Source organism: Sarcophilus harrisii, chromosome 1 (assembly GCF_902635505.1).
Source record: "Sarcophilus harrisii chromosome 1, mSarHar1.11, whole genome shotgun sequence".
Lineage (NCBI taxonomy): Eukaryota > Metazoa > Chordata > Mammalia > Dasyuromorphia > Dasyuridae > Sarcophilus > Sarcophilus harrisii.
In genome coordinates this window covers 714,426,404-714,542,098 of record NC_045426.1, presented here as the reverse complement: position 1 = coordinate 714,542,098, position 115,695 = coordinate 714,426,404, and the positions used below count along the sequence as shown (strand labels likewise).

Genomic DNA, 115,695 nt, shown 5'->3' with positions numbered 1-115,695 from the left:
ATACAATTTCTTTTACTATTGTATATCCTTTTTTGAACAAGAAATGCATTGTTATATTTTGAATCCTCCCTAACATTCTGCTGGACATATGATAAGGTTCTGCTTTGTTTTGTTTTGTTTTTTGTTTCTGTCTTTCTAATAAATAACAAGAAAATAAATAAATAAGTAAATTAAAGTTGTAAAAAAGAAAATTAGAAACAAGAGAACTAGAGAATCAAATGCTGTCACACAATCAAATTAGAAAAGACTGTGGGACTAGAGGGTTTTTGAAAGTTATTATCTGACAATATTGGGGGGAAAAAGTTTTCAAAGAATAATTTTTGATTTCATGCTTGAAGGTATCATTTAAAAATATTTAACTTGCACCACTAAATCAAATACCAAAAATGGATACCAAGGATATTATTTTCTTCCAATCTTTAATCAAAGTGCCATTTATCTCAGATTGTCACTTTTTACTCACTCTTAACCAAAAGAAAGTTAAAAAAAAAAAACCCACAATGCTCACAATTACAAAGCAATAGATTGTGCCAATACTTGATTAGAAAATACAATAACAGCTTAGTTACAGACACTATTCAGGAAATCATTTAAGACAAGTAAGAACTTAGAACCAGCAGCATATGTGAATTTCAAGAAATATTTATCCCTCCTTTTTTTTGAAGATAGCTATGATGACCCTTGATTACCCTATATGTACTATTTCTTTTTACCTGCTGACCTAGTTTATCTGTTGTTTTTGTAGACTGAATAGCATATCTGCTTGAAAACAGGAAGGAAGGAAGGAAGGAAGGAAGGAAGGAAGGAAGGAAGGAAGGAAGGAAGGAAGGAAGGAAGGAAGGAAGGAAAGAAAGAAAGAAGGAAAAAGAAAGAAAGAAGAGGAAAGAAAAGAGAAAAAGGAAGGAAGGAAGGAAAAGAGAAAGGAAGAAAGAACAAAAGAAACAGAAAGAAAGGAAGAAAGAAAAGAAGGAAGGAAGGAAGGAAGGAAGGAAGGAAGGAAGGAAGGAAGGAAGAAAGGAAGAAAGAGAGAAAGAAAGAAAGAGAGAGAAAAAGAAAGAGAGAGAAAAAGAGAAAGGAAGGAAGGAAGGAAGGAAGGAAGGAAGGAAGGAAGGAATCATGATTTTTTTTATTATAGCTTTTTATTTACAAGATATATGCATGGGTAATTTTTCAATATTGACGATTGCAAGACCTTTTGTTCCAACTTTTCCCCTCCTTCCCCCCACCCCTTCCCCAGATGGCAGGTTGACCAATACATGTTAAATATGTTGAAGTATAAATTAAATACAATATATGTATACATGTCCAAACAACTATTTTGCTGTATAAAAAGAGTCAGACTTTGAAATAGTGTACAGTTAGCCTGTGAAGGAAATCGAAAGTGCAGGTGGAGAAAAACAGGATTGAGAATTCTATGTAGTGGTTCATAGTCATCTCCCAGAATTCTTTTGCTAGGTGTAGCTGGTTCAGTTCCTTACTGCTCTATTGGAACTGATTTGGTTGATCTCATTGTGGAAGAGGGCCACGTCCATCAGAATTAATCATCATATAGTGTTGTTGTTGAAGTATATAATGATCTCCTGGTCCTGCTCATTTCACTCAGCAACAGTTCATGAAAGTCTCTGCAGTCCTCTCTGAAATCATCCTGCTGGTCATTTCTTACAGAACAATAATATTCCATAATATTCATATACTACAATTTATTCAGCCATTCTCCAATTGATGGGCATCTACTCAGTTTCCAGTTTCTGGCCACTACAAAGAGGGCTGCCACAAACTTTTTTGCACATACAGGTCCCTTTCCCTTCTTTAAGATCTCTTTGGGATATAAGCCCAGTAGTAACACTGCTGGATCAAAGGGTATGCACAGTTTGATAACTTTTTGAGCATAGTTCCAAATTGCTCTCCAGAATGACTAGATGTATTCACAATTCCACCAACAATGTATCAGTGTCCCTGTTTTCCCACATCCCCTCCAACATTCAGCATTATCTTTCCCTGTCATTCTAGCCAATCTGACAGGTGTGTAGTGGTATCTCAGAGTTGTCTTAATTTGCATTTCTCTGGGAATCATGATTTCTGAAGGGAGCAGAACAACAGTGTACATAGTAACATTATTTGGTGCTCATCTGTGATGCCTCTTTTAACAAATATGGGGACTTAAGGCATTTTTTTTTTATTTTAGCAAGTTTATGTATATTTAATACACATTGCTTTATGAATTATGTTGAGAGATAAAAATCAGAGCAAAAAGGAAAAACCATGGGAGAGAACAAAATAAAACAAACAAAAATAAAAAACACCAGAAAAAGAAGTGAACATACCATGTGTTGATGTCCATTCAGTCTCCTTAGTTCTTTTTCTGGATGCAGATGGCATTTTGTTCCAAAATCTATTAGGATTGGTTTGGATCACTGAACCACAGAGAAGAACCAAATCTTTCACAGTTGATCATTGCACATTCTTGCTGTTACTTTGCACAATGTATTTCTGGTTCTGCTTGTTTTGCTCAGCATCAGCTCATGTAAGTCTTTCCAGGTTTTTCTATAAGCAGCTTGTTCATCATTTTTATAGAACAATAATATTCCATTACCTCAATTTACCACAGCTTGTTCAGCCATTCCCCAACTGATGGACATCCACTCATTTTCAAATTCTTTGCTACCACAAAAAGAGCTATCACAAACATTTTTGCACGTGTGGTTCCTTTTTCCTCCTTTATGATTTCTTTGGAGTACAGACCCAGTAATGGTACTGCTGAGTCAAAAGGTATGTATAGTTTGATACCCAAATTGCTCTCCAGAATGGTTGGATCATTTCCAACTCCACCAACAATGCATTCGTGCTCCAATTTTCCCATACCCTCTCCAACATTTATCATTATCTTTTTCTGTTGTCTTAGTTTATCTGAGAAGTGTGAGATGGTGCCACAGAGTTGTTTTAATTTGCATTTCTCTAATCAATTGTGATTTAGAGCATTCATATAATTATAAATGGCATTAATTTCATCATCTGAAAATTGTTCATATCCTTCCATCATTTATCAGTTGGAGAATGGCTCGCGTTCTTATGAATTTGGCACAATTCTTTATATATTTGAGAAATGAAACCTTTATCAGACATACTGGCTATAAATATTTCCCACCAGATTTGTACTTCTCTCTTAATCTTGTTTCTGTTGGTTTTGTTTGTGCAAAACCTTTCTAATTTAATGTAATCGAAGTTGTCCATTTTGCCTTGCATAATGATCTCTGTTCTTTAGTGATAATTTCCTCCCTTCTCCAAAGATCTGATAGTAAATTATCCCTTGTTCTCCTAATTTGTTCACGGTATCATCATTTATGCCCAAACCATGCATCCATTTTGAATTTATTTTGGTATGAGCCATGAGATGTAGGTCATACAAATTTTCTGACATATTTTCCATTTTCCCCACCAAATTTTGTCAAAAAGTGAGCTCTTATTCCAGAAGTTAGACTTTGGAGGTGGATCAAATAATAGATTGCTATAGTCCTTGATTATTGCAGCATGTGTAGTTAATCTGTTCCACTCATCCACCCCTCTATGTCTTAGCCAGTACCATAGGTTTTGATGACTGCAGCTTTATAATATAGTTTTAGGTTTGTCACTTCTAAGCCACCATGCTATAGAGAGCCACAGACAATGGGGGAACTCTCGGTGAGATATAAGAACCTTTAGCCCAGAGAGAACCTGTTGACAATGTCTGGTTCAGCTCTTATTTCCCTTTGGGGCATCTCACCCTTCCAGAGTAGTGGGGGAGGGGGGGAATGACCACCTGTGTTCTACTTGAAGCAAGGGATACTTACAATAAAGAGAAGCATTTACACATCAATAGCAGGGTGCTTAAAGTTAGCACTTGTACAATGTGCTGTGGTGATATAATGGTACTATAGTTGACACTTGCTCAGTGTGCTGTAGTGATGTAACTGTACTAAGGTAGGTATTTAGGGGCTGAGAGGACTTGAAATAAACAGACTCCATGTTTGACCATCCTTGTGGGTCTCAGGCTCATCACTCCTCCACTAAGACCAAGACTGGGGCTAGTCCTGAGATCTAGTTACTTATTCTAGTTCTACAAAATAGTTTTGACAGCTTGATTAGTATAACACAGAACAAGTAAACCAATTTAGGCAGAATTGCTAATTTTCTTATATTAGCTTAGTCTAGCCATGAACAATTGATATTTTTCCAATTGCTTAGGTCTGATTGGATTTGTGTGACAAGTGTTTTGTAATTGTGTTCATAGAATTCTTGGGGTTGTCTTGACAGGTAGATCCCCAAGTGTTTTATTTTGTTTACATCAATTTTAAATAGAATTTCTCTACCTATTGCAGTGGACTTTGTCAGTAGTATACAGAAATGTTGATGATTTGTGTGAGTTTATTTTTTATCCTGCAATTTTGCTAAAGTTATTAATTAATTTCCAGTAAGTTTTTGGATGATTTTCTAAGATTCTCTATCATCCTATCATCTGCAAAGAATGATAGATTTATTTCTTCACTGCCTATTCTACTTCCTTTAATTTCTTTTTCTAAAGCCAACTTTTCTAGTACAATGCTGAATAATAGTGGTGATAATGGGCCTCTTTGTTTCATCCCTGGTCTTATTGTGAATGAGTCCTGCTTCTCTCCATTACAAATAATGTTTACTGTAGAATTTAGATACATATTGCTTATTCTTTGAAGGAAAGTTCCCTTTCTCTTTATGCTCTCTAGTATTTTTAATAGGAATGGGTACTGTCTTTTGTCAAAAGCTTTTTCTGCATCTATTGAGATTGACATATAATTTCCATTGGTCTTGTTATTCATATGATCAATTATGGTAATAGTTTTCCTGCTATTGAATCAGCCCTGCATTCCTGGCATAAATGCCACTTGGTCACAGTGTATCATCCTACCAATAAGTTGCTGCAATCTCATTGGTAATATTTTATTTAAAATTTTTGCATCAATATTCATCAGGGAGATTGCTCTATAATTTTCCTTTTCCATTTTGGCTCTTTCTGGTTTCAGTATCACTGCTATATTTGTGTCCTAGAAGGAATTTGGCAGTATTTTACTTATTTTTCCAAATAGTTTACATAGTATTGAAATTAACTGTTCTTTAAATATTTGGTAGAATTCACTTGTGAATCCATCTGGCTCTGGAAACTTCTCCTTGGGGAGTTCATTACTGATTTGTTCACTTTCTTTTTCTAAAATGGACTATTTAAGTACTTTATTTCCTCTTCTATTAACCTGGACAATTTGTATTTTTGTAAATATTTATTTAGATTGTCAGACTTACTGCCATAGACTTGGGCAAAATAGCTCCAAATTATTGCTTTAATTCCTTTGTCATTGGTACTAAGTTCACTCCTTTCATTTTTGTAACTAATGATTTGGGTTTTTTTGTTCCTTTTTCTGATCAAATTAACAAAATCTATATCTATTTTGTTAGTTTTTTTTCATAAAACCAACTTAGGTTTATTTATTGGTTCAATAGTTTTCTTAGTTTCTATTTTATTAATCTTTCTTTGAGTTTCAAAATTTCTAATTTGATATTTATTTGGGGTTCTTTATTTTGTTCTTTTTGAAGCTATTTAGTTGAATGCCTAATTCATTGATCTCCTCTTTCACTATTTTATTTATGTAGCCATTTAGAGATAAGAAAATTTCCCTAAAAGCTGCTTTGGCCATCACATCGATTTTGGTATTTTGTTTCACTGTTGTCATTTCCTTGGATGAAATCATGGATTGTTCTTGTGATTTGTCCTTTGACCCACTCAGTCTCTTAAATTAGATGATTTAATTTCCAATTGGGTTCTAGTCTATCTTTCCCTGGCCCTTTTTTGAATATAATTGTATTGCATTGTGGTCTGAAAAGGAAGCATTTACGATTTCTGCCTTTCTGAATTTTATTGTGAAGTTTTTATGCCCTACTACATGGTTAGTTTTTGTGTAGGTGTCATGTACTGCTGGCAAAAAAGGTGTATTACTTTCAGTCCCTATTCAATTTTTTCCCAGAGATCTATCATATCTAGGTTTCCTAGGATCCTATTAACCTCCTGTTTCTTTCTTGTTTATTTTATGGTCAATTTGTCTTATTCTGAGAAGGGAAGGTTGAGGTCCCCCACTAGAATAGTTTTGTTGTCTATTTCTGTATTCAATTGGCTTAAAATGTTCTCTAGGAAATTTGCCTGCTCTACTACTTGATGCCTACACATTAGGATTATTACTACTTCATCATTTATGGCAGCCTTTATTTATGTACTTTTCCTCTTTATCTCTTTTAATAAGATGTATTTTTCCTTTTGCTTTATCTGAGATCAAAATTGCTACACTTGCTTTTTTTACTTCAGGTGAAACATAATAAATTTTGTTCCAGCCTTTTACCTCTACTCTGTATGTGTCTCTCTGTGTCAAATAGATTCTGTTTTTTAATCTACTCTACTATTTCCTTCCATTTTTATGGGTGAGTTCATTTCATTCACATTCACAGTTATGGTTACCAGTTGTGTTTTTTTACCTCCATTCTAATTTCATATATATATATATATATATATATATATATATATATATATATATATATATTTTTTTTTTTTTTTTTTCTCTCTGCAGGGAACAGCTACCTTATAGAAAACACCCTGTGGAGATAGATTGATTTATAAGAGTTGATGGGAGGTCATTAAAGGAGCTGTCCCATAAAAAGGCTCATGAGCAGAAGGATACATTAAGGGAAGTAGGTATTCAATAGGTATTCAGTGAATTCTGTTGGGCACCCTACACTGGGTCTCTATGAAAGTAAACATAATTATAAAAGGACTTTTATAATCACATTAAAGCTCCTGAGCTTTTTCTTCAGTATCAATATGTCCCTTTCTGGGATGACTATTCTTTCGCTTGGGGGAGGCTCCAAATTTCATTAGGATGAACATACTGGACTCTACATGTTCCCCTCCTCCACTAATTATAACCCTGCCTCCTGGATAGCAAATGCTCTTATAGATGATACCACCTACTACAAAGATGGACTTGGATGGAGAGTACTGAGCAGTAATGATCTGTCTCCCTCAATGATCATTTCTCCCACCAGCACTCCTTCTTAGAGCCTGATTCCACTCCTTCTACTCTATTCTCACCAGTTATTCTGAAACTTTGATCACTAATGATGAATTCATGCCCTCCTTTTCTACTGGCTCCTTTCCTCCTTTATCCCGACCAAACCTCTCCAATGCCCTGTTCTTACTCTGTCCTCCCCTCCCAATCTATGCTCCAGAATGCTTGCTTCTCAATCCAAAGAATAACCAACATGGTGGAGCCAGCATGGTCGAGCATGGCGGGAGCTCTACCAGATTCTCCTCAGATTATAAAATAATGCCTCAGAATGAATTCCGGGGAGGGAGAACCAACATAAGGACAAAGTGAAACATTTTTCCAGTCCAGAAGTTCAGCAGGAAAGCTCTGTCTCACTGAGATCAAGGGAAGGTTTTGTCCAGCACAGGTGGCCTGGAAGCCAGGAAGGAGCAGGCTGTACCCCAGCAAAGCAGAGCTGAGAGCCCAGACCCTGACAGGTCAGTAGCCAAACTCCAAATCCCAAGGCAGAAGCTTGGGAAAGTGTCCCCTTAGCCCGGGATCACAGCCCATGAATTTTAGAAATCTTGAAATGGATTAGAAAAATGCACAGATACACACACACACACACACACACACACACACACACAGGCGTAGACACTATGGTGACAAGGAAGAGGAAAACTGGGAAAATTGGCTACGTGTAAATAACCAAAGTAAATGTGAATGAGTCTGGGGTTCAAGAAGAGTTACTGGAGGGAGCTCCAGAGAAGGGGGGAGGGAAGATAGAAAAAAGGTGGGGGAGGGGGAAGTGGAGAAGTCCGGGAGGAATTGGCTGCCAAAGAGACCTTTGGGACAGGAGGCAGTGGCCTCTCCTAGGGAGAGGAGAAGACTCCACCCTCCTGGGGGATGGACGGGGCGGGGTTCTGAAGAGCAAGAAGACCCTCCCGAAGGGGTTGGGAAAAGCCCGAAGTCTCAGAGCTGCAATCTTTCTGCCTACTTCTTGGTCGTCCTCCCTTCCCGGGGAGCTCTGGCCTCACTTCTTTTTCCGGCATCTCCGATCGCTTTGTCTTCTGGAAGCCGCAACCGTGAGTGCAGCTCCCAGGTAGGTCGGAGCCGGCGTTCTCCGCGTCCCCCCTTCCCCCCCCTCCACACGAGGGCTTCCGCGGGTTGTCCCGCCCTCTGAATCTCCTCCTCCTCCTTTGACCTCGTGGAGATTGTCCTCCAACTCTACCGGGGAGTGCCCCCTTAAGCCTTGCTGCGGGATTAGCTCCCCACCCTTTGCTAAAACTTCCTGACTCCCCCTACTCAGATTTACCTCCCAGACTTCAGACTTTGCCCCTAGGATTCCGGGAGTCCTGATTTCAGGCTTTAGTCAGGACCCAGGCGCCCCGTCTCCATGTCCTTCCCTCCTGCTTAGGAATTCCTTGAGGGATCCTCGAGTATCGCCTTCCTACCTCCAGGACAACCCCCTCCCCCCTTATATCATTGACCAAAACTCTTTTCCTGCTCCCCCTTAATTTAACCCGTGGCTCTTGGGCTGCGTCCTATTAGGTTCCTGGCTTGTGGCTCCGTATCTGCACTTTACCTTTAAGGATTCCAAGCCCAAGTTCCACCAGTGTGAGCCCGCAGTCCTCCCCAGCGTTCCCAGGCTCAGCTGTCCCCTTGGAGCATTTTTGTTTATCTAGTGACCTTGACCTGCCAGGACATATTATAATGCTGGAGAAACTGAGGCAAGATAGAGATTAGAGAGTATTTCATGATTTATTTAAAAAAGAGAGATTTACTAGGACCAAATGGATCCGTGGTTTGGTCCCAGGGCTGAATGAGACTATGGTCTCCAAGAATCCAACCAACTATGTGAGTTCTCAATGACATATATACACGTGTGTCAGACTCTGGGGGTAGACTGAGGCAGGGGCAGAGTCAGGGTGCTGAGAGCAGATACGGGACTCTGACAGGGTGGGGTGAGCCACTGGAGAGGGGGATGACATAATAAGGGGAGGCACCCTGGACATGGGAGAGGCATCTAGATAAGATGATATCTGATATTCTGATATCTTGGATTGGGGGAGGCATTCTGATATTCTAAAACATAAGATCTTTTATCCTTATCAAATATTCTGATAAAAGGGAGGGGTGGTTTTTCAGGATTGTGCAGAACTATGATAAACTGAAGCAAAACAATTAGGGAAACTGAGTCAGGACAATAAAAGATAACTGTGGCATAACAATATATTGGTTTGTCTTGCCTCCTAGACCCTACCCCTCTGTCTCTGTACTGTCTTTGTGAACCCTCAGAATTCAGTCCTAGACTGTATTTTATCTGGACTTTCCAGGTGACTTCAGTCTATCTTGTCCTTAGAAAAGCACAGAATTAAAAACCTTAGGTGCCATCTCTCTTATTCAGACCTTTGGTAGCTGCTACATTGGTGGGGCCATAAAGGATGGGGACAGTACGACACTGTGGTGAAGAAAGATTAGGGACCAGTTGGAGGAACTTTACAAAATGAAGTTACTTTGATTACTTTGTTCTCTACAGAGGGAGCCTGGAACCAGAGGGAATGGACCCTGAGAGCCTCAGACCTCCTCAGGTGAGTGCAGTCCATCCAGACCTGACTAACATCAACCATCACAACCATTTCCCTTGACATGGAGGATGGTGTGTGAATCTGACAGTAACTTATGAATTTTTCCTTTACAAAAATATTTATTATGTTAACACAGTAGGAACAACACTGCCCAGCTCTTCTGTGTTTTTGATTGATTTACTGAGATTCCAATTTTAATATCTTGTCATCTATACTTGTTTGGGGTTTACCAATTTGTTTTTCTATTTTTTTTTAAGAATGCAGATTTAGTTCATCTCTTTTTTTAAAATGCTTAATGTGTGATTATAAGTCTGTATCTTTCTCTCCTCCCCCCCCCCTTCCCCTGAGGTTTACTTTAGCAGAATCCTAGAAATTTGGGGACGTTGTTTAAGCATTGTCTTTCTTTTTTTCAGTGTTATCTTTTCTGAGATCTGTTCTCTGACCCATTTATTATTGAATATGTCACTGGTAATTCTCCATTTATGTTTATATCTTTTGTCAGTGATCCCTGAATCAATTTCCATTCTTATTTCCTTAGGGAATGAAAGGATGTATGAATTATTTCTGCCCATTTATCATTGCCACATCTCTGTATCCCGTGGTTTATTTTTATAGAAGTTCCATATGTGACAAAGAAATATGCATAGTTCTTTGTTGTCCCATTTAGAAGATGCCACAATTCTCTTACCTCACATTTTCTTGAGACATTTGTTCATCTCTTCTGTTTTCATGTCATTCTACATTTGTTCGTCTCCCTTTTCTTTTGAATTCTCTTGTATTTTCCAGCTTCAGGAAGAACATGGCTCCATAGCTGGGAACATTTCCTCCTGATATTTACCTTCTCTTGTTCTTTTACCTTTCTTCCCCATTCTCCTAGAAATCTCAATCCTGCCTTTTCAGGGACTAAGCTCCTAAGCCTCAGGGTGGAGTCCCTTATTTCCTCTAAGAATATCATCAATGGAACCTCTTCAGCTTCCTTCCTTTCTGTACCTTTTCAATCTCTCCTCCTTCCTCCCCTACTTCCCAGGTGGTCTTCTCTTTCTAAATCCGTGGAGCTCATCTCCTCAATTCCCATTTTTCTATCCTCTTCTCCATCCTTTCACACTATTAATCACTTTCTTCTCTAAGTTTTTAGGAAATAATTCTCTCCTGGCTTTCCTTGCATAGTCTGATCCCTTCTTCCCAGTCTCCTTTACTGGATGTTAGACTCCCCTTTACTATGGAATATGTACTTTTTGTACCATATTCTTCAGCTCCCATCTGCAGGATGGGTCATCCTGGATTGCTCCCTTAGCTCCAGGGCTCTCTGGAACCCATTCTTCCATTCCTTCCCCTTATCTCCTTGGTTTGCATTTGTCTTCCCCTGTTCCAAATTCAGTCAGTTCCACTGTATGAGAAGGTCTGTCTCATAGTTTTAGGACCTTTTACTTCTGAATTGAATTGTTTTTTTGTTTGTTTTTTAATTTAACAGCCTTTTATTTACAGGTTATATGCATGGGTAACTTTACAGAATTAACAATTGCTAAACCTCTTGTTCCAATTTTTCACCTCTTACCCCCCACCCTCTCCCCCAGATGGCAGGATGACCAGTAGATGTTAAATATATTAAAATATAAATTAGATACACAATAAGTATACATGACCAAACCATTATTTTGCTGTACAAAAAGAATCAGACTCTGAAATATTGTACAATTAGCTTGTGAAGGAAATCAAAAATGCAGGTGGGCATAAATATAGGGATTGGGAGTTCAATGTAATGGTTTTTAGTCATCACCTAGAGTTCTTTCTCTGGGCGTAGCTGGTTCAGTTCATTACTGCTCCATTGGAAATGATTTGGTTGATCTCCTTGCTGAGGATGGCCAGGTCCATCAGAACTGGTCATCATCTAGTATTGTTGTTGAAGTATATAATGATCTCCTGGTCCTGCTCATTTCACTCAGCATCAGTTCGTGTAAGTCTCTCCAGGACTTTCTGAAATCATCCTGTTGGTCATTTCTTACAGAACAATAATATTCCATAATACTGAATTGAATTGTTAAAGGTGACCATTGTCAGCCTGGCAGTTTGTAGCCCTGGGTTTTGTTTTTTGTTTCTGGGTTTGGTGTTTCTGTGAGTGATCTGTGGATTTTTCCCATTGGAATTTCATTTTCTCTGTCCAGAATTTCCTTCATGTTTGGGTCCGTTTGTTTAACCAGTTGGGTCTTTCTGGGGAACCTGTTGAATGAAGTGAACTGTGAAAGCTGTGTGAGGGTCAGTGTGTGAGGGTGACACAGTGAGTGAGGGTCAGCTGTGGCCCAGGGCTTGGTTTCTTTCTCCAGAGATCACGTGGTTTACAGGGAGTGGGCCCTTTGCTTTGTGAGACTAAGCTGGGTCAACCTTACCACTGAACCTCCCATGTAATCCTAAAGATGTGGTTGGGTTGAAAATTTTCTCATTTATGACTTAGAATGGGAGGTCATTTGTTCTGGCTAATCAGGGCAAAGATCCAGCCTATAGGGAGTGTTGCCCAGGCCCCTACATAATTCTTGTCTGTAACCTGGGCCCTGCTTCTCCTTACCTAATTGTTTGTAGGGAGGGGGATGCCCTTTCTCTGGAGATCATAATAAAATGCCTTTCTGCTTTTGCCTTGAGAAATCTCCTTCACTTATTGATTTATGTGAGCCGGAGGTCTTGTCCCACACCCTGTCATCCTTGGGGTCTAAGTCCTTGGGCAGGCTCTTTCCCTTCAGTACAGTTTCCTTAAGCCAGGGGCAGATTTTCTTTGAATATTAATTGTAGGTTACTTCACTTTCCCCAGGCTGATCTTCACTTTTGTGTATTTTCCTTTCCTGCCTGTTCTCTTTTATTTTCTTTGGGAAGAGTAAGTTCTCTATCCCCTTCACTTGGCAATTAACTAAAGAAGCCACAGGTCCCAGAAGGATGGAAAGGGGAATGGGTGGAAAGGAGACCTTCAATTCAGAGACAGAGTGGCGAGCTCAGCCAGAAAAGTCCCAGAGTAGAGCCAGTGAGTAATGAGGAGGTAACTGAGCTTTCTCCTTCAAAGCAGGTTAGGAGTGCATGAGCCCCAACTCATGTTGGTAAAGGGGGGCTGTGGGATGCTTGTAAAGGAAAGAGGTTTGTAATAGTTTCTCTTGGGGGGGAGGTAAGGAATCAGAGATCAGTTATCCATTTGAATGGGATGGGGTGAGATCTCTCAGGAAATTGAGCAAAGCTCCTCCCACCTCAAAGTTAACACAGGCCCAAGTTTCACCTCCCATAGAATCCAGTGACTCACTGGAAAACCCCTCTACTCTCCATTGCCAAATCAGGTATTGCCTAGTAAGGGGAGATCTGAATTGAAAGGGAGATCTGGAGGGTTCTCTTAGGCCTGAAGCTCAGCTAGTGGGATTAAAGGTCAGCAGGGTAGGTGGGGAATTTTTGTGCTGGGGCTCTATAACACCTACTCTCAAACTTTGTATCCCAAATGGGGAGATACTCTTCTCAAGAACATATGATAAACTTTCACTTTGCTCCTGGAGATGGCTCCGGGTTGAGTTAGGGTGGTCTCCATCATATATCAGACAAGACCTATTTGTGGGCCATCCTCTGATGGCTACCCTCCTTTGGGATAGTCAGCAGGGGCACTCTGCCTTTTGGCATTTTATTCCTTACTTCCCCCCCCCACCCTGTGTCACATGTTATCTCCCCTAACTCCCACTGCTTCCCAACCCCACTTCTCTTTACAGATAACTCACCCTTTCAGGATTAGCTTGCCAGCTGAGGGCGGGCCCTAGCTTCCTGGGGGGCTCCCTTTCTACTGGGTAGTTGTGAGTCCCACTGAGGACCTTGTCTTTCATGGGCTTCTCCACTGTATTTCACATTTACCATTATTATATTCCTTTACTTGGTCTGTAACCTATTCTCCTCAATAAATCCTCCTTGTCCCAGAGAGAATGGCCATGGTGAATTCTTCATGTGGCTGAGTCCCACTGTTGGTGCCTGCCATCCCTTGGTGACAAACCCCACACCATCAGTCACACACTATAAAATGCTTTTGGCAAAATTCAGTGAGACTCTTATTCACCCTGGTTCTAGGAGCTGACTTTGACACTCTGAAATGATCTGACCTTTGAGCAGATCCCTTCTCTGCTTTGTTTCCTGCTGTAAATTGAAGGTTAGGATTCCCCTAATCCTAATTCTGAAGTGTCTTCCAGCTCTACATCTCCTGACTTTTGATGCTTTAGGAGAGGGTGACATTCAGGGATGTGGCTGTGGACTTTACCCAGGAGGAGTGGGGCCTCTTGGACCCTCCTCAGAAGGAGCTGTACAAGGGGGTGATGCTGGAGAATGCCCGGAATCTGCTGTCCCTGGGTAAGGACATTTCCCCTGCTAACTCTGAATTTGCAAAGAGCATGTGGTCATTCCTAGGGTGCAGGGTTTGGGGGGGCAGTACCAGTTAGAAAGGAGAAACTACTGGTCTGCAATAGGGTCCTCCTGTATGTCTTTACATTGGATGATAGGAGCACATCTCAGAGATTATTTTGACCAACTATAACTGGACACGAATTCATCTGCCAAAGCTCTGGAAATGGCTCAGGCAACGTTTCCTTACACGCCATTGCTCTTTGGGATGGGTCTATTGGAATATCCTTTTAAATATGCATAAATTTTAGCCCCAAGCACCTAATTGTTCCCAGGACAGGAAGTCTGTCCATAATCTTCCTTCTCATTGCCCTCACTTTCTAGCACAAGTGGCGGGAAAGAAATGGGAGGGAAGCAGCATTTCCTCTGCCAGGTGCTGTGCTGGATGCTTTCTGCACAGCACTGTGGCAACAATATTGTGTAAGAACAACTTCCAGCAAGTAAGTTGTTATTCTAAGTAACCAAATTAATGAAAAAGCACAAATGAGCAAAGATGCTATTTGCATCCAGAGGAAGAACTGATGATTAGGAATATGTAGACCATAATTTGACATATATGTGTACCTCCATGGTTGCATAGGTATACCATATATATTTCTGTACAATGGCAGAGTTCTCTAGAGTGGGGGCAGGAAAGTGAAGGAAAAACATTTATAATTTTGCTGTCAATTTGAAAGGAACAGCAAGTTGTATACTGCAGATTTACTGCTTCATGGTCAATGATCTTTTTCATTTTACTAAATTTGGAAATGCTTGTTTGTAAATTAAAGGTAAAACAAAATATTATGTCTATTTCATATATTGACCTTGCAAGTTAGTTGTACCTGCTTGAGAGTAGAGGAAACTGAGGCAAACAGTTTAATATACTTACCAAGTGGTGTACAGCTAATAACTATCCAAGTCTTCATTTAAGCTCAGGTACTCCTGCCTCTATGCCCATGTGTCCCTCCACTGCCCTATTGGCTCCATCTAATTTCTAGATAATGGAAACTCAGGAATGAGTCTGTCCTTCTCTGAAGAAGGGGTTCCAGGAGTAAAGTCCCTCTTGATCTGCCCGAGGCCTCTCAGGCCCAAGAACCCTTTGTACCCAGGTCTGGGGTTAGAAGTTTCTGTCATAATGGAACCTGACAGGATAGGAGGTGGGGGAAGAGCATTTGCCTCTTTCTGAAAACAGCTTGTACAACAGCATGATGGGGCAAACCCTATCATGGGTAACTAGCATTACAAGCACTAGTAGGTGACCATAGACTCACATGTTTGAAAAGAAGGGGGTGAATCTCTAAATGGAGCAGCTCTGGATCCTCACTCCATTCCCTAAAGAGAACTAAATTTCAAGCTTCTCTCCTTCATCCCTAACTGCTTTCCATGCCCAGGGCTTCCAGTTCCCAGGGAAGATGTGATCTTTTATTTTGAGCAAAGGGAAGTACCCTGGATGCTGCACCCAGAAGTACTGAGGAGCCACCCTCCAGGTGAGTGAGGATAAAGTAGGGACATGAGAGTTGTGCTTACAAGAGACTAATTGGAGCCATCATGAAGTAAAATCGAGGCTTGGGGGAGGAAGAACAGCCTTGGAATATTTTCAGATATGCTTTGTCATTGGCTTCCTGGACTAGTCACTGAATCTCAATTTCCCATCTATAAAATGAGTGGCTTACACTCCATGGCCTTGTGGGTTCCAACTCCCAGTGATCATCTGTGGTCCTATAAGAGCCACTGCTTGGAATCTGGGGTGGTGGGATTCTCTTGAAGGAGCCAAAAGGGCTCAGGTTGTCCGAGATGAGCCATTTCTTAGGACTTCCAGTCAGCAAACATTGTGGGCCTGCTCCATGTTGGGCCCTGGGCTAAATATCAGGAACAGAAAGAGATGGAGGGGACATCTGCTGTCATGGAGGTCACAGACTGTGGGGTAGACAATCTATCAGCAACTATGTAGAAACCCACTGTGGACCAGGAAAATTGTTTAAATATAGTGCCTTAGGAGGTCACTAATTAGTGAGGATAATAGTGGTTTAAGGTGAGTACGATTGGGGAGAAAATAGTCAAAATGAAATAAAACAGTGAGCATTTGTAGGACACCTACTGTGTGCCATAGACTAGATAAATATGATCTCATTTTATCCTCATGAGAACCTTAGGACTTAGGTGCTAGTATTAGCCTCATTTTAGAGATAAACTGAAGAAAATAGCGGTCCTGTAACTAGACTAGCAAGCTTCTGAGATGGGAAGAAAACCCGGTTCTTACTGATTTCAAGCCCTCTGTATAGTTTTTCCACTGTTCCCCCAGCTCTATTCTGATTCTGAAACTGATTTCATGAAAATGGTCATACATGTGGAAAATAGAAGAATCAGACAAGCTGTCATAGAGAGATGGAATTTCACTTTTTAAAACTCTAATCAATTAAACTTTTTGCTAATTATTATTAAAAGATCTATATTTCTTTTGGCTCATGACAAGTATTACATTAATAATGTACATAAATTCATTGAAAGGTCACTTGCAAGTATTGCTTTTTTTCTATAATAATGTTTAATAATGCAAAGCAATCTTTAAAAGGATAGAATTTCACCAGACAGTTTTCTGTTTTTTCTACCAATGGTAAAGTGGCTACATTATGACTGACCAACCCATGTTGTCAACCAATGCCTTCGAGAAACTGCCAGATAGAAGAAGAGTAACATAAACCGAGGATATGCAAATTAGCAAATGACCTTAGCATCTCAATGAGTGGCATTTCAAGTCCATTTTTTCAGAAAAGTTGTAGACTTCCATGATGATTTCATGATGGCCTCTACTGTGCATTGCTAATGACCATGGTTTTCAGGTAGCCAGCCCTCACTGCTGCAAGAATGGAAAGCCAGACAACATCTAGGTCTGGTGGCTACTGGTTTGATGAGATGTGATTACTTGGTAACCCAGGAATGAGAGAACTATTCTGGTGCAGTCAGAGACTGCCACTGAGGGTCTTTTTTTTCCCACTTCTGTGGCCATTTATACACAAGTGGCCAACCTTCCTGGAATTTTAGAAACAATTTAATGTCAAGTTGAGAAACTGAAAGAATGTGTTGCACTTAGAAACCCTTAGAAGTTTGATGTAATCACTGCATCTCAGAAAGCTTTGTATTTCTGATCATGATAGTTTGAAGTCACTGTAGAAAGATAGTTGGTAAAGTACATAAATGCACATACATGTCCTAGAGGACATTTTACCACTTAACGTGCCACTGACAAATTTTGGGTTAAATCCCTTGGGGATTTAAAAAAAAAAATTGTTTGTTAAAAGAATAAGTAGGGGAATATGATGATAATTGTTCAAAAAAGAATAATTAGAGGCTACATCAAAAAGAGTAATGGATCAGAACAAAATCACTTATGCCTTAGATGAAATGTGAAAAATCAACACATCCAAACCAAGTGTTAACATGGTGAACGTGACCTCAGATAATGTAATAGAAAAAAAAATAAATTTGAAAGTGATCACAAAAAACTTACAGGAAGTATTGATAATGGAGTTAACTTGTCAAATATTGTAGGCAAAGCATTTCCAATCACAGGGTGCAAATTCCGGTCTCTAGTGTTGGGATTTGAATTAAAGTCACTCAAGCATTCTGAGCTGATGGCCTAAGCTGTGCACCCAGTGAGAATAAAGGCCCTTTCTTTGTTGTCACAGGTTTATTGTGATGATCCAATATATTTGTGCATGAAGCTCATTAGAAATTCAATCATCCTTAGGATGTCTGATAATGCGATTTTTAAATGATTCTGCCCCGTTAGGATTTTGCTCTTTATCTGAGGAAATAGAAAATAATTGAGTTTCTTTTCTACTAATAGAGGGAAGGGGATATAAATGTGTGGGTCTGAGTGTGTCTCTGTGACCACATGCCTGCATGCATACATATGTGCATGTACAGTGTCTATATTTGTTTTATTCTTTGTTGTCTTTTTTTTCCCAGAAAAAGACATCAGATTTGAAATGAAGGAACATACTACAGAGCAAAACCTTTCAGTGGTAAAATCTCTCAAGACAAGATTCATCAGTGATGGTCCTGCTAACTTCACTTGGCAAGAGAGCTGTGATGAACCTGAGAAGATCCACATTGGAGAGAAATCTTATGACGATAAGAGAATTGGAAAGGCTTTCACAGAAAGTGGAGCTCTTAATAGACATTTACAGAGAATTTACACTGGAAAGAAACATTATGAATGTAACCAATGTGGAAAGGCTTTTACACAAAGGGGACCTCTTATAGCACATCAGAGAATCCATACTGGGGAGAAACCTTATAAATGTAACCAATGTGGAAAGGCTTTTACACAAATGGGACCTCTTACAGCACATCAGAGAACGCACACTGGGGAGAAACCTTATAAATGTAACCAGTGTGGAAAGGCTTTTACACAAAGGGGAGCTCTTACTGGACATCAGAGAATACACACTGGAGAGAACCCTTATGAATGTAATCAATGTGGAAAGACTTTCAAATATAAGCATAGTCTTCCTGTTCATCAGAGAATCCACAATGAAGACAAACCTTATAAATGTAATGAGTGTGGAAAGGCTTTTAGACAAAAGGGAGCTCTTAATGTACATCAGAGAATCCACATTAGGGAGAAACCTTATAAATGTAACCAATGTGGAAAGGCTTTTACAAATCAGAGAGCTCTTACAGTACATCAGAGAATCCATACTGGGGAGAAACCTTATAAATGTAACCAGTGTGCAAAGACTTTTAGGAAAAAGGATATTCTTATTGTACATCAGAGAATCCACACTGAAGAAAAACCTTATGTATGTAAGCAGTGTGGAAAGGTTTTTAGACAAAGGGGTGCTCTTACTGTGCATCAGAGAATCCACACTGGGGAGAAGCCTTATGAATGTAACCAGTGTGGAAAGACTTTTACACAAAGGGGAACTCTCACTGCCCATCAGAGAATCCATACTGGAGAGAACCGCTTTGAATGTAATCAATGTGGAAAGACTTTTGCACATAAGGGAACTCTCACTGCCCATCAGAGAATCCACACTGGAGAGAAACCTTATGAATGCAACCAATGTGGAAAGGCTTTTAGAGAAAAGAGAATTCTTATGGTACATCAGAGAATCCACACTGGAGAGAACCCCTTTGAATGTAATCAATGTGGAAAAACTTTTGCACAAAAGGGAACTCTTACTGTACATGAGAGAATCCACACTGGAGAGAAACCTTATGAATGCAACCAATGTGGAAAGGCTTTTAGAGAAAAAAGATTTCTTATTGGACATCAGAGAATCCACACTGGAGAGAACCTTTATGAATGTAATCAAGGTGGAAAGACTTTCAAATATAAGCAGAGTCTCCCTGTACACCAGAGAATCCACACTGAAGAGAAACCTTTTGAATGTAACCAGTGTGGAAAGGCTTTTAGAAAACAGGAAGCTCTCACTGTACATCAGAGGATCCACATTGGAGAGAAACCTTATCAATATAACCAGTGCGGAAAGACTTTATATACAAATCTGATTGGTTTTTATCAGTTCTGTGATGAAATATAAAGGCATTAAAATAAGGACGAAAATGAATTAGGGACAGAATACTAGGAGAAGATGATGTGGTGCTGATGCCTTCCATACTTAGCCTTGTCTTACTATAACCCTGGAGGGAGGGTGAGGAAAGAAAAGGAAAAGTTTCCTTGGGATAGCATACAGCTTCTTGGGCACATTGGAACCTTCCTTTTCATCTGGTCATCTACTTGAAAGACATCCTGATGAAATGGGATGATACCTATGGGTATCATCAATGGGAGTCAGAGGACATGGGCTAAAATTCTGGTTATGTACCCCTGTGGCCTTGGCAAAGTAATTTAACTTTATTTATTCAGGTTAGGGTTCAGATCTCTTCTAGCTCTAAATCCTTTGAGAAGATCAAGAGGAGCTTGAAGATGAACCCTACCTTTCAATGCCACATTCCTGGGTCCTCAGGTTCAGATTAAGGATAATAATTCAGGTGACATCACTAAGCTTTCTTGGTGTGATTGGCAGTTTGGAGATTCAGCAAGATATGGGAACTTCTCAAGCTAGAGCTTTGTTAAATGAGGAAAGTTGTATATCATTCCTAAATAAATAAATCTATGCAGCTCATGAAATATTTCTTGCCATATTCAGGCAATTATATATATATATATATATATATATGTGTGTGTGTGTGTGTGTGTGTGTGTGTGTGTCTTTTATTAAGATGCTTTAAAAATGAAAGGTTTCCACTCTGAGCTTTTAGCTTATATCCATCAAATTGGAAGAGATGACCCCAAAAGCTGGAAATAGTGTTGGGGGTTATAGAATTAAGGACACAATAATATAATGAATGTAGCTATGAATTGGTCCAATTATTCTGAAAAGCTGTTTGGTGTTAGGATTTATTGATACTGGATCAAATGTTCAGACTTTGTGACAGAGACTGCTGCAAGGCTTAAACTCTGAGGGTGGAAGGTAAACAAAGGTTGTACTACACTAAAATAATTGTTGCAGTGGCTTTTTTTAAATACTTTTCTTTAAATAGCAAAATAAAATGTAGGTGCAAAAAAAGAAAACAAAATAGGTGTTTTGTTGGAGAATGTCTAAACAAAGTGTGGTGATGAACATATTTGAATGATTTGACATAGGAAGATAGGAAGAATTCAGAGAAGCATGGGGATATGGAAATGAAGGAGATGCATTGAAGTGAGCCAAACCCAACATCAGTGACTCCCTCAAATACCATTGATTTCTTCAATTTGAAATTCCTTGCAACCATGGAGATGAATGTCCGTGTCCATCCTGTGGATTTCTTGCTATGTTTCACAGAGGATACATCCAATATGATGGAGTCCTTCCTTATTTTCTCCTACCATCTGAAGGGCACTTGTTCTGGCTTATTCACCCATCAATGCTATTCCTTGCCATGTGTCCACCTCATCTTCCCTTGTTCTACAATTCTTTCATGTGAAGTATGAGCAATGTCACGTATCCCAACAGAGGACACCAAGAAATTTCAGAAAATGCTTTGATCAGCACGTGACTCCCTTGACAATTGGAGAGGCAATTGTCAAAGATGATACCAACTAGACTGCAAATTAGCTTGTAAAATCTTTTAATTTTATGATCTGTGTGGAAAATGGGAAAACACAGTTCTGAGACCCTATAATCTGTTTTTCTCAAGAGGTTTATACACTAAACAGAAATGGGGGCCTTCACCAGTTGTCTGGGTCTATCTTTTGCCCTTAGGCTGACTAAAGGTCAGAGTGAGGCTAGTGACTTTGCAGAGTTCTGCCTCACTTAAATCCAACTCATGTGCAAAGCAAGACATGAGCTTCTGATGGTGTCAGGGCTCTTTGAGAACAAAGATTTCCGAAAAACCTAGAAAGGCTTACAAGAACTGATGCTGGAAACAAAAGAACATTGTGTACAGTAGCAGCACTGTTGTGGAGATGATCAGCCTTGATAAGACTTTGTTATTCTAAGCAAAACAGTGATCTGAGACAATTCCAAAAGATCCACGTTGCAAAACGTTGTCCAGAGGAAGAACTATAGACTCTGAATATGGCATGAACATACTATTTTCACTTTGATTTTTTTTTTCATTTTTTCCTTTCACATTTATTTCCTTTTTTGTTCTGATTCCTCTTTCACAGTATAACTAATGTGGGAAACATGCTTAATGTGGTTTCCATGTATAACCTATATTAAATAGCTTGTTTTCTTGGGCAGGGACAGGGAATAGGAAGAGGGTGAAAAATTTGGAACATAAATCTTACAAAAATGAGTGTTGAATATTATCTGTATTATCTGATTGTAAAAAAAAGAAAATTAAGTGTGCATAGGGTAGAGTAATACCAGCTTAAATGAGAAATGAGCATTGACAGATTCCCTATTAGCAATAGGGCCCCCTGGCCAGTCCGCAGACTTTGGGAAAGAATTTGCAAGCCCCAATGAATGCAGGCTCGAGGTTGTTGGCAAGAATGGTTTTATTCCATTTGGTATTGGCTGAGAAATAGACTAGATGATCAGTTGAATAGGTTAGGTTCAAAAGACAAAACTACTAATGTTTGGAAAACCCAAAGACCCCAGCTTTGGGATAAGAACTCACTGACAAAAACTGCTGGGAAAATTGGAAATTAGTATGGGAGAAACTAGGCATTGACCCACACTTAACACCATACACCAAGATAAGGTCAAAATGGGTTCATGACCTAGGCATAAAGAATGAGATTATAAATAAATTGGAAGAGCATAGGATAGTTTACCTCTCAGACCTGTGGAAGAGGAAGGAATTTATGACCAAAGAAGAACTAGAGATCTTTACTGATCACAAAATAGGAAATTCTGATTATATCAAATTGAAAAGGTTTTATACAAACAAAACTAATGCAGACAAGATTAGAAGGGAAGCAATAAACTGGGAAAACATTTTTATAGTCAAAGATTCTGATAAAGGCCTCATTTCCAAAATATATAGAGCATTGACTCTATAAGAAATCAAGCCATTCTCCAATTGATAAATGGTCAAAGGATATGAACAGACAATTCTCAGACAAAGAAATTGAAACTTTCTAGCTATATGAAAAGATGCTCCAAGTCATTATTAATCGGAGAAATGCAAATTAAGACAAATCTGAGATACCACTACATACCTGTCAGATTGGCTAGAATGACAGGGAAAGTCAAAAGTTGGAACAAAAGGATTTGCAACTGTCAATGCTGGATGTTGGAGGGGATGTGGGAAAACTGGGACACTGATACATTGTTGGTAGAATGGTGAATACATCCAGACATTCTGGAGAGCGATTTGGAACTATGCTTAAAAGTTATCCAACTGTGTATACCCTTTGATCCAGCAGTGTTACTACTGGGCTTATATCCCAAAGAGATCTTAAAGAAGGGAAAGGGACCACATGTGCCAAAATGTTTGTGGCAGCCTTCTTTGTAGTGGCCAGAAACTGGAAATTGAGTGGATGCCCATCAATTGGAAAATGGCTGAATAAACTGTGGTATATGAATATTATGGAATATTATTCTGTATGAAATGACCAGCAGGAGGATTTCAGAAAGGCCTGGAGAGACTTGCATGAACAGATGCTGAGTGAAATGAGCAGGACCAGGAGATCATTATACACTTCAACAATACTATATGATGATCAATTCTGATGGACGTGGCCCTTTTCAATAATGAGATGAACCAAATCAGTTGCAAGAGAGCAGTAATGAACTGAACCGGCTACACTCAGAGAAAGAACTCTGGGAGATGACCTCTGAACCACTACATAGAATTCCCAATCCCTCTATTTTTGTCCGCCTGCATTTTTGATTTCCTTCACAGGCTAATTGTACACTATTTCAAAGTCCAACTCTTTTTGTACAGCAAAATAACTCTTTTTGTACAGCAAAATAACTGTTTGGACATATATACATATATTGTATTTAACTTATACTTTAATATATTTAACAAGTATTGGTCAACCTGCCATCTGGGGGAAGGGGTGGGAGGAAGGAGGGGAAAAGTTGGAACAAAAGGATTTGCAACTGTCAATGCTGAAAAATTACCTATGCATATATCTTGTAAATAAAAAGCTATAATAATAAAAGAAATTATATAAGGGCAAAAAAAAAAAAAAAAAAAAAAAAAAAAAAAAAAAAAAAGAATGGGTTTATTTACACTGAGAATTCCTCAGACCATGGACTCAGGTGAGTCCATGTTTAATGAGATGCAATTACTAGGGATCTAGCAATGAGAGATCTATCCTGGTGCACTAGGGGATGGCCACTGAGGAACTTTGAATGCCTGGGGACATTTCCTTTGAATATGTAAAACCTTCCTAGAACTTCGGAAACAATTTGATGTCAAATTGAGAAAATGAAAGCACTTACAAGCATTTGATTCACTGCATGCTCCCCAAAGCAGTGTATTCATAATCATGATACTTTGGAGTCACTGAGAAGGGCAGATGTTAAGGTTAAAATATTGTCCCAAAAGGAAAATATCTTGTTACCAAATCAGGCAATGACTTATTGCTTAAGGTGGTGCTGAAATTTTTAGATGAAATTCTCTGTTTCATTGTCTCAGGCCTTCACAGGATTTGTGAAACTCTAATGGGGAAAGCTATTCAAGAGGACCAATACTGAAGCATACTGTCCACTTCCAGATGAAAAGATGATGAATTCCTATTGGAGGCACATATTTTCAGACATGGGAAATGCCATGGTTTTTCTTTAAATTGTGTTTATTGGAAAGATTTTAACCTTATTTTAGTGAACAAAGGGATTTCAAAATATTTTTCCAATAATGTTTTGCTTTGCCAAATACATGTAAAAACAAATTTCAACATTCATTTTTATAAAAGTTTGTGCCCTGAACGTTTCTCCCTTCTTTGCTCCCCCTTCTCTAAACAGCAAGAAATCTGATATAGGTTAAATATGTATTATCCCTTTAAACATGTTTGTCAAGTTGTGCAAGAAAAATCAGATCCTTCCCCCCCCCCCCCAAAAAAAAAAAAAAAAACCAACCAAAGACTATAAAAAGAAAAAACAAAAATGTGAAAAAACTATCCTTCCATCCACATTCAGTTTCTATACTAATCTCTCTGGATGCAATTGGCAGTTTCTATCCTAAGTCTCTTAAAATTGTCTTGAATCACCACATTGTTGAGAAGAGCCATGTCAATCATAGATGATCTTCTCATAATCTTACTGTGTACAATGTTCTCCTGGTTCTGCTCACTTCATTCAACATCAGTTCATGTAGATCTTTCCCATAAGGATAATAATAATAAAAAAAGAACTAATGGATATGTCTAAAAATATTGTTTCAAATCAAAATCTCTTATACCTAAAGAAAATACAAAAAAGAAAACAACGTTGGTATTATTCATGTTACTTCAGATAATGCAGCAAAAAAAAAAAAATAGAGTGTAAGGATCACCAAGGAAACTGGTTATTGTTCTTCCTTTCTTGATGAGGAGCAAAATGACATTACTATGTTAGAGTCAGGTTACTGTGTCTGGCTGTGGGTGATGATAACAACATGAGCTTAGGTTTCTCTGCCATTAGTGTGGCACAAATTTTCCCTATAAACATTTAGGGAGGATTCTCTAACTGCACATCTCATATTTTGAATTAATCCAGGTGGCCAACTTTGCTCAAGGAAGGAGTCCCATTGTCCCATTTTGAATCCAGCCCAGGGACTGCTGAGACTAAAGGGGGCTTACAGGTATAACTTCCACACAAACTGTTCCAGATTCATTTTTATTATTTTTATCATCAATGGTCAATCTATTAGATAAAATCATTTCTTTATTAAAAATCAACACCCCTACCACCTTGGTACTGAGAAGTCTCTTACTTAATCAGAACTGGACAATCTTCTTTTAGCAACCTTTTCCCTAAGACTACTGAGATTGTTGTGAGCTTTTCCAAAGAGAAGCATTCAGGGATCCTGTTAAATTCCACTTCTTTTCAGATAGGGAGAATTTAAGAGTTTTTTTTTTTTTTTTTTTTTGGTACTTTTCCCAAGGCCAAAGGTATCATTATTTGTGTTGAAACAAAACATTCTCAAATATTGGAGTTGCTAAACCTCACTCTTAAGTAGTTTAATTCATCATTTGGCATCTAGATCCAAAGAGTTTATTTGTAAAGGTATACTTCCATTACCCTCTAGAAGTCATTTTTAATTAGTAATATTTCATACACAAGGGTTTCCCAGAAATCCCAATACAAGAAATATAAGTGCTAGAGATTTTATGAAATAAAGTTTTTGACTAATGACATCAATTCAGTTGAATATATCTCCTGAGCAGGAAAATCAGGACTAAGCATGGAGAGAAGCTTATAATTTAGTTCTCTTTAGAGAAAGGGCTGAGGATCTAGAGCTGCTCCATTTTGAGATTCACCTCATTATGTTCACACATGAGTCCATGTTCACCCATTAGTATTTGTAATGGAAGTAGTCCAAAATGGGGTGTACCACATTATCCTGTCATTCAACTTGTTCTGAGAAGGAGCCAAACCCTTCACTCCCTGACCTCATCCAGTTATACCCCATTCTGGCAGACACTTGTAACCTCACAAAAACTGCATAAAAAAGGTTATTGGACCAGAGAAGCCTTGAGTCTGATCAACAGGAAACTTAGAATAAGACAATCTGGTCTTGGGGCCCCTTCTCCATAGAAGGATGGACTTGATTCAAAGTTTCCATTATCTATAAGTTAGGCAGAGCTGGTCATGCAGTGGAGAGAGACCTGAGTATAGAGTCAGGTGTACCTGAGTTTAAATCAAGTCTCAGAGAATTCTTAGTTGTGTGATCCTTGGTAAGTCACTTAAATTGTGTACCTCAGTTTCTTCACCTCTCAAATGGGGATATCAGCTAATTTCAAAGGTTACTGTGAGAACAGAGTCACATTATTTAGTTTTATTTTCCATTTATGGAATAAAACAAGCATTTCCATAACAGTACAATAAAAAGGATGATAGCATATGAAACTCAATCTATTATCCCACATCTTGCTATTCCTTTCAAATAGACAGGAAAACTAGGATGTGATTCTTTTTCCTTCCCTATGCTCAATGCCCCACTCTAGGAATTCTATTACACAGAAAAAAGTGTGTGTGTGTGTGTGTGTGTGTGTGTGTATACATGTATATGTATGTAGATCTGGAGTACAGAGTGTATTCTGGGAGGACTCTGATGTGAAGGTTTCCAAGCCCTCGACAGGGCTGCTTGTCACCTTTGGTGTCCACCTGATCCCCCACTTCTCATCTGCCACTCCAAGGAGCTGGAGCATGCACAGGGACCACCCCCTGGCAAACTGTGTCCACATGGGCTAAACCAGGCTGAGGACAAGCAAAGGGTCTCCAACCCTAGGGTGAGTTGTGGGGGAAGGGAAAAACTTCCCCTGATGGAAGGGGCAGAGGAGATAAATTCATTCCACTGGCCATGAAGGCTGATGTGTAGTCATCGCCCATCACTCTGACTCTGTCCTGTCACTGGCTGGTGGTAAATGACTTCAGAGGGAGGATGATGACATTGTGCAACTCTGCCTCCCTTAAATGCAGTCAGGCATGAATCCAAAGCCATCACTACACACACACACACACACATACACACCATTGCTCTCTCATTTCTCTGGATGCTGACAATGTCTTTCTTCATTTATCCTTTCTAGTTAATCAAACAAACACAGCCTGATTTTCAATTTCAGTATCCAAGCAATCACTGACTGTACAATTCCAACAAGTAACATTGTAAAAACCTAATGTTTCCTTGGTAACAGTTACAGAGTCTCTCCACACGAACACATATTTCCCTCCCTGACAGGCTTTAGTGCAGAACTGGTATTCAATTCTCATGCATTTGTCCAAGAACCTGGGCCCACGATGTTTTTCCATGTGCCAACTGCCAGCCCAGTTCTTGAGTGACGAGAATGGGTCCATGGAGGCTTGTGAGGGGCCAGCCTGATGATGTAGACACACCCCTGCAATCCTCCTGTGCGTTTGAGGGTGTCATTATGACAGGGCGTCCCCTGTATGTCCAGCATGTGTCACATATACCCCAACCCCCATGAGACAATCTAGGCCATGGTGGGTCCAGCCCACCTTTTGACCTCTGCTGTTTGTCCTGATTGTGTGTAACACAAACCCATATATATAGAAAGCATCTTGTTAGTGGTCTTAGGGGCCCATGTTCTCCTCCTGTTGGACAATTGCCTCTTTTTTTCTTTTCTGTTCTCTGGACAACTTTGAGATGTCTCGTGGGGATCCACTGCTGAAGGTTTTGTCCTGTGGAGATACAAGCATATCCTGGTCCCCACATTAGAATCCTAGAGGCTCCCTCCCATCCTTCAGGACCCTTTTTCATTACTATGGTCTCGTTCTTAGGGGGCCTTGAGGAAGAAGAGGTGTTATCTTTTATGGAATCTCTGTCCCTGTTTACCAGAGATCATTTCATAACTGGACTTAAATCACTTGAACCAAATTTTAAGTAATTTATTGTGTACACTGCTTTATCTTTCTGAGTGACCCCACCTCCATCTCCCTACTTTTTGTTTTTAATAAATCTCTTGAGGCTCTGATTAGTCTTTTCTACAATGGCCTGTCCTGTGGGGTTGTAAATCCCAAAAATATGATGTATAGAGAATTCTTATAAGAACTGTTTTAATATGTTTGGGCTATATGAGGGTCCATTATCAGTCTTAATGGTGTGTGGGATACCCAGAGAGGCAAAACAGTGAAATAGGTGATTTATTACATGTGAAGCAGCTTCCCCTCGTTGAGAGGATGCAGATACAAAACCTGAATAAGTGTCAACTGCAACATTGATACATGTTTTCCTTATATGTGTAACATCCATTTGCCATATATCATTTGGCCTGTCACCTCTGGGATTAGTCCCCAGCCCTACAGGTCTTTGAGAATATGGTACACAAGCTGCACATCTTTTTACTATACTTGCTGCTTCTTGCCGGTAACCGCATACAGTCTCTGGAGAGATCTGGCAAATAGATGCAGATGTCCATGAGGCTTTATTGCTTGTTCTAGAAAACAAAGGAAGATACTTTGTGTAAGCATATCTTACACCATTTTGTTCCCTTCAAATATAGGTCCCATCCATTCATATGAGAATGGATATGCAGAATGTAAAAAGGATGGACTCTCATTAAAATCACCTCTGTCCCTCCCGAAATAATGAGAAGATAGGTCCTGTTTGAGCCTTTGTATATGCTGTCACTATTCTCTAGATCACCTCATTTGCATAGTGGCTGTCTGAAATAATATTGATGGGTTTGTCTTTTTTTGCGTGGGAAATATCCATTGCCATTGTTCATAGAATGGCAACTGGGTCAGAATTTTTCCTGCTCTTGCTTCTCCTACCCAAACAAAATGGTCCAGGTTTCCTGATCTAATCTAACCTATCCTTGTCTATATTAATCCATATACTTCCTGTTTCTACAGCACAAAAAGAAATGAACATGGCATGTATTGATTTACATTCAGTCTCCTTAGTTCTTTTTCTGGATGCAGATGGCATTTTGTTCCAAAGTCTATTGGGATTGCTTTGGATCACTGAACCACTGATCAGAACCAAGCCTTTCATAGCTGACCATTGCACATTCTTGCACAATGTATTCCTGGTTCTACTTGTTTTGCTCAGCATCAGCTCATGTAAGTCTTTCCAGGCCTTTCTGTAAGCAGCTTGTTTATCATTTTTTATAGAATAATAATATTCCATTACCTTCATTTACCACAGCTAGTTTAGCCATTCCCCAACTGAAGGACATCCTCCTCATTCCCTTCCTCAAGGAAAACGGGGACTCCTTTTCCAATTCTTTGCTACCACAAAAAGAGCTATCACAAACATTTTTGTACATGTGGATCCTTTTTCCTCCTCTACAATTTCTTTGGTACTGCTGAGTCAAAAGGTATGCACAGTCTGATACCCTTTGGGCATAGTTCCAAATTGCTCTCCAGAATGGTTGGATTATTTCCAAGTTCACCAACAATGCATTAGTGACCCAGTTTCCCAGAGGAAAAGTGGGAAAAGATGAAATCAAAATTGGCCATGCGGAAAAACCAAAGTAAATATGAGTCTGTGATTCAGGAAGAGTTACTGGAGGGAGCTCCAGAGAAGGGGAAAAAGATAGAATAAATGGGGTGGGGGGACAGGGAAGTGGGCAGGTTTGGGAGGAGTGGGCGGCGGAAGAGACCATTGGGCAGGGGGCCGTGGCCTGCAGTACTGTTCCTCTGGGGAGTGGAGAAGATTCCACCCTCCTGGGGGATGAACAGGGCGGGGCTTTGAAGAACAAGAAGACTCTCCCGAGGGGGTTGGGGAAAGCCGGAAGTCTTGGAGCTGCGATCTTTCTACCTGTCTCTAGGTCGTCCTCCCTTCCCAGGAAGCTTCGGGCTCTCTCTGTTTCTCTGGGAGCAGCGATCACTTTTGTCTTTTGGAAGCCACATCCGTTCTTGCAGCTCCCTGGTAAGTCGGAACCGATGTCCCCCACACTTGCGGGCTTCCCCGGGCTGTTCCACCCTCTGATTCTCCTCCTCTTCCTATTCCTTTGACCACGTGGAGTGTCCCCTAACTCTACCGGGCGTGTCTCCTTCAGCCTTGCTGCGGAATTAGCTCCCACCACTTGCCACACTTCCTGGCTCCCCCTACCGAGATTTACCTCCCAGACTTCCGACTTGGCCCCTAGGATTCCAGAGTCCTGATTTCAGCCTTCTGATCAGGACCCAGGCGTCCCTTCTCCCTGTCCTCCCCTCTTGGTTAGAGATTCAGATTCTCCTTTAGACTTTATCCCTTGAGGGATCCTCGAGTCCCGCTTCCTACCCCCAGGTCCCCCTCTCCCCCCTTAGACTATTAACCAAAGCTCTTTCCTGCTCCCGGTTAACCGAACCCGGGCTCTTGGGCTGCTTCCCATCAGGTCCCCGGCTTGTGGCTCCCTGTCTGCACTTTTCCTTTAGGGACGCCAGGCCCGAGCCCCAATGTATCGAGCCCACAGTCCTCCGCAGCTCTTTCCCAATCTCAGCTGCCCCCCGGAGCACTTTTGTCTACATAGCGACCTTGACCGGCCCGGACCTATAATGGTCTCTCTTGCCTCCCAGACCCTACCCCTCTGTCCCTGGCCCCTCTTCTCTGTGAACCCTCAGAACTCAATCCCAGCCTGGATTTTGCCTGAAATTTCCAGGTGACTCCAAGCTGTCTCATGCGTAGAAAAGCACAGAATTAAAAACCTTAGGTGCCACCTCTCTTATTCAGACTGTTGGTAGTTGCTACATAGGTGGGGCCATAAAGGGTGGGGGCAAGCAGGTGAAGAAAGACTAGGGACCAATTGGAGGAGCTTTACAAAATGGAATCACCTTGGTTACTACTTTTCTATGTACAGAGGGAACCTGCAGCCAGAGGGAATGAGCCCTGGGAGCCTCAGACCTCCTCAGGTGAGTGCAGTCCATTCAGACCTGACCAAAATCAACCATCACAACCATTTGCCTTGACATAGAGGATGGTGTGTGAATTTGGCAATAACTTACTTATGGATTGTTTTATTACAAAAATGATTATTATGTTAACACAATAGGAACAACATTGCCCATTTCTTCTCTGTTTTTGATTGATTCACTGAGATTTTAATTTTAATATCTTGTCATTTATCCTTGTTTTAAGTTTACCAATTTATTTTTCTAATTTTTTTCGAATACATATTTAGTTCATCTCTTTTTCTAAATGCTTCATGTGCGATTATAAGTCCTCCCCTCCCAATGTAGTCTCCAAAATGCTTGCTTCCCAGTCCAAAGAATAACCAACATAGTGGAGCCAACATGGCTGGAATTCTACCAGAGTTCCTGAGGATTTCTTTAGGAGAATCCTAGAAATTTGGGGATATTGTTTTAACATTGTCATTTTTTTTTGTTTTGCAATGTTATCATATTGTTGAATATATCACTGGTAATTCTCCATTTATGTTTATATCTTCTGTCAGTGATACCTGAATCAATTTCCATTCTTATTTCCTTAGGGAATGAAAGGATGTATGAATTATTTCTGCCCATTTACCTTTGTCTGCAGCATCTCTATATCCCATGTTTATAGAAGTTCCATATGTGACAAAGAAATATGCATATTTCTGTGTTGTTCCATTTAGAAGATGCCACAAGTTTTTTTTTTACCTCCAATTTCTTTAGAATTTGTTCATCACTTCTGCTTTTTTGTTCATCTCCCTTTTCTTTTTAGTTCTCTTGTAGTTGCCCTTCCTCTCTTCCCCTTCAACTAGATTTCTGTTCATCAGTTTTTTAAAATTTCATCCATTTTTGTTTCCCTTTCCAAGGAGGATTTCTCCCCTTCTCCTCATTGTCCATCTTCCCTTTCTGTTTTACTTACATGCTCATTCTGTCAGTGATAGCCACTCTATTCCTCTGATCAGTCTCCTTTCTCTGAACACTTCATACAATCAACAGCTTCCAAGCTATCCATTTTGCGCTCTGCCCTGTAGATGCTTTCTGCCATTGACTCTAGTCCAACATTCCCTCCCCCACCCCTCACCACCACTACCAGATTCCTCTTTCCCATGGTGCCTTCCTTTCAGAATATTGTGTATCACAGCAGGTGTCAGTGAGAATATGCTTCCGTAGCTGGGAACATTTCCTCCTGATATTTATCCTCTCTTATTCCTTTACCTTTTTTTCCATATTCTCCTAGAAATCTCAATCCTGTTTTTTCAGGGACTAACCCCCTAAACCTCAGACTGAAGTCCCTTATCTCCTCTAAGAATATCATCAATGAAACTTCCTTCCTTCCTGTACCTTTTCCATCTCTCCTCCTTCCTCCCCCACTCCTCAGGTGGTCTTCTCTTTTCAAGACCATGGAACTCATCTCCTCAATTCCCATTTTTCTATCCTGTTCTCCAGCCTTTCACACTATTGATCACTCTCTCCTCTAGGATTCCCTCTTCTCTAAGTATTTAGGAAATAACTCTCTCCAGGCTTTCCTTCTACATTCTGATCCCTTCTTCTCAGTCTTCTTTACTGGATGTTAGACTCCCCTTTACTATGGAATATGTACTTCTGAATTGAATTGTTAAAAGTGACCACTGTCAGCATGGCATTTTTTAGCTTGGGTTTTGTTTTTGAGTTCTGGATTTGGTTTTTCTGTGGATTCTTCTCATTGGAATTTCATTTTCTCTGTCCAGAATTTCCTTCATGATTGGGTCCATTTTTTTAACCAGCTGTGTCTTTCCAGGGAACCTATTGAAGGAAGTGAACTGTGAAAGCTGTCTCACAAGACAGAGACAGTGTTCTAAAGACTGCTTGAAGGTGGGCTGTGGCCCAGGGCCATGTATCTTTCTCCAGAAGCACTTTGTAAGACTAAGTTAGGGCTACCTTGGCATTATAACTCCCATATAAGGTAATTCAGTAATCCTACAGATGTGGTCAGGTTGGATGTTTTCCTCATTTATGACTTAGAATGGGAGGTCATTTGTCCTGGCTAATCAGGACAAGGATCCAGCCTATAGGGAGTTAGCCCAGGCCCCTACATAATTCTTGTCTGTTAGCTGGACCCTGCCTCTCCTTGCCTAACTCCTTGTGGGAAGAGAGGGGCTCTTTTTCTTGAGATCATAATAAAATGCCTGTCGGCTTTTACCTTGAGAAATCTCCTTCATTTATTTGATTTATTTAAGCTGGTGGTCTTGACCCACACAGTTTATGGGGGGATCTCCTGGATCATGTGGGCAAGGTCTAGAGAGCTTGCTTTAGACAGCCTAAGAACTTCCAGGACTTTTCCCTGCTCCCAAGGTCAAAAGGCCCCATCAGGAGAGACCCAAGCCAAAATGAAAGTCAGTAAATAAGTAAATTCTGTGGCAAATTCCAAGTGGCAGGAATTGGGTATGGCATTAGTCAGGCAATTTTCATGCACAGCTACCTGTGAGACCCTTGAGTCAATCCTTGACTGGACAGACTCTGGAAAGTCTCGTCAAATATTAAAAATGGAAGGGCTCAGCCAAAAGTCTCCCACTGCCGAAAATGATCATTCTGTATGGGAGGATGCTCCCAGGGCTAATTGAGCATGTCCAGATCTGTACGTAAAATAGATTTCTGGGTCTGTGTGATTTCTGTGTGTCTGCTATGCATTCTGTGTTCTGTATTCAAAGCTGAGTGAGAGCTATAGAGTAAGCCTCTTGCTAGTTTGGGAAAGATCAGGTTGAGTTGGAAAAATAAGATCTTTAACTGATGTATATAGAAAAAGCTTAAGTATGTATGACTGAGAAGAGCCTAGACTGAAAAGGATTAGAAAGTTTGAGAACTTTTGGGTAAATGGAAAAGCAGTGTGCTACCACTTAAAAAAATTATTAATGAAATGCAAAATGACATTTCTGTGGACCCAAAATGGCCAATTTGAGTCTGCAGAACTAGATGTTAGGGAACTGTTAAAAAATTTTTTTAGCAGATTCTGGGATTTTTGAGAATAAATTTTAAATTACTTGTTCCTCTCAGCTAAACTGAATTGGTCTATTGTGTTTTTAAATAGGCCTAATTTACATGATTAAAAGCCTTTTGAGGGAAACTGTGCAGGAAAAAAAAACAAACCCAAAGAACTGCTCCTGATCTGGGTTTTCCAAGCTTTTCAGATTTGTGGGATCTATCTTGGCTAGGGAGGTGGCCCTGGATGACCTGAATTCTTCTGGGGCTTGCACTGGTGCCCCCAATATCTTTGACATGGGTCCTCTCCCCAGCATTTCTGTTGTAGAGAGTGAGACAGTCACCAGGCCACAGACCTCGGTCCAAATTTCTCTGACCCTCTTCTCCTTGGGTCTTAGAGTATGTCAATTTCTTAAAGCTTTTGGTTGGATTTGAAAGGGCAGTTTTCTGCCACCTTAAGTTTGGGATTGTGTGTTTGCACTGGAAGTCTGATTCTGAAATTGTAGGGGATAATTATTAACTCTAAAAGTATAAACTTGTTTATTCTGGTATGAGAATTTAGAAATGTGTGTGTTTATATTGAAGTATTGTATCTGAAAGGTATGAAACATGTCTAAAAAAAAGAAGTATTCAGATGTTCCCCCAGAGAGAAATGGAGGCTGCCTCCAGAATATTTGTTATGCTTTAATGAAATGACACTGAGTTAAGGAGGAAACTGAGGACTTCTCAGAATAATAACCATGGGTAATTCAAGATACAGCACCAGGCTCTGTTTAATCCTCAGGCTCTGAGAGACCAGCCTAAAACATTTAAGAGATAAACCCTTGACCTTTACTCAACTGCTTAGAGAAAAACCTGACTGATTGTTTAATGGCTTAGAGATATCTAGCCATCCCTATCTGACTGGCTGAAAAGCCTGAAACAGACCAAATCCCCTTAGTTACTAGCTCAGTAATTTAGAAACCTTTAACCCCTAATTGATTATTTACTTTTGAAGCAAGACAGACCCCTTTTTGTTTTGTTTTCTTTCTTTTTTTTTGCTGAGGCAGTTGAGGTAAATGACTTGCCCAGGATCACACAGAGACCCCTTTTTCTTAACATTTTGAAACATTTATTGCTTACCCAAGACCCTGGTACCACAAAAAGCCCACTTATATTCCAAAGAGCCAGTGATTTTAAAAGGCCAAAAGGCCAGTGGGAAAAAAAAGGTAGAAGATGGGTGGGCAAATAGTTTTTGTAAACCTTGACTATATAATATGATCCTTACTTCTCTAAAGTTAGCTTTCCCTACTCCAGACTTTCTGCCCCACTTCTTGTGAGAATTGAAATAAAGAAACTTTTCAGTTTGTACCATGCCTTTGAGAAGTCAATTTGAGTTAGGGTCTTTGCATCCCACACAACACCAGTGAGGAAACAGAGATATAAGGGGTTGGTAGAAGCTTTCCCCTGAGCTCTGCTGCTAAGAGGGGTTAGTGAAATAACATTGGAACAAATTGTACTTAAGTATGGATTGGTAGAGATAATTGATTGATAAAGAAGCATGTTTTACTTTTTAAGGTTTATAAGAAATAACAGGGAAGGATTGCAAATTGAGTGACAATTCCATACACCTGGGCATCTGCCCTACTCAGGAAAAGTGGAAAGAATCAGATTCTGAAGAAACCAATTCCTAAATTGACAGAGACTAGATTGCCTTGTTTCAAATTTTTGCCTATTGCTTTATGAAAGAATTAGAACTGTCCCCTGAAGTGACCTGGGACTCTCCTCATATGAGATTGATTTATTCTATTTGGGAGTAGAAAGAGAAAGACCCTCTTTTGAAACAGGATAAGTTTTTTAAGGAATTAAATACTGCCAATGTCCTCATCCCTTTTTAGTCCTTAGGAAACAAACATGGCTACCCAGGCAACACCTTTGGAGTCTGAAGTTTGCAGGAGAGTGGGTGCTTACTAAGTGCTAGAAGAAACATAGTGGGAAGGACATTAGCAGACTTGACAGATTACTGGGACTGCAGTCTTTAGGCTGAAGAATACTAAGCTCACAAAACCGGTAGAGGAACGCCAAGAATGAATGGTCTATTAAGGACAATTTATATATTATCTCTAAAATTGACTTTGCAGTTAGGAATGTTTTGGTGGGAGATGAGAATATTTGTGCATAGAGGAAATTAAACAATATTTGTGTTGTTCCTGTTACTTATGTTGAAAAAAATTAATAAGTTTGGAGGGATTCCTCAATTCTAATGTTTTATGTGAACCAGGATATTCTATGTTCTGTATGAGTTTTAATTGGTTATATTGAGTCATCTTAAAGTTGTACCCATTATTTAAAGGGACTCTGAGAATAATAGTTTTTGCCTTTGTGCCTTTGAACATGTTTCTGTTATGGACAACATGCAATTTAGAATTTTTTCTAGTTAGTGGACATTTAAAAAGCAAAATGATTGGTATAATGTTGAACTTAAACCCATTTACTTAAATATGAAAGACAAACTGCAAACCTTCTAGGATGAATCTCTTACTGTTATCAATGTAATGTCATAGTACTTTTTAGGATATGATCCTTGAGAGCTAGATTCATCTGAAGCCTTGATTAATGAGATTTGCTATTGGAGATAAAATCTCTTGGGACAGTAGCTGACATTATTTGGAGTTATAGATTCTGGTAGGACTGTCTGATACATCATCAAGCTGGTGATCCACTATCTGATTGGCCCTGCTCCTGAGCCCAAGAAGAAAACTCCAAACAAGATGTCTGTGGAAGGATATCCTTCTAGCATTTGGTGGGGCCTTCCTATTCCCAGTCTGTATTATCCAAGATGATTAGAAGAAGGGCAAGGAAGGGAGGGAATTGTCTCGGTGATTTCATAGTTAAAATTCCATGAGAAAAGACTATGTTTCCAGGAGAAAATACTGACTATTGCCTTGGTAAAAGATATAACCATCTTTTTGTGGTTTTATAAAAATATACATATGGTCTTGGTTTGAAGGTGTCTGTTGGAGACAGGCTCTATGGTTTCTCCTGATAGCCCTCAGTGGAGTTATGTCCCCCTGTATGATGCAACTTATCACCAATGTGGTTCAGAAATAACCACCAATGTGGTTCAGAAAACTCTGCAAAATCACCAAGATAGAAGGTACAGTAATGGGATTAGTGCTATCGATGATGCTCAAGAGACAAGGGTGAGGACCGGTATTTGGGGGGATAGGTCAAACCCCGAAAAGGAAGTAATCAAGAAATTGAAATTGTAAATAAAAAACTATAATTAAAAAAAAAATAAGAGACAAGGGTGGGAACTGGAGCCTGGGAGGATAGGCCAAACCCGAAAACGAAGTAATCAGGAAATTGAAGAAATGAATAAACTTTGGTGTGAGAAGCTTTCAACTGGAGGTGGGGGTGGGGGGAGAGGAAATGGAATGAAGTGAACTGTGAAAGCTGTCTCACAAGATGGAGACAGTGAGTGAGGGTCAGCTGTGGCCCAGGGGCTGGTTTCTTTCTGGAAATCAGGGAGGTTTACAGGGAGTGGGACCTTTGCTTTGTGAGACTAAGCTGGGTCAACCTTACCATTGAACCTCCCATGTAAGGTAATTCAGTAATCCTAACGATGTGGTTGGGTTGAAAATTTTCTCATTTATGACTTAGAATGGGAGGTCATTTGTCCTGGCTAATCAGGGCAAAGATCCAGCCTATAGGGAATATTAGCCCAGGTCCCTACATAATTCTGGTCTGTTACCTGGGTCCTGCCTCTCCTTACCTAACTGTTTGTGGGGAGGGAGATGCCCTTTCTCTGGAGATCATAATAAAATGCCTTTCTGTTTTTCCCTTCATTTATTGATTTATGTGAGCCAGAGGTCTTGTCCCACACCCTGTCATCCTTGGGGTCTAAGTTCATGGGCAGGCTTGTTCCCTTCAGTACACTTTCCTTAAGCCAGGGGCAGATTTTCTTTGAATGTTAATTGTAGTTTACTTCACTTTCCCCAGGCTGTCCTTCACTTTTGTGTATTTTCTTTCTCTGCCTACTTCTCTTTTATTTTCTTTGGAAGGAGGTTCTCCATTCCCTTAATGTGGCAATTCACAAAAGAAGCCACAGGTCCCAGAAGGATGGAAAGGGGAATGGGTAGGAGGAAGGCCCTCAATTCAAAGACAGAGTGGGGAGCTCAGCCAGAAAAGTCCCAAAGTAGAGCCAGTGAGTAATGAGGAGACAGCTGAACTTTCTCCTTGGGGTCTAAATGTCTTTCCTTCCAGTGTACTTGCTTCTAGCAAGGGACAGCTTTTCTTTGAATGTTAATTGTAGCTTACTTCACTTTCCCCAGGCTGTCCTTCACTTTTGTGTATTTTCCTCCCCTGCCTGTTCTCTTTTATTTTCTTTGGATAGAGTAAGTTCTCTATCCCCTTCACTTGTGACCTGTGGCTCCCAGAAGGATGGAAAGAGGAATGGGTGGGAAGGAGGCCTTCAATTCAGAGAAAGAGTGGAGAGCTCAGCCAGAAAAGTCCCAGAGTAGAGCCAGTGAGTAATGAGGTAACTGAGTTTTCTCCTTCAAAGCAGGTTGGGAGTGCATGAGCCCCAACTCGCGTTGGTAAAGGGGGACTGTGGGATGCTTGTAAAGGAAAGAGGTTTGTAATAGTTTCTCTTGGAGGGGAGGGAAGGAATCAGAGATGAATTATCCATCTGAATGGGATGGGGTGAAATCTCTCAGGAAATTAAGCAAAGCTCCTCCCACCTCAAAGCTAACACAGGCCCAAGTTTCACCTCCCATAGAATCCAGTGACTCACTGGAAAACCCCTCCACTCTCCATTGCCAAATCAGGTATTGCCTAGTAAGGGGAGATCTGAATTAATTGGGTCCCTTTTGGCTTCTGGAGGGTTTCTTAGGTCTGAAGCTCAGCCAGTAGGATTAAAGGTCAGCAGGGTGGGTAGGGTTTTTTTTGTGCTAGGGCTCTATAACACTTACTCTCAAACTTTGTATCCCAAATGGGGAGATACTCTTCTCCAGAACATATGATAAACTTTCACTTTCTCCTAGAGATGGCTTCTGGTTGAATTAGGGTGGTCTCCATCTTATATCAGACAAGACCTACTTGTGGGTCATCCTATGGTGGCTACTCTCCTTTGGGACAGTCAGCAGGGGCACTCTGCCTTTTGGTGTCTTATTCCTTACCCCGCCCCTCCCCACCTTGTGTCACATGTTATCTCCCCTAACTCTACTCTGCTTCCCAACCCCACTTCTCCTTACAGATAACTCACCCTTTCAGGATTAGCCTGCCAGCTGAGGGAGTGCCCCAACCTCCTGGGGGGCTCCCTTTCTACTGGGTAATTGTGAGTCCCACTGAGAACCTTGTCTTTCATAGGCTCTCCCACTCTATTTCATATTTACCATTATTGTATCCCTTCACTTAGTCTATAACCTATGTTCCTCAATAAATCCTCCTTTTCCCAGAGAGAATGGTGAATTCTTCACGTGGCTGAACTCCACTTTTGGTGCCTGCCATCCCTTTGTGACAAACCCAACACCATCGGTCACAACACTATAAAATGCTTTTGGGAAAATTCAGTGAGACTCTTAACTGACCCTGGCTCCAGGAGCTGACTCTGACACTCTGAAATGGTCTCACCTTTGAGCAGATCCCTTCTCTGCTTTGTTTCCTGCTGTAAATTAAGGGTTAGTGTTTTCCCCAACCCTAATTTTGATGTGTCTTTCAGCTCTACATCTCATGACTTTTGCTGCTTTAGGAATGGATGACATTCAGGGATGTGGCTGTGGATTTTACCCAGGAGGAGTGGGGCCTCTTGGACCCTCTTCAGAAGGAGCTGTACAAGGGGGTGATGCTGGAGAATGCCCAGAACCTGCTGTCCCTGGGTAAGGACATTTCCCCTGCTAACTCTGAATCTGCAAAGAACATATGGTCATTTCCTAGGGTGCACGGTTTGGGGGGGCAGTACCAGTTAGAAAGGAGAAAGTGCTGATTGGCTGTGTCCAAGCAACTGGGTCCTCCAGTACATCTTTATATTGGATCATAGGAACCTGAAGAGGTCCTTTGTTTCTCCTGAAGCTGTCTCTTACCAATTCTAGGTAACTTTAAGTGGAAGAAACAACCACGGAAATAATCTCAGAGGTTATTCTGGCTAACTAACTGGTCATGAATTTGGCAAAGCTCTGAAAATGGCTCAGGCGCGTTCTCTTACAATCCTTTGCTCTTTGGAATGGACCCATTCCAAAGTATGTGGATTATTTTTAATAGGCATAAATTTGTTGCCCCTAGCACCTCGGTGTCCCCAGTACAGAAAGTTTGTCCTTAATCTTCCTTCTTATTGCCCTCAAATTCTAGCACAAGTGGTGGGAAACAAAGAGATCTTAAAGAAGGGAAAAGGACTTGTATGTGCAATAATGTTGTGGCAGCCCTCTTTGTAGTGGCCAGAAATTGGAAACTGAGTGGATGCCCATCAGTTGGAGAATGGCTGAATAAATTGTGGTATATGAAAATTATGGAATACTATTGTTGGTTAAGAAATGACCAACAAGATGATTTCAGAATGGCCTGGAGAGACTTACATGAACTGATGCTGAGTGAAATGAGCAGGATCAGGAGATCATTATATACTTCAACAACAACACTATATGATGATCAACTCTGATGGACCTGGCCATCTTCAGCAATGAGATGAACCAAATCAGTTCCAGTGAAGCAGTAATGAACTGAACCAGCTACACCCAGCAAAAGAACTCTGGGAGATGACTAAGAACCATTACATAGAATTCCCAATCCCTCTATTTTTGTCCGCCTACATTTTTTATTTCCTTCACAGGCTAATTGTTCACTATTTCATAGTCCGATTCTTTTTGTACAGCAAAACAACGGTCTGGACATGTATACTTATTTTGTATTTAATTTGTATTTTAACATATTTAACATATATTGATCATCCTGCCATCCAGGGGTGGGGGTGGGGGGAAGGAGGGGAAAAATTGGAACAAAAGGTTTGGCAATTGTCAATGCTGGGAAAGAAATGGGAGGGAAGAAGCATTTCCTTTGTCACGTGCTGTGCCATATGCTTTCTGCACACCTCTGTGGCAACAATATTGTGTAAGAACAACTTCAAGCAAGTAAGTTGTTATTCTAAGTAACCAAATTAATGAAAATCCACATATGAGCAAAGATGCTATTTGCATCCAGAGGAAGAACTGATGACTAGACATACGTATAGCATATTTTGACATAAATGTGTATCTGCATGGTTGTATACATATACCATATATATTTCTATGTAATAGTAGACATCTCTAGGGTAGGGGCAGGAAAGTGAAGGAAAAACATTTATAATTTTGTTGTGTATTTGAAAGAAAGAGTGAGTTTTATAGTGTAAATTTACCATTTCATGATCAATGATCTTTTTTATTTTACTAAATTTCAAAATGCTTATTTGTAAATTAAAGATAAAACAAAATATTATGTCTATTTAATATATTCACCTTTCTAATTAGGTGATGTTGTTATTCCTTTTTGAGAGTTGAGGAAACTGAGGCAAACAGTTTAATATACTTACCAAGGGGTATATAGCTAATAACTATCCAAGGCTTAGTTTAAGCTCAGTTACTTCTACCTCTATGCCCATGTCTCCCTCCACTGCCCTATTGGCTCCACCTGATTTCTGTATAATGGAAACTGTGGAATGAGGGTCCTATGAAGAAGGGGTTCCAGTGTAATATTTTCTCTAAAATGTAATATTCTCTGTTGAGGGTTTCTTGGGATCTCTGAAGGATGCCTTCGTTTCAGTTTAGTAATCACCACACGAGTAGCCAAGGGTTAAAGTCCAAATCCTTTATTGTTTCTTTCAAAGTCTTGTCTCCTTCAGTTGGGGCTCAGCTAGTTTTTCTGGAGACCTTCTGGATCTTGGTTTCAGTGGAGAAATGAAGGAAGACAGCCTGCCACCACTTCTCTGTCTTACCTCATTCTGATTCTGGCTGAGTTTGTCAGAGCTTATATGGTCTCTTATCAAAGGTATGAATCTTGTAGAACTATCAATTACTAAGTACATGTACTGAACTAGAGAACTGTTAAGCACCATGCTAAATAACCACTGTCTCTATCAATTGCACTGACTTAGCACCTTGTTTCAAGTTCTAGCCCATAACATCTCCAGCTTTCTTTTGTTTTTAGAACATAGCTGGTCATAGCTTTGAGAGCTGACTTCTCAAAGAGGTGAGAACCCCAAAAGAGGAGGTGATCATGCCTTCCCTGACTGCTCAAAAAAGGGGTGAAAACACCATAAAAGGAGGTGATCATGCCCTCCCTGACATCTTAGGAAGGGAGATGAAAACACCAAAGGAAATGGGAAATCAAATCAGGTTAGCGGGTTTCTGAAGGGTCTCACTTGAAACAGGTATATATAACTCCATCAGTATGGGAGGTATTACACGTAATTACATAAATTACGGAGGCACATAGCAACATAACACAGGTTAGAAGTGGTGTAACAAATAACATGAATCAACATGAGAAATTATACATGTCCATAAGTCCTAGAAATAGTCCAAAAGGAATCTATTCTCCATTACTTCATGTTCCAGGAATCCAATAATTTCTGCAAGTTTTGAAGTCCTGCAATAGCCTCATCAACAATTTTTCATCTAGGGGATCCCATGATTCCTGCAGATTTTGAAGTTCTTCAATAGTCTCATTATCAGCCATTCTCTTTCAGTGTCAGATATTTTTTAGGTCTTCTCTTTTGTTTTGAGGTTTTTCTCTTTTTTCTGTCTCTCTCTGATGGACAAGGCAAATGTGGCTCATTGGCACCCATCTGATTCCTTCTCCATCTGTAGAAATAAAAGCAAACCCTCTTCCCCAACTAGTTAATCTATCTTGTCCCTTCCATTCATCACTTTCTGGGTCTCTCCATATCACCTGGTGATTATGTAAAGATAGTAGAGCTGCTCGCACTGGACACTGACCTTCTTTTGGGCTATAAAACCTGCCTGCTGGAGCCAGTACATCTTTATCAAAAATTAAAAAATTAATGGTATAAAGAGCTAAATTTAAATTTATTAAATTCCTGCAATAGTCTCATCTTATGTTAGGGAATCCAGTGATTCCTGCAGATTTTGTTCTTAGGTTTTCTCCTTTGTTTTGAGGTTTTTCTCTTTTTCTGTCTCTCTCCAGGTGCTTGTTGCCACTCATTTGTTTCCTTCTCCATCTGTAGAGAGACAAGCAAATTCTTTCTCCCAAGCAGTTAACCTATCTAGTCCCATCTATTTACCACTTTCTAAATCTCTTCTCATCACCTGGCAATTACATTGGAGCTCCTCACACTGTGCACCGAGTCCCTTCTGTTGGATTAAAAAAGCCTGTATTCTCCCCAATTATAATCCCTTTCTCGCATCTGATTGCTTTTCTGTGGGTTGATCACATCAGAGTCCTGAACTTCTAAAGTCTCTGAGTGTAAACTCAGCTGCCATCATGCCCCACCTGTCTTTTGTATGATATCTTGGAGCTGGGTCCTTCTTCTCATTTCCCTGGGTCAATCTACATTCTGAGGCCTGGTGGAAGCCCTTGTGGCATTTTGGACATAGGGTTTTAGGTCTTCTCTCACCCTGTCCTCTCACTCTATCTCTTTGCCTACATTGGGCTCTCAGATGATCTATTTTTCTACACTGAAAACATCAATGATTTTCTCTAGAAGTCCCTTGCCAAAAGGGATTCTGTCTTTGTAAGTTCATCATAGCCTGGATATAAAAGACATTTGTGCCTACTGTGGCACAGCATCTTATGATCTCCTCTAAAGAAACATCCTTATGTTGTCCCCATATAATTCTTCTGCAAACCTCATTGGCATTTTCCTTAGCCAGTTGTCTTATCCTAATTCTTGTAGCTGCATTATCTTCAATGGTTCTTATTACAGTTGTTTGCAAAGGTCCCACAAAATCTGCAAAGGGTTCATTGGAACCTTGCTCTGTTTTTGTGAACTCTTCCCCTCAATCTTTCCCTGGGAGGGTACCCCAAGTTTTATACCAGCAGTTGCAATTTATTCATATGCCCCTGTGGGGTAACTATGCTGAATTCTCTGCATACTGACCTTCACCTGCTAGTTGGTCAAAAGTGATTTGTACATTAACTTCTGTTTACCTATTTCATTGGGCTTGAATCCTACATAATTCATGATACTCCGAAAGTCACAAGTTTTGTCCAGGTTCTAAACATGTCCTTGCTATGGATTTCCAATCACTAGGGATTAAGATTTCATATGCCAAATTATCTAGTAACATCTTAACATAAGATGATGTAGCCCCATAAAGAGTGCAACCCTTTTTCAAATCCTTCATTTTTTTTCCAGATCAAAAGGAGTGTATCTTCTCCTTTGTTGACCTGAAGAGTCAAGCTTTTCAATCACAGGGTATGCATTTATTAAATCAAATACATCCTGTCCTTCATTTTTTGTCTTAACCAGTGCCTTTTGTAATCTTGTCATAGGCTGCTTCATAGGAGCTGATTGTGTTACTGCCTCTCTCCCTTCTCCTTCTTCCTCCAACCATGAAGGGTTAATTGAGGGAAGTAGGTCAGGGGATGGGGAATGCCCTAATGCCTTCTGCTGTGAAGTACTACACTCAGAATTTATTTAACTCCATTCTTATCTGATTCTTAATCCTTTTCACCTAGTTTATTTAGATCATCCCCCTCCTGCTCTTTTTTCTTTTTCCTTATTCTAATACTTGTATAATTTCCTAAAGCCAGTTGCATTAAATTATATGTATAAAGTAGAAATTGAGTCAGGTACATAATGATTGTAGTATTGACATAGTTGCTTTTCTACTAATTTCTGCTCCTCTAGATCCAATACTTTTTCCTAAGAGAACCAAGGAAATGTGTACTGTACAGTTTCTAAAAGTTCAGTGATCTGCTACCAAGTTACAATCAAACCTTGAGTTTTTATCAGTCTGACCAAGCTTTGACACATTTTCCTTGAAGAGGGAAAGAAGGCTGTTTTCTAAACATCTGTCCCATTTTAGCTGAAGTACTACTTTTGCCCTTTAACAAAGTTTCCTTGTCTATTTTTATACTCAGAGACTTTTCCACTGAAATCAGGATCATGTCTGCCCCACGTTGGGCATCAAAATGTAATATTCTCTCTAAAATGTAATATTCTCTTGTTGGGGTTTTCTTGGGGTCTCTGGAGGCAGCCTTCATTTCAGTTCAGTAATCACCACACAAGTAGCCAGGGATTAAAGTCCAAACCTTTATTTATCTCCTTCAAAGTCTTGTCTCCTTCAGTTGGGGCTCGGCTAGTTTTTCTGGAGACCTTCCAGATCTTGGTTTATTTCAGTGGAGAAGCAAAGGAGGACAGCCTGCTCCCACTTCTCTGGTCTTCCCTCGTTCTGATTCTGGCTGAGTTTGTCCGAGCTTATATGCTCTCTTATCAAAAATGTGAATCTTGTAGAATTACAAGTACTAAGTACATGTACTGAACTAGAGAACTGTTAAGCACCATGCTAAATAACCATTGTCTCTATCAATTTCACTGACTTAGCATTTTGTTTCAAGTTCTGGCCCATAACTAAGGACTAAGGTCCCTCTTGATCTGCCCGAGGCCCCTCAGGCCCAAGAACCCTTTGAATCCAGGTATGGCATTAGAAGTTTATGCCACAATGTATATGAAAATTATGGGATATTACTGTTCTGTAAGAAATGACCAACAGGATGATTTCAGAAAGGCCTGGAGAGACTTACACGAACTGATGCTGAGTGAAATGAGCAGGACCAGGAGATCATTATATACTTCAACAACAATACTAGATGATGACCAGTTCTGATGGATCAGGCCATCCTCAGCAACGAGATCAACCAAATCATTTCTAATGGAGCAGTAATGAACTGAACTAGTTATACCCAGAAAAAGAACTCTGGGAGATGACTAAAAACCATTACATTGAATTCCCAATCCCTATATTTATGCCCACCTGCATTTTTTATTTCCTTCACAAGCTAATTGTACAATAATTCAGAGTCTGATTCTTTTTGTACAGCAAAATAATGTTTTGGTCATGTATACTTATTGTGTATCTAAGTTATATTTTAATATATTTAACATCTACTGGTCATCCTGCCATTTAGGGGAGGGGGTGGGGGGGTAAGAGGTGAAAAATTGGAACAAGAGGTTTGGCAATTGTTAATGCTGTAAAGTTACCCATGTATATATCCTGTAAATAAAAGGCTATTAAATTAAAAAAAAAAAAAAAAAAAAGTCTATGGAAGAAAAAAAAAAAAAGAAGTTTATGCCACAATGGAACCTAACAAGAGTGGAGGTAGGGGAACAGCATTTGTCTTCTTCTCAGAACACCTTGTACAACAGCATGATGGGGTAAACCCTATAACGGGTTACGAGTATTACAAGCACTAGTAGGTGACCATAGACTTCTTGTATAGAAAGGGGTGACTCTCAAAATGGAGCAGCTCTTGATGCTCACCCCATTTCCTAAAGAGATCTAAATTACAAACTTCTTTCCTTTGTCCCCGATTGCTTCCAATGCCCAGGGCTTCCAGTTCCCAGAGAAGATGTGATCTCTTATTTTGAGCAAAGGGAAGTACCATGGATGCTGCACCCGGAAGGCCTGAGGAGCTGCCCTCCAGGTGAGTGAGGAGAAAGCAAGGACATGAGAGTTTTGCTACAAGAGACTTCTTGGGGTTACCATGAAGTAAAAGCTTGGTTTGGGGAAGAAAGAGAGACTTAGAATATTTTCCAGTGGCTTTCTGGACTAGTCACTGAATCTCAGTTTCCCATCTATAAAATGAGTGGCTTGCACTCCATGGCCATGTGGGTCCCTACTCCCAATGATCATCTGTGATCCTATAAGAGTCATTGCTTGAAACCCGGGGCAGTGGAATTCTCCTGAAGAAGCCAAAAGAGCTCAGGATGTCCAAGGTGAGCCATTTCTTAGGACTGCCAGTCACCAAACATTACAGACCTGCTCCATGTGGGGCCCTAGGCTAAGCACCAGGAACAGAAAGAGATGCAAGGGACATCTGCTCTCATAGAGGTCACAGACTGGGGGGCAGACAATATACCAGCAACTATGTAGAAACCCACTGTGGACCAGGAAAATTGTTTAAATTTAGTGCCTTAGGAGGTCGTTTATTTAGTAAGGATAATAGTGGTTTAAGGACAGCAGCACTGGGGAGGAAACAGTCAACATGAAGTAAAACAGTGAGCATTTGTACAATACTTACTGTGTGTCATGCACTGGATAAATATGGTCTCATTTTATCCTCATGAGAACCCTAGGACTTAGGTGCTAGTATTAGGCTCATTTTAGAGATAAACTGAGGAAAACAGACTGTAACTAGACTAGCAAACTTTTGAGATGTGAATAAAACTGGGTTCTTACAGATTCCAGGCCTTATGTACAGTTTTTCCACTGTCCTCACAGCTCTATTCTGATTCTGAAACTGATATGATGAAAATGGTCATACATGTGGAAAATAGAAGAATCATACAAGGTTTCATGGAGAGATGGAATTTCACTTTGTAAAACTCTAACCAGTCAAAATTATTTGCTTATTATTATTAAAAAGATTTAAAGTTCTATTGGTTCATGATAAGTACATTAACAATGTACACAAATGCATTCAAAGGTTACTTGCAAATACTGCTTTTTTTTGTAACAATGTTTAATAATGCAAAGCAACCTTTAAAAAGAGAGAATTTCATCAGATACTACCTTGTTTTTTCTACCAGTGGTAAAGTGGCTACATTATCACTGAACAGTTGATGTTGCCAACCAATGCCTTTGAAAAACTGCCAGACAGAAGAAGAGCAACATAAACAAAAGATACCCTCAAATTAGAAAATGACCTTAGCATCTCAATGAATTGCATTTCAAGGTCCATTTTTGTAGAAAGATTGTAGACTTCCATGATGATTTCATGATGGCTTCTACTGTGCATTGCTAATGACCATGGTTTTCAGATAGCGTGCCCTCACTGCTGCAAGAATAGAAAGACAGACAACATCTAGATCTGCTGGATAGTGGTTTGATGAGATGTGATTACTTGCTAACGGAGGAATGAGAGGACTATTCTGGTGCAGTTAAAGACTGGGGGTCTTTTTTTACACCTGTGTCCATTTGTACAAGACTGGCCAACCCTTCCTGGAATTTTGGAAGCAATTTAATGTCAAATTGAGAAACTGAAAGAAGATGTTGTTTTTAGAAGCACTCAGAGTTCGATGTAATCACTGCATGATCTCATAAAGCGGTGTATTTCTAATCATGGTAGTTTGAATTCACTGCAGAAAGACAGTTGGTAAGGTAGATAGATGCACACACATGTCCCAGACATCAATTTACCAATTAAAGTGGCACTGATTAATTTTGGGGTTAAATCCCTTTGATGGATTTTTGTGTGTATATGTTTGTTAAAAAGGATAAGTAGGGGAATATTATGATAATTGATAAAAAAATAATTAGTGATTAAATTTTTTAAAAAAGTAATGGATAAGAACAAAATAACTTTTGCCTTAGATAAAATATGAAAAATCAACACATAAAAAACATTAGTGTTATTATTCTGAATGTGACCTCAGATAATAAAAAAAAAATAAAATTGATAGTTATGACCAGAAAGTGGTGGAAAAATTGACAGTGAAGTTAACTTGTCAAGTACCATAGGCAGAGAATGCCCATTCATAGGGGGAAATTTCTGTCTCAATTTCTGGGATTTGGGTCAAGTTACTCAACTGTTCTGAACTAATGGCCTGAGCTGTGCACCAAGGGAGAAAGAAGGCACTTTGTGTAATGTGAGGATCTAATATATTTGTGCCAGAAGGTCATTAGAAATTAAATCACCCTTGGCTTTCGATCTAATGGGATATTTTTAAGTCATTGATTCTGTCCAGTTAGGATTTTTCTTTTTAACTGGGGAAATAGGAAATAACTGAGTTTCTCCTCTGCCGATGAAGGAAGGGGATATAAATATGTATCTTGTATGAGTGCATGCCTGCATGTGTGTGTAGTGTCTATATTTGTTTTATTCTTTGTTGTTTTTTTTTTCCCCAGAAAGAGAATTCAGACTAGAAATTAAGGACTGTATTACAAAGGAAAGCTTTTCTGTAGTAGAAACTCTCCTGCCAAGATTCATCCATGATGGTTCTGCTAATTTCACATGGAATGATATCTGTGATAAATATAAGAAAATCCATATTGGAGAGAAATCTTATGAATGTAACCAGGGTGGAAAAGCTTTTGCAGAATGGGGAGCTCTTGCTATACATCAGAGAATCCACACTGGAGAGAAACCTTATAAATGTAGCCAATGTGGAAAAGCTTTTGCAAAAAGGGAATCTCTTTCTGTACATCAGAGAATCCATACTGGAGAGAAACCATATAAATGTAACCAATGTGGAAAAACTTTCAAATGTAAGCATAGTCTTCCTCTACATCAGAGGATCCACACTGGAGAGAAGCCATATAAATGTAACCAATGTGGAAAAACTTTCAAATATAAGCATAATCTTCCTCTACATCAGAGGATCCACAGTGGAGAGAAACCCTATGGATGTAACCAATGTGGAAAGGCTTTTAGGCAAAAGGGAGCTCTTACTGAACATCAGAGAATTCACACTGGAGAGAAACCTTTTGAATGCAACCAGTGTAGAAAGACTTTTAGAGAAAGGAGAGGTCTTATAAGACACCAGAGAATCCACATTAGGGAGAAGCCTTATGAATGTAACCAATGTGGAAAGGCTTTTAGAGAAAGGAGAGCTCTTACTGGGCATCAGAGAATCCATACTGGAGAGAAGCCTTATGGATGTAACCAATGTGGAAAAGCTTTTGCAAGAAGGGGAGTGCTTACTGAACATCAGAGAATCCACACTGGAGAGAAACCTTATGAATGTAACCAGTGTGGAAAGAGTTTTAAAAGAAGGGATTCTCTTACTAACCATCAGAGAATCCATACTGGAGAGAAGCCTTATGAATGTAACCAATGTGGAAAGACTTTTAGAGAAAGGAGAGCTCTTAATGAGCATCAAAGAATCCACACTGGAGAGAGACCATATGAATGTAACCAGTGTGGAAAGACTTTTATGAGAAGAGAATCTCTTGCTGAACATCAGAGAATCCATATTCTAGAGAAGCTTTATGAATGCAACCAGTGTGGAAAGCGTTTTATAAGAAGGGAATCTCTTACTGAACATCAGAGAATCCATACTGGAGAGAAGCCTTATGAATGTAACCAATGTGGAAAGACTTTTAGAGGAAGGAGAGCTCTTACTCTACATCAGAAGACGCACACTGGAGAGAAACCTTATAAATGCAACCAATGTGGAAAAACTTTCAAATATAAGCCTGGTCTTACTCTACATCAGAGGAAGCATACTGGAGAGAAACCTTATAAATGTAACTATTGTGGAAAGGCTTTCTCAAGAAGACAAGTGCTTACTGAACATCAGAGAATCCACACTGGGGAGAAACCTTATACATGTAACCCATGTGGAAAGACTTTTGCAAGAAGAGGAGCTCTTACTACACATCAGAAAATCCATACTGGAGAGAAACATTATAAATATAACCAATGGGGAAAGGCTTTGAGAAAATGGCTTGCTCTTAATGGACATCAGAATACCCACACTGGAGAGAAACCTTATGAATGCAACCAGTGTGGAAAGACTTTTAGTCATAAAGGAACTTTTAATGTACATCAGAGAATCCACACTGGAGAGAAACCTTATGGATGTAACCAGTGTGGAAAAGCTTTTAAGCATAAAGGAGCTCTTAATGTACATCAGAGAATCCACACTGGGGAGAAACCTTATAAATGTAACCAGTGTGGCAAGGCTTTCAGTCATAAAGGAGCTCTTTCTGTACATCAGAGAATCCACACTGGGGAGAAGCCTTATGGATGTAACCAGTGTGGAAAGGCTTTTACAAGAAGGGACTCTCTTGCTCTACATCAAAGAATCCATACTGGGGAGAAATCTTATGAATGTAACCAACATGGCATAGGTTTTGTATGAACATCATGTACAAATGGCCACAGGCCTGGAAAGACTCTTAGTGGCTGTTTATATTTCTAGCAATTGAAATATTCTTCTTTTTAATAGCCATCAATTTGTTGCCTCTAGCACCTACTTGTCCCCAGTACAGGAAGTTTGTCCGTAATCTTCCTTCTTATTGCCCTCAAACTCTTTCACAAGTGGTGGGAGGGAAATGGGAGGGAATGAGCATTTCCTTTGCTAGGTGTTGTGCCATGTGCTTTTTGTACAGCACTGTGTTGTTTAAGAACAACTTCCAGCAAGTATGTGGTTATTCTAAGTAACCAAATTAATGAAAAAGCATAAACGAACAAAGATGCCATTTTCATCCAATGGAAGAACTGATGATTAGAAATATGTAGAACATAATTTGACATATATGTGCATCTGCATGGTTGTATAGGTATACCATATATATTTCTGTGTAATGGTAGGCATCTATAGGGTGAGGGCAGGAAAGTGAACACATATAACTTTGTTGTCTATTTGAAAGTAACAGCAAGCTTTAAAGTGCAGATTTACCATTTTGTGTGCCTTACTAAATTACTAATTAGTGTGGTTAATAGTGGTTTAAGACATACACAATTGGGGAGAAAATAGTCAAAATTAAATAAAACAGCATTTGTATGACACCTCTGTGTCACTTACTAAATGTATATGGTTTCATCTTCATGAGAACCTTAAGATTTAGCTGCTAGTATTAAGCTCCTTTTAGAGATAAACTGAGGAAAACAGAGGTCCTGTAACTTGACTAGCATGTTTCTGAGATGGGAAGAAAACTTGGGTCTTACTGATTCAAGGGCTGATCAACAATTTTCCCACTGTACCACCAGCTCTATTGTGATTCTGAAACTGCTATGCTGAACATGGTCACACATGTGGAAAGAATTAGATAAGCTGTTATGGAGAGCTGGAATTTCACTTTGTAAAACTCTAACCAGTCAAAATTATTTGCTAATTATTATTAAAAAGATTTAAATTCCTATTGACTCATGATAAGTTCAGCATTAATCATATCCACAATTGCATCCAAAGGTCACTTGCACATGTTGCTTTTTTTTTTTTTTTTTGTAATAATGTTTAATGATGCAAAGCAACCTTCAAAAGGACAGAATTTTTTCAGATAATACTCTTTTTATCTACCAGTGGTAAAGTGGCTACATTATCATTGACCAAGCCATGTTAGCAACCAATGCCTTTGAGAAACTGCCAGATAGAAGAAGAGTAACATAAACAGAGGATATGCTCAAATTAGAAAATAACCTTAGTATTTCAATGAGTGGCATTTCAAGGTCCATTTTTGTAGAACGGTTGTAGACTTCCATGATGATTTCATGATGGCTTCTAATGTACATTGCTAGGGACCATGGTTTTTGGGTAGCCTGCCCTCACTGCTGCAAGAATGGAAAGGCAGACAACATCTAGATCTGCTGATTACTGGTTTGATGAGATGTGATTACTTGGTAACGCAGGAATTAAAGAACAGCTCTGGTACAGTCAGAGCCTGCCACTGGAGGTCTTTTTATACCTGTGTCCATTTGTACAAGACTGGCCAACCTTCAGATGGATTTACATGTGAATTCTACCAAACATTTAAAGAACAATTGGCCCCAATGCTATATAAATTATTTGATAAAATGGGGAATGAAGGAGTAAGACTACAGAAAATCATCTCCAAGATAATACACTATGATCAAGTAGGATTTATACCAGGAATGCAGGGCTGGTTCAATATTAGGAAAACTATCAATATAATTGGCCATGTTAATAACCAAATTAACAAAAACCATATGATCATCTCAATAGATGCAGAAAAAGCATTTGATAAAATCCAACATCCATTCCTATTAAAAACACTTGAGAGTATAGGAATAAATGGACTTTTCCTTAAAATAATCAGCAGCATCTATTTAAAACCATCAGTAAGCATCGTTTGTAATGGAGACAAACTGCAACCATTCCCAAAAAGATCTGGAGTGAAACAAGGTTGCCCACTATCACCGTTACTATTTAATATTGTATTAGAAACGCTAGCTATAGCAATAAGAGCTGAGAAAGAGATTAAAGGAATAAGAATAGGCAATGAGGAAGCCAAATTATCACTCTTTGCCGATGACATGATGGTATACTTAGAGAACCCCAGAGATTCTGCTAAAAAGTTATTAGAAATAATCCACAACTTTAGCAAAGTTGCTGGTTATAAAATAAACCCACATGAGTCATCAGCATTCTTATATATCACTAACAAAATCCAACAGTCAGAGTTACAAAGAGAAATTCCATTTAAAGTAACTACTGATAATATAAAATATTTAGGAATCTATCTGCCAAGGGAAAATCAGAAACTTTATGAGCAAAATTACAGACCACTTTTCACACAAATTAAGTCTGATCTAACCAATTGGAAAAATATTAAATGCTCTTGGATAGGGCGAGCAAATATAATAAAGATGACAATATTACCTAAACTAATCTATTTATTTAGCGCTATACCAATCAGACTCCCAAAAAACTATTTTAATGACCTAGAAAAAATAACAACAAAGTTCATATGGAAAAACAAAAGGTCAAGAATTTCAAGGGAATTAATGAAAAAAAAATCAAATGATGGTGGCTTAGCTGTACCAGATCTAAAATTATATTATAGAGCAGCAGTTACCAAAACTATTTGGTATTGGCTAAGGAATAGATTAGTTGATCAGTGGAATAGATTAGGTTCAAGGGATAAAACAGTCAACAAATATAGCAACCTAGTCTTTGACAAACCCAAAGATCCCAGCTTTTGGGATAAGAACTTACTGTTTGATAAAAATTGCTGGGAAAATTGGAAACTAATATGGCAGAAACTAGGCATTGATCCATACTTAACGCCGTACACCAAGATAAGGTCAAAATGGGTTCATGACCTAGGCATAAAGAATGAAATTATTAATAAATTAGAGGAACACAGGATAGTTTACCTCTCAGACCTGTGGAAGGGGAAGGTCTTTATGACCAAAGCAGAACTAGAGTTCATTACTGATCACAAAATAGAAAATTTCGATTATCCAAACTGAAAAGTTTCTGTACAAACAAAACTAATGCAGACAAGATTAGAAGGGAAGCAATAAACTGGGAAAATATTTTTACAGTCAAAGGTTCTGATAAAGGCCTCGTTTCCAAAATATATAGAGAATTAACTCTAATTTATAAAAAAATCAAGCCATTCTCCAATTGAAAAATGGTCAAAGGATATGAACAGACAATTCTCAGATGAAGAAATTGAAACTATTTCTAGTCATATGAAAAGATCCTCCAAGTCATTATTAATCAGAGAAATGCAAATTAAGACAACTCTAAGATACCACTACACACCTGTCAGATTGGCTAAGATGACAGGAAAAAATAATGATGATTGTTGGAGGGGATGTGGGAAAACTGGGACATTGATGCATTGTTGATGGAGTTGTAAACGAATCCAACCATTCTGGAGAGTAGTTTGGAACTATGCTCAAAAAGTTATCAAACTGTGCATACTCTTTGATCCAGCAGTGTTACTACTGGGCTTATATCCCAGAGAATTACTTCCTAATCTTGTCTAGCTAAATCTTAGCTGGAAGAAAAGAAGACAGAGAGAGGGAAGCTGTAAGAGAGAAGGAAAAGAATTCTCATAGAGGGAATTAAGGTAAAGAAAGCTGGGTGTGTCTCCCTTATATATGGATAATTTAAAGAAAATGGGAAGAGGTGAAGAAGAATCTCAGTTATTGAGTCTATGAAAAGAATACAAGTAATACAGAAATGAATGGAGAAACACATTTTACTCACTATGAAAAGGAGGAGGAAGAGAAAGGGGAGGAACATTAAAGGGAAGATAAATTAAAGGAAGTATTAGTTTTGAATGGGACTGATTAGATCAAGTATTTCTCAGTATTGTCACATGATCCCTGTTCCCAGAACTTTGGTACCTTGAGAGGTCATTTATTCTCTGGAGGAATCACTTTGAATGTGGAGATGCAGGAAGTTGCAGGAAGCAACATGACTTGTGGGAGGCAGCCAGCATTAGTGATCAGTGGTCAAGGATTGTTACATCCTCTTAGTTCATCCAATGAGAAGACTCGAGTCTTTTGCTTTTAAACCCTTTTTGCTTTTTAAATCTGGACAAGCTGGAAGCAGGTCAGGTTCCAGGCCTACATGGCAGGAGTTGGGATGGTTCCCAGGTGTGTCTGGGCCTCTCCAGCAGGCATTAAATAAATGCTTTCTCTTTGTACCTGATGATGTGTGATTAGTTAATTGGATGGAAGGGGGTCTTGTACCTAACCTGTTCCACACAGTTTTTAGTAAAACAAATTCAAAGTATTAAAAGAATATATTACTTCTTTTTAAGGTGGCAAAATGAATTTCAGGAATTAACCCCAAATGGGAAAATGGATGAACTAATAAGGTCTAGAAATGGATTGGAGTATTACTGAATTGAACTCAGGTTAGCATAAAGAACAAGATTCCCAAGGAATAATAATTACAAAATGATAAAGACTATGGCGCAGAATGAGAAATATTTTCCGGGACATAGGCTGTAGAGGGCCATTATAGAATGGGTCTATAGAATGGGAGCTGTGATCTAGTCCAAGTGTTACTTGGGACATGTTATGGCAAAGCAATGCAAATTATTGGCTTGTCATGTCTCTAATAATCTTTAAAGAATATTTCATAAAATCAGGATAATCCTGATGGTGAATGCCTGCAACAGGAAGAAGGCATTTTAACTATACTATTTACCCTTTAACCATGAATTGACAAAAGACTTGAAGTAAATACTTTAGTATGATAATTTCTTCCACTTACTACTCTGTTTTGGCAAGTACTTTGTATTGATAACACATCACAACTATTTAGAATTCTGTTGAGGTTGGTGAGCATCACAACTAGGCTATTTGCAATTGTGTTGATAAGTATCTTGTAATTGATTGTTAAGGTGGATACTGAAATGTCCAAGTATGGATTGTGCATTACCCTGCAGGGATATGATATCACTTGAAGGTAGCTAGTCATGTTGTAACTCTAGCCTACAAGGTATGTTAAGCCTTAATTATTATAAATAATATAAAATATAAAGATTAATAAATGGAGATCGCAAAGCATACCTTCTGCCTGGCCTTGGGTATTCATTCACACTCCCAGTATTCACTGGAGCTGCACTCCAATAGATGGCACCTGAACAGACAGGGACCTTTAGATGTCCTGGAAGGAGAGAGAAACAATTAAGGTAAGAGGGGAAAGCAAATTACAGGAGAAGATAAAGTAGGGAAGAGGTAGTCACCAAGAGTAATTTATCACTAGAAGTAATTTGTCACAAGGCTGACATGAGGAATAATTTATATGTCAGATAAATCTATGAGGTATAGAATATAAGATATCAGATACAAGATATCAAATATAAATTATAAGATAAAAAATAAATATAAGATATAAAATATAAGAATTCATAAGATTGATCCTTGTCCAGCTGATATCAATATAGTACACATATAGGGCAAAATCAGTCAAGTAGTAGGGAAAAGAGTATTATCTGAAAGCATTGTCCCAAACTTTGACACATTTTAAACTGGTGTTCACTGGCAAGAACCACCTTAGAAGGAGGAGACGAAGGTGGCATTTTTGGAGGAATGCCTAGGGTGTGGAAAAGGTTTTAGAGAAAGGAGAAATTGACACCAGAAAATCCATACTAGAGAGAAACCTTATGCTTGTAACCAATGTGAGAAGACTTTTAGATACAGCTCCCAACTTGTTCAACTTAAAGAAAATTTTGGCCCCACATTGGGCGTCAAAATGTAATGTTCTCTCTAAAATGTAATATTCTCCATTGAGGTTTTCTTGGGGTCTCTGGAAGCAGCCTTCATTTCAGTTCAGTAATCACCACAAGTACAGCCGGATATTAAAGTCCAAATCCTTTATTGTCTCCTTCAAAGTTCTATCTCCTTCACTTGGGGTTTGGCTAGTTTTCTTAAAAGCCTATCTTTTCTTGGTTCTGAGAGCTTGAGCTCTCACCTGCCTTCTCTAGCTTCTGAATCTCCCTGAATGTCTCTGAATCTCTCTGAATTCCAAGGTTTGTGCTTCAGCCTCCAGCCACAACAAAGGTGGAAGATGGAATGAATCTGTCTCAGCCTCTGAGAGCTTCTAGTGCACTTGTCCCTTCTGGCCCTGACAACTTCTTGCTTATATGCTGTACACTGAGTACAAACCAATCATTATATCACTAGGAAACCATTATTTGTTGTAGGATTAAATCAATGCTAATATTACTTTTCCAATTCCATGTAAAGATGGTCTTCAATATTCCTTTGTATAAGATTTTGAGTTCCAATTTTATTTCTCTTTCTCTCCTTTATCTTTCCCTTTCCCATGCTATCAAGCAATCTGATATAGATTATAATTTGATAAATGGTCAAAGGATGTGAACACAGTTTTGCATTTACTTTTAATATATTTCCATATGTTTCATGTTGGAAAAAGAAAATCTGAACAAAAGGGGAAAACCACAGGAAAGGAAAAAGAAGTGAAAATAGTATGTTTTAATCCATGTTCAGTCTCAGTTTTTGTATAGGTTCCATGAACTGCTGAGAAGAAAGTGTACTCCTTTCTGTCTCCATTTAGCTTCCTCCAAAGATGTATCATATCTAACTTTTCTAGTATTCTATTTATCTCTTTAACTTCTTTCTTATTTATTTTGTGGTTTGATTTTTCTAATTCTGAGAGTGCAAGGTTGAGATCTCCCACTATTATAGATTTGCTGTCTATTTCTTTTTGCAACTCTCTTCGCTTGTCCTTTAGGAATTTGGATGCTACACCACTTGGTGCATATATGTTTAATATTGATATTGCTTCATCATCTATGCTACCCTTTAACAAGATATAGTGCCCTTCCTTATCTCTTTTAATTAGATCAATTTTTGCTTTTGCTTCATCTGAGATCAGGATGGCTACCCCTGCTCTTTTTGCTTCACCTAAAGCATAGTAGATTCTGCTCCAGCCTTTTATCTTTATTCTGGATAGATCAACCTGCTTCAAGGGTGTTTCCTGTAAACAACATATTGTAGGATTCTGGCTTTTAATCCAGTCTGCTATCCAGCTCCATTTTATTGGGGAGTGTACCCCATTCACATTTATGGTTAAAATGACTAATTCTGTATTTCCTGCCATCTTGTTAACCCCAGATAAGGTTTTTCTCTTCTCTTTCCCCCTTATCTCCCTCCCCAGTATTAAACTTTTGAGCAACACTTGCCTCATGAAGCCCTCCCTCTTTAGGATCCCTCCTCCCCCTTACAGTCCCTCCCCTTTTCTTAAACCTTTCCCTTACAATTTCTGTAATCCCTTTTAATTAGCCTATTCCTTCCCTTTTTGCTTTTCCCCTCCCACTTTTCAATGAGGTGGGAAAAATTTCTTTGTAAACTGAATATGTCTAATAATTTCTCTTTGATCCAATTCTGATGAGAGTAAGATTCACACTATGTTCATCCTCCTCCCTTCTTTTCCTCAGATATAATAGGTTTCCTTTGCCTCTTTGTGAGATGTAGTACCTCCACTTTTCCCTTTTTCTGGTACAATTTCCACCTCTAGAGCCTTTTTTATATTATAACAGTAAAACCCAATTATACATGTACTCTTTATGTATTAACAAAAATATGTATGTAACAAAAATACAATTCTCAAGAGTTCTTTTTTTCCCCTAGGCATTAATACCATATACCAAGATAAGATCAAAATGGGTTCCTGATTTAGGCATAAAGAATGAGATAGGTTATAAATAAATTAGAAGAACATAGGATAGTTTACCTCTCAGACCTGTGGAGGAGGAAGGAATTTGTGACCAAAGAAGAACTAGAAATCATTATTGATCACAAAATAGAAAATTTTGATTATATCAAGTTAAAAAGCTTTTGTACAAACAAAACTAATGCAGACAAGAGTTCAAGGTCCTGATAAAGGCCTCATTTCCAAAATATATAGAGAATTGACTCTAATTTATAAGAAATCAAACCATTCTCCCATTTTTTCCATATGTTGTATTTAACATATACTTTAACATATTTAACATGTATAGGATTACCTGCCATCTAGGGAAGGGGGTGGAGGGAAGGAAGGGAAAAGTTGGAACAGAAGTTTTTGTAAGGATCAATGCTGAAAAATTACCCTTGTCTTTGGCATATATTCTTGCTCTGACTCCATGTTCTTCCTCCTCTGCCACTGTTTGGCCAAAAGCTATTTCTCAAAGAGCTATTTGCTATAATTAAGCCATTAATGGGCCATTTTTCCTGCTTCCCCAAGATATATCAAGGCTAAGCAGTATTACAAAAGAAAATAAGCTTCTTAGTTTTGAGATTTTTCAGGCCAAATTTTTTCAGTTTTTTAAGAGACAGCCTAAGGGAGAATCCTTAGGAATGGAGCCAGAGGTGGATTGTCTCATGTGAAGATCATGTATTTTTAAATCAGCAGGAGTCAGGAATTCAGGTTAGGGGAAAATCGTCAGTCTTTATTCTCAGTGAAGAAGGATTGGAGGTGGAAGAGAATCAGCGATAGCAATGTGTGCAGCTGAGTCAAGAAGCTAGCTCGACCAGCAGCCACACAACCAGCAGCTCGGAGTCTCAAACCCAGGCCCAATCTCTCCCAGCTTCTCTTCCTGTCTCTCTCTCTGCCTCCACCCACCAAAATCGTCATTTCCTATACAACACATCAGGACTTGCAGGGAGAGTGGGCAGGGACCATTCTTTATCCAATCATGTATATTAATAGAGTATAGCCCAATTACCATTTAGCCTCACGTACTTGGGACCTCAGTGCATCAACTCAAACCTCAGCCCATTACAGTCTCAGTTTTGCCACAAGCCTTAGATTTTTCTAGTTCTATAGCAACCATCCTCTTCAGGCATCCCAGAGAGCATGGTAGGTGACAGATGTCCCCTGGTTAAGGGGACTCATGCTAAGAAATGTAGGAACTTCCAAATCTAGGCATCCTCAGATGAGAAAATCAGCTGAGTATGGATCTCTCAACAGTCCCAAGACTTCCTAGTGCTTGGGTTGTCCCAGCTATAGAGTAGTGGCAAAAAGGAGGCTTACCTTATTAAGGTATTATTAATAATTACCTTACTAAGATATAAAATTTTGGGGATCCCCATATGGGCCACCAAATGTTAAAGGATGACACGGTATAACAGCATTTGAGGGTTCCCGGGTCAGTGTCATAAGTATTAAGAAAGAATTTGCAGTCCTAGTCTCCAAGTTAAGTTGGCAAAAAAGAGTTTATTTTGATACTGAGAATTTTCAGCCAGCTAGGTTCCCGATTGGAAAATAGCCAAGAACTGAAGACAGTACAATTTTATCCTGTTTTCTACAGCCTAAATAGATGTTGATTCTATGACCCTAGGTTCAGGAGTAATCTCCAAATGAATTAAAAGTGGAAGGTGGTGGACTAAGGAGTGGTTAGAATCAGGAGAGTTTACTGAGACAGATTACAAAGCCAGAAAATTCAGGGTTTCCTGACCAACCCTTCTCCCCGCCCCCAAAGATTAGGGGACCAAAGAATCTGATTACATGATTTTTATCCTCTCCCCCTTAAAAAAAAAATATAGTGGTGAGAAGTGGTACAGCAAAGACCAATTATTTACCCAAAAACTCAGAGTCTAGTATTCCAGGCATAAGCTTAAACCCTGCTTGAGGGGGAAATAAGGGAAAGTGCCAATTGTTTGACTGTGGCTGAGCTAGTACTAAAAATGGTTTCCTGATATCAAATTGTTGAGGTGTAGACCATTTGGTTGAGGTCTAAATTTGGGGTACCTAAATGAAATTAGAATTTAGTTGAGGTCTAGTGGCAGGTTTGGGGTACAGGGAGTCAAACAGAGCTCCCCTGCAACCCCCTTGGATTCGGCGCAAGGATACAGCGGTAAATGAGGTCTAGTAGCTGCTAGAGTCCCCAATAAAAGCATTTATTAGCCCGAGAGCTAGATTGATAAAAGAGGTTTATTATTGAGTTTAGAAGTAGGAGATAGGTGAAGATAGAGATAAGGAAGGGACTGGACAGAGGGTCCAGTGAACAGAGGGTCCTCACATGGCTGGCATGTTTGTAATCTCTGCAAAGAGGGGTTCTTAGCGTGGCCCTTTTATAATAGGAGACTTAGCTTGAGGGGCTTTGGGGTGTAGCCCCAAAGTTGGCTCAGATCCGGGTGGGGCTGGGACAGGTCCAGACCTTCTATTGGAATTCAAAGGGACCAGGATTTGTGAGTCAAAGGGTAATTTACATTAACTGGGGGTGGGGGGTGGGGGGGGGGAATCAAAGATTGGAATCTTTCCCACATCAAAATCACCTTCCCTGTCATTCTGAGAGTAATATTCAGAAGCTCAATGTTTGTCTTTCCTGCATTTTGGACTTAAAAAGTTTATCTTCTGAATTGCATGGAAGTGCAACCTTTGGAGTAATATGATCCAGTTGCCCATAATTAAAGCATCTACAAGAATTTGTAAAATTTTTAGATAGTAAATTGTCCCAATTTAGTCTGCCCCTTGAAAAGTAGACATTCCAAAATACTGATACTTTTGAATGATTTCTATTTGTTATTTTCAATTTTTTACCCAAGTTAATGCTTTTTAAATTAGGCATTAGCATTTTCAAAGGCAATTGTTTCAGTAAAATTTAAGTTGCCTCCCCATAGTGAGTGAAGGTTGGATTGCCATGACTAAGCAGTCAGCAGAAGTCTCATTAGGTTCTCGGGGAGGGGGTAGTGGGGGATTCGGGTTAGGGCTCTGGCTCAGACTCCCCCTCTGGGAAGAGCGCTGCCTCTAGAAGCCCGAGGGATCCCGGCTCCAAAGGAAGGTAGGCAGAGTCATCTCAGGGTTCACTGAAGCCATTAAGCTTTATTATTTTTTTTTTTAGAACTTTTTATTTTTCAAAATATATGCACAGACAATTCTGCAACATTTTCCCTTGCAAAACTTGAAGCCATTGAGCTTTAAGAAAGGCAAAGCACCTCATTTCCAAGACTTCCTGCTTCCGGCCAGCCCACTCTGGAAGGGTCTTCCTATTCCCCAGAGCACCCTCTGTCCAGCCCCGAGGCCCCCAGGATCGTTAAGCCCTTTCCTCCAATCACACCCAGGGCCGATTTAGGGACTCCCATTGCCTCCCGCTCTCCCCCCCAAAACACGCCCTGCCCCATCACTCCAAGATCCCCCATTCTGCCCTAAACTCCTCCCTGGCCTCCAAACCCCATTCGGGGCTCACACTTTCACTTGGCAACGCTGTCTCCCCCGCCCCGGCCCACCTGGAAGCTCCTGCCCCCACCTCCACCCCTCCTCCCCTTCTCCTAAGCAGAAACACTGCCTGCTGGATCTGCAGGACCAGGTAAGGGTGGTTCTGGGAGCAGCTGGCAGGGAATGACTTTTGGGAAAATTGGACCGCTCTCTACTCTCTATAATTGTAAATCTATATTGGATCGGACCTATGTCAAAGATGGGACCTTTGACGACTTACAAGGAGACCTGACCTTAAGGCGTTAAAGCAGTACTATGAGGAATTGTAAGAACTAGAATTAAAAGGAGTTCCATCAGGATTGTCCTCTCCCCTGAATGCAATCAATCTAGACTCCGACCAAGAGCAGGACCGGATTTTTCCTTGTAAGACACGTCAGAAATGCCTGGGAGCTTGCTTTCTCCTTTGCAGTGCTTGGGAGACATTGTGCAAGAAATGTTCTAATTCAAAAAGCAGATTTCGAGATGGTGATGTCATTGTCTGTGTGAACAGTCCGATCCAACACGTACAGATTGAAGGGGACCATGGGGAGAAGGGAAAACCTGATTTAGCTGCAGCCTTGATTGTGGGAAGGGGAGGAAAGCAGAGTGCTGCTGGGAAGAGGGAGGCTTTGCAGACCCAACAGAGAACGTCATCGCTGATCCTGGAGGTGATGGTTATTGCAGTAACCGAGTAGAGGGATGCCCTTAGGTCCTACGTTATAGAAGCGTCCCTGGGCCGCTCATTGGAAGAGCTGCAGTGGAGAGGTCTGTTCCAGGAGCCCAGTTCCACCCCAAGTGAAATGTGATAAGAACCTGATTGAGAGTGGCTACTGTGTGAGTGAAGGGATTATGTAAGAGATAAGGTGATCCTAGAAGAAACTGAACTTGGCCCCAATTAGGTGTGAGTGTTGAAAGACAGGGAGTTCAGAATCAGCCTGAGCTGCTGAATTGGGTAACTGGAGGAGTGCTAGCATCCTTAAGTAAGGAAATTTGGGGGGGGGGGGAGAGGGAATATGATTTTAAGGAGAGGTAATAGGTTTTTCTTTGGACATGGTAAGTTCATGATGCAAGTTGGGGATCTAACTCAAAATGTCCTCTAAGTATTTGGATATTTGCTAGAGAATGTTAGGCTCCATCCCACAAATTTCTGGTATGCTGTCCCTTTGCCATTTTTAAAAATGAATTTTTTTCTGGATTTGTTCTTTGCTCTATTGTTGTGAATTAATTTTTTAATGGTATTACTCCTTACTCTACCCACTTTTTTTTTTTAAAGCAATCATATGTATCAATAGTTTTCAACACTCATTTTTGTAAGATTTAGGTTCCAAATTTTTCACCTTCTTCCTATTCCCTGTCCCTTCCCAAGAAAACAGGCAATCTAATATACATGGTTATACATGGACCACCGTGTTAAGCATATTTCCACATTAGTCATATTGTAAAAGAAGAATCAGAACAAAAGGGGAAATAAATGTGAAAGGAAAAAATGAAAAATAAAAATCAATGTGAAAATAGTTGTGTTCATGCTATATTCAGACTATATAGTTCTTCCTCTGGATGTGGACAGCAGTTAGCAACATGGATCTTTTGGAATTGTCTCAGATCACTGTTTTGCTTAGAATAGCAAAGTGTATAAAAGCTGATCATCTCCACAATGGTGCTGTTACTGTGTCCAATATTCTTTTGGTTCCAGCATCAGTTCTTGTAAGCCTTTCCAGGTTTTTCTGAAGTCTATCTTTGTTCTCAAAGAGCCCTGACATCGTCAGAGGCTCATGTTTTGCTTTACAAGTGAGTTGGATTTAAGTGAGACAGAACTCTGCAAAGTCACCAGCCTCACTCTGTCCTTAGTCAGCCCAGGGGCAAAAGATAGACCCAGACAACTGGTGAAGGCCCCTATTTCTGCCTAATGTATAAACCTATTGAGAACAACAGATTGTAGGGGCTCAGAGTTGTGTTTTTCCATTGTTAGTGTAGAGATCATAAATTTTACAAGCTAATCTGTAGTCCAGTTGGTATCATCTTTGGCAGTTGCTTCTCCAATTATCAAGGGAGTCATGTGCTGATCAAAGCATTTTCTGAAATTTCTTGGTGTCCTCTGTGGGATAACTGATATTGCTCATACTTCACATGAAAGAATTGTAGAACAAGGAAAGATGAGGTGGACACATGTCAAGGAAGAGCACTGGTAAGTGAATAAGCCAGAACAAGTGCCCTTCAAGATGGTAAGAGAAAGTAAGGACGGACTCCATCATATTGGATGGATCTTTTGTGAATTTATGTGAAACACTGGCAAGAAATACACAGAATGGACACAGTTATGAAACTCCATGGTTGCAATGAATTTCAAGTTGAAGAGATCACTGGTATTTGAGGGAGTCACTGATGTTTGGGTTTTGCTCACTTCAGTCCACTCCCTTCATTTCCATATCCCCATGCTTCTCTGAATTCTTCCTATCTAGTTTTTCATGTGACATCATTCAAATATGTTCATCACCATAATTTGTTCAGACATTCTCCAACTAAACAACACCTTTGTTTCTTTTTTGCACCTGTATTTTCTTTTGCTATCAAAAAAATAAAGTAAAAAAAAAAAGCCACTATGATTATTTTAGTATGGCTAGAACCTTTGCTTTCCTCACTTCCTTAGTAATCAAGCCTTGCAGCAGTCTCTGTGTCACAAAGTCTGGATATTTAATTGCCTTTCAATAAATCCTAATACCAACTAGATTTAAGAAGTTGGACCAATTCATAACTACATACAATGTATTACTGTACTTCTAATTCTATAACCCCCCCAATACTATTTCCGGCTTTTAGGATTATCTCTGCCAATTTGATCAGATATAAGGTGAAACTCAGATTGGAAATCTTTCATTCTTAAAAGCATCTTAATAAAACATTTTCTGTCTAAACAACTAAACCAAGAAATCTGTTTCATGAGCTGCATAGATTTATTTATTTAGGAATGATGTGCAAGTTTCCTAATTCAACAAAGCACTAAGTTGAGAATTTCCCATATCGTGCTGAGTCTTCTAAGTGCCAATCATACCCAGAAAGCTTAGTGATATCACCTGAATTTTTAGCCCTAATCTGAACCTGACAACTCAGGAATGTGGCATTGAAGGGTATGGTTTATCTTCAAGCTCTTCTTGAGCTTCTCAAAGGATTTAGAGCTGGAAGAGATCCAATACTAACTTGAATGCACCGTTGAAGTTAAATTATTTTTGTCAAGGACACAGAGGTACAGAATTAGAATTTTAACCCATGTCCTCTTGACTCCAAATCTAGTGATCTTTTCATTCCATCAGAATGCCTTTCAAATAGGTGACAAGAAGGAAAAGAAGACTCCAATATGACTAAGAGGCTTTCTGCTATTCACAGGAATCTTTAATTATCTTTCCTATAGGATTAAAGCAAGAGAAAGACAAGTATGGAAGGCAGAAGCAACACATCATCTTCTCCCAATGTTTTCTCCCTTTTTCTGCTTATTTTAATGGCTTTCCATTTCATCACAGAACTGGCAATAACCAATCATATTTTTATATAAAAGCCTTTTCATATTGTTTACATTCATTAGATTCCTCCCCAGCGTGGATTCTCCGATGTCCAGTAAGAGCTGCCCTTTTTGTAAAAGCCTTTTCACATTGGTTACATTTATAAGGTTTCTCTCCAATGTGGATTCTCTGATGTCGAGTAAGACTTACCCTTTGTTTAAAAGCCTTTGCACACTGGTTACATTTATAAGGTTTCTCCCCAGTGTGGACTCTTTGATGTATAATAAGACATCCTTTTTTTCTAAAAGTCTTTCCACATTGGTTACATTCATAAGGTTTCTCGCCAGTGTGGATTCTCTGATGTATAGAAAGACTAGACTTATAAAGAAAAGTTTTTTCACACTGGATACATTTATAAGGTTTCTCTCCAGTATGGATTCTCTGATGTACAGCAAGACTAGACTTATAAATAAAAGTTTTTTCACACTGGTTGCATTCATAAGGACTCTCCCCAGTGTGGATTCTCTGATGCACAACAAGACCTCTCCTTTTTCTAAAAGTCTTTCCACACTGGTCACATTTATAAGGTTTCTCTCCAGTGTGTATTTCCTGATGTAAAATAAGATATTCCTTTTTCCTAAAAGTCTTTCCACACTGGTTACATTTATAAGGTTTCTCTCCAGTGTGGATTCTCTGATGTACAATAAGAGCTTCCTTTTTCCTAAAACTCTTTCCACACTGGTTACATTTGTAAGGCTTTTCCCCAGTGTGGATTCTCTGATGTACAATAAGAGTATCCTTTTTCCTAAAACTCTTTCCACAATGGTTACATTTGTAAGGTTTCTCCCCAGTGTGGATTCTCTGATGTACAATAAGATTTCCCCTTTCTCTAAAAGCCTTCCCACATTGGTTACATTTATAAGATTTCTCTTCTGTGTGGATTTTCTGATGTCCAGTAAGAGCTCCCCTTTCTGCAAAAGCCTTTCCACAGTGGTTACATTCATAAGGTTTCTCTCCAGTGTGGATTCTCTGATGTCCAATAAGAGCTCCCCTTTCTGCAAAAGCCTTTCCACATTGGTTACATTTATAAGGTTTCTCTCCAGTGTGGATTCTCTCATGTTTAGTAAGAATTCTCTTTTGTGTAAAAGCCTTTCCACATTGGTTACATTCATAAGGTTTTTCTCCAGTGTGGATTCTCTGATGAATAATAACAGTTTCCTTTTTTTTATAAGCTTTTCCACATTGGTTACATTTATAAGGTTTCTCTCCAGTATAAATTCTCTGTAAATGCCTAGGAAGAGCTGTCCTTTCTCTGAAAGTTTTTCCATTTTGGTTATGCTCATAAGATTTCTCTCTAATGAGGATTTTCTCATGTGTATCACAGATCTCTTTCCAAATGAAGTTAGCAGGACCATTACTGATGAATCTTGGTTTGAGAATTCCTTCCACAAAAAGGCTTAGATCTGCCGTCCTTTCCTTTTTTTCCAGTCTAATCTCCCTTTCTGTGGGGGGAAAAAGGCCACAAAGAACAAAACAAATGTAGACATTATTTGCATGTGCATGCAGGAGAACAGCTCCTCCCCCAACACACACACACACACACACACACACACACATCCTGTTCCATGTATCAGTAGAACAGAAATTGAGTTATTTTCTATTTCAATAGAAAAAGAGCAAAATCTTAAATGGGCAGAATCAATCACTTAAAAATCTCATTACCTCATATTCCAAGTTTGATTTAATTTCTAATGAGCTTCATGCACAAATACATTGGATCCTCACAGTAAACCTGTGACAACACAGAAAATGTCTTCATTCTCACTGAGTGAGCTCAGGCCATTAGGTCAGAATGGTTGAGTGATTTGACTCAAATCCTGAAAGGTAATATTGGAATTCATGCCTTATGAATGGGCATACTCTGCTACAGTATTTGACAAATTATCTCCACTGTCAATTGTTTCCTTCACTTTCTTGTGATCACTTTAAATTTTTTTTTTGTTACATTATATGAGGTCACATTCAGAATACTAAAACCATTGCTTTTTGTGTGTTGTTTTTTCCCATTTTATATGAGGCATAACGAATTTTGTTCTGATTCCTTACTTTTTTTGGAGGTAGCCACTACTTATTTTTTTTAAACAATTATCAGATCACCTTGCATATCCTTTTGACAGACACTGTTTTTTTTAAAAAATGCATGAGATTATCCACATCTGAAAATGTGCCTCGGGGCAGGTAGGTGGGACAGTGGATAGAGCACCAGCCGTGAAGTCAGAAGGAGTTGAGTTCAAATCTGGTCTCAGACACTTAATACTTCCTAGCTGTGTGACCCTGGGCAAGTCACTTAACCCCTGATGAACTACAGTAAAAAAGAGAAAATGTTCCTCAAAAAGAAAACTGAGTAAATCAACATGTGGTACAGAAGGGTAAAGTATGATACTGTACCTCTTAGTCCTTTCACAAGCACCTTCAAGTATTGAGACAATGATCCAAGGGCTTTGATCCATACATTTGTCAGTGCTATCTTAAGTGGTAAATTATCCTGAGACATGTATGTGCATTCATCTACCTTACCAACTATCTTTCTGCAGTGATTTCAAACTACCATGATCAGAAATGCACAGCTTTATGAGATCATGCAGTGATTACATTGAATGCTGAGGGCTTCTAAGGGCAACACATTCTTTCAGTTTCTCAACCTGACATTAAATTGCTTCCAAAATTCCAGGAAGGTTGGCTAGTCATGTACAAATAGCCACAAGTATAAAAAGACCCTAAGTGGCAGGATCTGACTGCACCAAAGCTGTTCTCTAATTCCCGGGTTACTTAGTAATCACATCTCATCAAACCATTAACCACTAGATCTAAATGTTGTCTGGCTTTCCATTCTTGCAGCAGTGAGGGCAGGCTACCTGAAAACCATGATCTCTAGCAATACACAGGACAGGCCATCATGAAATCATCATGGAAGTCTACAACCTTTTACAAAAATGGATCTTGAAATGCCACTCACTGAAATGCTTAGATCACTTTCTAATTTGAGCGTATCTTCTGTTTATGTTAATCTTCTATCTGGCAGTTTCTCAAAGGCATTGGTTTGCAACATGGCTTGGTTAGTGATAATGTAGCCACTTTACCAGTGGTAAAAAAAAAAAAAGTAATATCTGAAGAAATTCTATCCTTTTAAAGGTTGTTTTGTATATTAAATGTTATTAGAAAAAAAACAAAAAGCAATTATTTGCAATTGACCTTTGAATTCATTTGTGTGAATTATTAATGAAGTACTTGTCATGAGTCAATAGTAATATAAATCTTTTTAATAATAATTAACAAATAATTTTGACCGGTTAGAATTTTTAAAAATGAAATTCCAGCTCTCAATGAGATTTGTCTAATTCTTCTGTTTTCCACGTGTGACCATTTTCATCATATCTGTTTCAGAATCAAAATAGAGCTGGGGGGACAGTGAAAAAATTGTGGATGGGGTCTGGAATGTGTAAGACCTAAGTTTTCACACCATCTTAGAAACTTGCTAGTCAGCAATCTCATGAAGATATGATGAGACAATATTTATACAGTGCATGACACACAGTAGGGCCATATAAATGGCCATATGAAAATAAACATAAATAAATTATATATATGCCATATAAATAGGTGCTCACTATTTTATTTCATGTTGACTATTTCCTCCCCAGTTGTGCTCTCCTTAAATCACTGTTATCCTCACTAATTAGCGACCTCCTAAGGCACTAAATTTAAACAATTTTCCTGGTCCACAGTGGGTTTCTACAGAGTTGCTGGTATAACTGTCTGCCCCACCAGTCTGTGACCTCTATGACAGCAGATGTCCCTTGCATCTCTTTTTGTTCCTGGTGCTTGGTCCAGGGCCCTGCATAGAGCAGCCCCACGATGTTTGCTGATTGGAAGTCCTAAGAAATGGCTCACCTCGGACATCCTGAGCCCTTTTGGCACTTTCAGGAGAATTCCACTGCCCAAGATTCCAATAAGATCACAGATGATCATTGGGAGTTGGGACCCACAAGGCCATGGAGTGCAAGCACTCATTTTATAGATGGGAAACTGAGATTCAGTGACTGATCCAGGAAGCCACCGGACAAAAACATATTTGAAGGATTCTAAGACTGGGCTTTCTTCCCCCAAACCAAGTTTTTATTTCATGGTAACTCCTGAAGGCTTTTTGTAACCACAACTGCTTTCTCCTTACTCACCTGGAGGGCAGCGACTCAGGCCTTCTGGGTGCAGCATCCAGGGTACTTCCCTTTGCTCAAAATAAGAGATCACATCTTCTCTGGGAACTGGAAGTCCTGGGCATGGAAAGCAGTTAGGGCCAAGGAGAGAAATTTGAAATTTAACTGCTTTTAGGGAATGGGGTGAGGATCCAGAGCTGCTCCATTTTAAGATTCATCCCCTTCTATTCAAACATGAGGGTCTATGGTCACCCACTAGTGTTTGTAATGATAGTAACCCGTGATAAGGTTTGCCCCATCATGCTGTTGTACAAGGTAGTCTAAGAAAGAGGCAAATGCTCTTCCCCCACCTCATATCCTCTTTCATTCCATTGTAGCAGAAACTTCTAACCCCATACCTGGGTAAAAAGGATTCTTGGGCCTGAGCAGCCTTGAACCAGATTAAGAGGGACCTTAGTCCTGGAATCTCTTCTTGACAGAAGGACAGACTCATTCCAGAGTTTCCATTATCTAGAAATTAGGTGGAGCCGGTAGGGTGGTGGAGAGAGACATGGGCATAGAGGCAGGAGTACCTGAGCTTAAATTAGGCCTTGAATACTTTGTAGTTTAACTCCTTGGTAAATATATTAAACTGTTTGCCTCAGTTTCCTCTACTTTCAAAAGGGAGTAACAATATCACCTAAATTTCAAGGGTAATATGTTAAACAGTCATAAAATTTTGTTTTATATGTTAAACAGTCATAAAATTTTGTTTTAACTTACAAACAAGCATTTCCACAATATAGTAAAATAGAAAAATGATTGATCATGAAATGATAAATTTACAGTATACAACTTGCTGTTCCTTTCAAATAGACAACAAAATTATAAATGTTTTTCCTTCACTTTCCTGTCCCCATCCTAGAGATGTCTATCACTGTACAGAAATATATATGGTAAACCTATATAACCATGCAGATACACATATATGTCAAATTATGCTCTACATATTTCTAGTCATCAGTTCTTCCGCTGGATGCAAATAACATCTTTGTTCATTTGTGCTTTTTCATTAATTTGGTTACTGGAAGTTGTTCTTACTTAATATTGTTGCCACAGTATAGTACAGAAAGCATTTGGCACAGCACCTGGCAAAGAAAGTGCTGCTTCCCTCCCATTTCCTTCCTACCACTTGGGCGAGAATTTGAGGGCAATAAGAAGGAAGATTAAGGAGAAACTTCCTGTACTGGGGGTTGCTAGGGGCAACAAATTTATGCCTAAAAAAGAATATTCCACATACTACACCCATCACAAAGAGCAATGGTGTATAAAGAAAAGCTGCCTGAGCCCTTTTCAGAACTTTGGCAGATGAATTCAGGTCCAGTTAGAGTCAGACAAAATAAACTCTGAGATAAGTTTCATGTTTGAGATGTTTCTATGTTGATTTGATCTTTGACTTGAAGTTACCTAGAATTGTTAAGAGATGGTTTCAGGAACAACAAAGGACCCTATCATCCAATGTAAAGACATATAGGAGGACCCTGTTGCTTGGACACAGCTGATCAGCATTTTTTCCATTCTAACTAATACTGATCCCCCTAAACCCTCCACCCCAGGGAATGATGATATGCCCTTCGAGTGCAGATTCAGAGTTAGCAGAGGAAATGTTCTTACCCAGGGACAGCAGGTTCCAGGCATTCTCCAGCATGACCCCCCTGTACAGCTCCTTCTGAGGAGGGTCCAAGAGGCCCCACTCCTCCTGGGTAAAGTCCACAGCCACATCCCTGAATGTCACCCACTCCTAAAGCACCAAAAGTCATGAAATATAGAGTTGGAAGTCACTTCAGAATTAGGGTTAGGGGAACCCTGAGTCTTAATTTATAGCAGGAAACAAAGCAGAGAAGGGATCTACTCAAAGGTGAGACCATTTCAGAGTGTCAGGGTCACCTCCTTGAACCAGGGTCAGTAAGAGTCAGACTGAATTTTGCCAGAAGCATTTTATAGTGTTGTGACTGATGGTGTGGGGTTTGTCATCAAGGGATGGCAGGCATCAAAAGTGGGGTTCAGCCATGTGAAGAATTCACCATGACTATTCTCTCTAGGAAAAGGAAGATTTATTGAGGGAAATAGCTTACCGACCAAGTGAAGGGATACAATAATGGTAAATATGAAAGAGTGGGACAGCATCTGAGAGACAAGTTCCTCAGTGGAACTCACAATTACCTAGTAGAAAAGGAACCCCCCCCATGAAGTTGGGGTCTGCCCTCAGCTGGCAGGCTAATCCTGAAAGGGTGAGTTATCTGTAAGGAGAAGTGGGGTTGGGAAGCAGAATAGAGTTAGGAGAGATAATACCTGGCATGGGGAGGGGTAAGGAGTAAGATACCAAGAAGCAGAGTGCCCCTGATGACTGACCCACAGGAGGATAGCCACCACAGGATGGCACCACAATTAGGTTTTGTCCGTTATAAGACAGAGATGACTCTAACCCAATGCGGAGCCATCTCTAGGAGCAAAGCAAAAGTTTCTTATATGTTCTCAAGAAGCCAGTATTTCCCCATTTGGCCAGTCCATATGTGGAGAGAAAAAGACACAAAGGCCTACTGTAGGGCTTATATAGCCCCAGCATAGGAATCCTCCACCCACCCTGCTGCATTTAATCCCATTGGCCGGTCTACAGGACATACAGTCTAAGTGAGGTAATCTGCCTGGGAAGCCAAAAGGCAGCCAATTAATTCAAACCTCCCCTTATTAGGCAATATCTGATTTGGCAATGGAGAGTGGAGAAGTTTTCCAGTGAGTCACTTGATTCTATGGAAGATGAAACTTGGGCCTGTGTTAGTTTTGAGGTTGGAGAAGCTTTGCTCAATTTCCTGAGAGATCTCACCCCTTCCCATTCAGATGGATAACTGATCTCTGATTCCTTACCTCCTCCCAAGAGAAGTTATGACAAACCTTTTTTCTTCACAAGCATCCCACAGCCCCCCTTTATCAACATGAGGTAGGGCTAATGCTTTGAAGAAGACAGCTCAGTTACCTACTCATTATTCACTGGCTTTACTTCTTTGGGACTTTTCTGGCTGAGTTCTCCACTCTGTCTTTGAGTTTAGTGCCTCCTTCCCATCCAGACCCCTTTCCATCCTTCTGGTTCTTATGGTCTTCTTTTGTGAAATGTCAAGTGAAAGGAAGAGAAAATTAACTCTTCCCAAAGAAAATAAAGGAGAATAGACAAGGAAGGAAAATACACAATAGTGAAGGACAGCTTGGGGAAAGTGAACTAAACAACAATTAATATTTAAAGAAAATCTGCTCCTTGCAGAAGGCAAATGTATTGATGGAAAACACAGAATGCACATGGACTTAGACTCTAATGATGAAAGGTTTCCTAGAAAGCCACAACTGCTTAGAAAAATGGACCCAATCATGAAGGAAATTCTGGACAAAGAAAATGAAATTCCAATGAGATTCTTCTCCACAGATCCACAGATCACCCACAGAAACACCAAACCCAGAACCCAAAAACAAAACCCAAGACTACAAACTGCCAGACTGGCAGTGGTCATCTTTCACAATTTAATTCAGAAGGAAAAAGTCCTCCAAGCCATGAGATTAACCTTCTCATAAAATGGAATTGACTGAGTTTGGAATAGTGGAAGACAAATGCAAACCAAAGGATAAGGGAAAGGCATAGAAGAATGGATTCCAGAGAGCACTGGAGCTGAGAAAGCAGTCTACGATGATGCATCCTAAAAATGGGAGCTGAAGAATAGGGGGAAAAATAAATATTCCATAATAAAGGGGAGTCTAACATCCAGTAAAGGAGACTGAGAAGGGGTTAGAGAGTAGGAAAAAATCCAGGAGAGAGTTATATCCTAAAAACTTAGAAAAGAGAGAATCTTAGAAGAGAAAATGATCAATAATGTGAAAGGCTGGAGAACAGGATAGAAAAATGGGAATTGAGGAGATGAGTTCCATGGACTTGGAAAGAGAAGACCACCTGGGCAGTGGGGGAGGAAGGAGGAGAGATTGAAAAGGTGCAGAAAGGAAGGAGGTCTGAAGAGGTTCCATTCATGATATTCTTAGAGGAGATAAGGGACTTCACTCTGAGGCTTAGGGGTTTAGTCCCTGAAAAGGCAGGATTGAGATTTCTAGGAGAATATGGAAGAAAGGTAAAGGAACAAGAAAGGCTATATATCCGGAGGCAATGTTCCCAGCTATAGAGCCATGTTCTCCCTGACACCTGCTGTGATACACAGTATTCTGAAAGGAAGGCACCATGGGGGAAAGAGGAATTAGTGGGGTTGACTTAAAGCCAGTGGCAGAAAGCATCTGGAGGGCAGAGCTCAGAACAGATACCTTGGAAGGTGTCAATTATATGAAGTGTACAGGGGAAAGAGAAAGACCAGAGGAGTAGAGGGCTTTAACTGAGACAATGAGCATGTAGGTAAAACAGAAAGAGAAGATGGACAATGAGAAGGAGAGAAATTCTCCTGGGAAAGGGGGGAAAAAATGGAAGAAATTAAAAAAACAAAATGAAACTAATGAACAGAACTGTAGTTGAAGGGCAAGAGAGGAAGGGAAAATACAAGAGAACTAAAAAGAAAAGGGAGATGAACAAATGTAGAATGAGATGGACAAATATCTAAGGAAATTAGAGGTAAAAGACTTGTGGCATCTTCTGATTGGGACAACATAGAAATATGCATATTTCTTTGTCACAAATGGAACTTCTATAAAAATGAACCACTGGGATATAGAGATACTGCAGACAAAGGCAAATAGGCAGAAATAATTCATATATCCTTTCATTCCCTAAGGAGAAAAGAATGGAAATTGATTCAGCGATCCCTGACAAAAGATATAAACCTAAATGGAGAATTGCCAGTAACATATTAAATAATGACTGGGTCAGAGAACAGGTCTCAGAAATGGGAACATTGCCAAAAGAGAGAGAGAGAGAGAGAGAGAGAGAGAGAATCATTAAACAATATCCCCAAATTTCTTGGATTCTGCTAAAGTAATCCTCAGGGGGGAAACACAGACCTATTATCACACATTAACATTTAGAAAAAGAGAAGATTAACTAAACCTACATTGTTTTTTGTTTTTTTTTTTAATTTAATAACTATAACTTTTTATTGACAGAACCCATGCCTGGGTAATTTCTTACAACATTATCCCTTGCACTCACTTCTGTTCTGACGTTTCCTCTCCCTCCCTCCACCCCCTCCCCCAGATGGCAAGCAGTCCTATACATGTCAAATATGTCACAATGTATCCTAGATACAATATATGTGTGCAGAACCGAACACTTCTCTTGTTGCACAGGAAGAATTTAAACCCGCATTCTTAAAAAAAAAAAAAAAAATAGAAAAACAAATTAATCAACCTAAAACAAGTATCAATAACAATATATTAAAATTAAAATCTCAGTGAATCAGAAAAAAACCCAGAAGAGTTGGACAGAATTGTTCCTACTGTGTTAACTAATACCATTTTTGTAAAGACAAAATACATAAGTAATGCATTGCCAGCTTCACACCCCATCCTCCATGCCAAGGGAACCGGTTGTGACTGTTGATGTTGGTCAGGTCTGGATGGACCACACTCACCTGAGGAGGTCTGAGGCTCCCAGGGCCCATTCCCTCTGGCTCCAGGCTCCCTCTGTACATAGAAGAATAACCAAGGTGAGTCCATTTGTAAAGTTCCTCCAACTGGTCTCTGGTCTTCCTCCACCTCAGAGTCCTGCTTCCCTCACCCTTTATAGCCCCACCACTTTTGGGGAAAGTGAACTAAACAACAATTAATATTTAAAGAACCAGTGTAGCAACCACCAAAGATCTGAATAACGAAATTCCCACCTAAGCTTTTCAATTCTGTGCTTTTTTGAGCACGAGAAGCTTGGAGTCGCCTGGAAAGTCCAGACACAATCGAGTCTAGGACTGGGCTCTGAGGGTTCAGAGAGAAGAGGAGCCAGGGACAGAGGTGCCGCAGGGGTCCTCAAACTTTTTAAATAGGGGGCCAGTTCACTGTCCCTCAGACGGTTGGAGGGCCGGACTGTAGTAAAAACAACAACTTTGTTTTGTGGGCCTTTAAATAAAGACACTTCATAGCCCCGGGTGAGAGGGATAAACGTCCTCAGCTGCCGCATCTGGCCCCAGGCCGTAGTTTGAGGATCCCTGGTAGGATCTGGGAGGCAAGACAGACCATTATAGGTCCGGGCAGGCAGGCCAAGGGTACTGGAGAGACAGAAGTGCTCCAGGCGGACAGCTGAGCCGGGGAAAAGACTGGGGAGGACGGCTGGGACACTCTCGTGGAACCTGGGCTTGGAGTCCCTGAAAGAAAAGTGCAGACAGGAAGCCGGGAAGCAGCCCAAAAGCCACGGGTTCACTTAAGGGGAGCAGGAAAGAGCTCTGGTCAATGGGTCCATGGTGGGCTCTTGGGAATAGGAAGGCGGGACTCGAGGATTTCTAAAGGGAATGGAGCTGAAGGAGAATCTGAATCTTTAAGCAAGAGCGGGGACAGGGAGACGGGATTCCTGGATCCTGACCAGAAGGCTGAAATCAGGACTCCGGGATTCCTAGGGGCAAAGTCTGAAGTTCGGGAGGTAAGTCCGGGCAGGGGGAGCCAGGACGCTGGGGAAGTGGGGAGCTCATCCCGCAGCAAGGCTTAAGGGGGCACTCCCGGGAGAGTTGGAGGACACGCTCCACGAGGTCAAAGGAGGAGGAGGAGGAGGAGACCCAGTGGCCGGGATACTCCGCGGCCGCCAGCAAGTGTGGAGAGCACGGCTCCGACCTACCTGGGAGATGCACGCTCGGTTCTGGTTTCCAGAAGACAAAGCGTTCGGAGTTGCCCAGGAAGGAAGACAGCCGAGCTGCAGGCGGAGAGAGCGCAGCTCCGAGACTTCCGGCTTTCCCCAAACCCCTCCTTCGGTCCTGAGAGTCCCGCCCTGTCCATCCCCCAGGATGTTTGAGCTCTTTCCTCCAATCACAGCCGGGCCAGCACTTAAAGACTCTCACTGCTCCTCCCACATAGGTCCCCCACTCATCACGCAAAGATGCCCTCTTCTGCCCTCAACTCCTCCCCGGCCTCTCCCCCATCCTTCCCCCGCAATTCCCAGACCCACACTCCACCTGCGCCATCACCCACAGGGTGATACTGAGAGCTCCTCCTCCCAGAGCCTCTGATTATTTACCTTTAATTCTTACACTTGCTCCTCCTACTGCTTTAACGCTACGTTTGAAGGGTACTTTGCCTGAAGGTCTGGCCTGCTTGTAGAGGGTCAAAGATCGCAAAGACAGTGGGAGAACCAGCACCATCCAATCTGGATTTACAGCTACAAATGGTGCCTGGCATCACCTTTTCCTCAAGAGCCGTTTGCTTCCAGCTCCCAAGAGAATGCATTGCTTTGGCTCAGCGGAGCAGTCTTTCTGCTCAGAAGGATGAGGAGTCTGGGAGGGAAAATGCTGATGGAGAGGTTGGGGAGGGGGAGCTGTCCGAGAGCATCAGTCTGTGGATGTCAGTCCAGAAGGAGGGGGAGTCTGGGGTGGAGTTTGGAGGCCTGGGAGGAGTTTAGGGCCGAAGAGGGGATCTCCCTGTGATGGGAGGGAGGGGGCAGGACTTATGTGGGAGGAGCAGTGAGAGTTCTTAAATGCTGGCCCTGGTTGTGATTGGAGGGAAGAGCTCAACGATCTTATGTGATGGACAGGGCTTTTGGGACCGGGAAGACCCTCCCAGACTGGGTTGCAGGGAAGCAGGAAGTCTCTGGGCTGAGATCCTTTCTCCTTCCTGCTGTTCTGATCTGTTGCCTTCTTTCCCTTGGAGCTACCATCCCTTTGTCTTCTGGTTGACAGAACTGTGCTTGCAGCTCCTAGGTAGGCCTGAGCCAACATCCCTCATATTTCCTGGCTTCTATTGGCTCCTGTGGCCATCGGGTCCCCGTCTTCTGCTCTGACCTTGTGGTGAGTGCCCTCCACCTCGATCAAAAGCCCCCCTTCTACCAAGACTTCTTTTTGGATGAACTCTCCACCCCTAAACGTTTTCCAGGCTCCCAGCCACTTCCCCAACTTCCTGGCTCCCTCCCCCTACCCAGACTTACCTCCCAATCTTCAGACTTTGCTCAGTTCTGATTTCAGCATTCTGATCAGGACCCAACGATCTTATCCCCCTTTTCCCACCTCTTGCCTAGCTATTCAGGTCCTCCTTCAGAACTAACTCCCTTTAAGGATCCTCGAGTCCAGCCTTCCTGCCCCCAGGTTCCCAACTTGGACCCAGTTACTAAAGTTCTTTCCTGATGTCCCTTAACAGAACCCGTTTTCCTTGTGCTCATTCCTGTCAGATCTCAGCCTTGGAACCCTAACCCTAACCCTGTCCCCATTTTCCCTTAAGTGACTTCAAGCCCAGTTTCTACCAGAGCATCCCTTCCCAGCTCCTGGTCAGACCTCAGGACTTCCTTCTTTACCAGGCTCAATTGTCTCCTGGAGCACTTTTATCACTCCAATATTTCTGACCTCCCTGTCATGACCTGTAGGTCTACTCCTACTATAGACTCTACTCCTGCTCCCCAGACCTGCTTCCCAACCCCCTTCCTTCCTGTGCCTCAGGGCGCAGTCCTAGACTGTGTTTTATCTTCTTGTTTTAGGTTTCCCCTGGTCACTCCCAGGGGCTCCAAGCCAGAATTTCCCCAGGCCCACCTTCCCTGGTTTCCCTGTCCCTACATCTAACAGTCAATCTATTGTCTAGAATTAAGGGTGTATTAAATGGGAAGAGAAGATGGAAGGAGAGCAGAGAATGAGGTGGAAGGAGAGCTCTGATTCAGGAGCCACTGAAACTCTTATTGGTCTCCTAGCTGGGATCACAAGCCCTTATACTTCTGGGGTCTCTGTAGGAGGATGGGGAGAGGAGAGAGAAAAGGAGTAAGTGGAAGGGGATGGGTTTTCCTGTTCAGACCACCTTCTTTTCCAATTCTGACCTTCCCTGCTGCCGGCATCCTTCTGCATAGTGGAGGACAGGGGTAAGGCCTTTGAAATTCTCTGTGGGGATCTCATCCCCAGTAAGCTTACTTCCTGCTTATTGAACCCTAACTCTAACTTCTTCCTCTTTCTGTGATAGTTTCCCCTCTCCAGCTCAATCCTCAGGGTCCTGATGCCAGATCTGAAGGAAAAGTAGACTGGTTATATCCCAATGGTCCCAAATAGCAATCACCCAGAGGATGATGAGCACAAAGGCAATCAGCCTGGGATGAAGATTGTGGCAAGGGGAAGGTAGAGGTCAAAAAGGAAGGGGCTCTCCTGGGAGCTCTAGGACTTTCTTTTCTTTTCTTTTATTTTATTTAATAGCCTTTTATTTATAGGTTATACATGGTAACTTTAAATTAACAATTAAAACCTCTTGTTCAATTTTCCTTTCCCCCCCCTCCCCAGATGGAGGATTAATTAGATAAAATACATTAAAATATAAATTAGATACCCAAATAATATACAAAAAATTTATTTTTAAAAAAAATCAGACTCGAAATATTTACAATTGGCTTGTGAAGGAAATCAAAAATCATGTGCATAAATATAATTGGGAATTCAATGTTTTTTAGTCATCCCCAAGTTATTTCTCTGGGAGCTGTTCAGTTCATTACTTCTCCATTGGAAAGGTTTGGTTGATCTCTTTGTGAGGATGGGAAAGTCCATCAGAACTGGTCACAATAGTTTGTTTTAAGTATAAATGATCTCCTGGTCCTCTCATTTCCTCAGCATCAGTTCATTTTAAATCTCTCAGGCCTTTCAAATCATCCTGTTTCATTTCTTACAGAACGTAATACCATAATATTCTATACCACAATTTATTCAATTCTCAACTGATGGACTCATTCAGTTTCCAGTTTTAGCCACTACAAAAGGGTCCACAAACATTCTATACAGGTTTTCCCTTCTTTATAATCTCTTTGGGATATAAAGTCCAGTAAATAAAACCTGGGAACAAATATCCGTTTGAAACTTTTTTGACATAGTTCCAAACTCTCTCCAGAATGGTTGGATTCTTCCAAATCCAAACAATGCATCAATGTCCCAGTTTTCCCACATCCCCTCAACAATCATATTGTTTTCCTGTCATCAGCCAATCGACGGTGTGAGTGGTATCTTAGAGTTGTCAATTTGCATTTCTCGATTAATAATGACTTGGAACTCTTTTCATATGACTAGAAATGTTTCAATTTCTTCATCAAATTGTCTATTCATTCCTTTGACCATTTTCAATTGGAGAAGCTTTTTTCATAAATTAATTAATTCTTATATATTTTGGAAAAGCCTTTATCAGAACCTTTGACTGTAAAATATTTTCCCAGTTTTTGCTTCCTTCTAATCTTGTCTGCATTAGTTTTTTGTACAAAATTTTCAGTTTTTTATAATCAGAAATTTTTATTTTTGTGATCAAATGATCTCTGTTCTTCTTTGGTCATAAAGTCCTTCCCCTTCCACAGGTCAAAGGTAACTATCCTGTGTTCCTCTAATTATTAATAATTTCATTCTTTATCCTAGGTCAGAACCCATTTATTTATCTTGGTTACGTTTTAAGTGGGATCAATCCTAGTTTCTGCCATAAGTTTCAATTTCCACAATTTTTTATCAAACATAAGTTCTTATCCCAAAATGGGGTCTTTGGGTTTGTCAAAACTAGTTGTTATAGTTGACTGTTTTTGTCTTAACCTAACCTATTCCTGATCAACTAATCTATTCTAAATGCAAATGGTTTTGGTAACTGCTGCTCTATAATTAATTTTAGATCTGGTACAGCTAAACCACCTTCATTTGATTTTTTTTCATTAATTCCCTTAAATTCTTATTTTTGTTTTCCATATAATTTTTTTTTATTTTTTCTAGGTCATTAAAATTTTTTTGGGAATCTGATTGGTATGGCTAAATAAATAAAGATTAGTTTAAATAAATTTTATTATATTTATATATTTTAATATTTTTTCAATTAGTTAGATCGTCTTAATTTTTGAAAAGTGGTCTTAATTTTCTCATAAGTTCTATTTTCCTTGGGATAGATTCCCTAAATTTTTATATTATCAGTGTTACTTTAAATGGAATTTCTCTTTTAACTCTATTTGGATTTTTTTAGTGATATAAAGAATCTATTCATGGGGTTTATTTATAAAAAACTCTGCTAAAAGTTTAGATTTTCTAATCTTTTTAATAGAATCTTGGGTTCTCTAAGTATACCAATCATGTCATTTAAAATTGATAATTGGTTTCCTCATTCCTATTCATTCCTTTAATCTCTTTCTCATCTTATTGCCAAAGTTAGCGTTTCTAATCGATTTAAATAATTTGGTGATATGGGCAACCTTGTTTCCTCAGATCTTATTGGAATGGTTCGTTTGTCTCCATTACATATGATTTACTGATGGTTTTAAATGATGCTGTAATTATTTTAAGGAAAATCCATTTATTCCTATACTCTAATTTTTTTAATGGAATGGATGTTGGTTTTATCAAATCTTTCTGCATTATTAGTGATCATTTGGTTTTGTTAATTTTTATTAAATTGGCCAATTAATTGATAGTTTTCTAATATTGAAAATAATTCCTGGTATAAATCCTACTTGATCTTGTTATTATCCTGGGATGATTTTCTGTCTTTTTTCTAATATTTATTTAAGTTTTAGCATCAATATTCATTAGGGAGTTGGTCTATTTTTCTTTCTCTGTTTTTCAACCTACCTGGTTTAGGTATCAATTAATTCTGTTCTGAAGAATTTGGGGACTCCTTCATTCCCATTTTATCAAATAATTTATAAAGCATTGGGAAAATTTTCTTTAAATTTTGGTAAAATTCAAAAAATCCATCTGGTCCTGGGGTTTTTCTTGGGGATTGTTTAATTCCTTTCTTTTCTTTTCTAAATGGGACTATTCAAACAATTTATTCCTCCTCTTTAGTCTGGAATCTATATTTTTTGGGTAGTCATCCATTTCCATTATCAAATTTATTGGCATAAAAGTTGACAAAATAACTCCTTTTATTTCTCTAATTTTCTTATTGGGGAAAGTTCTCCTTTTCATTTTAAGAACTAATTTCATTTCCTCCCTCCTTTTTCAATCAGATTTAAAGGGCTTTCTATTTTATTGGCTTTTCATGAACCAACTTAGTTTTATTAATTAGTTCAATGTTTTTTACTTTCAATATTTTAATTTCTCTTTTTTTAAATTTAAATTTAAATTTTTGGGAAGGTTTTTTAGTTTTTTTGAAATTCATTAATCTTTTCTTTTTCTGTTTTATTTAATAATCTAAGGATATAAAATTCCCTCTTATTACCCTTTTTGATCCCCAAAATTTTTAGATTAATTGTATTATCTTGGGTAAATTAAATTTTTCTTAATTTGTGTTCAAATCATTCTTTGTGAGATTGTTTAGTTTCAATTACTTTTTTTCTATTTACCCCAACTTTTTTTTAATGTAGTTTTTTTCATGATCTGAAAGAAAATTTCTTTTTGCTTTCTTGCAAATTAATTTTTAAATCTTTTTTAATTTTTCAGTTTTTGGGGTTATAATCTGAGGAAAGTAATTCCTTTCTGGCTCCATTCAATTTTCTCCAAAGATCAACACCTAAATTTTTTTTTCTATTTATTCTTTAATTTTTTCTTATTTTTTTTGGTTTTTGTTTGTTAATTCTGAGTAAGGGGAATTCCCCTTTAACTTTTTGTTGTTATTTCTTCTTTTACTTTTTTTAAAATTCTCCTTTAAAGTTTTAACCACTTGTGATTTGTTTTAATTTGTATTCTTCATTGTTTATTTCCCCTTTTAGGATTTGTTTTTCCCCTTATCCTTTTAAAACAATTTTTGTTTTTTCAATATCACCCTCTTTTATTTTTGAACTAATAATTTTGTCCAGTTTTTACCTTTCTTATATTTCTCCCCCTTTAAATTTTTCTTTCCTATTTATTTTCCTTTTTCCCTTTCTCCTCCTTTTGGGGAGTTTCCCATTCAATTTTTTTTGAATTATAAAAATCCCATTTCCTCCCTCCTAAAAACCCCAGATTATGTTTCCTTGTAACCCTCTTCCCTTTTTAACTTCCCCTTTTCCTCTTCCCCTTTTTCCCTCCTCCCCCCCTTTTCCCCCCCTTTTTAATTTTTTCCCTTTTTTCCTTCCCTTTTTAAAAAATGTTTTTTTTAAATCAAAAGTTAAAATTTTTCAAAAATTATACTTTGTTTGTATTTTTCCCTTTTTTTTTTTTATCCCACCCCAACAGAAATAAAACAAATTTCGTTTTTTTTTTACCTTTTTTTTTTTTTTTCTTCATCTCTTGAGTTCTATTTGGAGATCAAATTTTTGTTTAGTTCTGGTTTTTCCTTAGAAACAAATTTTCATTTGTTTCATTAAATTCCATTTTTCTTCCTGGAAGAAAATGCTCATAACTGGGTAGTTTATTCTTGGCTGCATCCAAGTTCTTTTTTGCCTTTCAGAATGAGTTACCCTTCACCTTTAGTGTGGACAGCCAGATCTTGGGTAATCCTTATTGTGGCTCCTTGGTATTTAAATTGGTTTTTTGGCTGCTTTAAATTTTTTCCTTAATCGTAGTTCAAATTTGGCCCAAATATTCCTTGGGTTTTTATTTTAGGGTCTCTTTCAGAATGTTGATGAATTCTTTCAATGCCTATTTACCTTCTGATTCCTATTACATCTGGGCGTTCTCTTTATGATTTCTTGAAAATGTATCTAGGCTCTTTTTCATCATAATTTTCGGAAATTTCCTCAGATTATCTCTCTAGATCTATTTTCCAAGTCTTCGTTTTCAATGATAATTCATGGTTTTCAGTTTGTCATTTTTTGGTTTTACTTGTGTTTCTTGCTGTCTCAATGGATCATTAGTTTTATTTGTTTCAGTTCAATTTTTTAAAATTATTTTCTTCATTAGCTTTTTTTACTTCTTTCTGTATATGTCCAATTGAGTTTTTAAATGTTGTGTTTTGCTCTGTGGAATTTTTTTGCATTTCACTATTTTTTTTTTTTAGGGTTATGACTTTCTCTTGGCTATCAGAAAGGCTTAGAATGAAAATCTCCCATGATAGCTGTGAACACTGTTAATAAAACTTTGTTTCTTATTTTGGGTAGAAGGGTGGGGGAAGCCATTCTATTAAAAAATCAAGACCAGGAGGAACTTAAAAATGGGTCCTTTGGTTGCTTTTACCCCACGGGGACCGGGCCAGGGAATGGGTGGACCCTCAGACATCCTCCTCAGGTGAGTGCAGTCCATCCCCAGATCTGACCATCAGCAGTCACAGCCATTTCCATGGACATGGAGGATGGGCTGTGAATTGGCAATGTCTCACGTAGGGATCATTTCCTTACCAAAATGGGCATGAGGTGTAACACAGGAGGAACAAAACTTCTCTGTTTTAAACTGACTCATTGGGCCCTTGGTATTTTGATCAGTAAGATCCATCCCCCTCCCCCCGCCCAAGCCTAAATTGGTTCGCTTCCTATTTGTTTTTAAGTTTTGTCTCCTTACAACTGACAGACAAGGATGACCACTTCCATCATTACTCTTTATTACCTAGGAGTCATGTCTTTTCTCTCTGAATGGCACACGCGCACGCTTGCACACACACGCACACATGCACACGCACACACACACACACACACACACACACACACATACACACACACAGAGCTCTTCCCTTTCTCTTTCTTGGGGCATGCTGTCCCTTGTAACAACTCAAGAGCCAGGCAAACCCTTCAGATTCTAGTGTTGTCTGGACAGGGTTTGGAGCAGACCCCTGAAGGCTTCCCCAGACCTCGCTTTTTGCAATGCTGTCACCAGAGCAGAAACTGTCCTCCTTGTGTTCCTCAAGTCACACAAGCCTTCCCAGGGCTCTCTGAAACTCTCCCCTTTGCTGTTTCTTGGTCAAGTCAATAAGCATTTAGACAGGCCCTAGAAGCCAGTCAGTGAGTTCTAGGATGGAGAGTTGTGGGCTATCCTTCTGTTCTGGCACTTCTAAAACCGGCCTGATACAGATAAAATTTTTTTCTTCTTTTTTTTTTTTTAAAATTATTATTATAGCTTTTTATTTACAAGTTATATGCATGGGTAATTTTACAACATTGACAATTTCCAAATCTTTTGTTCCAATTTTTGCCCTCCTTCCCCCCCTCCCAGATGGCAGGTTGACCAATACATTTTAAATATGTTAAAGTATAAATTAAATACAAGTATACATGTCCAAACAGTTATTTTGCTGTACAAAAGAATCGGACTTTGAAATAGTGTACTGTTAGCTTGTGAAGGAAATCAAAAATGCAGGTGGGCAAAAATATAGGGATTGGGAATTCTATGTAATGGTTCATAGTCATCTCCCAGAGTTCTTTTGCTGGGCGTAGCTGGTTCAATTCATTACTGCTCTGTTGGAACTAATTTAGTTCATCTCATTGCTGGAGATGGCCACGTCCATCAGAATTGATACAGATAAATTAAAAAAAAATTTTTTTTTATTAAAGCTTTTTATTTACAAAACATTATGCATGGGTAATTTTTCAACATTGACCCTTGCAAAACCTTCTGTTCCAAATTTTCCCCTCCTTCCCCCTATCTTCTTCTGTAGATGGCAGGTAATCCAATACATATTAATATGTTACAATATATGTTAAATTCATTATATTTATACATAGTTATACAGTTATCTTGTTGCACAAGAAAAATCAGATCAAGAAGAAAAAAAAAACTGAGAAAGAAAAAATGCAACCAAACATCAACAGAGAGAGTGAGAATGTTATGTTGTGATCCACCCTCAGTTCCCATGGTTCGCTCTCTGGATGTAGGTGGCTGTCTTCATCACTGAACAATTGGAACTGGTATAAATCGTCTTACTGTTGAAGAGAGCCATGTCCATTTGTGTAGTCTTGTTTTTGTAGTGTACAGCAATCTCCTGGTTCTGCTCATTTCACTTAGCATTAGTTCATGTAAGTCTCTCTAGGCCTCTCTGAAATCATCCTGGTGGTCATTTCTTACAAAACAATAATATTTCATAATATTCATAAAACATAATTTATTCACATAATTTCTCTAATTGATGGGCATCCACTCAGTTTCCAGTTTCTTGCCACTACAAAAAGGGCTGCCACAAACATTTTGGCACATACAGGTCCCTTTCCCTCCTTTAAGATCTCTTTGGGATATAAGCCCAGTAGAAACACTGATGGATCAAAGGGTTTGCACATTTTAATAACTTTTTGCACATAGTTCTCAACAGCTCTCCAGAATGGTTGGATCCATTCACAGTTGTACCAACAATATATCAGTGTCCCAATTTTCCCACATCCCCTCTAACATTCATCATTATTTTTTCCTGTCATCTTAACCAATCTGAGAGGTGTATAGTTGTATCTCAGAGTTGTCTTAATTTGCATTTCTCTGATCAGTAGTGATTTGGAGCACCTCTTCATATGACTAGAAATAATTTTAATTTCTTCATCTGAAAATTGTCTGTTCCTATCCTTTGACCATGTATCAGTTGGAGAATGGCTTGAATTCTTATAAGAATGAGTCAATTCTCTATATACTTTGGAGGTGAGGCCTTTATCAGAACTTTTGAATGTAAAAATGTTTTACCAATTTATTTTTTACCCTCTAATCTTGTCTGCATTAGTTTTGTTTGTACAAAACCTTTTAAACTTAATATAATCAAAATTATCTATTTTGCGAGCAATAATGATCTCTAGTTCTTTGGACACAAATTCTTTCCTTCTCCACAGATCTGAGAGGTAAACTATCCTATGTTCCTCTAATTTGCTTATAATATCACTATGTCTAAAACATGAATCCATTTTTGTGGTGTTCTTTTTCCAAAACACAGCCAGGTGATAAAAGAGTTCAGATCTTTTATTGTGTCCTTCAATATAGCCCGGTTAGCTCAGGCCTATCTCTCTGCTTGGTTCTAAGAACTCCGCCCGAATGTCTCCAAATCAAAAGGTTTGTCCTTCCGACTCCAGCCAGCACCAAGGTAGAAGATACGATGAATCTCTCTTGCCTCGAAGATAGGGCTTGTGGGCTTCCTCCCAGAATGCTCTGTCTCCGACCCCAATCGATGATCCCCAGAAAACTCTCTCGAGTGGCTTACTGGAGCTGTATTTATGCTACTTCTCCGAGAGTGGGATTGTGGGATATCTCCAAGCATGCTCTCTGGCCCTAAGGGAGGTGTGAAATCGGGTATCTCTTTCTAAACCCTGAATTCTCCCAAACGTGTGAACTCCATTGAGTACTTAGATACTTATGAGCTCTCTAAAGGTGTGAACACAAGCATTGTTTCTATCAGTTGTACTTAGTACCTTGTTTCAAGTTCTGGCCCAAAATATCTCTTTCTAAGATCAAATCAATCATATTGAACCATGCTAAATTAGATAATTATTGTCTCTATCAACTCCAATGGCTTAACAGTTTGTAAAGATTCCAATTTTGACATATCTTGGTATATGATATTAGATGTGGGTCAATGCCTAGTTTCTTCCATACTAGTTTGCAAATTTCCCAGCAGTTTTTGACAAATAATGAATTCTTATCCAAAAAGTTGGGGTCTTGTATGTGCACGAATGTTTGTGGCAGCCCTCTTTGTAGTGGCTAGAAACTGGAAACTGAGTGGATGCCCATCAGTTGGAGAAGGCTAATAAATTTGGTATAGATATTATAATTTTTTTTCTGTGAAATAAACAGGAGGATTTCAGAAAGACCTGGAGAGACTTACCCGAATTGAGGCTATGAAATAGGGCAGGAAGGAGATCATTTTCTTAACAACAATCTATTGATGACCAGTTCTGATGACCGGGCCATCCTCAACAAGGAGATCAACCAAATCCTTTCCAATGGGCATAATGGGCTGACCAGCTAGCCCAGAAAAAGTCGGGAGATACTAAAAACCCACATTAATTAATCCCTCTATTTATCCCACCTGCATTTTGATTTCCTTCCGCTAATTGTACAATATTTAAGTCTGATTCTTTTGACAAAAAAAATTTATCTTATACTTATTTTATCTAATTTATATTTTAATATATTTAACATCTACTGGTCATCCTGCCATCTGGGGGAGGGAGTGGGGGGTAAGAGGTGAAAAATTGGAACAAGAGGTTTGGCAATTGTTAATGCTGTAAAGTTACAGGTTACATATAACCTGTAAATAAAAAGCTATTAAATTAAAAAAAAAAAAGTTGGGGTCTTTGGGTTTGTCAAGTACTAGATTGCTATAGTTATTGACTCTTTTTTCCTGTGAACCAGCCTATTCCATTGATCAACTACTCTTTTTCTTAGCCAGTACCAAATGGTTTTGATGACTGCTGCTTTATAATATAGTTTTAAGTCTGGCACAGCTAGGCCATTAGCATTCATTAGCATTTTTTTTTTCATTAATTCCCTTGAAATTCTTGACCTTTTGTTCTTCCAGATGAACTTAGTTACTATTTTTTCTAGATCTGTAAAATAACTTCTTGGGAGTCTGATTGGTATTGCATTAAATAAGGATATTAATTTAGATAGTATTGTCTTTTTTATTATATTCGCTTGGCCTCTGGTACTGAGATTGATCTCTACTGTATAAAGGAGGCTATTGGGATTCTACCACATTTACTAAACATACTGGCTTTCCAGGGTATAAATCGTGCTCCCCCATGCAGAGTACCATGCACTGGGAGAGAAACAGAACCATGAGAGAAACAGAAGCCTTGGCAGAGCCAGGATTATGTGCCATGGTACTTCAGACAGTTTCTTCAATATGTGACTTTGCTGTGGGCTGGAGCAGGTTCTAATTTTACCTGGAAGAATATAATAGATGGAAATGACTCAAGCCAAAATTCAGTTTAGATGTTAAGCAAAAATCAGCTACTCCTAGGGAATTCCACAAATTAAAGGAGATTTATTTAATTACTGCATTAACAGGGTATTAAGTAAAGATGCCAGAGTTCTTAAGCTTGAATAGACAAGGCTGACCTTGGTTCCATGTAGGAGCTCATCTGGTCAGCAGAGCTGGGTGTGGCAATGTACCATCTTAGACAATCTGGCATATCTGATGGCCCCTCATTTCACAGGTGTAGCCTTTTAGGTTTTTAGATTGCCAGACACCCACACTTATTTGTCCAGAGGCCTTCACAATACTGCTTGCAAGGAAGCACTTGGAGCCTTTCTTATTATGTAAGTCTGGTCCTGGAATAGCTTTGTCACTTTTCAAAGGAAAAAAATCAAAACTAGCCTTACTAATTTATTGGCTTTTTTCTGCTCTTTTTGATCAGACTGACTATTATTTGTCGTTTCAAAGAAGCCATTTATCCTTGTGATTTTTAAATTTCCAATTTATCTGTTTCCCTGCTAATTTTAGTATCTTTTCATTTGTATTTACTTTTGGTTTATTCATTTATTTTTCTAATTTTTTTAGAATGCAGATTTAGTTAATCTTCTCTTTTTGTAAATGCTTAATGTGAGATTTTAATTCTATTCTCCCCGCTGGGATTACTTTAGGTGAATCCCAGAAATTTGGGGATATTGTTTAATCATCCTCACTTTCTTTTGCAAATATAGCACTTCTGAGATCTCTTCTCTGACTCAGTCATTTAACATGTCACTGATAAATCTCCATTTGGGTTTATATCTTTTTTTGGTGATTCCTGAACTGGAGCCAATTTCCATTCTTATTTCATTAGGGAATGAAAGGATGTATGAATTATTTCTACCTTTTTTTTTTTTTTTTTTACATTTGTGTGCAGTATCTCTCTATCTGAGTGATTAATTTTTGTTAAAGTTCCATGTGTGGCAAAGAAATATGCACATTCCTCATTTAGAAGGTACCATAAGCCTTTTATCTCAAGTACCTTCCTTTCAGAATTCTCTGTATCACAGTAAGTGTCAGGGAGAACATGGCTCCATAGCTGGGAACATTGCCCCCTGATATTTGCCCTCTCTTTTTCCTTTCCTTTCTTCCACATTCTCCTAGAAATCTCAATCCTGGCTTTTTAGGAACTAAACCCTTAAGCCTCAAGGTCCGTTATCTCCTCTAAGAATATTCATCAATGGAACCCCCTCCCACTTCCATAACTCAGCAATTGCTTTGTTGTTGCCCTGTAATATTAGGATGCTTTTATAGATCTTTCTCCACTATCCTTTCAGAGGTTGTAGCTCAAGAAAGGACTTTTTATCTAAAAGATAAAAAGGAGGAATTGCTAGGCTATGTGACTCTGAGTGAGAGGCCTCCTTGACCTTTGGTGCACAATATGTTTTCTGCCATGTTGCAAAAACACCCTTGTTGAGCAATTCCAGACAAGGTTTTGTCTTGTCATTCCTGGTGGATCCCAGAGCCCCCCCTCACCCCCACCTCCCCTGGCTTCCCTCCTCCTAATCAAGCAGTCTATTGTGTAGAATTAAGTGTATATTGTGGAGAGAGCATAGAGGGAAGGCAGAGGACCAGATAAAAGGAGAACTCTGACTCAGAAACCGTTGAAGCTCTCATTGGTCTCCTACCTGGGGTCCCAAGCCCCTTGTTCCTCTGCGTTCTGTGTAGGAGGATGGGGAGAGGAGGGAGAAGAGAAAGAGACAGGGGATGGGTTTTCCTGTTCAATCCACTTTCATTTCCAATCCTGACTCTCCCTGCTGCCTTCATCCTTCTGTAGGAGTGGAGTCTTTGCCCTGATGGCAGGACCAGGGCCTTTGAAACTCCCTGTTGAGGTGTCATCCCTGTATGTCTCTTTAAGCTTGCTTCCTGACTATGGAAACCCCTTTCCCTTCTGGAATGGTTTTCCCTTTTAGTCTTCTGGAGAACCAGGCCTGGCCCAAGCAAGTAAGTACTGGGCCAAATGTAGACTCGAAATTTGGAGAGAAATTAGACTGGTTTTATCTTGATGGTCCCGAATAGCAATGGCCCAGAGGATGAGGAGCACAAAGGCAATCAGCCTGGCAAGGGGAAGGTAGAGGTGAAGAAGGGAGGGACTGTCCTGGGAGCTCTAGGACTTTCTCTTGGCTATCAGAAAAGCTTAGAATGAAAGTCTCCTATGGCAGCTGTGAACACTACTTGGCTGTACTTGGCTGTGGCTTCATTTGTGGGCCAGGAAGGGTGTGTGTGGGGCAGCCCAATCCTGACATAGATTAATTTCTGGGCCAGGAGGAACATGACTAAATGGAGTCATTTTGGCTACTTTGCTACCTTCACAGGGAAGCTGGAGCTAGAGGGAATGGGCCCTGGGAGCCTCAGACATCCTCCTCAGGTGAGTGCCGTCCGTGCAGTCCTTCCCCAGACCTGACCATCGTAGTCACGGCCATTGCCATGGACATGGAGGATGGGCTGTGAAGCTGGCAATTTCTCATGTATGGATCAATTCTTTGCCAAAATAGGGATGTGGTGTAATACAGTGGGAACAACACTTCTCTGCTCTCCTGTGTTTTAAACAGACTCATTAGGCCCTTGGTATCTTGAACAGTAAGGACTCTCCCCAGCCTAAATTGTCCCCTCCCTGTTTGTTTCTAAGTTCCATGTCCTTACAGCTGACAGACAGGGGTGACCACTTCCCTCATTACTCTTAATTACCTAGGGCTCATGTCTTTGCTCTCTGAATGGTACATAGACACACACGCACACACACACACACACACACACACACATACACACACATACATACACACACACACACACACACACACACACACACACACAGAATTTCTCTTTCTTGTGGTTAGGCTCTCTCTTTAAGCAATGAAAGAACTGGGAAAACCCTTCAGATTCGAGTCTTGTCCAGACAGGTCTGGGAGCAGACCCCTGAGGGCTTCCCCAGATCTTGGCTTTTGCAGCGCTGTCACCAGAGCAGGAACTGTCCTCCTGGTGCTGCTCAGGTCACACAAGCCTTCCCAGGTCTCTCTGAAACTCTCCCCTTTACCTTTTCTTGGGTCCTGTCAATAAGCATTTAGACAGGCCCTAGAAGCCAGCCAAGGAGTTCTAGGATCGAGAGTTCTGGGCCATCCTGCTAATCTGGTGCTTCTAAGCCGGCTCTGACACAGAGATTGATCTCTCTTGGCTATTTGGATTCTACCATGTACCATGTTACTATACAAACTGGCTTCCTGGTGGTGTAATTTGGGCTCCACCATCCGGAGACCATGAGAGTAACAGGGAGACAAGGAAGCCTTGGCAGAGCCAGGGGTGTGTGCCATGTACTTCAGACAGTTTCTTCGGTATGTGACTCTGTTGTGGGTGGAGCAGGTTCTAGCTTTACCTGGAAGAATGTAAGGGATGGAAATGACTCAAGACAAAATTCAATTTAGATGCTAAGCAAAAATCAGATGTTCCTAGGGAATTCCACAAATTAAAGGGGATTTATTTAATTACAGCATCAATAGGGCATTCAATAAAGATGCCAGTGTTCTTAAGTTTGAGTAGACAAGGCTGACCTTGCTTCCATGTAGAAGCTCAGCTGGGTGTGGCGATGGACCATCTTGGGAAATCTAGCATATCTGATGGACCCTGATTTCACAAGGGTAGCCTTTTAGGCCTTTAGATTGCCAGGAAGCCCCACTAATTTGTCTAGAGGCCCTAAGAATACAGCGTATAGGGAAGCAGTTGGAGCTTTTCCCATTATATAAGTCAGGTCCTGGGACCGTTTCGTCACCTTTCAAGGGAAAAAAAAACCCAAGACAAACCTATTTTGTTGAGTGTTTTTCCTGCTCTTTTTCACCAGATTAGCTAAGAGTTTTCCTAACTTTATTTGTCATTTCAAAGAAGGCATTAATCATTGCAATTTTTTTTATTTCCAATTTATCTATTTACCTTCTAATTTTAGTATCTTGTCATACATATTTTTGGTTTATTCATTTACTTTTCTAATTTTTTAGAATACAGATTTAATTACTCTTCTCTTTTTGTAAATGCTTAATGTGAGACTTTAAGTTTATGCTCCTCCCTGGGACTACTTTAGTTGAATCCCAGAATTTTGGGATATTGTTTAATTAGCCTCATTTTCTTTCACAAGTTTAGCATTTTTGAGAGCTGTTCTCTGACTGAGTCATTATTTAACTTTATATATTAACATTATTTAACAAATCACTGATAAATCTCATTTAGGTTTGGTGATACCTGAACCAGAATCAATTTCCATTCTTATTTCATTAGGGAATGAAGAGATGTATGAATTATTTCTACCTTATTACATTTGAGTGCAGAATCTCTGTGTCCTAGTGGTTAATTTTTGTAGAACTTCCATATGTGGCAAAGAAATATGCAAATTCCTCTATTGTCCTATTTAGAAGTTTCTTTCAAGATTAGTTCATTGCTTCTGCTTTCATTTCATTCTACATTTTTCATCCCCCTTTTTCCTTTCAGTTCTCTTGTGATTTCCCTTCCTCTCTTGCCCTTCAACTAGAGTTCTGTTCACTAGATTTTTAATTTCATCCATTTTTCTTCCCCTTTCCAAGGAGGATTTCACTCCTTTCCCTCATTGTCCAAGTTCCCTTTCTGTTTTTCCTAGTTTCTCATTCTCTGATTCATACCCTCTCTACTCCTCTGGTCTTTCTCTTTTCCCTGTACACTTCATATAACCAGAAGCCTCACCTTCTTTTACATTTCCTCCAAGATATCCATTCTGAGTCCTGCCTTCTAGATGCTTTCTGCCACTGGCTCTAGACCAACCCCACAGATTCCTCTTTCCCATGCTGCCTTCCTTTCAGAATTCTCTGTATCACAGCAGCTGCCAGGGAAAACATGGCTCCATAGCTGGGAACATTGACACCTGATATTTATCCTCTCATGTTCCTTTACCTTTCTTCCACATTTTCCTAGAAATTTCATTCCTGGCTTTTCAGGCACCAAACCCCTAAGCCTGAGGTGAAGTCCCTTATCTCCTCTAAGAACATTCATCTCCCTCCCACTTCCAAAGCCAGGCCTCCTTCCTTTCTGCACCTTTTCAGCCTTTCTACCTTCCTCCCCCACTTCTCAGGTGGTCTTCTCTTACCAAATCCCTGGAGCTCATCTCCGCAATCTCCCTTTTTCTTCCCTGTGTTCCAGCTTTTCACACTATTGATGACTGTCTCCTCCAGGATTCTCTGTTCTCTAAGTTTTTAGGACATGACTCTCTCTTATTATCTGACCCCTTCTTCTCTGTCTCCTTTATTGGATGTTAGACTGCCCTTTACTATGGAATATTCACTTCTTATCCCTTATTCTTCAGCTCCCATTGCATTCTCAGCCCCAGTGCCCTATGGGACCCATTCTTTTATCCCTTCCCCTTATCTCTTTGGTTTGCAATATCTCCTCTATTCCAAACTCATTCAGTTCCATTGTATGAGAAGGTCTATCTCATGGCTTAAAGGACCTTTTCCTTCTGAATTAAATTGTTACAGGTGACCACTGTTAACCTGGCAGTTTGTAGCCTGAGTTTTGTTTTTGGTTTCTGGGTTTGCTTTTCCTGTGTGTGATCTGTGGATTCTTTCCATTAAAATTTTATTTTCTCTGTCCAGAATTTCCTTCATGATTGGGTTGTATCTTTTTGGGAAATCTTTCATCGTTAAGATCAAAGGCCATGTGCATGCTGCCTTTCCTTTCAGTACACTTTCCTTCAGCAAGGGGCAGATTTTCTTTAAATATTAATTTTTGTTTACTTCAGTTCCCCTAGACTGTCCTTAATTTTTATGCATTTTCCTTCCCTGCTTGTTCTTTTATTTTCTTTGGGAAGAGTTTTAATTTTCTATTCCTTTAACTTGTCAATTCACAAAAGAAGACCACAGATCCCAGAAAGTTGGAAAGGGCTCTGGGTGGGAAGGAGGATCTCAATTCAAAAACAGAGTGGAGAGCTCAGTCAGAAAAGTCCCAAAGAAGTAGAGCCAGTGAGTAATGAGGAGGTAGCTGAGCTTTCTCCATCAAAGCAGGTTGAGGTTTATTAGCCCCCCTCATATTGGTAAAGGGCAGCTTTGGGGTGCTTATGAAGGAAAGAGGTTTAGTAACTTCTCTTGGGGGAGGGTAAGTAATCAGAGGTCAGTTATCCATCTGTAAAAGGGCTGCTTTCCTTTAATGAGAACCCATACTATGGATGAAGGAAGGGATTCAAGGAACCCTAAAGAAAAGGAATTATGGAGCCATCACTGGGAACCTCAAAAAGTGTAAAAGAGCAATACATTTCTGCCACAGTGTAACCTCAATTATTCAGAAGTGAAAAACAGAATAAAGAAAAGGAAAGGTGAAAGGTAGATTATTCATCATAGACTGTGATGTAGTCACAGGGTAGCAATTTTATTTTATTTATTTATTTTAAATAACTTTTTATTGACAGAACTCCTGCCAGGGTAATTTTTTTTACAACATTATCTCTTGCACTCACTTCTGTTCCAATTTTTCTCCTCCCTCCCTCCACCCCCTCCCCAAGATGGCAAGCAGTCCTATATATGTTAAATAGGTTACAGTAGATCTTAGATACAATATCTGTGTGCAGAACAGAACAGTTCTCTTGTTGCTCAGGGAGAATTGGATTTAGAAGGTATAAATAACCCAGGAAGAAGAACAAAAATGCATTTCCTAGTGTTCTTTCTTTGGGTGTAGCTGCTTCTGTCCATCCTTGATCAATTGAAACTAAGTTAGATCTTCTCTTTGTCGAAGAAATCCACTTCCATTAGAATACATCCTCATACAGTATCGTTGTTGAGGTATATAATGATCTCCTGGTTCTGCTCATTTCACAGGGTAGCAATTTTAAATAAAGGCTTGAGCAATGGACAACATCTTCCCCAGAGTGATCTCAGGGCTTAGATATAACAATAGATAATTCTACTTGACTTCCCTGGAAATTGTCTCCTACCACTTAGTGCAGTCCAGATCCTGATGAATATCTCTTCAGAATCCTCTTCATGTTTTCATCAGATAAGACTTTATTCCAGCTTCTTGAAAAGAAAAATACACCTTTTCTTTAACTTTGGTCTCATTTAAATGATAACATAAAACTTTCTCTCCCAGAGTGTGCTGTGCTTGCCAGCTTCTCACAAACTTTGCAGAATTCACTTTAGCATATTTCACTTCAATCAGTTCTGCTGAGGAGGAAATTTCATATCACTCTCTTGTTCTCCACAGATCCATTGACATCACAGATAAAGCACAAACATTCTTCCTGATTCCACATCAAGATGCATTCCATAATAATGGAATTTATTTTTATCCTTTATCCTAACTGATCTTATAAAAAGCTTTTCTCAAAATTCAATAAGACTCTTAGCATGGATTCAGGAGTGAACTCTGACACTCAAAAATGATATGACCTTTGAGCAAATTTCTTCCATGTGCTTCAGTTTCCTGCTCTAGATTGTAGGAAATTGGAATTTTTAATTTTCAAGTATCTTTCTGCTCTATATCTCATGACTTTTGATGCTTTAGGTGTTGTTGACCTTCAGGGATGTGGCTGTGGACTTTACTCTGGAGGAGTGGGGCCTCTTAGAACCTTCTCAGAAGGACTTGTATAAGGAGGTCATGTTGGAGAATGTCTGGAACCTGCTCTCCGTGGGTAAGAACATTCCTCCTGGCAATTCTGAATCTATGATCAAAGAGTGCATCTTCTTTTCCTAGGGTGCAGGGATTGGCAGAAGTATCAATTAGAAAGGGGAAAGTACTCATCTGCTGTGTCCATGCAACAGGGTTCTCCTGCATGTTTTTGCATTGTATATTCAAACTTGAGGATGTCCTTTGTTGCTCCTGCATCTGTCTTTTACCAATTCTAAGTAACTTTAAGTCAAAAGATCAACTCAGCATGGAAATATCTCAAACCATGGAACTAATCTTAGAGGTAATTTTTTCTGACCTCTACCTGGACATGAATTTGTCTGCCAAAGCTCTGAAAATTGCTCAGGCAGCTTTTCCTTACAACCTGTTGCTCTTTGGGATGGTTCTAGTATTTAGAATATTCTTTTTTTTACAACCATCAGCTTGTAGCCCCAAGCACCTAGTTGTTCTCAGTACAAGAAGTTTGTCCTTAATCTTCCTTCCTATTGCCCTCAAATTCCAGCAGTGCAATTTGAAATGGGAAAGGAATGGAAGGGAATGAGCATTCCTTTTCACCTACTCTTTGCCAGGGGGTATGCCATGTTCTTGAAGAAGAACTTTCAGAAATTACATTATTTTCACTAGTGTATGTACTCACATTAAAAATAAGGGACAAATGAAGAAAAGTGCCATTTGCATCTGGGTAAAGATCAAACAAAAATTTATTTCACTTTAACATATTAACCTTCCAAGTTAGGTGTCAGTTATCCCCCATTGAGAGTTGAGTGAATTGAGGCAAACAGAGTTTAATTTAATTACCAAAGGGTACACAGCTGGTAATTGTCCACAGCTTAATTTAAACTCACATACACCTGACTCTATGCCTGTGACTCTCTCCATTGCACTTCTGGCTCCCTTTAATTTCTCAATAATGGAAACTATGGAATGAGTTTCTATATAGAAGGGGTATCAAAACTAAAGTCCCCTTGATTTGACTTGAGGCTTCTTAGGCTCAGTAACCCTTTTTACTTGAGTTTGGGGTTAGAAGTTTCTGCCACAATGGAACCTAACTAGATGGGGGGAAGATCATTTGCCTCTTAGAACAAGTTGTACAATAGGATGATATAGCAAACCCCATCATTGGTTACTAGCATTAAAGCACTAATGGGTGACCATAGACTCATATGTTTGAATGTAATGGGGTGAATCTCAAAATGGAACAGCTTTGGATCTTCACTCTATTGCCTAAAGATAACTAAATTTCAAACTTCCATCCTTCATCTCTAATTGATTTCCATGTCCAGGACTTCTAGTTCCCAGAGAAGATGTGATTTCTTTTTTTGAGCAAAAGGAAGCCCCATGGATACTGGACCAGGAAGATCTGAGGAGCAGCTCGCTAGGTGAGTGAGGTGAAAGCAGGGATATGAAAATTGTGGTTACAAGATGCTTCTAGGAATTACCATGAAATAAATATTAGGTCTTAGTCAGAAACACAAGCCTTGGAATTCTTCTTCTTCTTCTTTTTTTTTTTTTTTTTTTTTTTTTTTTTGCTTCCTGGGCTATTCACAGAATTTTAACTTTCCAACTATAAAATGAGTGAGTTGTACTCCATGGTCTTGTAAGTGATCAGCTGTCATCCTATGAGAAGTCATTGTTTGGGATTTGAGACCAGGAATTCTTCTGAAAGTGTGAAAAGGGCACTAATCAGTCAAAAATTTTTGTTAGTTATTATTTAAAAGATTTATATTTCTATTAGCTCATGACAAGTATTGCATTAAATGGCAAATCTATTCCAAGGTCAATTACAAATACTGCTTTAGGTTGGGTCTCTTTTTTTTTAAATAATGTTTAATATACAAAATAACTTTTAAAATGATAGTATTTCTTCAGGTATTACTTTGCTTTTGCTGCCTCTGGTAAAGTGGCAACACTATCACTGAAACTTTACTGAATGACCAACCCACGCATGCCCATTTACAGGATAAGGATTCCAGTCTCAGCCACTGGAATCTGGACCAAGTCCCTCAATCATTCTTAGTAGATGGCCTGAGCTGTGCACATAGTGAGAATGAAGGTACTTTCTATGTTGTTGCCGGTTTACAGTGAGGGTCCAATGTAATTATGCATGAAGCTCATTGGCTATTAAATCATCCTTGGGATGTAAGCTAATAGGATTTTTAAGTGATTGATTTGGTCCATTTAAGATTTTTCTCTTTGCCCGGGAAAATCAGAAATAACTGTTTCTGTTTTACTTTTGGAGAGAAGGGAAAATAAATATATGTGTGTGACTGTGTTTATGTGGTGTCTGTATTCAATTTATTGCTCGCCTTTTTTTTTTTTTTTTTTTTTTTTTAAAGAAAGAGAGATCAGATTTGAAATAAAGGAAACTACTATAGAGCAAAGCCTTTATGTGGTAGAAACTCACAAGCCAGGATTCATCATTGATGATCCTGTTAACTTCACCTCAAAAAGTATCTGTGTCAATGAGTAAATCCACATTGGAGAGAAATCTTATGAGCACAATCGAAGAGGAAATGCTTTCACAAAAGGGTGGGCTCTTATTGTCTATCAGAAAATCCATAGTGGAGAGAAACCTTATAAATGTAGCCAGTGTGGAAAGACTTTTAGCCTAAAGGGAACTCTTAGTGTACATCAGAGAATCCACACTGGAGAAAAACCTTATGAATGTAACCAGTGTGGAAAGACTTTTAGGCAAAAAGTATCTCTTACTCTCCATCAGAAAATCCACACTGGAGAGAAACCTTATAAATGTAACCAGTGTGGAAAAGCTTGTACAAAAAGGAGTATTCTTACTGTACATGAGAGAATCCACACTGGAGAGAAATGTTATGAATGTAACCAATGTGGAAAGGCCTTTAATAATAAGAAGAATTTTACTAGACATCAGAGAATCCACACTGGGGAGAAACCTTATAAATGTAATCACTGTGGAAAGAATTATAGATAAATTGGAACTCTTATTGAACATCAGAGAATCCATAATGGAGAAAAACCTTATGAATGTAACCAATGTGGAAAGGCTTTTACAAGAAGTAGAAATCTTAAGAATCATCAGAGAATCCACACTGGAGAGAAACCTTATAAATGTAACCAATGTGGAAAGGTTTTCACACAAAAGGGAGCTCTTACTGGACATCAGAGAATCCACACTGGAGAGAAACCGTATAAATGTAACCAGTGTGGAAAGGCTTTTACACAAAAGGAAAGCCTTATTAAACATCAGAGAATTCACACTGGAGACAAACCTTATAAATGTAACCAATGTGGAAAAGCTTTCAAACAAAATGGAGCTCTTAGTGGACATCTGAGAATCCACATTAGAGAGAAATCTTATGAATATAACCAATATGGAAAAGGTTTTTCATAAAAATCTGGTTCTTGCCAGATCTGTGATGAAATGCAAAGGCATTACAATCAGGAGGAAAAGGAATTAGGGAGAAAACTTTGGGAGAAGATGATGTGCTGCTGATACCTTCTGCACTTAGCCTTCTCTTGCTATAACCGTATAAAGAGGGAAAGTAAATACTGCCTAGAGATTTTAGACAGCTTCTAAGGCATATTGGATCCTTCCTTTCAACCTGGTCTTCTACTTGAAAAGTCTCCTGGGAGAATGGAAAGATCACTACATTTGGAGTCATGGGTTGAAATTCTCCTTCTGTACCTTTGTGGTTTTAGGAAACTAATTTAATTTAGCTAGGGCTTGATGCATTCAGATTAGGGTTTGGGTTTCTTCCAGCTCTAAATCCTTTGAGAAACCCAAGAGGAGCTTGAAGATAAACCCTAACTTTCAATGTCACTTATTCCTGGGTCCTCAGCTTCAGATTAGGGGTAATAAGCTAGATGACTAAGTCTTCTGGGTATGACTGGCAGTTTGGAGATTCAGCAAGATATGGGATATTCTAAAATGATCTTTGTTGAATTAGGAAACTTGCACATCATTCCTAAATAAACAATTCTTTCTGTGCAGCTAGTGAAATAGATTTTTTGCCATATTTATTCAGGCAGAAAATATTTTAAGATGCATTTAAGAATGAAAGATTTTATTTCTGACATTTCAGCTTATACCCACCAAACTGACAGTGATGGAAAGTGTTGGGGGCACTATAGAATTAGAGGCACATATTGTATGTAGCTCTGAATTGGTCCAACTTTTCTGAAAGCCATGTAGTCTTAGGATTTATTAAAAGGGATCAAATGCCCATATTTAGTGACAGAATACCTGCTGTAAGGCATAAGTGGAATTGGGGGGAATGGAAGTGAGGGAAAGAAAGGTTCTAAGTATACTAACATATTAATTGCTATGGCCTTTTTTGTTTTAGTTAATTCTTTTCGTAGTAAAAAAAAAAAAAGTAGATGTGAAAAAGAACCAAAATAGAAGTTATTGGAGAATGTATACACAAATTGTAGTGATGGACATATTAGAATAATGTGACATGAAAAACCATGGATAGGAAGAATTCAGTGAATAATCAGGATATGGAAATGAATGGATATGGATTGAAGTGAGCAAAATGGAAACTATATACACAGTGATTCTCTCCAATACTTAGAAAGCCTGACCAGTGATCTCTTTAATTTGAAATTCCTTCTGACAACATAGATGAATGTCTGTATCCATCCTTTGTAATTCTTGCCTTTGTTTCACACAAATTCACAGAGGATCCATTCATTATGATGGAGTCATTCCTTACTTTCTCCTATTATGTGAAGGGCACTTGTTCTGGCTGTCTACCCATCAGCTCTTTTCCTTACTATGAGCCCAGATCATCTTCTTGTCCTACAATTTTTTCATGTGAGGTTTGAGCAATCCCAACAGAGGACACCAAGAAATTTTAGATAATGCTTTCATCAGCCAACATATGATAAATGGAGAGAGGCAATTGCCAAAGAGGATTCCAAGTAGACAATAAATTAGTTTGTAAAATCTATTAATATTATGATCTGTTTGTGCTGATAAAGGGAAAACACAACTCTGGGACTCTCCAATCTGTCCTTTTCTGTAGGTTTATACATTAGGCAGAAATAGGGGCCATCACCAGTTATCTTGGTCTGTCTTTCCCACTGGGCTCTGGTGACTCTGAAGGACAGAGTGAAGTTGATGACTGCACAGATCTGTTTCACTGAAATCCAAGTCACTTGTAAATCAAGACCTGACCCACTAATGACATCGATGCTTTTTGAGAACAAAGGACCAACAACAAGCTTCACATGAAGATGCTCATGACTTCAAAAGTTCAGTGTTCAGTTTCAGGTAAAGGCAAATTTTCAATTTTGCCATCAGTCACTTAATCGAGGAAAACTCTGAGCCAAGTTAAAAGTGCAGTGATTTAATAAAACACATAAATTGTTCTCTCAACACCCCCTGTAAATCATTTCATGTCAAGGAATAAGTTCTATACCTTTAAGTATTCAGATTCAGCTCTAGAACATCTGTTGCTCTTCTGTATTAGCCAAGGTGATGACATTCTTGCAGATATTTTCTCTAGATATTTTTGGACAATTAGAGAAAGTTTGCTATCTGTCGGTTATTTCTGCAAGATCCAGATGGAAATTATCAACAATGAAAGGAAGAGTAGCTCCCATTTCAGACTTTTAACCAAGCATGGTGTCTCTGTCCCAAGGATGGTCTCAGTACTTTAAGCATTTATATTGTTTTTCTTGCCTCCCAACTTGCATTTTTTGTACTAACCTTAAAATGGGGACCAGGGCGTCCTTTCATGCTCCAGTCTTTAGCTCCATGGGAAAGCCAGATGGAGGGTGAGCCTGGTGTGGGATTTGGAGGCCATTGAGGAGTATAGGGCAGAATTGGGGATCTTTGGGGATAGGGTCAGGGATTGGGAGAGGAAGGCGGTGGGATTCCTTAAGTCCTAGCCCTGGGTGTAATTAGAGGAAAAGGTTCAACCATCCTGGTGGCCTCTGGGGCAGGGGAGAGGGGTGCTCTGTGGAATAGGAAGACCCTCCCAGAGTGGGCTGTCTGGACAAAGGAAGTAGGCTGCTTTCTATGCCTTAAAGTTTAAATCTCTTTCTTCAGTTAGCACTGAGATTACTCTGCCTTCCTTTGTAGCTGGGATTCCTTGGTCTTCTAGAAGCAGCTCTATTCAAAGAGGTCCCAGTGGGTCTGAGCCAGAGCCCCCTGCATTTCCAGGCTTCTACTGCCTTCCTTAGTCATTGATTCTCATTCATAGTTGCCCTTGTAGTGAGTGTCCCATAGATTTGCCTGGAGCACCCACATTTGTGATTATAGACTACCTATTGGATGAGCCCACCACCTCTAAATCTTTCCAGTTTCCCAAACTAGTCACACTTCCTAACTCACCCTCTCCAGATTTACTTTTGGCTCATACTTTGCCACATTTCAGAATCTGCCCATAGGATGCAGGAGTCTTGATTCCAGCCTTCCTATCAGTACCCAGGGATCTCATCTCCATATCCTGCTTTCAGACCCAGTCCCCTTCCCCCATGAGTCCCTCTTTCCTGCTCTCCCTGGATCCTCTTCTTACATCCAGTTTCAAAGCTCTTTCCTGCTGTAATGTCAGAGAAACTGAGGCAAAACAGGGGTTAGAAGTTTTGAATATTTTAATAGTGGAGAAATTGGACTGGTGATAGCCATCGTAGCCAGCTGGCGTCGGACTCTTCTCTCAAAGCATTCAGCAATGAGAAAGTAATTCCAGAGACTTTTATAGGGCTCCAGCAATCAAGAAAACAAAGGTGGGGTGGGGTGGGCAGAGCACTGGTGAATGGAAATTCTAGGAAGGACCATAACTTTTTAATTCTTACAGGTTGGGAGTCAAAAGGAGAAGAAGTCTGAGGCATAAGATAACCAGAGGTTTGAGATAATCCAGCTGGAATTTTATGGTTCTTTGGAATGTGAGAGTAGCCAGAATTCTGCAACCCTAATTATCTCAATCCTAATGGCCAGGAAAGGGGGTTGCCACCAGGGAAACTGGGGTATTACAATTCAGGAAAACTGAGGCATAGCATTCCATACTCTCTCCTGAATATTCAAATTATTGAATTGGAGGGTCTCAGCACTATGATTTTGACTGACTACCTGGAGCAGATAAACCTAAATAAAATTAGGGAAAAAATGCAAGGCCCTATGGTGAGGGCAAGTCTCTCCCTGATAATCCCAGAGTTAACAGCATTCCTTGTTTAGGGCTGCTCAGAGGCCTCCCTGGTGTAAGCATGTCAGGTCCTCTGCAGTTCTGGAGTACCATCTCAGCCAGGAAATCCAGTTTGAGATGGCCAGTTCAATGTGAGTAAGGACTGCAGTCATTTGTACACAACTCAGCATCTCCTTGTAGAGGGAGCAACAGTGCTCAAGGCAATTGTGGTAGACCTTAAGAGGGGCACTGCATGTCTGTCAGAGACTCCAAGGGGGGAAAGGTGAGACCTGAAGTGGCTCCATCAGTCCCCACCCAGAAGAAGAGGCAGGCACTGCTATTAAGATGCAGAAAGGATCTGGATTACTAAGCAGAGTGTGAAAGTATGCACACTTTAGTTAGACCATTAAGGCAGGCAAAGAATGAACTTTCAGAGGCCCAATACCAAACTAACGTCCTTCAAGGATGCTAAAATACTAATTAAAGAACTGGCGTTACAAGACTGGAGAAGTGGATCAGAGAGATTATCAGTCACAAGACAGGTGCCGGTACCTTGGAGATTTCCAAGGTTGTTGGTTTTTGGTTGTTCCCAAGAACAGATAATCAGAAAATGGTTTCAGAAACTGAGTCTGCCAGGGCAATTCCATGGAATAAAGGGTTCAAAGTTAATGCAGAGTAATCACAGTTCAGCTGGGGTTTACAAATAATACATCAAGCAGGGAGTAAAAACGAAAAAGGACTGATTGGTGGGTTAGGAGGGGAGCAGAAGTGCCTAGGGCAAAGTGAACACTAGAGCTTCCCATTCTTTCAAGTACTTTTGAGGAAAATCTACTACCTTTCTGTTCCCTTATCCTCCCCTTTTGTTTTATGGAAGGAATTGTCCAAGGTGAAGTAAATGGGTTCTAATTGTCAAGTAGCCGTTCCACATATAAGTCCTAAAAGTGAATTAGAGTTCTTATACATAACAGACTAATACAGTAGGGGTTTTCCACTCAGAACCTTATCTAAAGATCCCTCAAACAATTACACGTTCTGAAGGGAACATTGTGATCCAAAATTCATATGGAAGAACAAAAGGTCAAGAATTCAAGGGAACTAATGAAAAAAAATCAAATGAAAGTGGCCTAGCTGTGACCTAAAACTATATTATAAAGCAGTGGTCACCAAAACCATTTGGTATTGGCTAAGAAATAGACTAGTTGATCAGTGGAATAGGTTAGGTTCACAGGACAAAATAGTCAATTACTATAGCAACCTAGTTTTTGACAAATCCAGAGACCCTGACTTTTGCAATAAGAATTCACTATTTGACAAAAACTGCTAGGAAAATTGGAAAGTATGGCAGAAACTAGGCACGGACCCACACTTAACACCATACACCAAGATAAGATCAAAATGGGTTCATAATTTAGGCATTAAGAGCAAGATTATAAATTAGAAGAACATAAGATAGTTTACCCCTCAGACTTGTGGAGGAGGAAGGAATTTGGGACCAAAGAAGAACTAGAGATCATTATTGATCACAAAATAGAAAATTTTGATTATATCAAGTTAAAAAGCTTTTGTACAAACAAAACTAGTGCAGACAAGATTAGAAAGGAAGCAATAAATTGGGAAAACATTTTTACAGTTTAAGGTTCTGATAAAAGCCTCATTTTCAATATATATAGAGAGAATTGACTCTAATTTATGAGAAATCAAGCCATTCTTCAATTGATAAATGGTCAAAGGATATGAACAGACAATTTTCAGATGGTGAAATTGAAAGTATTTCTATTCATATGAAAAGGTATTCCAAATCATTATTGATCAGAGAAATGCAAATTAAGACAACTCTTGAGATACCACTACACACCTGTTATACTGGCTAAGATGACAGGAAATGGTAATGACAAATGTTGAAGAGGATTTGGGAAAACTGGGACACTGATGCATTGTTGGTGGAGTTGTGAACAAATCCAGCCATTCTGGAGAGCAATTTAGAACGTTGCGCAAAAAGTTATCGAACTGTGCATATTCTTTGATCCAGTAGTGTTGCTACTGGGCTTATACCCCAAAGAGATAGGGAAGGGAAAGAGATCCACATGGCCAAGATGTTTGTGGCAGCTCTTTTCATAGTGGATCTGAAACAGGAAATTGAATGGATAACCATCAATTGGAGAATGGCTGAGTAAATTGTGATAAATGAATATTATGGAATATTATTGTTCTGTAAGAAATGACCAGCAGGATGAATACATAGAGTTTTGGAGAGACTTACATGAACTGATGCTAAGTGAAATGAGCAGAACCAGGAGATCATTAAATACTTCAACAACAATACTATATGAGGATCAATTCTGATAGAAATGGCTATCTTCGGCATTGAGAGGAACCAATTCAGTTCCACTTGATCAGTGATGAATAGAACCAGCTACACTTAGTGAAAGAACATGAGTGTGGATTGCTTGCATTTTTATCTTTCTAAATCTGATTTTTCTTGTGCAACAAGAGAACTGCATAAATATGAACACATATATTGTATTTAAGATATACTTTAACATTTAACATGTATGAGTATTATGGGCTAGAACTCTGAACTTGAAACAAAGGATTCTTACAAGGTACTAAGTCAGTGGAATTGATAGAGACAATAGTTATCTAATTTAGCATGGTTCAGTATGATTGATTTAATCCTACAAGGAAATATTATAGGACAGAACTTGAAACAAGGTACTAAGTGGAATTGAGGAGATAGTGGTTAAATCCAGTTTAGCATTGATTTAATCCTACAACAAATAATGGTTTCCTAGTGATATAATGATTGGTTTGTACTCAGTGTGGAGCATATAAGCTAGAAGCCTCAGCCAGGGAGATTCGGGGACATTCAGAGAGAAGGGGAAAGGACTGGTGGAAGGAGCTTAAGTCTCAGAACCAAGGGGAGAAATTCAATTCTATCTTTAATCTTCCTGGTGGCTGGCCTGGACTCTTGCACTTCTCCCACTAAGACCACGGCCAGACTGAAAGGCTCTCCAGAAAGCTGCCTAGCCCTAGGAAGGAGATAATAAAGGATCTGGACTATAAGAAAGCTAACCAGGCCCCAGGAAAGGAGACAAGACTTTGAAAGACATAATAAAGGATTTGGACTTTAACACCTGGCTGCACATGTGGTGATTACTGAACTGAAACGAAGGGTACTTCCAGAGACCCCAAGAAAACCTCAACAGAGAACATTACATTTTAGAGAAAACATTACATATGAGACTGCCTGCCATCTAGGGGAGGGGGTGTAGGGAAAGAAGGGAAAAGATGGAACAGGACAGTGTTTGCAAGGATCAGTGTTGGAAAATTACCCATGCATATGTTATGTTAATAAAAAGCTATTTTAAAAAACTGCTTCCTGCTGAGAATGAGTGAAGAGCTGAATCCTATTACAGGGAGGAGTGTGTGGGGTGGTCTGCTGAAAGTCTCCAAAGGGCTGATCTAGGTCCCAGAAGCAGGTCAGTATGGCTATAACTTGACCAAAATCTAGGACAGAAAACAAATCTAACAAATAAAGGTTAGAACAGTCTGAGATAGAAAGACTGGTTTACAAGGACTGCTACAAAATATGGAGAGGTCAGTATAGTTTGGCCAGCAGCTTCCTATGTAAGGACACAGGTTTGTCTAACAGGACAAAAATTATTGTCCCAATAAACAAAACAGCAGGTGGGTCTCACAGACAATGGTGTCCATTGTCCTCTCAATTTTTTTTTTTTTAAGAAACGTTTAAAGACCCTAAGTTCTGAGTTCAGGGTTGGTGCTCTATCCGGTGTGCCACCTAGCTGCCCATATTAATGGTTTCTATTGACTATTTGCTCTGATCATAGAAATCAGCCACAGGAGAAAAAAGCAGGGACATGACTATAACAATACAATCAGTCAAAACTGATTCTTCAGCACATACATGTCACAGGATAAAATAGCCTTAATTCAGTTTTACTTCAGATAATTGTTCCAGTAATTTTCAGATGGTGGAGCTTTAAAATTCCCAAATAATATTAGCTGCAAGTTCAAGAAATTTTACTTCCAATAACAAATCCCATTAAACAAAGCTTCAGATGAATCCTAAACAGGTATTTACCATGACCTTATATTGATAACAGTAAGAGATTTGTCCCAGAGAGTTCACAGCTTATTTTTCATATCTAAGTAGATGGTTTACCCTGAAGTACCATGGCACACTAACCTGGTTCTCTCAAGGCTTCCTTTTCTCCCTGTTGCTCTCATGGTTTCTGCTAGTACATGGCATTCTGCATGGTCCAAATTATACCACCAGGAAGCCAGTTTGTATAGTAACATGGTGCAATGGGCCAGAAATCTGAATTGATAATACAATCGTTATCTAGTTTAGCATGTGAGTTCTCTAGTTCAGTATGATTGATTTAATCTTACAACAAATAATGGTTCCTTAGTGATATAATGATGATGTAATTGTAATAGAGCATATACTTGGGACAAACTCAGCCAGAGAGAGACTCGGAGAAGACGGAGAACTGGAGGCTGGAACTCAAGCTCTCAGACTAAGAGAGACATTCCTTCTTCATCATCCTCATGGTGGCTGGCCAGTCCTTCTGCTTCCCCCACTGAGACCAAAGCCGGTTTGAAGGATCTCCAGAAAGCCAGTCGAGGCAAAGAGTCAGACTGTGAAGGAGACAATAAAGACTTTTGGACTTTATCTCTGGCTATTCTCATGGTGATTACTCAGCTGAGATGAAGGCTGGTCCACAGACCTCCAGAAAGCTAATCAGAACATTACAACATGGCATGTGATAGAATCCCAATAGTCTCCTTTACATAGTAGCGATCAGTCTCTGTACCAGGCAGGTTTTGGAAGCACCATAGCAGCAGGATGGCCCAGACCTCTCAGTCTTAGAACTCCTTGGCTGGCTACTAGGGACTATTTACATGGTTGTTGATTTGACCCAGAAATGGTAAAGGGAAGAGTTTTAGAAAGACCTTGTGTGACCTGAGCAGCACCAGGACAGTTTCTGCTTGGGTGACAGCACTGCAAAAAACAAGAGCTGGGGAAGTCTTCAGGGGCCTGCCCCCAGACCTGTCATGACAAGCCTAGAATCTGAAGGGTTTTCCTGTCTCTTCAGTTGCTATAAGGGAGAGCTTGGCCATAAGAAAGAGAAAGAAGAGCTCTCTCTCTCTCGCTCTCTCTCGCTCTCTCTCTCTCTCTCTCTCTCTCTCTCTCTCTCTCTCTCCCCCTTCCCCCCTCCCTTTCTCTCCTCCCCCCACCCCCCTTGTTGAAGTCTAGCTCCAGTAGTGAAATAAGAATGTATTATCGCAGGGGCCAGGCATAGAGAATTCGATATGAACTTTTCAAATTTTATTTATTAAAGAGACAAATATATATACTTCCAATGCTTATAGGCATGATACAAAATACACTCTGATATTCCTATATCTTTTCTAATAAGCACAATCTACTGAGATGCTAATGATTAAGCCCAGATCTAGGCTACTTGGACAGAGATGTAAACAGTTGAGGTACACATCAGAGTAAAATTATCATACCAATATCCTCATTTACCTTTTCCCCAAATGCCTTTAGTCTTCATTGTGGGCTGTTTTTTTCCTGTCCTAAGATCAAAGGTAAGTCTTTGATCCATTATATAGCTGAGTGTGCATTTTGCTTCAGTGGCCAGGTTTCTTATGATAATATAATATAATATATTATATATATATATATAATATATAATAATAAGTATGATTCTGCTATTGTATATAGAAATGGGAAGTTGGTGAGCCAAGCTGCTGTATCAAAACCTAAAATGAATTCTTACCTCCTGGCCCTCTTACCCCCCACCCTCCTCTCTCTCTTATACACACACAACACACACAGTAATTGTAGAATTCCCCCTGTATCCTTAGTGGGGGGATGTTTGGCTGTCAAAAGATCCTTTTCTTTCTGTATAGCTCCATGAGCATGCAAAACATTAAAGGCATATTTGGAATCAGTCAATTAAGTGTTCACTCTAATTCCTTTCAACAATTTTAAAGCCCTGGTAAGGGCTATGAGTTCAGGTTTCTGGGCAAAAGTCCGTGGGGGTGGGGGGTGGAATGGGGCCCATGGCTTAGTTTCTGGGTACCATTGAGGCTCATCAGAATCACCTGCCTATCTCCTCCTATTGTCAAGAAAACTGGGCCCATCAGTAAACTCTAGAGGGCCAGTACTGAGTAAGTCCATGTATAGAAAGACTCCGGTTCAGGTCTTAATCAGGCCACAATTACTGGCTCTCTATAAGGCTCAAAATTCAAAGAATTGATTCAGCACCTTCCCTGACAGGGATGAGAGACAAGCTTGAGATGAATTTAAGGTATCTTGGTGGACAATGCATAATGAAATATGCTATTTGTGACTCCAGAAGCCCATTGTTACTGCTAATAATTGCCCCCACTTGTGACTGTTACCATAAGCAGTTTGTTACAACTTGTTAGAGAAGCTGATTGTTACTAATTGCTCCAATTTGTGACTGTTAGCATGAACAGTTTGTTACAACTCTGTTAGAGAAAGTGATTGTTACTGCTAACTGCCCCCCTTTGTGACTGTTACCATAAGCAATTTGTTACAATAGTTTGTTAGACAAGCAGATTGTTACTCCTAGGTACTGTTTAATGTTAATGTCAAGCTGGAAAGTTGGAGATGAGGTACACCTGTAACCTTGGAAGGTACACTAAGTAGCCTGAAAATCTCCCATATTCCTTTCATTTGGTCCCCCCTATGCAGAGTGCCATTATCTGGCAGGGAACATGAGACCAACAGGGAATAAAGAGAGGACTGAGAGTCACCTTAGTGTGCCACCATGCTTCATGTGACTGCTATAAGCTGCAGCAGGGCCTGGGCAAACATAATGATGGAACCTCCTCAAGTCAATAGTCAGGTTAGATTTTAAGCAATAATGACACTCCGGGGTTATTTCACAAGTAAAAGGAGATTTACTTAAGTATAGCCTAAAAGGGACCTTTTGTAAGGTCACTAGAGTTCCTTACATTGAGTACACAAGACTCCTCTTGCTTCCATGGGAGAGCTCTTCTGCTCAGGACATCAAAGGAATGGGCCATCTTGGGAATTCTTTTCCATCTGAAGGAACCTGGTTTCACAGAGGTAGACTTCTTAGCCTTTTAGCTTGCCAGGCAGACATGCTAGCTTGTCCAGAATCCCTCAGAATACTGTTCAGAGAGAGGCATGTGGATCCTTTAGCCAGTGTGTAAGTCTGGTTCTGTAGCCAGCTTTGTCACCTTCCAGGGCAGAAAACAAAACTGACCCAACCATGTGGCAAGGGAAGGACCGAACTCCAAGGGATGGTGGCTCTTTCACCAAAGCGGATAAGCTCAATAGGGAAGGTACTACCTTTGGCAGCTGGCAGATGAGTGGTCAATCTAATGCCAAGACTGAAGGAAGAAAACCATCCGTGAGTCAAACATCTTATCAATGTCTCCCCTGGTTCTTATAGAAAACTCTGGTATCATTATTCCCATCTTATTTTTCCTTATGTAGTCAGGGAGATCTGGAGCAGAAGATATTGGTTTACTTAATTTTTTTATTCAAATTTTGTTTCTTTTATAAGAAAAAAATAAATTTCTCTTCCTTCTCTTTCTGCCATGCTATCTCATTAAGCAAGAAAACTAGCCCCCTATCACAAGAATGTATGCAAACTAAATAAAATTTCTTATTGGTCATAATTAAAGAATAATTTCTATCTGTACTCTGAGTATCACATCTCAGAAAAGGTAGACGTCTTCATGAATCCTCATTGCATTGTCCAGAGTTCCTATGCAAGTATACATATATGTATACATATATCTATATGGGTATGTGTGTATACATATATCTGTATCAAGTAAGATCCATCTTCTTATTCTTTCACCTGCTCCCACAATCCCCTCTGAGAACACAAGCAAAACAAAACCCATTATGTACAATGAATAGTCAGTCTGAAAAGTCAAAAATCCCAGTGCTTATGTCCTGGAAAATCTTTCTCATTCTGTGCCAGAGTCTTCATCTTTAAATGGCAGGCAACATGTTTTGTGATCACTATTCCTTGGGAATCTTGGTCCTTATGCTAACCTGAATGCAGTGCAATAGTTTTCCATTACATTTTGAGATCTTATTTCTTCACCCATTTTGGGTTAATCCCTCAGATTCCTATTGCCACCTTAAAAAGAAGTATTATATTCTTTGAATTTGTTTTACTTAAGACTAATACCTCACTTAATTTATCTTCCCTCTAATTTCTCCTCACTTTTTCTCCTCTTCTTCCTTTTCACTAGTGAGAAATCGCTATCTCTGTTTTGTTTGTATTCTTCTTTCCATAAATTCTGTAACTAAGGTTCCTTTTCCCCTCTTCCCATATTCTTAATATCACTAAGACATAACTGAGCCACTCCCAGCTTTACTTTTCTTTAATTCCCTCTAGGAGCCCAAATAAGGATCAGAGGTAACACATTTCATCTTTCCATAATCCTATATTGCAATGTATGATAGGAACTTGAGGGGGTCCTTTGTTGCTCCTGAAACTGTCCCTTACCAATTCTCGGTAGTTTCAGGTGAAAGATCAAATCAGTATGGAAGTCTCTCAGACATGGAACTAATCTCAGAGGTTATTTCATTGAATCTTTACCTGGACATGGATTTTATCTGCCAAATCTCTGAAAATGGCTCCAGCAGCTTTTATTACAATCCATTCTTCTTCGAGATATATTTAGTGTATGGGATATTCTTTTTAAACAAAACATCACTTTGTAGCCTAAAGAATCCAGTTTCTCTAATTTAGGAAGTTTGTTCTTAATCTTCCTTCCTATTTGCCCTCAAATTCCAGTTCAGGTGGTGGAAAAGGAATGGAAGGACATGGGTGTTTTTTTTCACCCCCTATTGCATGTGAGCCATGGGCTTTCTTTATAATACAGTAACAGCAATATTAATTTAAGAACAACTTTAAGCAAATAAATTATTTTGACTATTCTAAGTACCAAAATTACCAATGATGACAGAACAAAGAAGGACCTTATCTACCTCTAGAGAAAGAGCAAATGAATTGAGTTATCACTGGAACAATTGTGGGAGTGGGTGTAGATTTGGATGTGGGATTGGGTGTCTGTACCTTTATAAACATTAATCTATTTTTTTTTTAAATTTTGGCATCTTTGGAGGGAGGGGCTGAAGGAAAGATAAATTTTACTTGATAATTTTGTCTTGTATTTTAAAGGAATGATATGTTGTGCCTGGTACCTTTTCAGTTTCATGTGCTCTTATCTTTTTTTATTGTATTATGTTAAGGAGATACTTGTTTCATTCCATAAATTAAAAATAAAATATGTCCTGTTATTCTCACAGTAACCTTCCAAATTAGAGGATATTATTCTGCCCATTTGAGAATTAAGGAAATGGAGGCACAGAATTTTAGTGACTTACCTAAGAGCACACAGTTAGAGACTGTGTGAGCTTGATTTAAAATTCATCCCTCTTGACTCTATATCCCGGTCTCTTGCCACTGCACAACCAGCTCCCTTGAACTTGCAGATAATGGAAACTATATGAAGAGTTCATCCTAATATAGAGAAAATGCACCAAGACTAAATTCTCTTATTTCCAGGCCCCTGTTGAACAGGCTCAAGGTTCTTGTGATCCAAAAATCATTTTTACTCAGTTGTGGGATTAGAAGTTTCGGCTAAATTCTCACTCTCTTCGTTGTTTGCTTGCATTTTGTTTTCTTTCTCAGTTTTTTCTTCCTTCTTGATCCGATTTTTCTTGTGCAGCAAGATAACTGTATAAATATGTATACATATATTGGATTTAACATATATTTTTAACATATTTAGCATATATTGGACTACCTGCCATCTAGAGGAGGGGGTGGTGGAAAGGAGGGGAAAATTTGGAATAGAAGGTTTTGCGAGGATCACTGTTGAAAAATTACCCATGCATATCTTTTGTAAATAAAAAGCTTTAATTTAAAAAAAGGAAAAAAAAAAGAAATTTCTGTTAAGGTGTGACAAATATGGAAATATGTTTAGAAGAATTGCACATGTTTAACCTATATTGGATTGCTTGCTGTCTTGGGGGAGGAAGAAGGGAGGGAGAAACATTTGGAACTCAAGATAATAAAAATGTAAATTTTGAAAATTGTCTTTGCATCTATTTGAAAAAAAAAAACCAAAAAGTTATTTTTTTTAAAGGGGGGAAAGTTATCTTTTTTTAAAAAAGACATTTCTTGACCAACAGGATGATTTCAGAAAGGCCTGGAGAGACTTACACGAACTGATGCTGAGTGAAATGAGCAGGACCAGGAGATCATTATATACGTCAACAACAATACTATATGATGACCAGTTCTGATGGACCTGGCCATCCTCAGCAACGAGATCAACCAAATCATTTCCAGTGGAGCAGTAATGAACTGAACCAGCTATGCCCAGAGAAAGAACTCTGGGAGATGACTAAAAACCATTACATTGAATTCCCAATCCCTATATTTATGCCCACCTGCATTTTTGATTTCCTTCACAAGCTAATTGTACAATATTTCAGAGTCTGATTCTTTTTGTACAGCAAAATAACGTTTTGATCATGTATACTTATTGTGTATCTAATTTATATTTTAATGTACTTAACATCTACTGGTCATCCTGCCATCTGAGGGAGGGGGTGGGGGGTAAGAGGAGAAAAATTGGAACAAGAGGTTTGGCAGTTGTTAATGATGTAAAGTTACCCATGCATATATCCTGTAAATAAAAGGCTATTAAATAAAAAATAAAAAAATAAAAAAGACATTTCTATAAAAATGGAGCATAACAGGATAGAAAGTGGGGTACGTGCAGAGAGTCTGGCTTCTTCTCAGAACAAGTTGTACTACAGGGTAATGTGACACAATCAATTTGGGGTTACTTCCATTAGAAACATTAATGGGTGAGCATAGACTTATGTGTGAAAACAGTGGATTGAATCTCAAAGTGGAGCAGCTCTGGATCCTCACCTCTTTTCCTAAAAAGAACAAAAATGATCACTTTCTCTGCTTCTTCATCCCTAAATGATTTCTCTGCCCAGGCCTTCCAGTTCCCAGAGACTATGTGATCTCTTATTTTGAGCAAAGGCCAGCACCATGATTGCTTGAGCAAAAAGACCTGAGGAGCTGCCTTCCAGGTGAGTGAAGTGGAAGCAGGGATGTGGGAGTTGGGATTACAAGAAGCTTTTACCTTTTTGTTGTCCTGCAGCAAGTGTCAGGTTTGAAGGAGAAAGACCTATTTTAGAATTCTTTTCCAGATATTTCTTGGCAGTGGTGTCCTGGGCTTGTCACAGACTGACTGGAAAATGCTGAATGGAAAATGAGGAGGTCGGAATCCGTAGTTTTTTAGTTCCCTTCCAGTGTTCATCTTTGATCCTATAAGAAATCATTGTTTGCAATTTGGGGGCATGGATTTCTCCTGAAAGTGCTAAAAGGGATTAGGTTATCCAAGATGAGTTTTTGCTTAGAACTTCTTCAAGTCAGAAACATTCAAGTGCCTGCCACATGCCAGACCTTGGGCTGAGCTCCAGGAAGAGAAAGAGATGGGAGGGACCTCCCCTGCTCTTATGGAAGTCACAGATAGGGGAACCAACAAGTATATAGAGACCCACTATGGATCGGATAAATTAAAAGTAAATTTAGTGCCTCGCTAAATCACTAATTAATAAAGACAGTAATGGTTTAGGAAGGAGAGTAAAATTGGAGGGAAACAGTGAAGATACAATATAAATGATAACTAGCTTTTATATAGCCTGTAATTTGAAATTGATGACCAGGGAAATTAGATATGCTTAGAAGTAGGACAGATAATAAAATAATTTGAGTATTTAGTATATATCTACCAAATGGTCTTTTATTTGTGAGGAAAGGATTGGAAGTATAGATAATGAGAAGGAAATAGGAAAATTGAGATTGGAGATAATACTGTTGACATAGCATGCCCATTCACAGGGTTTTAATAGTAGTCTCAACTAGGAAGATTTGAATCAAGTCATTCAACCCTTATGAGCTCATTGCTTGAATGTTATATGTGATGATAATTATGTTTTCCCTCTCCCCAACCCTCCATGTTTCAGGTTTGTTGGGATGATCCAAGATAAATGCCTGCACTGTAAATTAAATCATTTTTGAGAT

The 115,695-nt window shown here is 39.4% G+C and overlaps 5 protein-coding genes, 2 long non-coding RNA genes and 1 pseudogene across 7 annotated transcripts; 4 read left to right on the top strand and 4 right to left on the bottom strand.

Moving 5' to 3' along the window:
- Positions 1-9,637: 9,637 nt before the first annotated feature.
- Positions 9,638-21,361, top strand: LOC100916794 (zinc finger protein OZF-like). Its single transcript, XM_031949169.1, has 5 exons — positions 9,638-9,667; positions 13,891-14,017; positions 15,442-15,537; positions 18,020-19,304; positions 21,307-21,361. The coding sequence occupies exons 1-5, from the start codon at positions 9,638-9,640 to the stop codon at positions 21,359-21,361; spliced, it is 1,593 nt and encodes a 530-aa protein (XP_031805029.1).
- Positions 21,362-25,552: 4,191 nt separating this feature from the next.
- On the bottom strand, positions 25,553-30,022 carry LOC116420898. The gene is made up of 2 exons (XR_004231345.1): positions 29,933-30,022; positions 25,553-28,604 (listed from the first exon to the last, which is right to left on the bottom strand). It is a non-coding gene; the product is annotated as an uncharacterized LOC116420898 (long non-coding RNA).
- Positions 29,965-52,604, top strand: LOC105749466 (zinc finger protein 420-like). Its single transcript, XM_031949080.1, has 5 exons — positions 29,965-30,043; positions 30,954-31,005; positions 39,713-39,839; positions 46,504-46,599; positions 49,023-52,604. The coding sequence occupies exons 2-5, from the start codon at positions 30,976-30,978 to the stop codon at positions 50,978-50,980; spliced, it is 2,211 nt and encodes a 736-aa protein (XP_031804940.1). The 5' UTR covers positions 29,965-30,043; positions 30,954-30,975; the 3' UTR covers positions 50,981-52,604.
- Positions 52,605-63,589: 10,985 nt separating this feature from the next.
- LOC116420896 (zinc finger protein OZF-like) lies at positions 63,590-68,024 on the bottom strand. Its single transcript, XM_031949077.1, has one exon. It carries the CDS (start codon positions 67,360-67,362, stop codon positions 65,791-65,793), a length of 1,572 nt encoding a protein of 523 aa, XP_031804937.1. The 5' UTR covers positions 67,363-68,024; the 3' UTR covers positions 63,590-65,790.
- A 1,079-nt stretch (positions 68,025-69,103) lies between these two features.
- Positions 69,104-77,469, bottom strand: LOC100914182 (zinc finger protein 8-like). The gene is made up of 4 exons (XM_031949078.1): positions 76,735-77,469; positions 75,548-75,599; positions 71,613-71,739; positions 69,104-70,076 (listed from the first exon to the last, which is right to left on the bottom strand). Exons 1-4 carry the CDS (start codon positions 76,890-76,892, stop codon positions 69,973-69,975), a joined length of 441 nt encoding a protein of 146 aa, XP_031804938.1. The 5' UTR covers positions 76,893-77,469; the 3' UTR covers positions 69,104-69,972.
- Positions 77,470-84,159: 6,690 nt separating this feature from the next.
- LOC111719394 (putative protein ZNF720) lies at positions 84,160-98,699 on the top strand. Its single transcript, XM_031949079.1, has 4 exons — positions 84,160-84,172; positions 91,115-91,167; positions 96,306-96,432; positions 97,712-98,699. The coding sequence occupies exons 2-4, from the start codon at positions 91,135-91,137 to the stop codon at positions 97,813-97,815; spliced, it is 264 nt and encodes an 87-aa protein (XP_031804939.1). The 5' UTR covers positions 84,160-84,172; positions 91,115-91,134; the 3' UTR covers positions 97,816-98,699.
- Positions 98,018-102,267, top strand: LOC116420927 (annotated as a pseudogene).
- Positions 102,268-108,871: 6,604 nt separating this feature from the next.
- On the bottom strand, positions 108,872-113,338 carry LOC116420897. The gene is made up of 2 exons (XR_004231344.1): positions 112,971-113,338; positions 108,872-110,950 (listed from the first exon to the last, which is right to left on the bottom strand). It is a non-coding gene; the product is annotated as an uncharacterized LOC116420897 (long non-coding RNA).
- Between the last annotated feature and the right edge of the window lie 2,357 nt (positions 113,339-115,695).

Bases quoted from the DNA above. Each gene is read 5' to 3' on its own strand.
- LOC116420896 (XM_031949077.1), bottom strand. From the start codon at position 67,362: ATGTGTGTGTGTGTGTGTGTGTGTGTGTGTGTTGGGGGAGGAGCTGTT.
- LOC111719394 (XM_031949079.1), top strand. From the start codon at position 91,135: ATGGGCCCTGGGAGCCTCAGACATCCTCCTCAG. The intron at 91,168-96,305 runs GTGAGTGCCGTC...TTGATGCTTTAG, and splicing joins GCCTCAGACATCCTCCTCAG to GTGTTGTTGACCTTCAGGGA. The intron at 96,433-97,711 runs GTAAGAACATTC...TTCCATGTCCAG, and splicing joins CTGGAACCTGCTCTCCGTGG to GACTTCTAGTTCCCAGAGAA.
- LOC105749466 (XM_031949080.1), top strand. From the start codon at position 30,976: ATGAGCCCTGGGAGCCTCAGACCTCCTCAG. The intron at 39,840-46,503 runs GTAAGGACATTT...TCCAATGCCCAG, and splicing joins CCAGAACCTGCTGTCCCTGG to GGCTTCCAGTTCCCAGAGAA. The intron at 46,600-49,022 runs GTGAGTGAGGAG...TTTTTTCCCCAG, and splicing joins CCTGAGGAGCTGCCCTCCAG to AAAGAGAATTCAGACTAGAA.
- LOC100914182 (XM_031949078.1), bottom strand. From the start codon at position 76,892: ATGGACAGGGCGGGACTCTCAGGACCGAAGGAGGGGTTTGGGGAAAGC. The intron at 75,600-76,734 runs GTAGGTCGGAGC...TTCTATGTACAG, and splicing joins ACCGAGCGTGCATCTCCCAG to AGGGAGCCTGGAGCCAGAGG. The intron at 71,740-75,547 runs GTGAGTGTGGTC...TTGGTGCTTTAG, and splicing joins GGAGCCTCAGACCTCCTCAG to GAGTGGGTGACATTCAGGGA.
- LOC100916794 (XM_031949169.1), top strand. From the start codon at position 9,638: ATGGACCCTGAGAGCCTCAGACCTCCTCAG. The intron at 15,538-18,019 runs GTGAGTGAGGAT...TTTTTTTCCCAG, and splicing joins ACTGAGGAGCCACCCTCCAG to AAAAAGACATCAGATTTGAA. The intron at 19,305-21,306 runs AGAAAAAAGATT...TTTTGCCCTTAG, and splicing joins CAATGTGGAAAGGCTTTTAG to GCTGACTAAAGGTCAGAGTG.